Genomic DNA, 144,179 nt, shown 5'->3' with positions numbered 1-144,179 from the left:
AATTTGGTAGAAATACCAAAAATACCCTTCAGTGGCAAGTTACCATGCAATTCAATCCTTTAATCAAACTGCATCCCAAATATGTATATGAGTATGAATATATGTCAAACTCAATTTCATATTCATATTTTTCTCAATCTTTTAATGATAATTCAAATAATGAATCATTAGAAACTCTTTCTAATTTTCATTCTGCTTTGATCAAAGGCTTCCTGAATTATCATATGATTAGAATAAATAGGATGCTATCTTCTCTTACTAGAAGTGATTAATTCCTTGTTGACCTACTCATAATCTTCGTACACAATTCACCATATCCAGAAGACCTCGTACATAACTTATTGTCATGAATGAGTGTAAACCAAAATATGGGTTCATGTGCACAAGATACCATGGTGATCTCAGGTCATAGGATCAGTTGCACAACTCCCACTAAGAGAATCATCTTTTGACATGTAAGTAAGACTTCATAAGATTTCTCTTTGTAGGTCAATTCAGTGAACTCATTCCTCTAATGAGCACCCACATCTTTGTATTAGTGTCTCCACACAAATGATTGTGAGATCAATCATCCTCTGCATCGAGCATACATAAGACATGCCAGTCTTTCCGGTAATCATTGATCCCCGAATCAATGTACCAATGACTGGAAATATTTAAGATTAGGATTTTAGGATTTTAAGTCTCACTAGTATGATCTCATCATAGTCTTAAAACCATTGCCCTAATCTAAGGAGTTTATCATAAATATAATCAACAGCATATGATAAAACATAACGCCTTTATTCATATTTAAATGTCATGTACATGATTTGGACAAATCAAAAGAAAAAACCATTCGCAATACATATTGCGATTGGCTTGTAGGGCATCTACTCTTTCAATCTCCCACTTGCACTAAAGCCAATCGCTCTTATATTTTATCCCCACACAATCGAGGTGGCGATCGAACTGTTGTTGTGGTAGAGCTTTAGTGAACGGGCCTGCTAAGTTGTTCTTTGTGTCTACTCGTTCAATGACTATGTCTTGTCTCTCGACGATCTCTCGAACGAGGTGGAAGCGTCTTAGAATGTGCTTGGATTTGTGATGAGATCTTGGTTTCTTTGCTTGAGCAACAGCTCCAGTGTTGTCACAATAAACTGAAACTGGTCTAGCAATCTCAGGAACTACTCCCAACTCAGCGATGAACTTCTTCATCCAGACAGCTTCCTTAGCGGCTTCACTTACAGCGATGTATTCTGCCTCAGTAGTTGAGTCAGCTACAGTTTGCTGCTTGGAACTCTTCCAGCTCACTGCACCACCATTTAGGGTAAAGACATACCCTGAAGTGGACTTGCTATCATCTGGATCTGATTAAAAACTAGAATCAGAAAATCCTTCTAGTTTCAACTCAGATCCTCCATAAACTAGAAAAATATCTTTAGTCCTTCTTAAGTACTTAAGAATATTTTTCACAGCTATCTAATGATTTTCTCCTGGATCAGCCTGGAATCTACTTATTATGCCTAAGGCATAAGCAATATCAGGCCTAGTACATAGCATAGCATACATAATTGATCCTACTGCCGAAGCATAGGGAATAGAATTCATTCTATTCCTCTCTTCAGATGTCTTAGGAGACATCTTCTTAGAGAGACGTATGCCATGACTCATAGGTAAGTAACCTCTTTTACTTCCTTCCATGCTGAATCTTTTCAGCACACGATCTATGTACTTAGACTGGGACAAGCCTAGCATCCTTTTAGATCTATCCCTATAGATCTTTATACCAAGTATATAAGATGCTTCTCCCAAGTCTTTCATGGAAAAGCTTTTTGATAGCCAAGTCTTGACCGATTGTAACATTGGAATATCATTTCCAATGATTAGTATGTCATCTACATATAATATTAAGAAGACAACGGCACTCCCACTAGTCTTCTTGTACACACATGGTTCATCCACATTTTTGATAAAACCAAACTCTTTGACTGTTGTATCAAAACGGATGTTCCAACTCCTCGATGCTTGCTTTAATCCATAAATGGATCTCTTAAGCTTGCATACTTGATTTGTTCTCCCACTTGAGACAAATCCTTCTGGCTGTGTCATGTAAACCTCTTCCTCAAGATAACCATTAAGGAAGGCGATTTTGACATCCATCTGCCAAATTTCATAATCATAGTATGCAGCTATTGCAAGCAAAATCCGAATAGATTTAAGCATGGCAACTGGTGAAAAAGTTTCATCATAGTCAATTCCTTGCTTTTGCCTGAAACCTTTTGCCACCAATCTAGCCTTGTAGGTTTCTACTTGGCCATCTGCTCCAATCTTCTTCTTATAGACCCATTTGCAACCTATAGGGTTTACACCTTCTGGTGCATCAACCAAAGTCCATACTTGGTTGGTATACATAGAGTCTATTTCGGATTTCATAGCTTCTAACCATTTGTTAGAGTCATTACTCATGATAGCTTCCGAATAGGTCAGAGGATCATCATTTTCGACGATGTGGGCTTCATCATTCTCAATGATAAACCCATACCTCTTAGGTGCATTTCGCACTCTATCTGACCTTTGGAGAGGAGATGTGTGTTGTGGTTGTACTTCATCAATGGGTACATCTGGTTGAAGAATTTTTTGTGTTTCTATTTGTAGGTCTTGAACTTCATTAAGTTCAATTCTTCTTTCACTGCCCTTTTCTAAGATAAACTCTTTTTCTAAGAAAGTGGCATGCCTACTAACAAATACCTTTTGTTCAGTAGGGTGATAGAAGAGATATCCAATACTTTCTTTGGAATAACCTATAAATGTACATTTATCTGATCTAGCACTTAGCTTATATCCAAAATTTCTTTTGACATATGCTTGGCAGCCCCATATTTTAAAATATTTAAGATTGGGCTTTCTACCTCTCCATATCTCATATGGAGTACTAGATATAGATTTTGAAGGTATCCTGTTTAGCACATATGTAGCAGTTTCTAAGGCATAACCCCAGAAGGAAATAGGAAGATCTGTAAAGCACATCATGGACCTTACCATATCTAATAGAGTACGATTCCTCCGTTCAGCTACACCATTTAGTTGTGGCGTATACGGAGGTGTCCATTCAGAGAGAATGCCCTTTTCTTTAAGATGATTTAAAAATTCACTAGAAAGGTATTCACCTCCTCGATCAAATCGAAGGATTTTAATACACTTTCCGGTTTGTTTTTCAACCATACTTTGATACTCTTTAAACTTATCAAAGGCTTCGGATTTATGTTTCATAAGATACACAAATCCGAACCTTGATAAATCATCAGTGAATGTGATGAAGTAAGAGTATCCACCTCTAGCTGGAGTTGTCATAGGACCACATACATCCGTATGTATAAGTCCTAATAACTCACTTGCCCTTTCTCCATGTCCAGTGAATGGAGACTTGGTCATTTTTCCCATAAGACAAGATTCACAAGTTCCTAATGATTCATAATCATAAGGATCAAAGAACTCTTCTTTGTATAACTTGTTGATTCTTGATTCACTTATGTGACCAAGTCGGCAATGCCAAAGGAGGGTATTATTCACTTCCTCTCTCTTTCTTTTATTGCTTTTATTAATATGAAAGGCATTGTCATTAAGTAATAAAACTAGAAGGCCATTTTCCATAATGCCATTGCAAAGATGCTTATTAGAAAAATAAATAGAGCAACCATTGCCTTTTCCATTAATTTCAAAACCTTTCTTTAACAACAAAGGAATAGAAATTACATTTCTAATAATTTTGGGCATATAATAACAATCTTCTAATTGTAGGAGCTTTCCCGAAGGCAATTCCAAGTTGTAGGTTCCAACAGCTTCAGCCTGGATGGATTCTCCTCCAGCGCCATACAGCTCGAAGTCACCTTTCTTCAAAATTTTATTTTCTGTAGTCCATGTAAAGATTTGCAAATCTGAAAACCACAGCCGGTATCCAATACCCATGAATTTGAATTTGAAGAACTTAATGACAAGTTGGCATGTAACATAAACATACCTTTTGATGTAACTCTTGCATCGGTCTTCATACTTGCAAGAAAACTCTTACAATTCCTTTTCCAGTGGCCAGCTTTGCCGCAATGAAAACAGGTACTTGATCCGGAGTTTTTCTTTCCTTTTTTCTTTTTGATGCTACTCTTAGGGTTCAATCGTTTCTTAGAACCCTTATTTCCCGATTTCCTCATAGATGTGCTATTTATAAGAAGGAGTGGACCTTTATCCTTCTTAATATGCCCTTCAGCTGTTTTGAGCATATTTAACAGCTCGGGCAGGGAGGTGTTCAGCTTGTTCATGTGAAAGTTCACAACAAACTGAGAGAATGAATCAGGCAGTGATTGCAGGATCAAATCCTGACTGAGCTCACTATCCATAGCAAAACCTAATTGACTTAATCTGGTGATCAAGTCTATAACCATAAGAACATGGTTTTGCACTAGAGTTCCTTCATTCATTCTAGCACGGAACAACTGCTTAGATATCTCATACCTAGCAGTCCTGCTTTGTTCTCCATACAACTCTTTTAAATTGAGAAGTATGGATTGAGTGTCCATGCCTTCATGTTGCCTCTGTAATTCATTGCTCATAGAGGCAAGTATGATACATTTGACAGTCACACTGTCATTTTTCCACATCTTATGTGTGGCAACCTCCTCTTCTGTAGCATCATCCCCTAGATCTCCAAGATCAGGGGTTTCAAGTATATAGGAAATTTTCTCCTGAGTGAGTACTATCTTTAAATTCCTCAACCAGTCCACATAGTTTGGTTCGGTCAACTTGTTGGCATCTAAGATGCCTCTTAGTGAAAGTGAAGAAGCCATTTAATAATTCTACATATGCAAGAACAAAACTAATATAAGCAGACCAATCATGATGACATATTTGCAACTAGATAAGGACTTTAATCTAATTTGCCTCCTACTATTTTTATCGAATATCATAGCCCTCTCCTATGATAAACGTGAAAATATAATTTTTCTTAGTAGGATTGAGATCCTAATTCATCATAAAAAGCCTTGTGTTTACACAGCAAACTCTTATGAGTTCAAAGGTAGGAAACTCTTTCCAATTGCATCTCATGCAATTCTCAACTTTATCTTGTCCTCTTAAAATACTTATTGCCTTGTGTTAGCACAACAAACAATAATATTTTAGTTAAGTCAAATCCTTCATTTCCATATAGTCATATTCGAATAATATTGCCCTTGTGGTTGCACAACAAGGCAATATATTAAAATATGCCATAAGCATCTTAATGCAAGACAGTATAACATCAGTCCCCATTGCAAGTCTTGTGTTAGCACAACAAACTAGCATGGATCTTGACATAATAATATCGAGGCATGAAGGAAGGCTATCAATAGTGTTATATCAATATTAAGCTTATCCATAATAGGCAATCAAACAATTGGCCAGGTAAGCAGGTGGGAGGCTCTCCTTACTCAAAGAGTAAGGTCCTAATTAGAGAACCACTTTTAGTGCTTTCCTTAGACACCAATTAGATCAATTGTTCTAATATGGGTTAGCCCAAAGTTTTTCAACACTATAACTTAATATAATTTTTATTGAGGGCTTACTAGTCTCTAGCACATTCTTTAATTGTAACATATATTTAACATGTCTAAAATAAACTATTATGCATCATGGCTATCTCATAGCATGTATAAATCATAAGTAATTAATTAACATGCTTCAACATATTTTCATATGAAAAATTTCATATCATGATATTTTATTACATAACATATCATATATGAATCATACATTTCAGCATTTCTCTAAGCATATGACATTACTATCTCATAGTAAATTAATAATCATACATCATACATAATTATTTGATTGAACCAATTAAGGATGGCTCTGATACCACTGAAGGGTTTTAGCATGTTATAATGCGCAGCGAAAGCTAGGAATTTTAAAAATTTCTTAATAAAGTCCCTATGCATGAAACCCTTTTAAGCCTAGATCACCTTAATGATTACAATCAAATGATATAAAATAAATGCAGAATTAGTAGAATACCTCAAACGCTAATCCAAAGTGTACAATCTCCACGAGGCATCCAAGTGTCCGCCCTCCAATGGTGATCCACACGAAAACTTGATCAAGACTTTAGCTCCAAAGACTTTTGATCCTTAATGCAGAATTCTTCTAAAGAACTCTCATGGCTTGCTTTCCTTCCTTTCTATTTTTCTTTAGCCTTCTAAAATCACTTCTAATCCTTTTGTCCTAAAGAAGACCACCTTGTCTTGGCTTAGGACACACTAGAAGCAATGCTAGAAAGAAAGAAACTAATGTAAGAAAGAAAGAAGAGAGGAGTGGGGTGGAATTGGAATGAATGAAACCCATGGAGTGCTAACCTATTTATAATAGGTGTAGGGATGCATCTCCAAGGGATGCATCCCATCCACACATCCTCTCATGAAAGGGCATCATCTAAAGGGCCATATCAAATAAGAGGAGGTGCATATCAAGTGAGGAGGTGTATCAAATGATATGTCCTTTCATGTGGTGCCATATTTTGACCAAGTCAACATCACATGCTAAGCACATGTCCATCACGCCTCACCTCTTGATCTTTCATGATGATGATCCAAGGGCTCCAATGCAAGGCGCCATTCACTTGACCCATTATGTCTTCATCCAATGGTGGGATTAAGATCCAATGGTCAATTATGGTAGCCATCCTCTAACCCAATCCAATTGGGTTAAACCAACTCTCCATTATGTCTTCATCCAACGGTAGATCAAGATCTAACGGTCTAGATTGAATGATTTATTAAATCTAATCCTATTAGACTCAAACCAAGCCAATTAGGTGCCAACTCTTGGCTAACCCATATTAGAATATGATCTAATCAAATTAGATCAATTAAGAATCAGATTCGAATCTAATTCGAATTAGGAGCTAAGGTTTGCAACACCTGCTAGGATGTTTATCTTGCAAACATGATCTAATCCAATTAGACCCTTGATAAGTTTCCTTGTGTGTGACCCATTGGGTTCCATACTTAGCCAGCAATAGGTGTGAGTGTGAGTTGACCCAACTTGATTAGAACTCTTCTAATCGATTTAAGTCCAAACTGCGCGAACCCAAACTTAACAATTAGAATCCTTTCTAATTGGTAATCGAATTAAACTCTTTAATTTGATCAAACCTATAAAACAAGATTGACGTCTAGCAACGTGTCATGTCTACCCAGAAAATATGGAATTTGGTGGAAATACCAAAAATACCCTTCAGTGGCAAGTTACCATGCAATTCAATCCTTTAATCAAACTGCATCCCAAATATGTATATGAGTATGAATATATGTCAAACTCAATTTCATATTCATATTTTTCTCAATCTTTTAATGATAATTCAAATAATGAATCATTAGAAACTCTTTCTAATTTTCATTATGCTTTGATCAAAGGCTTCCTGAATTATCATATGATTAGAATAAATAGGATGCTATCTTCTCTTACTAGAAGTGATTAATTCCTTGTTGACCTACTCATAATCTTCGTACACAATTCACCATATCCAGAAGACCTCGTACATAACTTATTATCATGAATGAGTGTAAACCAAAATATGGGTTCATGTGCACAAGATACCATGGTGATCTCAGGTAATAGGATCAGTTGCACAACTCCCACTAAGAGAATCATCTTTTGACATGTAAGTAAGACTTCATAAGATTTCTCTTTGTAGGTCAATTCAGTGAACTCATTCCTCTAATGAGCACCCACATCTTTGTATTAGTGTCTCCACACAAATGATTGTGAGATAATCATCCTCTGCATCGAGCATACATAAGACATGCCAGTCTTTTCGGTAATCATTGATCCCCGACTCAATGTACCAATGATTGGAAATATTTAAGATTAGAATTTTAGGATTTTAAGTCTCACTAGTATGATCTCATCATAGTCTTAAAACCATTGCCCTAATCTAAGGAGTTTATCATAAATATAATCAACAGCATATGATAAAACATAACGCCTTTATTCATATTTAAATGTCATGTACATGATTTGGATAAATCAAAAGAAAAAACCTTTCGCAATACATATTGCGATTGGCTTGTAGGGCATCTACTCTTTCAATCTTGACCTTAAAAAATTTTGCCATTGTCACACCATCATTCAAAAGAGATGAAACGGTAGGGGTATAGCATCGGGCTATAGTAAGGATGTAACCCTAGGTTATAATAAAAAATTTAAATTATGCCTACTCCTAAAATAAAAGACTAAGAGATAAAGTAATTTGATTAGATTGATTATCGAATGATTTTTTATATAGAGTACAATTTCACTAATTATTTATACTATACATAATAAACGCAACAAATATAATAATTGTCTACTCTGATGGTTGCTTTCCATGTTTGGTCTCCACTCCTAGTAGTTCTGGTAACGGTTTCCAGCCCTTCTCTCATAATGCACGTACACAAATATGATCACTTTGCAACTACCAAATTAATATTCATATCTTATTGGCCTCTGATTTGTCCTAACAACTTATGTTGGCCGTGTCTTCACTCATTCGATCTATAATATAGTCCTCTGTTCTTAGAAATCTAAGACCAATATGATTGTGTCGCTCTTCTACCATCATCTTTCATGATCAAGACTTGATCTTTTGTCTACTTATCCACATTATGGTTGAATTCCATCTATTCAGCTTAGGTCTCTACTCTTAGTGTGATTTCACAGTCAAACTCTACCCAATCTAGCAAGGATCGTATGATTCTCACATGCTTTGATACCATCAAATTTGATCCACATAGTGCTTACTCCTGGCTGCCAACTAGATGGTTGAGCTATGGTGTAAACAATGAGACACTGTGGAAAGATCTTTTCGTATTTCATCTAGTAGGACTCGTCTCACTTGGGAAAGGATATATGGTATGTAAGTCGACAATATTGTTTTAAGGTCTAAAACAAGCCTAGGAGCTGAAATAGAAGATTTGATCAAGGGATCAAGGAATATGGTTTGAAAAAAATCTAGAAGGGTACTATATATATAAAGGATGGTTGAAGGGCCTAACGTAGTTACCATTGTGCTTTACATGGATAACATTCTCCTTATAGGAAATTGTACATCCATGATGTTCATAATCAAGTTGTGAAAATCCACTAATTCTTTATAAAGGATTTAGGAGAGGTTGGCTATGTTTTGAGTATTAAATTACTATGAGATAAGTAGAAAAGGTTGCTTGGACTCATCGAAACCTCTTAGAACAGAATATTTTGGTTAGATTTAGCATGGATCTGGAAAAACCAACTATGTTATCCTTCAGGCATGGTATTTATCTTTCGGATGATATGAAGCCCAAAGTGAGAAAAATATCCAGCTAATAGAGAAGATTCTTTATGCTTCAGCTTAAGAAAGTTTAGTAATTGCCATATTGAATTCACGATCAAATATTTGCTTTGTTGTAGGACTCTCCATATACCGGAGCAACCTAGGGAAGAAACACAAAGAACTGATCAAGCATATACTGAAATATCTTAAAGGTACTAACAATTGTGTGCTTGTGTATGAGGATGGCAACTTGAAGATGGTAGGTTATACAGATGACTTTTAGTTAGTCCTAGATAATCATGTATCCACTAGGAGTGCAGAAATGTATTTTAAATCCCACACCGAGGTAGAATATTTTGCTACTTCAGAGACAACAAAGAAAACTATATGTCTGAGGATATTCATGGTTGAGATGGAAATCATTTCTTCTATTCAACACCTACTGTTCTATATTATAATAAAATAGAGCTAGAGCTCAACGGGTGAAGGCAAGGTATTAGCATATGATGAAGCATGTGGAATGTAGGTACGACATAATTAGAGACATCTCCGAGAGGAAGGAGATGCAAGTCTTGCAAATTACTTGGCAAATCAACTAACTAAACCTCTCATGGAAGGCCGTCACATCTCATATAGATTGGATTGATTTGAAAAATGTGCCCAAATAGCTTTAGGTGCAAGTTGGAGATTGTTAGTGTACGGTATACTCCAAGACCATTTGTATATAATTGTAGACATCATTTGATATAATACATGAATTTTTCCTTTGCATAAGCATTTAAATGGTACAAGATATGCATCACACATCAACCTTAGAACTAGAAAAAAGTCCACCGGTGCTTTAGTAATATTATCAAAGTTGTTGAAATGTTTATCACAGGAGATTTGTATATTCGTAAGCACTCAAAATATATTCATAGCTATGGATGAGGTTGGGCATCACACTTATAAAATTCACGAGGTGTGTGATGACTACATGGAGTTCCTCCTATACCAAGGTAGATACCTCGCACTAACATGATTATAATATTAAATGGTCAATACTGACAAGCCACCTGAAAATTATTGTTAAAGATTGAGATGCAAACTAGATTGCACAACTTGCAAATGATCTCTTAACTTGAAAACTAAATATCTTGCTATATTTTAGGTATCGATAAACTTGCAACAAAAATAATGTATTGATAGTGATACCCTGAGGAGCTATAGGGTTAAATAGATTTGGATGTGAGTGAGGGTAATGTTGTTTTAGATTCAATCTTTACAAGAATCATGAGAGCTCTAAAAGCAAAGGAAGTTTGGGACATTCTTCAGAAGGAATATTAATTAGATGTTAAGGTAAGGGGATATCAAACTTTACTACAACAAAGATGAATTTTAGTGACTATTTTCAGTAGCGGCTGCAAAAATTTAGTAACCATTACTTGATCATCACTCTTTAGCGACCATTACTTGAACACCACTAAATTTTTTAATGGTGGTCACTTGCAGAAGCTACAAAAAGTTCTTTTGTAGAAGCCACTACAAGCTTCCACTAAATCTTGATATTTTAATGCCCAGAATCTAGGCACCACTAAAGAGCTCTTTTTAGTGGTGGCTGTATTTTGGGTTGCTAATTGTTTCAGTAACGCAACTTTTAATGACCCATGTGGTGGCCACTACTGGCGGCCACTAAAAGTCAATTTTCTTGTAGTTTCAAACTTTTAGAAGGGAATTAGAAAATCTGAAAATGAAGGAGAATAAAGTTTTGAACGAGTTTTATACAAGACTACTAGAATTGATTAATCAAATGAAGACTTATGGTGATGAAATCACTGACCAAGACTAGTTGAGAAAATTTTTGTAACTATACCAAAAATATTTGATCCCATGGTGGCTGTAATTGAAGAAATCAAACATAGTTACAAGTTAAATGTTGAAGATTTTTTATGGGCTCCTGTGAGGAAAGATTGAATAAACATTCCAAGAAACACTTGAAAGGGCATTTCAATCTAAGCTCAATGTTGATTCCAAAAATGCTAAATATCCTACCAATCTAATATCAACATAGAGAAGAGTCTCCTGAAGGAGGAGGATATGAAAGAGGAAGAGGTAAAGGAATTTATGACGGGAAATTCAATGAAGAAGGTACTCAAAAAAGGTGAACTTGTAGTAGAAGCAGCAATGAAGAAAAAAATTGATGGTTAACGGAAAATCACTATACCACAAGTGTAAAAGGTATGGTCATTTGCAAAAGGATAAGTTTAACATCGGCTTTCAAGCGAGATATACAAAGGAGGAAGAACAAGATGGAGTCTCTTAATTTTATGCATGCCAAATATCTCAAAGCAATCAAAACTAAACGCATGGTTCGTGGACGGGGGTTGTTAGCAACCATAAGATAACAAATTCTGAGATCATTTTTCTTGACATCATGAATACCATCCTTCGTTCTTAAATAAGGTCTGGAAATGGAGCATCGATGGTGCAAGGAAAGGCACTGTCGTTGTTCAAACAAAGAGAGGAACGAAAAGCAGAGATGAAACAAATACAAATAATGGTGAGTAGAAGCTTCCCACTTACTTTCAAGTACTCAAATAATGTTGGAATGAGTCATGGTTGGGGCATAGAAGGGATGGATGATTAAACTTTGGAAGGCATAAGTTTCTTCTGCCGAAAAAAATGGTGCAAGGGCTTCCTAAGACGAAGAAAAGCAATAAGTATGCGAAGGTTGTGCTCTCGTTAAGTAGAAAAATATGGCTGCTAATTCTTTGGTAACTCCGAGAGATTGTGCATCCCATCCAACGGGCGACAACATGGCATGGACCGGAGCAAAACATGTCCTTTTAATCATACTAGACTTTTGGTACCATATGACACACTTTAATGTTTAATAAATATGAATGTGATGGTTATGAAATGACGTGATGATATTTAAAAGTAATGTGGAAGTATAATGTTTAATTATAAAAATAATATCAGCCCGTAAATCGAAAGGTGGTGGACTCACCTGCTCTTGCTTGATATATAAAAGAGCTTGAGAAAATATTTTTTTTGAATGACCAAGCATATCTACCGTGAAGCGAATAATGCTGTCGACTGGATTGCTGCTTTTGTGGCGAAGCATTCTAGAGGGATACATTGGACCGATTTGTCAGCTGTCTCGATTTCACTTCGTAATATCCTGTGTTCTGATCTTATCTGATGCATTCATACTAGACATATATAATCCGTCCGTCTTATCAAAAAAAAATATATAGTATAGAAAGTTGGGACCCATGACAATAATGTCCTCCAAGGTCTGCATGACCAAAGTGACAATATAAGCTTAATCAGACCCCAAGGATTAGTCAAAAATACCCACTCACCTTGTCACCCCCCAACCCTTAAAGATAGAAATCCTCCCATCATACTTCTTCACAACTCATTAGTGAAAAGGAGGGCAAAATGGCACTGCTAGCACTATCATTGCTTCTCGCCTGGCCTCAACTACCTTGTGTTAAGATTCATTACCAAGTCTTAATCCTATTTGGATTCTTATTTAGCTGGTCATTAGTTTTAATGACTTTAAAAATCTATTTATAGTTTATTCTACTTAGTTATTCCTTCTAAAATACTTATCCTTATTCTTTAGCAGTTATCAAGACTTATTTTTTAGTAGGTGTTGGTTTTTAAATTTGAGTAAAAATCAAACATCCCACCCATATGATACTCAATTTAAAGGGACTTTGGTGTTTCCTTTAGTGTGGCATGAGAAGAGAAAGAGAGGAAGAGAGAGTGAGAGTTGTCCTTCTTGGTGAAGATTGAGAGAAAGTCATTTTGTATGGCTCAATTTTTTTAATTAAATATTTTCTCTCCTGATTAGTTTTCTTTCAGCATCTCTTTTTTGTTTCTTGTTTGGTGTTTGTTTTAGATCTTGGGCCGGTACAGTCAATCTACTCCGCATAGCGTGCCATTCTACATGGTATCAGAGGAAGGATGGAGAGTGGTTGGGCGGTTTGCAGCTTTGATCAAATTTATTCAGAGCGTAGTTTTTGGAGCGGCAACATTGATTGTTGATGGTTCATGTGTTTGTAGCTTAGCATGGTTACAGAGCTTCCAATAATTCGCTAAGTGGTTGTGCAAATATATGGACTCTTATTTTAGTTATTCAAAAGATAAATTATCATGGTTGTTGCTACAACCTTCTCTCTCAATGGATTCAACATGCCTAATCTCACCAACATTAATATTGCTGCTTTGCTACTACCACTTCTCTTCGCAAGTTGAACAATACTTATTATCCAATTTGGAAGGCTATTGTCAAGTCTTATTTGATAGGACAAGATATATGGGATATCTTGGATGAGTCGAAGACGATGCCAATAGATACTCTTAATGATGAGGTTGCAAGAAAAAATAAAATCTAAAATAAAAAAAAGGTGATGTGGATTATTCAAGTTTTAGTCGATAGAGAAAATTATCTTCATATACAAGATATACAAGAGCCAAAAAAATGTGGGATGTTCTTGTGGCCATCCACTCAAATTCAAGTAAGATGGGACATCTTAAATAAAAGTTGCCTGAAGTGTGGATTTTAGTTTTAGGCTTTTTCTAAAAATCTAAATGATCAAGAACAAATTTGGTTTAAAAATAAAAATTTGAATCAGTGGGAGCTTGATCAATTTGAGACTTATTTAAGTTTGGAAGACTCAAAGTATGGAAAATTTGATCAGCATAAAAATCAACTTGAGGATCAATCAAGTCCTTACAAAAAAAAAAATCTGAAACAAAAGGAGCTTGATCACATAGATACTATATTAAGTTCAGTAGAGATCATGATTGAAGTTACTCAGGAAGAGTCAAAAGATGCAATAATTGATCCGTCTATAAAGATATGGATATTTTTTCTAAAGATTTAGTCAGCCACGAGATAAAAAATCTAACTAATTTGGAAGTAGTTTTAAAGATCAAACAGGAAAAAAACATACTTAGTAGAAATGATTCATGTTATGTCTTGGTATTCGACAAAATTTTTAGTATATTAATTAATTTTGAAACTACTCCGAAGTTTAAGTTGTTAGAAGACTCTATGTATGAAGATTTGATTCCACATATAGGAGCAAGCTATATGCAGATACTTTAAGCTGCTCAAGTGGAGGTGATGATCAATGCTCATATTGATTGCGTCTGGCAACTTGATGTTCATTGGCGTAAGCTGGACATTCTATGAAATCTTGATATAGTGATTATAGAGTTTATGCTTAGGAGAAGTGTTGGAGAACACTATCGATTTCGACATATGCAACAAAAAAGACAAGCCAACCAAAAAGTTATTGTTCGAACCAATAAAAGAGTTCTACTATTCAATTATTGGTTTAACAAGTTATAACATATTGTTGTTATTGCGGCAATATTGGCAATGACTGCTGTGACATTTCATGACATCGACAAGTTCAATATTGTTGGCATGGGCTTCACAATAAGGAAGAGTGTTGAGATTCATTGCCAAGTCCTAATATTATTAGGATTCTTATTTAGTTGGTCATTAGTTTTAATGACTTTAGGATTCTATTGCTAGTTTTCTTCTACTTAGTTTTTTCTTCTAGAATAGTTATCTTTATCTTTTAGTAGTTATCAAGTCTTATCTTTTAGTAGATATTGGTTTTGAATTTAAAAAGAAATCAAACATCTCACCCATATAATACTCTATTTAAAGGGACCTTTGATGTCTCCTTTAGTGTGACATGAGAAAAGAGAGAGGGAGGAAGAGAGTTGTCCTTCTTGGAGAGGAATGAGAGAGTCTTTTTGTGTATCTCAATTTTTTTAATTCAGTATTTTTTCTCTTCAAATTAGTTTTCTTTCAGCATCTCTTTTCTATCTTGTTTAGTGTTTATTCTAGATCTTGGGCCGACACAGTTGATCTACTCCGTGTAGCGTGCTGTTCTAGATCTTCGACACCACTAGGGCAATTGAATACAAAGCAAGCAACAATGCTACCGGCACCTGGTTGGTGGCACCCGCTTTGACAATGAGATTGTTGTTGTCCTTTTTCTTGCCGTTCTTTTATTCTTTTGAGAATAGACAATCACGTAGTGGTTATAATTATTCATTATACAAATCATAATAGAAAAAGAATGATAGCCTTGAAAATGAAGAACAATCAGAAATATATATACATATAATTACATGATCAATGATTTGAATTTATAAATTGCATAATCTATAATAGCTTTTGTTCACTAACTTTATGTCTGTGTAATGCAATGGTACAAAATTTTTAGAAGAAATATTTTTTAGTTTTTAAACTTTCTATATACTGAAGATCATGATCAATATATAAATTTTTATTTTTAAAATGTCATCACCAATTTCTATTTGGAAGGTGATTGCTCTCTAAAGTTTTTCGGATTAACTCTGCACAGTTTTTCATAACCTATGATGTATAGAATATCTATAAACAAAAAATTATGCACTTTTGAGGACTTTTAATGTTGCATCAAATGGATACAAAATTGTGACACTATGTTTTGATTTGACCTATAGTCTAGAAGAATAGAAATTAGTTATCTTATTCTATATATATATTAAGAAATTTAAACTGCTATCAGTAATTTTTAGTCTACAAATTATAATATGTACTTTTACTTATTAGCTCTATATTTTAGCATTTATTTTATGCTTGCTTAATGCAATGGTAAGAGACCTTCAAAATAATTCTTTTTAGTTTCAAAAAATTTTAAACATCATAAATTATAGTCAGTGGTATGGATTTTTTAATTTTCAAAAGGTAATTACTAATTTTCATTGCAAAATATTTAGGATCAAATAATTTTAAAAACATCTGTCTATCTCTCTTTATAAAATGGATCATTGGATTAAAGTTTTGTCGATGCTATTTATTGCTTGGATCAATCAAAAGTTAATTCATGTCCGAATAAATCTTAAACTAATCTTTAATTTTAGTTTGATTTAAAACTAAACTCGATTTGAGCTCAAAATAATAATAAACAAATTAAGAGGTAGAGACATGTCTCATCAACCGAAAGCAAAGACGCTTGTCTGATTGGCTTCAGGGAGAAGTCGGATCGGAGAAACCAAGGTTCGTGGAACTTTCTCTGAGTTGACAAATAGGCGTCTTGGCTCCTCGCAAAGATGTGGTACCGATAGATTGCCTCCGCGCGCGGCCAACGTTGCATCAACTTGGTCAATTGTGGTAGGGTAATGAGGATCAAATTCATGGAAAGGACGTTGGTCACGGTTTCATCCTTGACCCAACTCAATTGACTCGGACGAGTCAAAAATTGCTTCGATGTAAAGAGAAATCTAGTTATTTTGCTCCGTGATTTATGCCGACCATTATGAAAACTGGCATAAAATAAATCAAAAAAAAAAAAATAATGCACGTCATGGAGAAATGTTATACATCTTGGCTCAAATTAGACCGATCTTTTTGGCCTCGATATATATCAAGACGAATAACTTTAGCGACAGCCGAGAAGCCAATAGACATGTATCAATAAAAACTGACAGTTCTAGCAACCAATAGTTATGACAACACTACGGTCGACACATGATCATCATCGTATGTTGTCCACATGGAATGATGCCCATTAACACACGTCGTATCAAATCAGGTAATGATAAAATAAACTACCCTATATAAAAGGATAGTCTGGAGGTCCTCAGGTATATTCATTCAGAGAACTTTATTCTGCTGAAAATTCTTCCTTCCACATCATTGTTTCTCTATTCCAACTTGGGCATTGGTATCTGCTGAAAACTTTTTAGCAAGCAGGCTTCTTGCGGACCATCCTTAAAAAAAAGTTGGCTCTTCCACGTATTAGTTGTGTCGTTTTTTCCAACCTCAATTCTACGGCAACCGTACGGTAGAGTCGTGACTCCAAAGTCTTTTGGCCCCACCCTGGTCTTTTAATCTCTCTGGATCTATTTAAACATACTAAGCCTCGGTTGATCCATACTTGCTCATAAGTGGGAAAGAAGGGAAGATGGAACTGGTCGCGTTGTTGATTTCCAGCCTTCTGGCCTCTGCTGCGTTCACCGCCGCGGAGGCTGTTGAATACGAGGTCACCAACAACGCCGTCGGCACCCCCGGCGGCACCATCTTCGACGATAAGCTTGGGGTGGACTACAGCAAGCGTGTTCTGGCCGATGCCTCCGCCTTCGTGTGGACGACCTTCCAGCAGTCCTCTGAAGCAGACCGGAAGAATGTGCAGCTCATAACTCTGAGCATCGAGAACTTAAACCGAGACGACGTCGTCGCGTTGACGAGCAACAACATGATCCAGTACAACGCCAAGTTCATCGCCGACGGGAATGTCGACGACCTGAAGAGAGGCTTCGAAGGCGTCCTTTATCACGAGGTGACCCACGTTTGGCAGTGGAACGGGAACAACGCAGCCCCGGGATGGCTGATAGAAGGCATCGCAGACTTTGTGAGGTTGAAGGCCGGGTATGTGCCGAGCGACTGGGCGAAGCCCGGCGACGGGAATAGTTGGAAGGAGGGCTATTCCGTGACTGCTCGATTCCTCGACTACTGCAACGGTCTTAAGGGTGGTTTTGTGACCCAACTCAATGCCAAGATGAGGGATGGGTATAGTGATGACTTCTTTGTGGAGCTTCTCGGCAAGCCGGTGGATCAGCTTTGGAACGACTACAAGGCCCAGTATGGAAGCTGATGGGAGGGACGAGGTTCATCCACGTCATGACATATATAATAGAGAATAAGATCAAGTTATGATCCTACATATGATTTGTACCATTATATATGGCATGGTCATGCATGATGTATCATCTGTTTAAAATATATTCTAGTTAGAATATATCTAGAGTTCAAAGTTCCAATGGTCCATGTAGTATGTAATATTCTAGATTAATATATATATATGAACTGGTTGCCAATATAACTTGGTTTGTGGTTCTGTTTAGACTTAGTTGCCTCGCCACTCCATTCCTGCTCCAGTTCGTCCTTGAAACAGCTCCTGATGAGTGGCCCAACGCAAAGCCAAAATCCAACTATTTTCGTCCATTGGTTCCAGTTTTTCAGCGTGGAGCATAGCAGTTTAGCGAATCCTATCTCTGCAATATTTTTTTGTCAAAAAATTATATTTTTAGGTGTAATTATATTTTTAGATTCTATCATGGGCTCAACTTGGGTAGAGTTGAGGGACAAGCAATTGAAGTAAATCTAACTCTCAGTTGAGTATGTTATCAAAGAGGACAAAGAACCTCTAGTATTGGGGAAAGATTCGATCGAAGAAATCAATAAAATCATTCAAGCTGAACAAAGGCACAAAGAAAATCCAACAAAAAAAGCAATGCTTATCTAAAGGCTATGGAAAATAAATGACTAGTACAAAATTACTTCCATTTTTCTATTATTTCATAACAATATTTTTCTTCTTTTCTAAGGTCGTGAAGCTAGGACTTTGTAAAGACCTGTATTTTTTATAAACAATCACCCGAGCCTGGTCAGTGTGACCCCCTTCGTGAGAAATCAATGCTACTTTGATGAGTTCTTTAGAGAGAGTTGTCTTATGCAAACGGAAAAACCTAAATAGGAAGAGGAGGGATCCGCCAAAAAAGATCCTTTCATTTATTCAGAAGAACATGAAGATCTAGAAAAATAGATGAAATAGAAGAGATCCGATGGATAGAAAGAAAAACGCTCTTTTTTCTCTAAAGATGGGGTATTCTAACCATCCAATAGCTATTCCATCTCTGTTGTCTATTGAGCCCTCTTTGAATAATCTCCTTTTTGCCGGATTATTATCAATGTAGTCATAAAAAGCTAATTTTTCAAGAATTCTAGACCAAACTTCTGATAAACTCAGATTTTTGGCCAGCCTCGCACTAACTCTTCGATATATTTTCTGCTGAGAGTATCCTTGATCGGAATGAGTATAGTGATTTATTTTTGGAGCTTCTCGACTAGATGTTCCATCAGTTAGGAAATGACTATAGCCACGTCTGGGGGAGCTTTTGGAGGGCCAAAAAGCACTTTCTGGCCCTCCAAAAATACTTTTAGATAAAAAAAAGTATTTGGTAAAAATTTCGGAAAGCTGTTTTAGCTTTTCCAGAAAGCTAAAAACAACTTTTTGGAAGAAGCTCCATTTTGGAGCCTTCCAAAAAAGCACTTTTAAGCTCCGTCAAAAAACTATTTTTTTGACCAAAATATTTCTAATAAAATACCCAATCCACCGAGCCCGAAATCCCCCAACCACCCCTTTCCAACGACCACTCTCCTCCGATCCCATGAATCTCAAACAAGAGAAAAACATCGAAGTAGCCGAAGTCAGCGGCGGCGGAGGAGGAGGACCAAAGAATCTTGTGAAGAAGCTTGGAGCCCTCATCCGCTGTGGCCCTGGGCGCTGCGATGCCGCAAGCCGGCTGCGGGCTCTTCCTTTTCTTCTCCCGCGAGCTTTATCGCGCCTCCCATGGCTGCCACGAACTTTTCGCCTCCCAAGCTCTCCCTCTCTTCTCCATGGGAGAAGATAGGAACGCCCCAAGCCGTGGCCGCTGGCCTCAGCCGGCCCTCCCTAGAGCTCGATCGCCCCTTCCATGACCGTGCAGGAGAAGTGAGGAAAGGAAGGAAGAAGGGAGGGGAGGAGAAGAAAGAAAGAAGTAGAAGAGGAAAAAAGCTTCGGGAAGGAAGAAGAAGAAAGAAGAGAAGAAAAAGAAAAAAAAGAAAAGAAAAGAAGAAAAAATAAATAAATAAAAATATTAGTAATTGTTTAACCAATTTTATCACCTAGCTAGAAAATGGTCATTAGAAAGGTAAAAAATTAATTTACACTAATAATTATAGTATTTTATACCTTTATTATTATATTATACTATAAATATAATATTATATTACATTATATCATAATACATTAATATGTCATGTTAAATAATTTAATATTATGTTATATTATGAAAAATTAATTTACACTAATAATTATAATACTTTATACCTTAGTTATTGTATTATACTATAAAAATAATATTATATTACATTATATCATAATGCATTGAAATGTTATATTAAATAATTTAATATTATATTAAATTATTATGCTATAGTATATAATATTATATTATTATATTATAATAATATTTTATTACATTATAGTAATATTATACTATATCATATATTTAGGTATTAATACATATTATATTTTATTATGCCCTCTTGTATAATACTATGCAATATTTTTTATGGTCATTTTGTCATACCAAAATTACTTTCTCAGTTTGTTTACTAAATACATGTTAAAGTAGCACAGAACTTTAGAAATGTAGTTACCAAACAGCAAATAGCTTTTTATAAAAGCTCTACTTCTAATAGATCTACTTCCAAAAGCTCTACTGCTAACAGCTCTCCCAAACAGGGCCTATAACTCATCAGTATAGAAGTTGACATTGTGCCACAAATTGTATGAATGGAACGGGCCATTGTTAGCCCGAGAATGAAATGAAACCATCTTTTCCATTCTTAAGTAGACTTTGTTACTGATAAACTGATAAGACTTTAGGTTTTTTTAAAGTTTTTATTTTTTATTGGAGGATGGGTCATATGGATTGAGCTAGCTATATCGGTTACATTTCTATTGTGCAAGCATCCCATATGTGGTTCTTGGATTCAAAACAAGGTTGCAAAAAAGTATTAAAGAAAGATATCAACCAATGTATGCTTTTAAAGTGGCATTGGCTTATTATGATCTACTTTTGCAAGTGGTACCCCTTGCAGTTATTTATTATGAATAAGCATTTTGATAATAGAACTAATTAAAATATGTCCTTGGACTGACTGCCATTGTAGGTGATTTTTTTTAATTGATGATGGCTGCCATTTTATGTTTATTCCTTATTGACTAAAAGTTGTTAACTGATTTTGATGACTATTTTATGTTTATCCTGAGCTTGTTTGTAGGTGTCTATAGAATAAAGATGTATTGTTGTAATTATCCATTAACCATTGTAATAGAAAAATAAAAGATATTAGCTCTAAAATATAACTTGCATAACTATATATCTAGTGTTTGCATACTTTGATCCATAAAGGTTTATTTTTTGATTAAATTAAACTCTAGGTCACATTCTTTTCAAAAAAGAAAAAAGAAAAAATAAATTGCTCAACTTTGTCACAACCCTAATTTCATACTGAAACTAATTAAACTATCCATATATATATATATATATATATTGGCCTCTTAGAGATCCTCACCATTTTCCTTCTCCTTTTACTTAAACTACTTCAAACATTATTAGTTCTTCATGTTGCACTACTAGAATGACCGTAATTTGCATGCTGATATAAATACATGTAAATGAGATATAGCTATAGAGAGAGGGGTATCTAACCGGCCACAAAATTTTTCTTCAATCCTTAGAGATCATGCATGTAAAGGTGCTTAATAGTGAGTAGGATGCCTAGATAAGTACTAAGGTTATCTTTCTGTATCATTCCAAGGGAGTGCATTTTAATCTAAGCTTAGTATTGATTCTAAAAATGCTAAGAAAACCCATCAACCCAATATCCTTTTGTGAGGACAAAGGAGGGGGAGAGCCCCATCTGAATTTTATTAAACATGGAAAGTTAAAGAGAGAAAAGTGTACAACAAGATAGGAAGAAAAAGTTGAAAAGGTTCCAAATTCACGTATAATCATCCAACAAATTCAAAATTCAAAATGTTCCTATATAATTTATATTTTTGAAATTCACATGGAAAATCAACTCACCACTGCTACTAAGAAGCATACCAAAATTTTAACACTAGATAATATCAAAAGTAAGCACGGCCAGACTGTTGACACAAAAAGACTTAAAAAGTAGTCCCATCTAGCAAAGGCGATCATACGTACAGAGGAGATAGACAATCACGCCGGAGAGGGAGAGAGGAGGAGGAAGATTAGGTAAGGAAAGGAAGAAGAGAAAGGCCAGATTAAGGAAGAGGGCCAACAAACATAGATTATGATGGGGATACTACTATCATCACAAATCTGACATTGCAAACCACACCTAATCGAGGCTCAAAATACAAAGAAAATAGAAAAAGAGGAAAGTCTCACACCACTCAAAAAGGGGGATAGAGGGGAAGGAGGACCGTGCATGGGGGATTGGCCAACTCAGAAGATCATGCCAAAAGAACTAGAGAAAAGAGAGATTAGAAATAAAAAGGAGGGGGGGCATGGCCAAAAGAGGAGGAGCTTAGGTGGGCTACTACACCAAAACAAGAGGAAGAGAGAGAGAGAGAGAGAGAGAGAGAGAGAGAGAGAGAGATGGAGTGAACCATGGCCCGAGGCAAAGAACTAGGGACTATAGTAAGACAGAATATGCTTTGTCACCTCTTTATTATTCACCTTCATACTCACTTTCTGATCATTGTACAATTCCACCTTATCTCTTTCTGTACCTTACTCTTTGTATATTCATCTTTATTAAATTAATAACAGAAGCGACTTACTTTCTCTATTTTTTCTCATAGTGCAACAAAATAAAGAGAGTATATCCAAGAGGAAAAGAGGAAGAGCGGATCAAAAAAATAGAGAAAAAGATAGAGGGAAGGAGGCCTAGTTAGTGTAATACCTGGGCCCAAAAATCAACTGGGCCCAATTACTCCTTTTTGGGCCTATATTTGAACATTGGGCCATGACATCTAATAGGCTAACTGGGCCCATGGTTGGCAGCCCGTTTGATGGCTGCCACCTCATGCTTTATGCATGGATTTGACTAGGGCCAGGTGGGGATCAGAGGAAGGCCCAGGTGTTAAGTCCTTCACAGGGGAAAGCTGGGGGTGACACCTCACCCCAGCAAAAAGAGCCTTAAGACTCTCCTTCCTCTCCAAGGATTTCCTAGGATGACTACTGAAGCACCGGAGCAGGGGGCACCATAGTTCATCCCCGAAAATGGTAAGCTCCCTGATCATGTTCTATTTCTTTGTTATCCTTCCTGTTTCCAAAATAAAATAGAGGATGGACTCCGTACACGGTTCTTGGCTACAGCCGCTGCCGGCTCTCGACCGAGGGGTTGCAGTCGGCCGGAGCCCCATTCCCTTCTTCTTCTTCAATGGGATAGGGGGTCTCAGTGAAGAGAAGAAGGGAGGAAAGAAAAGAAGAAGAAAGAAGAAGAAGGAGAGAGGGAAGAGGGGACTCCCGTGTGCGGCCGCGAGCGTCGTCGACGCCGTTGGTCCCCGCTACGGGCTGTTCCTCCCTCGAGGTCTCTCTTCTCCACGGGAAGGAGAGAGGATCGGCGACCACGGGCTGCGGCTGCTGCAGGCACCACGAGAGCCACCGACCGACCTCAATCTGGGCCCCCGAGCCCTGGCATGGGGTCGCCCCCCCTCTATGGTCACGAAAGAAGAGAGGGGAAACAGAGAAGAAAAGAATATGGGAAGTTTGAGAAGGAAGGTTGAAGAAGAAGAGGAGGAGAGGAAAAGAAGAAAAGAGGAAGAGGGGACTCACCGGCTCGTCGTCGTGTGCGGCGGCCGCCGGCTTCGGCCGTGAGCACCGTCGACACGAGCGTCGACCGCAGGTGTGGCCGAGAGCGTCGCAGGCTCGGCCGGGGACGCCGCGGGGCCTGGCTACGGACGTCGCCGATCGTGGCCTGGCCCCCTTCCGCTCGCCGTCCTCCCTTCCACTCGCCATCCTTCCTTCGTCGGAGAAGAGAGGAGGAGAAAGGGTGAAGAGAGGAGGGAGTCGGGAAGGTTCTGGAGAAGAGAAGAAAAAGAAAAGAAAAGAGAGAGAAAGAAAAAGAAAAAGAAAGAAAAAAAAAAGAAAAAAAGAGAAGAGACCCTTAATGAGTCCGGCCTAACGGGACAGATCAGGGTTCGAGTCCAAAACTCGTTAAGCCCAATAATAAGAAATTGGTTTAGCCAATTGAACCTGAACCCGAGCCCAATCAGATTGGGCTAAGTCTGGACGAGCCCAAACTGCAAATTGGGTCAAATCTGAACCGAATTAAGCCCAAATTAATTTGGGTCCGAATCCAATTAAGTTGAGTTAGTTCCAGCAGACCCAATTGAATATGAATCAGGCCCAATTTAAACCCAATTCAACTAATTTGAGGCCAAATTGACCCCGGGCTGACCTTGACTCAGGCCCAAATGAGCCACATTGACCCTGAACCAAAATTAAACCCAATTAAACTTGGGACTAAGCCTATTGACCAGATCAGAAGACCGAATTGGCTAGAAAAGGCTGGACTCAATCATGAACCAGGCCCAATCCTTTAATTAAAAACCTAATTAACCTATGTGGACCCAATCTGGTTTTAAATTGAGCCCCAAAGGCTCTAAATTGGGTAAATTGGACTTGGGCTAGATCCTTGGATGGGATCCCAGCAAGTAAGTTTATAGTATGATGAACTAAGAAATTTTATAATAAATAAATGGGGAATAATGTAATCCTTATGATGTTGTTTTAGGTGATTAAGGATTTATCACCTGAACTCGAGAAATTTGGAAAGCGAATCACTGTAAGTAACCTGTCTTAATCTTCTATGGATCACGCATGTAAGTAACTCGTCTTAATTTTATTGTAGATCATGTATTATAGGAATGAGTGTTATTTATGCAATTTAAATTGCATATATATTTTGTGAAAAATGGAAACAATCTGTTCTAAACCTATTATGGATCATGTCATGTTTATTAATATTTCCTAAGTGTTATTCAAGTACATACTTCATGGATGATATGTTATGATAAGTAACTTGCCTGATTTCAAATCAATTATGGCCATGTATTCACCATGATTATGCTGATATTTTAAATCATGCATGCAAGTTAGTATAGCAAAATCCTATTTAGCCAAGAGGCACTATAAATGGGCTCAAAGATGCTACTGATCGAATGCAACTGAGTTGGCCTTGCTAGTGGCCAAGAATGACTGAGCTGGCCCCACCAGTGGCTGACTAATAACTGAGCTGGCCCCGCTAGTGGCCGAGAATGACTTCGCAGTAGCATCCGAGAGAATGGACCACGGCATGTCGGGGGCACGGTTTCATATGTATACTTTATGAAAATTTTTGTTTGACTTAAAATACTGCTTTGTTTACCCAATATACATATTTTGCCATGATAAATTGTTAGATAATATGCATGTCAGCTTCTCAAACTCTGATAAACATGTTTAGTCTTTTAGTTGATCCGATAAGATTATGTAGGATTACTTACTGAGTCGCGTAGCTCATACCTGTTTATTTGCATTTTCTTTCAGATCCTTACCAGTGATCACCATCAGATGCATTTTTCTTTTGCAACAGGGCTTCTTTCTTTTGGGGCACAACAAGTATACTTTTGTGTACATAAACTACATAGTAGCTTTGAATTTGGGTACTGACCAATATGTTGTACTAAGAATGCTTTCATATATAAAGGTTTGGTTGGTTTGACCACCCTGTTACCCATGTAAGAGGCTTCGTGCTATTGTGGGCGGTAGTCGGCAATAGCACGGTCATATCACGGATCCGGATCCGGGGCGTGACAGTTAGTACCAGATCTATCTAGCAACAGTAGAATTTTATGGTTAGCTATGCCAATAGATGAAGAGAGAGGGAGGAAGAATGGGAGGGAGAGGGAGAGAGAAGGAGAAATAGAGAGAGGAAGGGGGAGAAGGAGAGTGATAGAAGGGAAGGAGGAGAGAGGCTAGTTGCTATCTAGAGATAGATAAATCTAGCTGACGATGGTTGGATATAAGAGAAGTTGTACCAAGTCTGAAGAGGAGAGAGAGAGGGGGGGAGAGAGAGAGGGACAGGGGGACCGGTGGCAATGGCAGTTATTATAGAAATTCGATGAAGAAGATTCTCAAAGGAGGTGCAAAATTTGTAATAGAAATAGTTTTGAAGAAAAAGATTGTTGGTTTGATGTAAAACCGCAATGCTACGAGTGTTAAAAATTCGATCATTTGCAAAAGGATCGTAGGTCTAACATTAGCCATCAAGCGAGTTATGTAGAGGACAAAAAATATGCAATCTATTTTATGCATGCCAAAATGTTTCGGAGTGAAAAAATAATATATAATAGAAAATATGATACTATCATTCATTATTAAATAAGGTTTGGAAATGGATAGGTTATGACAAAAACAAGAGGCATATATGACAAAAAGTAAAATTTTGAAAAGAAGCTTTCTAGTTACTTTTAAGCATACAAATAATACCGCATTGAAAGTAGAAGCAGGTACTTTAGCGTTGGCAAGTTTAAGTTGCTTTCGCAAAAACATGATGCAAAGCATGATATGCCGTATCAGCCCAAATCGAACGGTACGGAGCGTACCGTACCATATCAGTTCGGTACCGGTACCCAATATGGGTGGCATACCAATACTCGATACACTAAAAAAAAATTTCGTACTGTACTGTACTGACACTATGCTAGTGTGGCACCAGTACAGTGTCTAATACCGAGACAACTAACCTTGATACAAAAACTTTCTAACATTGAAAAAAAAAACATGAAATATATGAAGATTGCACCCTTATCCAGCATCACCAGTAGCCTTTTCCAAAAGAAACATCTTGGAGAGCAAAATAAATTCTGAAATTGGTGCATACCAATATGTGTGGCTCTATAAAAACACCCTCTCATGCTCAAAACAGGTATTTCATTCGCTTCATTGATGATTTATCTGCATGTCTTGGGTTTATTTGATGGCAGAAAAATCTAAAGTTTTTTCAATCTTCAAGGAATTTGAATGTTTTCTTGAAAACTCATTCTCTCTTGATATCAATCTAATCAGAATTGTTTTTTTGGATCTTCTTCAACGTCCCAGCCATTGAATGAACATGAGAAGCAAACGAATAATCAAAGTGGCCACTACATAAAATTCCTGAGAGGTAATAATGGAAAAGATTACAACTCAAATGAATTTGACAAGTTTTGTGAAGATGAAAGGATTGGAAAACAATATGGAGTTCCAAGAGGAAGAATCTAACCGTGCTAGAAATGGTCAAGTCAATGCTTCTTGAAAGGGGACTACCTAAAACCATTTTGGTGGAAGCTGTTTATACGGCTGTGTACTTGATCAACGGGTGTCAAACCAAGGCCTTGAAGAATTAAATCCCTATTGAAGCTTGGAGTAGGTGGAAGTCGTCCATGAGGCACTTGAAAGTCTTTGCATGTATTTGTTATACTCAAGTTCCGAAGGAGAAAAGGCACAAGATGGATGAGACGAGTGAGAAGTGCGTCTTTGTGAGCTATATCTCAAAATCAAAGAGCTAGAGGTTGTACAGTTCGAAAGACAAGAAAATGATCATCTCTCGGATGTTTTGTTTGATAAAACTGCTACTTGGAATTTGGAGCAAAACAAAGTTGTGAAGAAAGGTATTCTTATTGATGAGCTTCCACCCAGATCAGCTCATGAAGACGGGAGTTCATCATCTTCAAGCTTAACTCTAAGAAAAATGAGGAGTTCGAATGACATATATCAAAGATGCGATTTCTATGTCATTGAACCAGAAAGTTTTGAGGAAGCTATGAAAAAGGAAGCTTGGAGAAAAACTATGAAAGCTGATATTGATGTCATTGAAAAGAACAAAACTTGGGAGCCGGTTGACGGACCACAAGACAAAAAAAAAATGTTGGAGTAAATTGGATTCATGAGGGGAATACAATTCAGACTGCTTGGTGCAAAGAAACAAAGCAAAGCTGGTTACAAAGAGATATAGGTAGCAAGCTAGTACTGATTTTCATGAGACATTTGCTCTAGTTGCGTGTCTTGGCAGCTAAAATTTTAATGGAGCAGTGAAGGAAGAGGTTTGACGCATTGAACAGCCACAAGGCTTTGTTGTCAAATGAGAAGAGTCGAAGAGAGACGGAAACTTCTGCCCTTCTTCACACCTTATTTGAAGATCCATGGAAGTCGGGTGCAAACAATGGACCTGATCTAAATTTCAGATCTGGCCTGGGTCTAAAATTTTTCAACCCGGTCGGATCCAATTTGGTTCTTATATCATCTAGGTCTAATTTAGATCAATAAAAATAAACCCAACATAACCTGAAATCAATCCAATCCAATCCAAAAATCTAAATCTTATAAACTTCTTCTACTTTACTCTAAATATCTTTGCTAATTTATTGGATGAACTCTTATTTGAAATTAATTCCCTTTTTTTAATCTCAAAAAGTTCATTCTTTCATTTATTTTTAGTTAATTATATTTAAACGCTCATATTTTATTAACTATTTTAGTGGATCCATATTTATAATATCCCTAAGTATACCAACAAATAATATTAAAAAAGCATAGCCTTTAAACTTAAGAATGATCAACTATTTTTGATGAAATTAAAAAATTTTGAATAAAAATTCAAATTTAAGTTGTCCCTTTTTAGTTTATTTCATTTTTTATGAATTTATATTTAATTATCTATTATTATATTTTATTTAAACCGAAATAGCTAGAAGTTCGATTGAAACTCCAAACTTGGACCAGCTTGATTCCGAACCGAACTCGAAAGGCTTGGGTCACACCTGACCCTAAACCCCTGAATGATCCATTGGGTCTAAAATCCTTTCCATCGACTCAACCCGATTTGATTCTATCAGCTAATAGGTTTGATTAGGATCTAAAATCATAACCTAAATATGAGATTGAGTAATGTCACCAACCTTAAGCCGCATTAGCCAACAATATAAGGTTCTTTTAAGTAAATGTTTTATAAGTCTAACTCAAAATAAATTTTAGAAAAGCGAAAAAAATAAAAGCAAATCAGATGCCCCATTCTACGCCGACTTTAATCTAAGTACGCGAACTGCCCGCCGACGTATATAAATAAATCGGCAATCAGGCGGAACGCGAAACCTCGCGCTGCCGAGGAGCGACGAAGGGCAAAATCATCGCCATGGGGGACGAGGAGTTGGGTTCCAGCTCTCGAGCAATCGATTCCTCCAACGTTGGCTTTCAGGTCCGCCTTCCTCTTTGTCGTTAGGGTTCTTGGTTTTCTGCTACTCTTCTCTCGCACCTGAGCTAACGTTCGATGCATCTAATTTCTGCAGCTACTCAGGAAATGCGGGTGGAAGGAGGGCACCGGTCTTGGTGCTTCCGAGCAGGTCAGAATTCCTCTCAAATTTGATCCTAGTTCCTGTTCTGTGATTCTAATGTTCCCTTAGATTATCTTATTCTCTTATTATGTACGAATTTTTGGTTATGATCCGTGCAATTTCGTTGATTCAGTTTGTTGCAATTTTGGTGGTGGTATTTGGAACAACTGGATTTTCTTCGCTGAATTAGGATGTTCTTAATTTCTAGGGTTTTTTGCTCGCTTTTTTGTCTTTTTTATTTCCTTTAAGGTTCTCAGTGAGAATAGGGGTGTTATTCTTGTCCGGTCGTTTGTTAGAAATCCTTACTTTGGAGCATTGTTAGGTTTGAATTATGATATTTGAATGTTTTCTTTATGAGAATGTATTAAGATAATTTGAGATTTGGGGATTTTGTGCCCTCAGGTATCGTTTAGAGATTGGGTTGAGTCATTCTTGTGTGTCATCTAGATTTTATAATTTGCATGCACATCTAGATACAAAATGAATTGTTCGATTGATCAGTATTTTTGCTTATGCCATTACTGGGATCAGGAATTTAAGTTGATCCTGCATTGAAGGAAAAGGTCATCATAAAAGATTTAACTGAGAATGCGAGGTCACTTGGGCAGGCAGCATAACTATCCAATAGTAAAACATGTCGGCTATGCAGAGAATACATGCTGTAGATGGATAAAGTGTGTCTTGCATTAAGTATGATTGTACTTATTGTTCATGCTGAAACCAGTACTCCATAACATAAATTTCTGCTTACTATTTCTGATTTAATTCATTTCTTTTTTTGAAAATAAAAGGCAAGATAATTATGAATTTGAGAGGATTTAGTACATAAAAGGTGGATGTGATCCCCCATATTAAAACATTTATCAACTGGTCCTGATGGAGTCTAATATCCATCTTGTTCTTGATTTCAAGTTCCTAAATGTTTCTTATTTTGACGTGTTTATGCTCATTTTCTTTGGCCATCTTATGCAAAGCAGGTATGTGCTCGATGCTGATTATGTTCTTTATGCCTTACTACCATAGTGATGTTATTTATTTCCTGCTCTTGCGTATGTTCTTCTGTTCTTTTTCGTTTTCATGATGGAAGCATTGAAAAATCATGGACTGGTCCTTACCCAAAAAAATCATGGACTCATGGAACAGGGAAGGTTAGAACCTTTGCAAACTCATGTGAAGAAAAATAAGCGTGGTCTTGGTGCAGAGAAAATAAAGGAAAAGAAGAAGCTTCCGGAGGATCCTACTTCTAAGGTGCAAAATGAACTTGTGAATTCCTACATATCAGCTTCTCTTTGCTCTCTTCTTTTCCTTAAGTGTCCAAAGTTTGTAAATATGAAGATGTTATACCATTTGCTAGTTGAATATTCATTCCTATGGAGTGCAAAATAAAGGAAATGTAAAATAATATTCTCCCTTATTTTGATATAATATGGAAACAAAGCAGCACAACTCAATGTGACTGTTGAAAGTTAAAATATGAAGTTCTTTTAAACCAGTTAAGTACTAAACAGATATTGCAAGATCCTTGCTCGAATTTACATTTCAAACAGCTCTTTAATTATTTAATTAGCTAATTCTTTTTATAGAGCACTTTTCACCTCTCAAAATAGTGTTTAACTAATGTAATTGAAAAAGAACTAAATAGTTGCTTTTTGCTATGTGCATCCATGTCTTATTATTATTTCTACCAATTTCTTGCTTGAACATATCCTCTAACTTTGCAACTATTGCTATTTGACCTTGCTCCAATTATTAGACATTTTCATTTTCTTATTGATAAAACTACAAGCATGAAGTTAAGTATGGTGTATGTGCTCCTATTCATTAGGAAAACTTGCAATCAAAGAAAAAACAAAAGTCAGTCTCTAAAAGGATTAAGAAGATGCAGCAAGAAGAGGAGCAAATGAAAGAGAAGGAATTTGAACGAGCCTTCTTCAGAGAGTTCTGGCCAGATAATGTCTGAATTCCAAAATACTCATCCTTTGCATGCCATTTCTTGCTGAGCTGGACCTATGAGAACTGTGTACAGGTACCTGAAGTTTCTTCTTCTTCTTCTTCTTTTTTGGGTTCCCCTTCCTTTGGTTTAGCTACTTGTCTTTCTTTGTTATGCAAAACAAGTTTGCGCTAGTCATCATGCTATGTCTTTGTTTTCACAGAACCACTTTGAACTCTTGCATCTGGATGTAACTTCACACTAAAATGCAATTGTGTTTTAGTATAGAGCAAATGAATTACCTGTACAATAACTGTAAATAATATAAGATTCTTTTATCTGGATTTCTGTTTAAGTTTTAAAATTTAGATGATGAGTTTAGTGCTGTTGTGTTTTACATTTCCACCCATGCTGATGCACCTTTTAGTGCACTTAGCATCCTTGTATAATTATGTTTACTTATAAATAGATTAGATCTTGACACGTGATTTCCATGTGAAAGACTTGATGAGCGGCTATATTTTCTCTTTTCATTTTTTAAAATATAAAGTTATTCAAAGAGTCCATTTAAACTTTCGAAAAGATGAAATAATCTGTATTGTTTTGGAAGGCCATAAGGCAGTATCGAACTATATTTCTGTCAGATTATATATAATATATGTGAGGGACTCTTAAAAATATGGATGATATGTGGATTTTCAATACATTAGTTGGCTCAAACAGTGAGGCTGAAAAAATTCCTTCTTCTTTTCACATGTGGCTCCATTCACATGCTACGCACATGATGAAAATAATAGATGGCTTTTGAATTGTGATTGTATTGGACATGTGTATGACTTGATTATAATACATAATATATTACTAATTTTTAAGAATAAATAAATATATTAATTTTGGATGTGTGGTGGAACAAATAGGTTACCTAGGATTGGGGCTCCACAATTTGTTATGTGATGATATTTGTAAAGAGTTTTTGTTTTCTCATCTTTTCATTTAAGAATCGAGAAATGGGACCTATGCTTGTTCAAAAAGAGAGATGTATTTCAAGCTAAGATAGATTGTTTGAATCCGTATCTCAAGATGCATGCTTTGCTCCCTCTCTAGCATGCACAACTTCTTATATGGACCTTTTTACTAATAAAAGACCATTTTGGGAGGCTTCGCATTGTGGGAGTCTAGCTTCACCCTTAGCTTTAGTGTTCTCATTATATATTGTAGATGTGCATGCATGGCATGCAATAAAACTCTATTCTACTGAAGTTTCAGATCTGGTTGGATGCATGATCAGTATTGCTGCTCCTTTGCTCGAACTTAGCTGCATCTTTGCTATCTGAAAATGCAATAGTTAATACACTATTTGTACCAAGGTTCGTCATTACGGTATCGAACTCTATACCGATGCCACACTAGTACAGTGTTGGTACGAAATTTTTTTTAACGTACCGAGTGTCGGTACACCATCCGTACCGAGTACCGATCCCAAACCGGTACAGTATGCCCCGTACTGTCTGGTTCGGGCTGGTATGGCGTACCATGATTTGAAAAGATAGTTAATTGGTTGAATAACTAATATATATTGTATAACTGCTACATAACCTTTATCCTCTAATGCTTTAAAGTTATGGTTAATGTTTTCCAAAATAATGTTACCAAGAGTAATATAATCCATTGTTCGCCGTACCAACCCAAACCGGATGGTATGGAGCACACTGTACCGTACCGGTATCTAGTACAGGTGGCGCACCGATTCTGAGTACGCTGAAAAATTTCGTACCGTACCGTACTGACACAGTACTAGTGCGATACTAATACGGGGTCTGGTATCGAGACGATGAACCTTGATATAATCTGTTTGAAGAAAAAAAGGATTAAACACCATGAGAATGATTAACATGGATTAAATAATAAATAGATAATGTAACATATTGATAACAATTTGGACCTTGCCCTCAGCAGCTTCTACAGTTAGTGAAATCAACAAATCAAGGTTTTAAAGGCCACTAGAACAGTATGATAGAACCTGTAACAGACTATTTTGGTAGGATTACAGCATTGGATGCCTTTTGAGTTGCTGAAATCAGTGAAAAAAAAAATAAGGAATCCTGAACTAGGTTGGGTTGGTAAACACCGGTACTGGCTAGTACAGACACTAATTCAGCCACTATGACGCTCGTTTCGTGCGTCCGGGCCAAAATGGTGTGGTACCAACTAGCACGGAACCCAGTTTCAAGCAATTCAAGGGCATCCCAACTACAAGAAATTTCTTTTAGATTTTTGATGGTGTGGCAAGGATAGGAGGCTAGATAGGGATATTGGTGCCTTCAGGCATCTCGTGAGAGCTTGTTCCTTTTGACCTTTCGGTGAAAGTGGAAGAGAGAGAAAGGGAAAAAGGGGAGAAGGAGAGGAGTTGTGGAAGCTCCCAGTGGGAACGGGGTGCTGGTGGATCGGCTGGGAGGGCACTCTGTTTAGGTGAGGTTGATGCAGACTAGAAATATTTAGGGGAGGGCCTTAAGAATCATGCTAAGGCCAAAAGAGAGGCATCAAAGCATCATGGGCGACCTTAGGGAGCTTAAATTGATGGGCAAGATGGAATAAGTGGTGGCATTGACTCATAAGTTCCCATAAAGCTTAAATATTTGCAATGAAGTGTCATATATAGCAGCAACTTTAAAAATCACCAAAAATAGAACATGTAACATTTCAGCATGAAACTACTTCCATTGTGTTCTACAACAATTAAGTTTTCTAATGCAAGTGGAATTGGATCACTTAAAGATCATATGAGAAAGTTATGGCTGATTTATTGAAGATTTGTCATTGCTGGCGAAGTTGTAGTTAATTATGAAAATGTCAATCCGTGTCCACTAAAGTTAAAAACGATTTTGTCTAGTACTTTTATTCAAGTTTTGTTATTTGTTTCTTCTAGAGACACTTATTGGAGTAGTTAGAAGTCCTTTTGGATTAGAATATTATTTTTTTTTATTCTCTTTATGTTCTCTAGATAATTTGTATCCTAGAAGAATTAGGAAAGCCTATAGGCTTTAGGAAACCTCCTTTATAAATAGTCATGTGCTCCATCTTGACCATAGTTGAATTTAGAAGCCCTTTTTGAGTGTTGTCTTTGGTAGTGTGACTTCGCCTTATTGTGGTGCGACTTTTAGCAGCCTTCATGCAATTCGAAAGATTTCTTTTCTTTTGATGTGATTCTAGAAAGCCTTGTGTGAAGGTAGTCAATGGAATGTGAAAAGCCCAAGTGAAGATTGGTGCGACTCTGATTGGCAAGAGGTTCGGTTGGTGAAAATCCAACTAATTATCATAGATTAGTTTGCTTATAGATTTTTTTTTTTTGCTTCTTGCTTTCGATTTTTGGTTCAGATTCAAAGCCTTCTATGAGTTAGGTTTTTAGTCATTTTTTATTTTCTTGCTTCAAAATTATCATAAAATCAAATATATAAATATATATTTTTTTTTATTGCAATACTAGAGAGTTCCAATTCATCCAAGGTAGGAGAGGTCTTGTTCAAGTCCTATCGAGTTTATCCTGGTAGTATTTACATTCTAGTTTATCTCTTACTTGCAAGCATCCTTGACCTATCGCTTATGCAGCTCAATTATGTTAACCTTTTTCTTCCATACTTGCACCCTAACCTTATGCAGCCAGATCCCTGATTTTGTCTGTTTCGGCCTATGTGTCTATGTCAGAGGCCTTTCATCCTCTTTTTTCCAAAAATTTGGCAATGACCAAAAAATAAGAGGAATCTTTGTCATATTTTTTTCATTTTTCTTGAATTTTGGATATATTGTAGGGTGGATAGCCCCCTACAATATGGTGGTTTTTGTTTTTATCTTGATCAATATTTTACTCTTATGAATTATTAATATTTATGGTTAAAATTTATTGTCATGCATTTCAATAGATATCCTTATCATGCATAGAAACCAAAAAATCTCATGAAAATGTAAAAAATAAAAAAAAATCTTTTTTAGCCATCTTGGTATGAGACTAGTTCAAGCCCCCATACTGGTCTAGCTTAAAATCAATGCCAGGCCCGATACCGGTATTTGAATCCTTGCTACAAATATTGACATCTTAAGAAACATGGAGGAAGTAAGCAGCACCAATCTCAACAAATACCTTTCAACACATAAAAAATGTGCAATATGGTCTTGCTTCCTTTAGCCTTAGCAAAGGCTTTACTTGAATGATAATTCAAAATTGTTTCTTTAGGAGCCATTTTATGTTGACTCGAATAGTTCAGATTCCGTACTTGGACATAAACAAAGTCCTAATTGTTTGAAGCAATCACTTCTAGGAGTTTGTCGTGGTAGAAATATGCCCAACATGGGAAAGACTAGTTCTACTGAACAACACCAACTAGAGTTCAGCCCTCCAAGGATCTAACTTGCATACAGCTAGGCCAACCTATGTGACTTGGTCAAGCTAACCTAACTTGTTCTATTGACTTGGTATGACTCAACATGGCTGGACTGGATCCAGCTTGCCCTAACTCAACTTGATAAGACCCAACCTAGCTTGGCCCTTCTCAACTAAGGGTGCGTTTGGTTCACCACCGAAATCGGAATCGGAATGGGTTGGAATGTGAATTGGAATGGCTAGATTCTTTGACGCATTTGATGCATGACTAGAATCGAATTCAACAATGGAATGTTTTTAAGTAAATTTTTGGAAAATCAATTAAGCAAAGGGATATCTTTGGAAAATCTATTTTTCGGTAAACCTGGCGAAATGGGATTTGAATACTGGGGGGAGAGTCGGGATTGGGTTTGGGGGGTACACGCACTAAGTTCAGTTAAACTCAAAATCAACCTAACTCACTTAACTTTCATGAATATGCTTGATAACAATTATGTAGATACAGTTTAATGCCAGTAATTTTTATTGAAATAAGCTTTGTTCTTTCACATTACAACATAATGTGCTTCCCATACTTCTTATGCTTACTCTAAACAAATGATAATGTATTTTTGTTTCTCTTCCACTTGTATTTTGTTATCAAGATGCCAACAACCTTAAGCATGACTAAAGACAGCAAATTACGAATGATCAATCATTCGTATTGGTGAAAAAATTTTAAGTCTATGAATCATCACCTAATTTACTAGCATTGCACCTTTTTCAACATATAAGGCAACAAGTACATATTCCAAATGAAATGAGTGACATTATAATGGTTGTAAGATAATAAACTAGCATATAACCCCTGCGGTGCACGGGGTACGATTTTTTCTTCTTCTTCTAACCGTTCTTGAAATAAAATTAGCAATGTAACAAATTATAATAAATAGAAGGCTTCACTAACTGAATGTCTATTTCATATTAAGATATGAAATTTAATAATAGTCGAATAGAAACTTCTATTATTAATGCAACATCCATATGGAGAAGGGAGAACCCTGTACAAGCTGAGCCTCAATGTATAAACTTTTGTCATCAATATCAGTGTCATTAATATCGACCGTGCATGATACTTATGTACAGTTTTTGCTCCATTTTCCAACTATTTCTTAAATGTAATATAACAATGTAATAAATTACAATAATAGAAGGCTTTAATAACAAAATTTTTGTTGCACATTAAGTAAAGAATATTGATGTTGGTCGAGCAAAAATTCTCATCATTAATATTGACGACATTAATACCAGAGTCCGCATGGCAAATAGAGAACTTTGGATCAACTAAGCTTCATATAGAAACTTTTGTTCATGGTCTGCCGAACCAGACCGTACCGGCCAGTTCGGCCTGGTACCGACCGGTCCAGCCTGAAACCGGTACTCGGACAGCATGGATACCGGTTCCAGCTGTCCGGATATCGGTTTCAGCTATTTTCGGATTGGTACCGAACGGTATCGGCTGCATACCGGTCTCGTACCGGTGAGAACCGGCCGGTTCGCATCGGTACCAATTTTTTTTTTACCCCAACGCACGCGCTGTGGTTTAAAATTCCGAAAGCGCGCGCGCTGTGGTGTGAGAGTGCGTGGCCCGAAAAGGGCCACGTGCTCCCTCGGGGCAGAGCGCCCCGCGCGGGCGCAATTCCCTGCGCGATTTCCCTACCAGCTCATCCGTGCGGGGCAACGCGCGCTGCCCCACGTGGGTCATAAATGCCACAGCGCATGTCCGTGAACCCAAAAAAAAAAACAAATGCCGATTCGTACCGGATTTCGGTACGAACCGAAACCGGTAGGCCACCGGTACGCCTATCGGTACCGATTCAGCGTACCTTGCTTTTGTCATTAATACCAACATCCATGCGGTGAAAGGAGAACTCTACACAAGCTTAGCCATATTAAGCAATGAACTTTAATGATGGTCGAGTAGAAACTTTTGTCGTTAACACCAACATTCATATGATGAACAGAGAAACTCTGCACAAGAGCCTCCATGCAAAAATTTCATTATTAATGCTAGTCCTGCATTAGAGGTGATCAAAACCCAGGCCGGGCCGGGCTCGGGCCGGGCTCTACAGCAGAAATTAGGCCCGATGGCTATGCCCAGACCCGGCCCGGCCCGACTGTCGGGCTTAAATTTTTGTCCAGGCCCGACCCAACCTTATAAATCTGGTCCCAGGCCCGACCCGACAGGCCCGACCCGACCGCCCCGACCCGACAGGCCCCGACCCGACAGGCCCGACCCGACAGGCCCGACCTGACAGGCCCGATTTTTTTTTTTTTGTTTGGAATCTAGAAATGGGCAAAAATGGCCCAACAGCTTAATGGGCTCTCTAAATTGGTTAATTGGTTAATGTTAAGGATATAACTAGCCTATTTTAAATAGATAGTGTTGGTGGTGGTTTCAAACTTTGAAATTTGAATATATCTACAAACATTAAAAAAGAAAAAATTTGCAGCTTCAAGCCAATAGAAAGAAAATAAAATGTATGAAACACTGTTGTCCAGCTGAAAATTACAACCCAATAATAAAATACAAAATACAAATTACATTGTCCCATTAACATTATAACAAATATGCATCTTTGTGCATTCAAAAGTTCATAAAAGTTCATAATTCTTGAAGCCACTTCCATAATAGAAAACTGTAGAACATCCTTGCATCTTCTAACTCTCAAAACCTACAAACACAAAATTGAAACATTAGCAATTGTTGATTGAACATGAATAATTATTAGAGTTATTAATAGAATATCTAAATGACCGAACCATGTAATCCCTCTTCCATCTCTTCCTCGTCATCTTCATCCTCACTAGATTCTTCCATGTTAGAATTGATTCCTCGCCATCTTCAACTAATTATACAAAAAATTCAGTTCATAAGAATTATCATAATACAAATAAAGCACCATCCAACCGGAAAAAAAAAATTAGGGAGAAGAAACTGAGAGGAGAAAATTCAGAGAATCTCCACCCTCCAAGAAGTCCATCTCCAATCCCCCGATCTTTCTTCCTGATGGCCCAGCTGGAACTGGGTTACTGGAGCAATGTGAGGGAAGGAAAACCAAGACCAAAACCAAAAAAGAGAAGGGATGAAAGATCCCTCCTCTCTTTCTCTGTCTCCCGTCTCCACCCAAAACAAAACCACTGTCCCCACTCCCCACTCTCCCATTGTTCCGAGCTCTCTCGCTGCCCCCCCACCTCTCTCTCTCTCTCTTTCTCTCTCCGGGCTTGGGCAAAATCTACCGGGATCGAGCTCGAAGAGGAGGAGGAGGAGGAGAAAACTCTTATCGGTGACTGTGAGTCGGTGACCGGAGCCGCGGAGGTTGCCGTCCGGGGGAGAAGGACGCGAAGAGCCGCTGGCCGGTCGTTGAAGAGGCGACGACACCGAGAGGAGGCGACTATCAGGCTCTCAGCGAGGGAAAAGGGGGGGCGGGGGCGGGGGCGGCTCTCAGCGAGGGAGGGGGGGCCGGCGGCGGCGGCTCTCAGTCTCAGCGAGGAACGGGGGGTGCGGCGGCGGCTCTCAGGCTCTCAGCGAGGGAGGAGGGGCGGCGGCGGCTCTCAGTCTCAGCGAGGGAGGGGCGGTGCGGCGGCGGCTCTCAGCGAGGGAGGGCGGCGGCGGCTCTCAGGCTCTCAGCGAGGGAGGGGGGCAAAGGAGGGGGGGCGGCGGCGGCTCTCAGTCTCAGCGAGGGAGGGAAGGGGAAGGGAAGGGAAGGGAAAGCCCAAAGTTAGGGTTTTTGTTAAATTTTTTTAATATATTATAATTTATAACAGGATTTTATAGCCGGGCTGGGCCGAACCGGGCCATTTTTAACGTTTCCAGGCCCGGCCCGATTTTTTTGGTTGGGCCGCTTTTCCTGCCCAGGCCCGACCAACGGGCCCTTTTTCAATGCCCAAGCCCGAAAAATTTCGGACCGGGCCGGGCGGGCTGGGCGGGCCAGAAGGCCCGTGATCACCTCTATCCTGCATGATTCGTAGGGTATGGTCTTCTCGTTTTTCCAATTGTTCTTGAAATCTAATATAACAATATAACTAATTATGATAAATAAAAGGTTTAAATAGCCAAATTTTTGTTGTGCATTAAATAATGAACTTCAATGATGGCCGAGCACATCAATACCAATATCATTAATATTTGTTGCATATTAATAATAAACTTTAATGATAGCCAAGCTGATTAATACAAGCACCTAAATGAGAATGAAGAACCTTGTACAAGCTGAGCCTCCAGTTTAGATATATACAATAGATAATAGATTAATATCATCCATAGGGTGAACGGAGGACTCTGTACAACAATCGCCATGCAGAAACTCCCATCATTAATACTAGCATCGTTAATACCTACCTTGTGCAATGCGTAGGGTACGATCTTTTTCTCCTTTTTCCAACTATTCTTGAAATGCAATACAACAACATTATAAATTATAATAAATAGAAGGTTTTAGTAGCAAAATTTCTATCATGCATTAAGCAATGAACTTTAATGATGGCCGAGCACATTAATACCAGCACCCACATGGAAAATGAAGAACTCTACACAAGTTGAGCGGCCATTTTATACACACACACACACACACACACATATATATATATAGATATAAATATATGTAGATATACATATACACACATATACATTTATATAGATATATACACACATATGCATGGTATGCTGTACCGATCGGTACAGGTCAGTACCGGGCGTATTGTACCCGTACTGTTGGATACCGATATCGGTACGCCAGTGTCGATACGCCAGACGTACCGCGTACCGTACCGTACCGACATTCGGTACGCTTATGCTAGTGCGGCACCGGTACGGGGTTCGGTACCGGTACGGCGAACCTTGCACATATGCATATACATATATGTATACAATAGATTATAACTTCACACTAACATCAAAGAAGCACTGGTCATTTACATATAAGAAAAACAACTTGATAAATATATTCTTTTAACATTTTTCTACTCTACAAAACTAAAATCATTGTTATGTGTCCCTGTATCTTGTATATTTGGCTTTTTTCCAAATCAAGAACTTGGATAATGTAACTAGATCGGATTCTCATGTCTATGTTCATGTCCATGCAACATTGGATGCAAGTAATGCAAGCATTTGTTTGACTAGTTAGGGAAGGCGTGGAAATGTTCCAGCAGTGGAGAGCTAACCATTGTCAGAAGATTGATCCTGAAGATTGTTTTGATGTGTCTAATGATAACATTTGTTATTATAATTTTGATGAACGAAAACTTCTTATTGCTAGAACGTAACTTACTACCGAGAATAGTCAACCATCTCCAAGACGAACTTTCAACCATTTTTTAACTTTCGATGTTTTGAAACTATTTCACCTCTTCGGCTTATCAGTCCACCACATGCTTCCACTGCTTAATTCATTAATCATGTTCAAATAAACCACTCGATTGAGTAACTCTACGCTTTCTTCATTTCAAGCATAATGGGCAATGGCAGCCTCATTACATATTGTTAAAACACTTCCTAAGGACTCTTATTTGCAAGTGCAAAGGCTCTTCCTAATGCGGCAAAGAGCCATTCAATGGTGGCATCATAAGCCATTCAAATCTTTATCCTCTTATTAAAACCATGTATAAGCATCTTATCTCAATGAGCAAGTATGCCTAAGATGATGCCTACCTGTTTTCGCTTGATTGATATGATCATGTAGCCCCAAAGGTGCATGCAACACCTATAAGCATTAAACCTCTGGGCCAATAGATGCATGCACTCCGTATCGGTGCCTAATTGGTGCACCCTGTACCTGTCGGTATAGTACGTACTTTGGTACCGATAATCGATATGGAAGGCAAACCAAGTCTTGGTACCGTGGCGGTATGGTATGGTAGGCACCCTACCGGGCGGTAAGGTCCAAAATTGCAAACTTTGCTCTACAAATTCCAGTGTTAGGAGACTTATAAACCCGATCTCCATCATATCTTTTGCCTGTCCACATTGAATCCTTTATAACTATACTCTAGCTGCAAGGAGTGGAACGTTTCAAATTGTTTAACTGGCGAAAAATGTAACAAATTAGAAAAAAAAATAATTATATGCCATAGGTAAACTCACATTTATGAAAATATAGGTCACTTCGCATGGTCAATTCATTTAGTTGCTTTTGTTGTCTCAATTTTCTTTCTTCCCTCCATCTGCCATATCTTGATCCTTGTATTTTTATATGTGGTTTGGTCTCTTTTATATTCATAATTTGTCATGCCCTTGTAGTATGTCCTCTTATATTTAATAATCATAAGCAAAACATTGTTTATCAAGTAATGTGTAAATAGTGATTGTTTTAGTGCTGAAAAATTATTTTCTCTTAAATATTCATCGGATTCTTGAGAATGTATGTTCAACCCTCACAGTTGAAGCCCATTATTTTAAGTCACATGATAATAATTAATTGCAGGAGTAACATAATTGGAGATGCAAAACAAATAGACCCCTAGAAATGAAAGAGTCAGAAGAAATCACCAAGAGATTGGGAATAGGAGATGCGGGGGGAAATATATATCCTAACTGAGATTTTCTTTCGAGAAATTTTAACAATATAAAATTTTAGAAACTCAGGTTTGTTATTATAAAGATATTTCGAGTCCATCCATGAGATTGAGGATTTTTCAGCTCCAATTCATCGAATTGAATATCACCCTGTAGTATAGATAATCCCGTACTTTTAGGAACAGAATAATAGTCTAGCTGACATAAAATGTCGAATTTTGAATTAAAGGAAGAGGATAGCCATAGTTTTCCCTCCTTTTTTTGGGTTGAGAGGATAGCCGCTCATGAGAGTGTATGTATGGGTGTGTGTGGGTTTGTGGGTGCGTGGGCATATGGGTGCCAGTGTGTTCTTGTACATGGGTGCACATCCATGTGTGGGTGCCTGGGTGCACATCCATGTGTGGGTGGGTGCATTCATGCACACACGTGTTACTATAAAACTTTCCATGTTTATATGGCAAATAGATATTGACATTTTGATATTGTAGCAGAACCGATGATGTCGTAACATGAAGAGTTTAGTGGGTAACCACTTTTCCAGCTTTCTGTACTATCTTCTTTCTTATTCTTTTATTATAAACTTCATTACTTCAGATAAACCTGTCAACAGTCTCCACATTCCCAAAGGCCAGAGCCACCTCCCAAGTGCTTCTTTGCTTCCCACCACTGTTCCCAACAGTGTCTTTGAGCTTGCCAGCTTGTGCTGAGGTCCACTGGCTTGCCCCTTCAGTCTCCAGTATTGTGCGCCAACCTAGTGGTCCACTGCAATGAGACTATCAGCTTGTCTTGCCCATTTGCTGTCATGCCCTACCTCATGGCAGCAGTGGGGGTCTCACCAAGCACTTCGACTCCCTTAACTGCTGGCTCCATGCCTGCTGCATCCTTGATGTGGTCCCATTTGAGGTTACCTCCCTTTGCCTTCTCCAAATATTAGATCATCACGAATCTGGCAATTAGGTTTCCTTTTAGTTTTTCTCAGAAAAACCTAAAAGTGAGTGGACAATAATAGTGTCATAGTATGAGGAGGTTTTGGATTAAGGGCAAAAGTCTTTCTTTTCTGCTTTAGTGATCAGCTGTTTTATTAAAACTCCGCCAGTTTGAGTGATTTTTCAGGTTTGCTAAGTTTCTGGTCAGATCTAGGAACCAAACTAGCTAAGGACTGGTTCATTAGATCTGCAGTCCAATTGTCCAGTCTGGTCTGGTAATGATGGGTACTTGATGTTCGCCCATATGGTCTGTGAATTGCTGATAGTTACATTTATATGTAGTATTTATTACTAATCAAAGTGTTCCAGAATCTTTTGGACCGAGCTTCAAAGTGCAAATTTTGTGATGGATTACAAATGGGGCTACTAAATTAGAATGGTTTTTTTGGGGATGAGTATGCTAATATCTACTTGCTTACCCTAGTACTATAAGGATGTTTGATTTCCAAAAGATAAAGATAGTTGCAGTTTGTTTCTGTGCACATTATGATTTCCCTTTAGAAGTTGCCTAGGTTAAGCTTTTTCCTTTCTTAAAGTAGTCTGTGAAACTTGAATATTCTGTAATCTATGCAGTCATCTGCAACTTCAAAAAGAATGTGAAATACCGTTAGGACATGGAATGCTTGATCCTTGAGGAAAGGTTCTTCCTGTTGACTTGCATAACTTTGATAGCTGATTTGAGCTGACTTAGCCATCAAGTTAATAATACTATAACCCCTTTTAGAAGACAGTTGGATAGCATGACATGGTCATCATATTATTCAAGGTTCACTTTCCTTTCATTCTTTTTTCTTTATATTTATTGGTATTTCCAGCATATCATGTTCTGCAAACTATTTTATGGGCTGCTAAGAAATTTATTTGAGGGTTTATTTTGGCCTAAAAACTAAATTTTCATAGCATGATCAAAATAACTGAATTGTCCTTGCTAGAGAATATTGTCACCTACTACTTATTTTGTGAAGTCACTTGTGGAATAGATGGGACTAAGCTTGCCGGATTATGGCATCTTTTGAACGCAGGATGGCAGAATTGGAACAGTTAAGCCTGCTTTGTGATTCTGCCAAGTTGCCATTCTGAATGAATCTGGCTGCAGGTCCCATTTTGCACTTCTGCTGGGGCAATTAATATCGCATTTTTGGCCCTTGGATCACTTCCAGCAGCTTTAGCTTGCTGCCTGACATGTAACTGACTCTGCCCATCTGTCATGTCTGAATTGTATGTTTCACTATATAATCATGAGTATGTTCCTTCTTGAGAAAAGTTTTATGTTCGTTACTTTTTTGTTAAAATTTTCAGTAAGAATACAAAATATACCTGAATTCCTACTAAAGCCTTTTGCTGCTTATAAGGATCCAAAGTCCTTATCCTGTTGTAATGGCTATACTAGTCCCTGATCCTTTTTTGTATGTGTGTCATAGTCCATTTTTTGACAGCACCCAAATTTTTCCTTCGAACAAACCTATCTCCAGCGCATCTAAGGTTTAAGCATCTCATACGTCCAACCGGAGTTGCATTTTGAGTGACTGAGATTCTGCTCATGTTATTTTGATATAATTCTAGCAGCTCATATTGGGAGCATCCAGCTCGCTCCACATCCTTCTGGGAAAAGTGGAGCACCCTGGGCATCTCAGTTGGAAAGTTATTCAATTGTGATGAAAATTTCCTCAACTTGTCATATGCTATGGCATTCTTGGTCTTTCAAAATTCCAGGTTCCCTAGCATCGGAAGACTTCTTTATGTCCATCTCTTTCAATTTGGTAATCCCCCTGATTGAATTCGGCTGATCAGTGCTCATCTAATAACAGATTACAATCCAAAACGGTGTGGAATATATCTGTCATCAGGCATATATGTCTTATTATCTATCTCAAGAAACAATCGCAGCATCCAGCCTCATGCGCAAATTAGGGTAAAAAATAGAAGAATCCTGGGCTCTGTGATATTGGTTTATGAAACAAAGTCCTTGGTAAGATACCAAGAATCCTGCTGCTGCAAATCTCCAAGTATGTGACCTTGGGAAAATTGCTCTCCCATCACACCCCACCCTTTCATCGCACCCCATTTCAGTAACACTAGCGTAGGCATTTTCCCTGTTAGATCGTTTGGAATGGAGGGTCTCTTCCACCACCATTACCTTCTCCTTCATCCAGTTTCTTTCTTCACTTGTTTGATGGGTGATTTGGGACCAAAAGAAGATTAGAGCGCATGTAATTAGAGGAAAATAGGAGGCTCTTTCAACATTACTTGAGGTCGGCAACCACCAAATTATCCCTTGGCAGTTGGGAGAAAAAGGATTGCTCTCTTCCTACATGCACGGTGAGGTTTATAGATGGCCTGCTCTCCTAGTGAAAAGCTGGAAAGACAAATCCACAGAACTTATTTGGCGAAGAAGCTCCTTTCAAGTCTGTGGTATATTTGATTTTTTTCCTGTGGTTGCTGCCGATGACTTAATTTTGATTTGCTTCTGCTTGTGTAAAAATGTAAAATAGATCTGCCGACTCTTTAGAAGAATTTCCCATGAATGGCCATTTTTCCAGGTAGAAAGTTCCTAGATTAGTTAGGATAAGTATAATTCGGCATAGAAAATTAGCATGCAAATCTTTGTTTAATATGTAGATGTCCAAATGTCTACCCTCTACAATTCACATCATGTAGGAGAAGTTTTTTTTAAATTTTATTATTTTCTTAACAAGATGTGTTTATAAGAAATGAGATTTTGTGAGGTATTAACTACCTTCTAGGTCTCTAGTGCAACCACCAAGAGAGACTCAGCCAACTTAGTTTTGGTAAGCTGACACCTTCGGTGCGAGCTGTTAGATAACCATAATGATATTCCCACGAGCCCCCGGGGAAATTTTAGGGCAGAAAAATCACCCCACATACATAATTTACTATACGCTGGGTGTGGTATTTTGCTGGAATCCTGAACTCGAGCTCCTTCCCACCCATTTCATTTGATCAATTAGACAACATATACTGATGAAGTAAAACAATTTTCATTATCACTAAGGGTCACATTATCATAAAAAAGTTTTACGGATATTGCCACAATCTCCACACGTATAGAGTTATTTCAGGCTTTCAAAAATCTCTGACAACCTACAGATTTACTTTTTAGTATAATTTTGCATGACATGGCTACCTGACTATAGTTCAAGGCTCAGCATAGAATCATGTAAATTTTTTCATTTATTGTTCTAATAAACAGATAGGAAATGCCAATATCCAGTTGTTTTAAGTTGGTCAACAAAACTGCAATAGATCATATATTCAAGTTGTTGGGTCAAATATTGAGATCTTTGATGATAACCAAGGGTGGAGGGTAACTTTGGTAAAGTAAAATACACGCAATCAATGTCGGCAACACTTGAGCACCCTGGTTCTCCCTCCTATCTTTAGTGCAAGCACTAGGGGATGTTCCAGGTTAAATCCTAAATGGCAGCAACCCCATCTTCTCGAAAGTATATGTGCAAGCAAGGAGAGGGATGCCATCATCTTATTCTTTAACTTTATAAAAGCAAAGACTTATTTAATGCCTTCAAGCTTCGAATTAAAGCACCTCTTAAGAAAAAACAAAAAAAAAAGAAAAACACACACACGCACGCACACACATATGTACGTACATACATACGTATGTTAGAATTTTTGAGCTATACTTTAATTTTAAGCCTAACAAATCTTTATAGCTAATAAGAAATACTGGGAATTGTTAGAATTTTTTAGGTATACCTAATTGAGCTAGATTTATGTTAGGATAGTCTCAGAGCCTCTTAAGTAAGTACTAAGTTCGAGCTTAGTATGACTAGCTTTGAGCTGTCTAATAAGGTTCATATGAACTAATCAAGTTTATACAATCAAGTCTGAACCCTATTGAGCTACTCCTGATATGGTTATGGTTTTATTAGACTCAACTTAAATTTAATTCAAGTTACAAATATAGTGTTTGACCTAAGTACAATTAGATCATTCTCTTGCAACAGATCAAAATGTGATAACTACCCTTTCTTTTCCCTTTTTATCTCTATCATGTAGAGAGGAGAGAGAATATCTCTAGCCTCCTAGACTTATAAAAATATGATAAAAGGTGAATAATAATTTCATTGTGCACTGTGGATAAAAGATGATGCATGGTCGAGCACTTTCAGGGCGATGTACACATTGCTTCTACTAATGCTTTAACACTTGAGATGGCATTTGAACATTGTTATTAACGCATGGATTAAGCTCGACAAGATAAAAGAACAAGGATATCATGGAGCAAACAACATGCAAGTAAATCTAAATGGCCTCAAAATTCTTATTTTGATGGGTAATCAATCGCTACTCAACACCATTTGACACTCAAAAAGTTCTACACACCTCGCCCATTGTTTTACACATGAATTACAATCGACATACCTCCAAGTTCGTCTATTATTTAACTGACTGCTCATGTCCTCTCATTGCCAGGGCATCCTACATATCATTACTGTTTGTGAATGTCAAGCAATTGAAATTATAGAAGTACTTGATAATGATGAGCTTTCAAGCGGTCCTGTATTTGAGTCAATACCAGTGTTAAACAAACTCACGATACATGGGGTTCTCATTACAAACTTCTACTATACTTAATATCCATGTTCTTAATTGTAGTTAATGTTATGAAGATAGTAGCTGAACATTTCTTGAATTATAGTTAAAGAACTGAAGCATATATGTTATTTCAGTCGATAATTACTTTTGATTTTCTATTCAACTTGTGCTTCATTGATCCAATATTGGGGACATCAAAGCAATTGTAACAAGAAAATAAAAGAGCAAGATACTCGAAATACTGAGAATCTTGTTAAGGTTTCAAAACTTCTGTACTATGATGGATAATGGATGGGATTCAATTCTTCTAGAATTTCATAATTCTATGAAGAATATGAAATTGAGATTCTAAACATTGAGGATATGTTATGCTTATACCTCAAGGTAAATCACAAAGGGTAGCCCAAGAAGTTGCCAATCTGCATTATTAATGTGTGGAGCTTCTTTATTTTGTCATAGAAAAGTAACTTCATGAGTTAAATGGTTATTTTACCAGTGTGAACGATAAGTTATTATTATTCATCTAAATCTAGCTGCTTCCTTCTCTACTTTTGACAAAAGTAAGTTGATCAAACTTACTTTTATAATTAAAAGTTTTCACCAAAATCATTAGTGGCTCTTGACAATTACCTTGAGAATAACATCATTGGCATGGAAACAGAAAACTTATAAGGCAAAGAAACATAGTGAATATCTGTTTTGTTTACCTGGTACCAACATTAGCTTTACCAATTGCAACAAGTACTGCTAAGAGAGCCTATTTTGCAACAAAAATTGTAAATAGACATACTTTTCAATCAGATGGGATATTAGTGGATAAATATCAACTCTGTAACATATATTAAGAAAGACATATCCAAAAGAACTGACAAAGAGATCATCTTGCAACATTTTAATAAGTTGGAAACTATTGGAGCAGATTTTAGTTTATCTTTCTTACTCTCATTCTATAGTTATATTAACATGCTTTGTAATTGAAAACAATGAGAATGAACACTATGTTGACTTCTGCTTTTTAACTCTCTATTTTATGATCATTCTTTCTTCTTGGCAGCAAGGACACTGGCAAACAGATGCCAGGATACTAGCCATCAAATGTAAGGACACAAGGCATCCGACAACATAACTTGATTGCTAGTGTCCTGACATTTCATTTGATCTGTTTTAGAGTAGCAAACATCTATCCTCACCGTTAGCCTCAACATCCATATTTCATTTTTAGGATTTAATCACAAAAAAAAAATATTATTTTATTTTATTCTTTCACCATTTGTTTTATTCTTTCACCATTTATTTTATTGAAATCTATGTTAAACTGGATGTTTTCAAGGTCAACAGAGTATCAACAAGCTTGTAAAAGAGGTATATGATATTAATTGTTAGTAAGCATTGGTTTTATTTTTCTCATAAAAACTGTAATCTAGCTTCGAAGAATAAACAACAAATTTGGCAAAGTTATAGACATATCCAACAGCTTACTATGCTTGCACTACTTGAACAATCAAAAGCAACCTTTAAGCAACTTCGAAGTTTGGGCACAAAATGCAGGAAGAAATGGTACTAGAATACTCATCAGAAATGGTTGCCAGTCCACTTCCGAAATGATAAAAATTGTCTTATTATTGCATGCAGGTAATATCTCCTATCAGAAGACAAAACCATCAAATTCTTTGAATACCCGCATCAAGAAATATCACAAAGCCTAGATATACTTGTCCAAACACAGATAAATTGGCAACAACATTCATATACCAAGTCCTGTTAGTAGAAAGATGTATAGATCACACCAAGGTTTAAATAGTCGACACACTCAAATCAATCTTTAGTGTTTTTTATGACATGTCTAAAATCATAAAACAAGAATAAACTAGCAAAATCAGTATATAGAAATCATGACAAATTCAAGCGTTCCAAAACTGGCTAGGTTTAAAAAATCCATGCTTAGACAAATAAGTCAAGAAGAAATAATTAAGCAAGAAAGACCACACATACAAGAATGAAGGATGGTGATATGATGGAAGGGCACTAAAAATGCAACAATATTTCCACAACAAACTTTGCTTGATGTCAGGAGATTGATACGGGAAACCTGTAGTTTTATCTCTTTAAATATACTGTTCAGTGTATTTTAGTTTTTTGCAAGAGAATGCTCAGAGTTATTTATAAATGTGAGGACACTAGCAATCAAGGCATCCTACAAAAATCAGCATACTCTTTATAGTACAAACAAATGCAACATCCTTTGTTATATTGTATCCCAACCAGTCAGCATACTCTTTAAACCAGGTAGAGTTGATAGCTTGTCAAACCTTGTCTAAAAAGAGCCATTCTGTAAGCAAGCTCTTCAGACTTGATCCTACTGGTTTATGTGGTAATCAAATATCCAAATTCTTACACCAGAATCTATAGGAAGATTTGCAGCATCCACCTATTCACAGGCTTGCTTTTATGAATAGTTTGCCTTACCACCAGACTCCACAATGTCTAGACTTAAATCCCTAGAGCTAAAGAAGCACTAACATACGGTTAACAAATTCCTTCAGTTGATTATAAGAATATCATATTTTATATTAACTAACAGTAAGTAATATAAATTGTATAAGTGCCAAGTTGTATTCTCGTGAAAATAGGCATGCGGTTCGAATTAGGGTTAACATATGGTTACAATTTAATTTGTTAACTGGGTTCTCAAAATAGCTTTTTCTTTATGTAATTTTATATCCCAAGGGTAGCTATTTTTAAGAAGACATTGGATTAAGTAATTTGATGCTACAATTATATAATCTATGATATATTATTAACCATTTATAAGATTACCTCATGACAAACTTCTACCTATGAAATCAAACATCCATCTTATACTAAATAAATCAAGAACATATCCTGATCATCTTGCTTTTGATTTAAATTTTAAATAACATAAATAATAAAATAGGAAGCAAACTATAATTCCATGGTACAAAATAAAGCAGCAAATAAAAAAGAAATTCAGAAAGAGGAAAAAAGAAAAAGTTGAACAAAACTGCACTCCAGTGTAACTGTTACTTTAGAAAATTGAGAAATCTCTCGTTTAAAATCTCCTTTTATTCAACTTCTTCTCTTTATGCAATAGAAAAACAAAAAAAAAAACACTAGGAAGAGGAAAAGCATATACCTGATACCTCTGGCATGGGGTCCTGGATTGGCGATATTCTTATTTTTATGATGATCTTTATGCAGTGAAAAAAGGAAAAAGAAAACAATCGATGACTCTTCGTTCAGCATCAGCATTTTCGGTGTTTCCGCTAGCTTCTTCCATTCTTCCTCCTTGCCTTGTACATTTCTTTAGACACACGTGGAACAAACTTTGTATTTAGATAAATCCATCAATAAATCGAATTTAGATGAAGGCAACACGTAAGCATGTGATTTTTGTGTTATATTTTCATGTTACCATGGTATGACCCTTACATGACCTCACGGTTATCACATCCTCCTAGAAAGTTCCATGCCTCTATAACTAGGAACTTCCAAGTTTTAGAGAGAAATGCATCAAAACACCTAGTTCACAAGCCATATTTCATCTGCTGCCAAAATTTTCATAAAACCAGAGAGAAACCTAGCTGAAACAGCCACTTAACAAGGGAAATCCAGAAGTTCAAGGGGGCGCAATTGCCCCCTGGCTCTCCTTGTTTGCAATCAAATCATAACAGTTCTACTAGAATGTTCAAAATTTCTGGATATTCAATGTTGATAAGATTTCATATAACAAGCTCACAAATCTTCTTGTCATAGACAGTGGCCACCGTCCGAACTTCACTTGATATCATCAAAATCAGAATAATTAGATAAAAGTACACCATGAACATATGAACTCCTAACAGATTTGCTTCTGAATATAACTAATAGGTTGTTATCCAAACATCCAGCAGCAATGAAATGTAATTCTCTCAAAACTACTTGCTCCGGTGAAACTGCACCTCTTGGTAATTTTGATCCCACCGAACATTCGCGGAGCATGTCGATAGGCTACGCGATATCTTGTATGCTGACCCACTCAGTCTTGACTGATAGAACAATATGAGGCAAAATGACCTGTAATGCAAACAGATCTGAGAAGAAGTCATGATGAGATAGGAAGAAAATACTAGCATACCTCATGTTTAGATTGTTTAGGGGGGCCACTGCCTGTTTTCTGATGCTTCCAACCTCAGTCAAATGGCAGTTAAAAGAGATATTCAACTGCCAATAAGTAACTTCCAACAAGTGCAGAAGATGCAATTCCACTACGCACCATCCGCAACCAAAGACCACGGAACATGATATTCCTATCAGCAGGAGACATCCCTGTCACTCTTTCTAGCCAAATTCCAGGTGCTTTCCATCGAAGAAGCTTCCTCTCCATGGCCATGTACTGCAAAGCATAAGCCAACACTGATGAGGCATCATCATACACATTATCTTGGAAAAAGTGAACGAGCGAGAGCACGAGAGAGAGAGAGAGAGAGATTTTGCTTTATAGGTTTTGTAAAGTTAAATATTTGTTCTTTAATACATATAGCGATATACCTAAAAGCAGCTTGTCTATTTCGAGACAAAATGCATTTGGTTGTAGTAGTAAATTGATGGCTTTTTGTTTACCAATTCAATTTCAGGTTCATAGGCCATCTAGTTTATCAACAGCTTGCAAAATAGCTTCCTACCAAGATATCTTAATCACTGGCTGAGTGGCAACACAACAAGAAGAAACTCGTAAAGCACTCAATATATCAATTTATGTAGATGCTGCAGATCCTATAGTTTTAGATACTAGAATAGTGTGGAAGAACAGTATGCTTGCAATCAAGATTAGCATGGCAATAGCATCTAAAGAATTGATCCACACTGAAAATGTTGAAAACCCATACAAGGTAGCATAGGAGAACGCCATAATTAAGCTCACTAGGAAATGATGCTTGTGCTTCTTTTACAGTGAGGTAAGATTTAGATGGAAGTCACCCACATCATTTGTTTTGTTCTTGGATTAGTACTCAGGTGATGCAACTTGTGCCATTTAAGAGCCATCTTGTTATATGTTATGGTTCTCTTTTTTATATATTTGTTATTGATGTTGCGGCATGGTTGATTGCAAGGTTCGCCGTACCGGTACCGAACCCGTAACGGTGCCGCACTAGTATAGATGTACCGAGTGTTGGTACGGTATGGTATGTGGTACGCCAGGTGTACCGACATTGGCGTACCGATACCGGTACCCATCGGTACGGATATGGTACGCCTGGTACCGACCGGCAACGATCGATACAGCATACCATGGTTGATTGCATTATAGTGAGAAGTAGATACAGTTTGAAAATTGTCCTCGAACCAATCCAGACAAATTTATCATCTTCAACCATACAAAGAATATACAGTAATTGTTGTAAAATTAGTTCTAAGCACATGCAGTACACTAAAAACCTTGAAAATAAACAAACATGAGCCAACTTGGTCAAACAAATAACAATAAACCTTGCCTCAACAAGACTAAGAAGCTTTGAAATTTGGAGAAAAATAAGAAACTAAACTCTCAAACATGGAATGTTGAACCCGTACAGAGCCGCCCCAGTTCGAAACCGGCTCGGTTCGGCATTTGGATTCTGTTCCAGCCCGAACCGGCAAGAACCGGTCCCAAAACGACCAGAACCGGACCTTCCCGGTGCGAACCGGCCGAAACCATTTGAACTTGATGCGAACCAGCCGGTTCGCACCGAGTCGACTCGGTTCTGAACCAGGTGCCTCTTTTTTTGTTTGTGTGGTGTTATAATGTTGTTGGGAAGGCTCGAGAAGGCCTTCCCAACAACATTTGTAAGCGGCCGTTAGGCCTTTCCGCCTTTCTCCCTTTCCAACAAGTCAAAAATCACACCGATTCCACTTCAGAAGAAAGATCCAAGCCTAAATAAGGTGTGCTTCCTCTTTTCTATCTCATTCCCTCATTTTTTGGAGAGGGAGCCTTGAAAAAATAGCTCAAAAATTGCAAAATAAAGAAAAATCATGCTAAAATTTTTAATTTGGGCTTGATTTTATTATATACTGTAGATCTATTGATGATCTACACGATGACATAAAAAATTTTATTTTTTAATTATATATAATTTTTAAAAATTAAAAATATATTTTCAGATAAAAAATAAAAAATAAAAAAAATAAAAAAAATATAAAATCAGAAATGTATTTGGGGGCATGCAAGCTACTCTCTAGCAAAATTTGGGGTCCATTCATTCAAGTTTTGATGCGATCATGCGCACAGTGGCTTATGCCTAAATTTGAAAAAAAAAAAGAGAAATAAATAGCCTTTAATGCATGCCCAAGGACTTAAAAAAATATATATATCATCCATTATTGGGTTCTACATGGATCTGAGCTGAAATTAATTTTTTAAAATATTAATATTTAAAAATTTATTTTTAAATTAAAAAATAAAAATATATAAATAATGCCAAAAATTACATCAAAGGCTACTTATTTTTCAATTTTTCAAATTTAGGCCTGGGCCATTTTGCGCATCATCACATCAAAATTTGAATGAATGGACACCAATTTTTTATGGAGAGTAACTTGCATGCCCCTAAATACATTTCTGACTTTATATTTTTTAAATTTTTATTTATTTGAAAAATTATTTTTAAATTTAAAAATATATTTTAAATTTTTAAAAATTAGATATAATCCGAAAAATAAATATTTTTATGTCAGCATATAGATCATCCATAGATCTACAACCTATAAAAAAAAAGGTCCAAATCAAAAAAAAAAGGCATAATGTTCTCTTATTTTGTAATTTTTGAGCTATTTTTTCAAGCTCCCAAAAAAGAGGGAATGAAATAGGGGAAAGAAGGCACATCTTATTTAGCCTTGAATCTTCCTTCTAATAGCCTGAATCAGTGTTGTTTGTGAAGTATTTGGAAAGAAAAAGTGGCGGAGAGAACCATCGCTTTCGAAATGTTGTTGGGAACAGACACCTGATACTTTAAAAACATTAGGTGGAGTCCACAATGTCAACCCAATTCGAAACTGGATTGACTCACTGAGTCTGCACTGAACCAAGCGGTTCGGACACTTACCGGTCGATTCCGGCAGGCTCGGTAGAGGTTCCAGCCAGTACGGGCCTGAAACCGAATGTATTGGACGAACCAATCCGGTTCGGCACTGCCCGAGCAGCGGTTCAGCCTGGTTCGATAGACATTGATGTGTAGCCAATCTGACTGTAAACATTGAGCAGGGGTGGTCTAGGCTGTTTTTAAAATATCAATCACGTATTCAAAACAATATAGTTGGAAAAAATCAGAAAATACCTTCGGTGTAACAATAAATTGTGATCGACTTTTGGCAGTGTCAAATGAGTGAGAAGAAGCAGCAGCAGCCATTCCAGAAAAGCCAGCAGCAAGACTAGAAGCCAATGGGGATACAGGACCTACTTCATCAATTGACCTGAATAACATTATAAACAACTGTCAGATGACAAGCAGGAAAGAGAAGTTTAATGTTAAGACTATTATCGAGTATAGATGATAATATAAAAGGCAAATTTAGGTTGTCCATAGAATCGGTTCATTGGTCACTGAGAACATCAAGTTTGCCACAAGGCATGACAACATTAATTTTGATCAGATTAGCATATGCTGCTGGTCACAGATATAATGGTATGATAATTTAACGAAACAACTTAACTACCAATACTAAGGTTATTAAATATCATGCTGCAGACCATTATAACAACCTGGGAGGAGGGTTTATATCAAGAGCCTTCCAGTTAAGCATAGCTATATGAAAGAATTGCCAGGTGGAAAAGAAAACACCGCCAAATACACAGTCCCGAGCAATTCCTGGTCGAAGTCCTCTCCATAAAGCACTCCATCCTTCCAAGGATATGATATTGAAAGGACCTTTAACATCAGATGCAAGTGGTGGCCTCCCGGAACCAGTCAGCATCCAAGGGTACTGTTTCAGCACACCAACCATGTCTGGATGTTTGGGTGAAAGAGTGGACAAAAGGCCCACAGTATTGTTCCATGCCTTGATACCAGGACTATAACCAGGTAACAGTTTTGAAATTAGTGGAGTTGATTCTTGCATAGCCTTATGAGAGCTCGAAGTTTTAAGGCGTGTTGCTGAAACTTGTCTACGAAGCTTAAGAAGTTCAAATGGAGTACACATAACAGATTCTATGGCACCAGCAGCTATGCCAGCCAAAAGGGCCTCAGAAACATACACGTAGTTGTCTTCCCTTCCATCTGCCAAGTTACAATAACAATCCATGATATGTGTTGCATACATGACAGTATTTTCATGAATAAGTAGAACAATCGTAGTTATTTTAGCCAACTAAGCATCCTGTATGTTGTAGAAATATAATATCTATGATACTGGTGTTCATCCAAGGTCAAAGGCCAAGGTGTGAGAAACATAGGCTAAAAGCTGTGATTTGGTGGACGTTTTCTTGTGATCCTAAACATACGCATCTGAAATTTGTATTTTGCTGCTTTGGTACCACATATGTCCATGCATGCAAGTTAATAGAAAACTAGCTTCCTGAAAAAGGTAGGAAGAAGCTAGAAGAGCAGCCATCTAAACATCTAAATTTTGAACATATAAGTAAAAAGTTTGTTTTCATAGACCTCATTTGAAGGGAAAATTGATTCATCAATGATCCAACACTCAAGCAGCTGCCCAAGATATATGGTTTTAAGGAGAATGACTCTGCTGATGCAGTGCAATTTGAGGACAGATGAATATTTGTAATCATTTTGCATCAGTCTAAATAAGTTTCAATTTTCTTCTAATTTTCCTTTTGTGTGATATGACAAGTTGGCTTCAACTTAAAGATTCTTCCCGTTGGTCATGAGAATTACCACAAGTATTCATGTACATACTGTTAAATATTTAGAACAGAGTGATAGGACACAATGAAATAAGATTTACAATCATAATATGGTCACTTGTAAATTGTAATAGTTAAAAAAGGCACTGTATACTTCTGCATTATTTTCTTTCACAATACCCTCAAGCTGAGTGAGCAAATTGTTCAGTCTTTCTCTTTCTTAATACACCAAACAATCTTTGACAAGCAAAAACTTTAAAAAGAAAAGGGGAAGGAGGTGAGTTCACACATCTCCCTGAAAAGCAAATAAATATGAAAAAGGAGGAAAATCATCTTGGATCTCTGATATCTTTACAGACCTCATCCTCAGTTTTGATTCCTAAAAGCCACAGGACTAAGCGATTCATCTCTTTAAACTACAAAAACATGGTGAAGCATGGAATAAAAAGAGAAAATCTCCAACTCTTCAAAAGCATCTCATGAGCTCCAATATTCCAAACTTTGATTCTCCAATCATTTAACAATGCTCCACTTGTCATTTTGTTATCTCAGTACCCAGTCTCTTTCCCCCCATTCCTCTCTCCATTGTGCATTTTGTGTTGCACTTTTTTCTCCTTTTTCTCCATTCAAGGAGTAACGAGCTATTTTTATGTCCCATTTGTTTTCACACAAAGGTTGGACCAGTGGACATGATTGAAGGAAGACAAAAACTGTAGTTATTGGTTCATCTTTTAATAGATGATGAGGAGGCACGATAGGTGAGTGAGTTTCATTCTCTTAATATACTTTCACAGTATATGAGAAATGGCTAGAAAGCCGAAACAGAATTACTGGATTCTAGCAGTGTCTGACTTGGACTTAACACTAGAACAACTACAAGACCATCACAACTTTCGGCTTCATGCTCTCACAGATAAACTTTTTTGAGTTAAGGTTCTTTTACATAACCCCCTCTTTATTACATACAGATAAATCATTGGAAAAGCCTAGTAATGTTACTAATTTCTATAATATGAGTTTCGCATCTTTAAAATGCTTATTTTTATTTTATTTTATCATAGGTTAGGATATCTAAAAATATGTGAGGTTCGTGCTACACCCTACTGGAGTTCTGGATGCCTTGTTTTTTAGCACTCTGCCTTGATTAAACTTGTTTAAATTAATTAAATATAGCCTAGCGACTATATCAGCATCATTAATAAATAATTAGGAATGTCTAAATTATATTTATCCAACATCAGTCCACTCTGCAGTACAACAACAAACTCCATGCCCATTGGCTACACAAAAAACTAAAAGGATGCTGCGTAAGCCACAGAAACATGTGAGCTAACAACTTCAATACATAAGTCCTCAAAAAAGAAAAGTGAAACAATAGTTTCTTTTTCATCAAAACAGACCTCAAAAATCTAAATCAGATGAGTACCTTTATAAAAAGCTGTCACTATTTCATAGATTCCAAAGCGTGCTCCTATGCCTGAAATCTTACCAAGTGTTGACCATCCAAACCCACTATATATACCTACAGAAGATAGTAACAGACAACTACAATAGTAAATTCACAAAGATATGACAACAATGTAGTAAGATAAGTACTTAAACAATAAGTACCTATAACAGGACTTCAGATAAACAGAAAAACTACAATGCAATATCTTTGGGCATATGCATATTGCTTTCCAGGCTGATCCAGTCAACATAGACAACAGAACACCAAGTACAACTGAACAAGTCAGAGAACAATAACTATAGGCATTGAATTTTATGTTCAACTATATCCAGACAAAATGGAGTAAACTCAAAAAGTTCAAGTACATGAAACTGAAATTAAAGTCAGAAGCAGAACCACTCAAAGACAATCTGATGCTAGGACAAAGTCAAGCATTTTAAGAATCTTACACAATGACTGACAAAGATATAAATAATAAATTTACAACATAAGTATTTGGTTCATATGAAGAAAGATCAAAAAAAGTCAGATGTCCACAAGTAATACAGATCAATCAATTCTTAAGGTCTGTTTAGGTCAGAAGAATACAGTTAGTTTTGAGGTGAAAGCCTTTTTTATGAAGGCCAAACAACTGACAAAATCAGTTAGTTCATCATGTTTGGCATAATGGAAAGATTTCCTAAAAGCAAGGTTTCAAAACTTGGTTATGGTTTCAGTCTGTCGATTGGAGTTTCCATTATGTCAGTTTCACTCCAAGATCCACAGTTTCATTCAAAACAGAAAGGAAAATCCAATATAGAGGAAAATAGAGAAAAAAGAAAAAAAAAAGGCAACTTATCTCCCATCGTCTGATTGTGCTTCAAGTTATCTAGGATCATAATTTATATAGTTTCAGTAGAATCAGGCTGGACTTTAATATCATTAGCAGCACTGACAATGTCAAAAATCATGATTACAATAAGAGATGAGATTATCTATAGGTTTTTATAAAATTATAATCTTTTTACGAGCTCTTCTCACACTATCTTATCACTCATGCACAACAGAATGGTGGAGAGCGATTTCTACACTACTATGATTACAATTGAAGATAGCATTATTTGTGGTAGCCAATAATTACCAAATTTTGGTGTTTATTATTTTCTCACTATCCAATAGCTATAAAATCTAGGTGGTTCTTCCATGTGAACATGTAAATATCCAAATAGGACAGCAATTTTAACATCAAGATCTATGTAAGACCATCCTTTAGGATCAACAACAAATCTAATCATTCTCAAAAAGGTTTAGTTTTGCAAGAGTGGTATAGATTTCTGAATAATTAATATTTAATAATGAGATATTTAGATACCCACCAGCAAATGTATAGACGTGGCAATTATTTGGTGATTTTCATACTTACTTTACATGCCAAAAGTACAAGCTAAGAACTAAGTTAGTCTTCACCATTTCAAGGGAAAACTCTATAATTACAGTTATGAGTGGTGCAATAGCAGACATTTGAAGCTAAATTGAATTTCTGTGAATGGTGCAACAGTAGCCATTTGAAGCAAAACTGGATCCTTTAATATATATTGAGTCTGTTTAAACTACAATTATTATTTAACAATATCACATTTGATCTTTTTTATCAGAGATGTAAAATTAAAAACGAAAATCACATGATCTTGTGAACAGGAGCAAATGGAGCAGCATTGAACTTTAGTTATTGTAACCTTCAAACTAAAAGGAAAAAACATATCATGAATACAATAATTGAAACACAGTAAAAGGACAAAGATAGGAGAAGAGAAGGCATGGAATACCTGAAACTCCTGACGCCGATCGAACGCTTTCTACCACCTGAGCGATACTCAATTTTTGCGCAGACCCCGCACCAACCTGCTCATGCTCAAAATTCATAATCGCCCCCCAACAACAATAGCAAGAAATCATAAATCCACGCAACTCCGATATGCAGGAAAGGCATGGCAAAATCTTATGCATAAAAGATTGCGTAAAACTGAAAGAATAATAATACAATATATTGAAATAATGAATCCAAATCCCCATGCTTGTAGAAATTACCATGGCAAAAATCATTATTTTTCGTTTTTAGGAGAAAAAAAAGAGCGAAATATACATTTCTTAAACCCATAACCGTAGGAACCGAGAGGGCTGTGTTTTCTCTTCCGCATAGAGAGAGAGAGATTGCAGAAACATGTGTATGGATGTAGATAATACCTGGAGGAGCGTCTTGAGGGTGTCGAGGGGATGAGTGAGGGAGGAGGCGACGGCGACGGAGCCGGCCGCCGCAATGGCGTGGCCTGCGAACATATTCTCCTGGAGAAGATTTCCCATGGATGAGTGTATGGCTCAACCGCGGGTTAACCGCGAGATAAATATAAAATATGGACACTTCGACGGCGAACCGAGGTTTCTTTTCCCAGCGTCGGAGACAGCGAAGGAACGGGAGCGAGCAAACTTTGGCGTTTTAGGGTGAGGCGTGGTTTCTTTTCCTCTCTTCTACCCCTCCCTCGTATCCCCGCCGGTTCAAAGCGGGTTTCTGGCAACTCCGGGTTTGATCTCGACCCGACCCGTAATACCTAGCGGGTGAAGGATTAACTGATCCGACCGGATTTATTTCTAAATATATTAAACTTTTAATTAATATATTTCATATAAAATATTTATTAATTATCAATTTTGCAAAAGATCGAAAAAAATAATAATATTTTTATTTTTTATAAAAATATATAGTTTGATTTTTTCAAATTTTTGTGTGTAACATTTACATTCCAAATATTTAAAAATTATAATTAGCAATTATGTGTTGGTGAGGTAATCGCAAAGAGCTTGATGGGGTTGAGGGAGTGAAAGGTCTCGCAGCAAAGGTGTTGTGTTCGTAGAGATGAGTTGGGTGGCCCTAAGGAAGATCTCAAGGAGAGCTACAGAAATTTGGAGCTCATCTGTTATGATTTGATTCCAGAGATGAGTATGGTAGCTTTCAGGTCATTGCCATTAGATGGTAGCATGTGAAATCTAGTGGACTAGGCCCAATCCACTTGACCGGCCCGGCCAATTTTTGGGCTGAGCCTTACGTGTGATGTACATGAGAAAGGTAGGGAAGAAGACTCTAGCTGGGAGTCTTCTTCCTCCTTATCACGTCAGAGATTGGGAAGTTCTTCGCGATCTAAAGAACGGATTCAGCCTATTTAAAGACCTTCTCCTCCTTGAGTTCCATCAACAAATAACCAAGAAAATCACTGCAGATTCCAAGAGTTTCATTCTCTGATTTTCATCAGAAAGAGTTGCCGGACCGAGGTAAGAGTCCTTCATCATCTTCTCTTTCTTCTCTAGTGTCTTGTCCTTTGTTCATCATGATTTGAGCCGGCAAATCACCAGAGAATCATCCGAAATAGGGGTGCCCTATTTCGGCCTTCATCTTCTAATTCTGCCACCACCAGATGTCGAGTTTGGCTAGGGTTGCGGCCGCCTGTGGCCACCATCAGGTTGGTGGCTAGGCCACTATGGCTGCCACCCCCTTGGACCTATGGGGGAAGGGAGGAAGGGAAAGGAGAAGGGGAAGAGAAACTTCCTCATTCACAAAGTGAGAAAAGAGAGGGTTTCTCTCTCTTCTACCCCCTTCTCTCTTCTATCTCTCTTTCTCTCTTCTTTCTCTCTAGTCTCCCTCTTTCTCTCTCTTTCCCATCCTTTCTCTCTCTTATTTTCCTCTCTTCAAAGTTTCTTTCTCTATTTGGACTTTCTTACTCTATAGTTGATTGGACCATGTAAATACGACTCTCAGTAATTTTTGAATCGGCCTAGGTGAAGGGTCCTGATCGAGGGTTGTCGAGTAGCGTGCCAGCTCCAGCCTAGTCATTGCCAACACTAATAGATTTGATCACCCATGATCGTAGTTGAACCATTTGTGCCCTAGTCCGAGCATGATTTGATGATATCACCTTGATCGGACCAACCCGAATATCAGGCACTCCTACTTGGTCAGCCCTATGAGGGTGTTGGAACTTAGAATTTTTATTTTTAAAATAATTATGATAAAATTTTAATAAAAAGTATAATTTTGGAATATTAGGATCTAAGAAAGATTTTTGGGATTAATTGGATCTATTAGTTGAATTGCATTTGCAAGGTAAGTAATGATCTAGCTTTTCTAAATTCTTCATTTATATAATATTATATTTACATCGAATAAATTGTTAATGGATTTATATGAGATTTATGAATTTTACAAGATGGTGATTTGAATGAAAAATAGATATGTAAATTGAAGTAATATTTTTCAAACTATTGTTAAATTATTTATTATTATTGCATCGTATATGCATATTTTGATTGGATTATGATATATCTATTATTTTATAAAAAGAACTTGGATGTGTATCAGATTTGAACTCTCAACCTAACTATGTTCTAAACTCTGCCAATTGGAGGTTATATATTGGCACTTGATAGGCTCCGTAGGACTCAGCATCTCAACCCCAAATACTTCGGGAGCCATGTGGATCGCGGGGAGATACAACAACTGGTTACAACGGCTGAGGCGGCTAGAGCGGAAGATGGAGAAGTCACAGCATGAAGAGAACGTGGCTACTGGGAAGACAGGGTCTTAACCGGAGAACGAAGGTGGTTACGTGAAGATGGGTGAATAGGAGGTGGTTATGGATGGATGATGGGTTGATGGGTTGATGGGTTGATGGGTGATGGGTGTTTATTTTTAAAAGTAGGGAACTGTAGCTCGGAAGGATGGAGAGAAATATATAGCCTTGCAACTGTGGGTTTGCTCCTCCTCCGAAGGGAGCTTGTCTATTATTCAGAACTTTCTTTGTTTAACATCATCTTTCTTCATTCTGAATCCTACCATTTAGTATCAGAACAGGGGAATGGCAGCTAACAAGAGAGGCTGGATAGGTTGGAGGCCGACTTGCAGGGCATGCATGAAGGCTTACGGCGGCTGGAATCATCATCGATGAAGAGGATGCAGCACTTGGACGAGGCGCTCAAGAAGATTCGGGACCTGATGCTAGACCATCGCGGTCTCCGGAAAAGGGGTTGTCACAACGTTTCAAGGGCGGCAAGGAACGGAAAGAGTCTTCCAACTCTACGGGGCACCGAGGAGGAGGTAGTGGAGCCAAAATGGATTTTCTCCTCTTCATGGGAGATGATCCAACGGAGTGGCTGAATCGGGCAGGGCAGTACTTCCACTGCCAGGGAACCGCACCAGATCAGAAGGTAGCCACACTTGCCTGCTTTTTGGAAAGTGAAGCTAATTAGTGGCTTCAGTGGTTGTATAAGGCATACAAAGGTGAGGAAAATCTGCTCACATGGGAAGTTTTTGAGTAAGAACTCTGGGCTCATTTTGGACCAACAAACTACCAAAATGATGATGAGGCATTGTCGCACATCAAACGACAGGGAGCTCTACATGACTATCAAAGAGAGTTCGAAAGGCTAGCCAATTGTGTGGAAAACTGGCCTTAGAATGTGCTCATAGGAGCTTTTTTGGGTGGTCTGAAGGAGGAAATTTCAGAGGAGATGCAGATGTTTTGCCCAAAGATAATAAGGGAGACTATCCTGCTGGCACGCATGAGAGACGAGAGGCTGAGTAGCAAGAAGAAGAATCTTAAGGTCGAAGTTGGAAGAACCACTATGTACACTCGGAGGGTAATCTTGCCACCCCCTCAGACCAGAATTACGACAGGATCACTGGTGTGTAAGCTATCCTAGGAGGAGATGTAGAGATGAAGGGAAAAGGGCTTGTGCTTCAGTTGCAACGAAAGATATGCACATGGCCACCACTGCAAAGCCCCTCAAGCATTCTATGTTGAAGGCCCAATGATGGAAGAGATGGAGGCGAACATGGAAGAAGCAGAAGAGCGACATGCCGAGGTGGAGGAAGTTCCAGAAATCTTCGTCCATGCGGTGTCGGGGTGGTCCAACCCAAGAGCCATGAGAATGGCGGCAAAGATCTGACAGCACTCCGTGGCGGTCTTGGTGGACAGCGGTTCGACCCATAATTTCATCGGCGAGAAGATAGCCAAGCTTCTTCATCTTCTCATGGTGACTGAAGAATTTGAAGTAAGGGTGGCGAACGGCGAGAGGCTCCGGTGCCAGGAGAAGTATGGGGCGGTATTCGGCTGCAAGGGTAGGAGTTCGGGGTGACCCTTTTTGCACTACCTATTACAGGCTTGGACGTGGTGTTGGGCATCCAGTGGTTAGAGCAGCTTGGGCAAGTTCTTTGTGATTGGAGGGAACTCACCAGGAAGTTCATTTGGCAAGGGAAGAAGTGCCTGCTGACTGGGCAGCAACCCTCAGCTGCTCAACCTGTGGGTTTACAGTTAATTGCAAGAGAGTTTGAAGGAGGAAGGCAGCTGTTTGCAGTGTATATCAAATTGGCGGACCAAGAAAAGGGAAAGGCAGAAATGATGAAGTCCATGGAGGTGTCTAATAACCTTGCTTAAATACTCCAAAAATTTCATAAACTTTTTGAAGAGTCCAAAGCATTACCGTCAAAAAGAAAATTCGTACATCGAATTCCGCTGAAGGAGGGAGTGACCCCGGTGAACGTGAGGCCTTACCGATATGCATACTTTCAAAAGAATGAGATCGAAAGACAAGTTTCGGAGATGTTGGAATCCGGGGTAATACGTCCTAGCCAAAGTCCATTTTCATCACCAATACTCTTTGTGAAAAAGAAAGATGGGACATGGCAATTTTGCAACGACTATCGAGCTCTTATGAGGTAACAGTTAAAGATAGGTTTCCTATTCCTACTATTGATGATATGATAGATGAGCTGCATGGAGCAAATTATTTTTCAAATTAGACTTATGAGCAGGGTACCATCAGATTAGGATGCATGAGGATGGTGTGCATAAAACTGCTTTTAGAACTCACAATGGCCATTTTGAGTACTTGGTTATGCCATTTGGTTTATGCAATGCCCCATCTACTTTTCAAGCAACCATGAATGCCATTTTCCGACCACACTTATGGAAGTTCATACTTGTTTTCTTTGACGATATCTTAGTGTATAGTGGCACATAGGAAGCTCATTTGAACCATCTTACCACTACTTTAAACATTTTGGCTGAGCATTATTTTTATCTCAAGCCTTCTAAATGTGTATTTGGGAAGTTAGAAGTCGAATACTTGGGGCACATTATTTTTGGTCAAGGAGTGCAGGTGGACAATTCAAAAATAGAAGCAATGGTCCAATGGCCTACACCAAAAACCATCACCGAACTGAGAGGCTTTCTTGGGCTCACAGGTTAATACCGAAAATTTGTGAAGAACTAGGGGATGTTAGCGGCACCGTTGACAGCTTTGTTGAAAAAAGGGCAGTTTAGTTGGGGACCCCAAACCAGCCAAGCTTTTCAGCAGTTAAAAAAAGCAATGACTGTACTCCCATTTTGGCCATGCCTAACTTTGCAGAAACCTTTGTAGCGGAAACAGATGCCTCGGATCTGGGGGTCGGAGCAGCACTTAGTCAAATGGGGAAGCCATTAGCATTTATAAGCAAGGCAATCAGCCCAAAGAAGAAAGGATGGTCCACGTATGCGAAAGAAATGTTAGCCTTTATTAAGGGCCTTCGGCTTTGGAGGCCATATTTGTTGGGTCGATGTTTTCAGATTCTCACAGATCAAAAGAGTCTTCGATTGTTATTGGAGCAGTGGATTATAATCCGAGAACAACAGAAGTGGCTGACAAAGCTCATGGGATATGAGTACAAAATCCTCTATAGACTCGGCAAGCAAAAATCAGCAGCAGATGCACTAAGTCGCAAACCCAATTGGAATGCAATTGAGCCCATCAGTGGGCCAGAGTTGACTGTCTGGGCTAATGTTAGGAAAGGCAGGCTCTTGACTCCTTTGGCCAACAAAAGTTAGCCCAACTCAGCAGCCAACCAGAAGGTGATCCGGAATATCAAGTCAAAAATCGCATCCTTTTCCGTAAGGACTGAGTCTGGCTTCCACTGAACCACTCTATGCAAGAGTCACTGCTGGTGGAGTTCCATGGGAGTAAAGTTGGTGGACATTCGGGTGTACTTCGAACATTCCAAAGATTGCACCAGACTTTCATTTGGATGGGAATGAAGAAGGATGTGCAGGATTTTATGGCAACATGTCTGGTTTGCCAGAGAAACAAAAGCGAAGCTCGGTCTCCAGTAGGGCTACTACAACCGCTCCCTATTCCAACTCAGGTATGGGAGGACATTTCAATGGATTTTGTGGAAGCGCTTCCAAGGTTGGAAGGGAAGGACGTCATACTCGTTGTGGTTGATCGGCTTACCAAATATGCCCATTTTCTGTTACTGTCGCATCCCTTCACTGCCAAACGAGTTGTTGAACTATTCATAAAGCAGATAGCCAAGTTGCTGAACTGTTTATGAGTATTTTTTGGCAAGAGTTCTTTAAACTGCAAGGCTCCAAGCTGAAAATGAGCATGACATACCACCCACAATCTGATAGGCAAACAGAGGTGGTTAGCCGATGTGTCGAGCAATACCTACGATGTTTCTTTAGCCAACATCCGAAGAAATGGAGTAAGTGTCTTGCATAGGCTGAGTATTGGTATAATACCACCTTCCATCAGTCAGCAAGGATGACGCCGTTTTTAGCGCTCTATGGGCGAGCTCCTCCAACAATCATCAACTATCTCACAGGTTCATCGGTTGTAACAAAGGTGGAACGGGAGTTGCAGCAGCGAGATAAGCTGTTGAAACAGCTCAAAAGCAACTTGGAGAAGGCGCAAAATCGAATGAAGCAACAGGCTGATAAACGGCGAAGAGAGGTTGAGTTCAACGAAGGAGACTGGGTATTTTTGAAGCTTCCCCCATATCGTCAGCATTCAATATTCAGAAGAGTGCATCCAAAGTTTGCAAACAAATTCTTTGGGCTATATAAGATTCTACAGCGAGTGGGGACCGTGGCCTACAGGTTGGAACTTTTATCCCATGCAAAAATACATCATGTGTTTCATGTAGCCTTGCTCAAGAAGGTAGTTGGCGAGGGCAACCAGGTGTGTGAAGCTCCACTGCCCATTACAGAGGACGGAGAGATCAAGTATGAACCTCAGGAGATAGTGGAATATCGGTGGATTAAACACGATGTGAATTATTCCACTGAAGCCTTGGTCCGATGGAAGTTTTTACCGGCCGAAGATGCCACTTGGGAAGATATTGATCAGCTGAAGGAGCGGTTTCCGGAGCTGAACCTTGAGGACAAAGTTCCTGCGAAGGGGGGAGGAATAGATAGGCCCCGCAGGACTCAGCGTCTCAACCCCAAATACTTTGGGAGCCATGTGGATCGTAGGGAGATACAAGGGCTGGTTACAACAGTTGGTTACATCGGCTAGGGCGGCTAGAGCGGAAGATGGTGAAGTCATAGCATGAAGAAGAACGTGGTTGCTGGAAAGATGGGGTCTCAGCCGGAAAACGAGGGTGGTTATGTGAAGACGGGTGAATAAGAGGTGGTTATGGATGGGTGATGGGTTGATGGGTGATGGGTTGATGGGTGACGGGTTGATGGGTGACTGGTGTTTATTTTTAAAAGTAGGGAATTGTAGCTAGGAAGGATGGAGAGAAAAATATAGCCTTGTAACTATGGGTTTGCTCCTCCCCCGAAGGAAGCTGGTCTATTATTCAGAACTTTCTTTGTTTAACATCATATTTTTGTTCGTTCTAAATTCTACCAACACTCTGACTATTATTGATTATAGCCCCACCACAAGGTATAAATGTGATATTTTGGCCCACTCCACATAGTATAAGTGCGGTATTCTGGCCCACTTCGTAGGATATAAGTGTGGTATTTTGGCCCACCCACGGGGTATAAGTGTAGTTCTGTTTTTGGCCTAGCCACAGAGTATAAGTGTGGCCATAGTTAAAGGTTGTTGAGTTGAATACGATTTGTTTCGAATCAAATTTATGATTATGTATATAGATATTTGAAAGATATGGATTTATAATAGATTTGTGTTTTGAAATAGAATTGATTAATTATGTTTTTATACTAATTCATCATAATTTGTATTTATATTTTTATTATTATATAAATTGTCTAGTTAAAGTTTTCATTACTTACCAAGCTGTTTAGCGTATTATATTATTTCTTACTATTTTTACAGATCCGAAGAATTAGATCGACTCGGATATTTATCATGAAAAAGTGATTAAAGACAAGATTTTGATATCTATATTTAGATTAAATTTTGTTTTAGATTGATGCAATATTTTAGAATATTAAAGGTTTTATAAAACTTATATTTTTGTTATTTACTTAGAATTTAAACGCTATTATTTAAATTATTTTTGCTGTCTGGCTATGATTGCATGCTTGTGGAAAGAGTTTTCTATGAGTATGCGGTGGTTACTGTGATCTTCGGCTCGCGATCTCAGATCGAAGGTGTGACAGAACAGTAAAAGATTTTTTTTTCCTTTCTATAACCTTCGGCTTGTTTGTTGCTTCACATCGATGACTAGCCGCAGTTGGGCACCTGTGTGACTCCAGGAGGTATGAAGCACGAACGAATGTCGTGTGGAGTGGTGTTAGTTTGTAGTCCCACATCTGGTAGAGAAGAGAGGATAGCTTGGGCGAGCAAATATAAACCAAGGAACCAGGGACAGAGGTGCCTCCATACTTACCTGGACGGGGCAGATGGATGACCAGCCTAGGGCAGCGGCCCTTATCTTGGAGAGAGCACATTCGCGCGGCCCCTACCAAACCTAAATTAAAATATTCTATGCAAATTAATTTATGTTGCCGAATATGATGATAATATTAGGAGGTTAGCGGAAAGTAGCATTCAATGATTCAAGTATAAATTGATCTCACCAGGTTTCTAATGTCATTTTCTACGAATGGATGACATTGCTATAACAAAATAAGACAATCTGGATAGAAAAAAGTGAGTCTATCCTCTCTAATTGGGACCTGGGTCACAACTTTTCATTGGAGGCAAGGTGGTTACTTACCAAGAGTTACACGGGGGTTACGAGAAATGGAAAGCCAATTAATCTTCTACTACATCACCTATGATTATCAACTCTTCCCCCCTTTTTTTTTTGTTTTTTCATATAAATCAGATAGTTCGTACAATTTTAGTAAGACTACATTCAAAAAAATAGAAAAATAGTCTGATAGCTATCCTAGAAAATAGCATCCCTTGACGTAAGGGGAGAGAATAGTCTCATAGCTATTCCAGAAAGTACTACCAGGGCGTTGAGCAATATAAGAAACGACCCAATCAACTAATTTGTTTGCCTCCTAGTGCATAAAGTGATCCAAAAGGCAACACAATCCCCCATCAGTTTACGGATGCCTTGCAGCAACGAATGCCTACCGCCCGCCCGCCCGCCTTGGCAACTCTTCTGTTCGGTTGACTAAATAATTCCATGAATACACTAGCGACCAAAGATAGTAAAAACATATCTGGCCTCATGATCAAAGACATACACTAGAATCAAGAACTGCTTTATTACCTACTTAAGCTTGAGATACCAAGGACATTTCTTCCCTGCCATTCCTAAGGGAAGTTCCCTAGATTGACTATCTTGGGCAGCAATAATCAGGCCTACTTGATGATTACATAGGTATATGGCTTACCTGTCAACATGGAGCCAGCTTTTTTGAATGTGAGTATGCTGGTTTTGGATGGATATGAAACATTCCAATCCATCCTAAGTTCCTTTGGTGGAAGATCTGTCGGGAAAATGACATGTATAAATATAGCTATTTACAAATTTTCAGAACCATAGAATTCTGAACAGCAGTTCCTATTAAACCAGCTAATTGCTTCCAACTTGATTTTTGATTTCAGCAGAACTGTTATTGTTGAAATATAAAAAACAACAGCCCCTATACATATTGTTTGCTAGGCAAGTCAGCCTGATTTATGTGAAGGCTCGAAGGGGTGATGGAAAAAAAATTACACGAGTGAAATGGAACAATACTGGACCCTCTCAGACAAAGCTATATTCAAAAAATTCCCTCACCTGTAACTTTAGAGACTATTGTCGTCCGTATGACATGGCAGGAACACCTCAAAATTATATACTATTATGCCAGCATCCCACATTTCCTTCCAGCAAACATCTATGTACAAAAATACAACACAAATGGAAAAATGGAAGAAAAGATTACTCGATGATAAGCTCAGAAATTGAGGAAAAATATGATGGCAGATTTCACAAAAAAGATCATCTTTCATTTCCTTTTCTTGTTATCTTCTGATCTGATGAGCTGAACAGGGGCTGCTGGTATGCGTGCCCACCACTCCTTTAGTCTCCTCATCAACTTGTCACTGCTCTTTTTCCTCAATGGCATCTCCCTTGAGTATGCCTCAAGGACCACCAATATTATCAGATGCTTAAAAGAAACAATGGCAATCAATGCTGCCACCATGATCAATGCGAATGCAACCTTGTCAGTGGCCTGAAAGTAAAAAATCACAAGGTTAATAAAACATAACTGGTAGAACATAAATACAAAAAGAGTACTCCGTACCCAAAATAATAATAAAAATAAAAGAGTATCATCTGTACATGTAATTTACATCGAGGTATTAGACTTTTCCAGCTGTAGGATAATTGATGGTCTAGGGATGAAGCAAATGGAACAAAAACCAAAGACAAAATAATAATGAGTTTCTAGTTCTTTTTAGCAATGAATGAGAACCAGGTAACAAAGCAATTCTCGAGCTAAATTAACTGTCACATTTGATCTAAAGGTGAAGTTGCATGGGCATTAGGGGAGCAATGGCCCCCTCTTGACCAAGGAAAAATTTTCATAGAGTTCATTAATCTTGGAATTCCCCACCCTTGGGGCCCATAAAAGCTGTCCCCAACCCACCCCAAAGAAAAAAAAAAAAGAAAACAAAAATAACCTACCCCTATGGGAAATTCTTTGTCGGCATCTTGTGATTTCATGCCTTGACTATCTATTGTTGATAAGGGCCAAGATCCTTCCAAAGCAGGCATCTGCATATGTTCAAACCAAAGGGTCTAAAACCCAGTACTGCGTACTCTAATAAAAATAAAAGAGTACCATCTGTCCATGTAATTTACATCGATGTATTAGACTTTTCCAGCCGTAAGATAATTGATGGTCAAGGGATGAAGCAAATGGAACAAAAACCAAAGACAATATAATAATGAGTTTCTAGTCCTTTTTAGCAATGAATGAGAACCTGATAACAAAGCAATTCTCGAGCTAAATTAACTGTCACATTTGATCTAAAGGTGAAGTTGCATGGGCATTAGGGGAGCAATGGACCCCTCTAAACCAGGAAAAATCTTCATAGTTTATAGAGTTCATTAATCTTGGAATTCCCCACCCTTGGGGCCCATAAAAGCTGTGCCCACCACCACCCCGAAGGAAAAAAAAAAGAAAACAAAAATAACCCACCCCAATGGGAAATTCTTTACCGGCATGTTGTAATTTCATGCCTTGACTATCTATTGTTGATAAGGGCCAAGATCCTTCCAAAGCAGGCATCTGTATATGTTCAAACCAAAGGGTCTAAAACCCAGTACCGCGTACTCTGTTTGTCTAGTCCTATGTTGATATGCTACTAGGATGCTACAATCCTAACTCTTGAGATAGTCTGGCATCCCAATACCTTATTGAGATGCCTCTTTTATTTTACTACTTTTAAATTTTTATATTTTTTGTAAATTTGATGGTAGGGTGTATGCTGCCCATATTCGTATTGACACCTCTGGTTAGCAAAATTATTCTAAATTTGATACACTTATTCCAACTTTTTTCATGTTTAATCTAATCATTTGCAATCTTTAAATATTTTTGTTATTATATTAAATTTATGGAAATTGTAAAAATTAAATTTGTTTAGGGGCTTTTGTAAACACCCTCCATGGTTACAAATATATTCTCTGACCTAAATATAAGTCATTTGGTCAGGATAATTCTAAACTGGCTATTGGTTCAGGTGTTCTCAGCACACAAAATTGATCCAATCATGCAAAAATTTTGCACCATGTGCACATTGATAGTGCAAATATGCAACAATTTTTTCCCAAAATTGTCCTATTATTTGATAATTAATCTATTTCTAAAAATAATATAATGTATAATAAGAGATGCATCAAAAACACAAAAATATAGTGTTGCAGGTTGATCCCCATCCTATAACAGTGTTCCAATTTCATGATGAGAAAATTTTGATATGATTTTCCCCTATTTTTCTTATTTTTCAGCCAAACTATTGGCAATGAGAGAGGCCTCCAGTATCAACAAGACTGGATCTCAATAAGGAAATACTAAATATAGGTTAAGCCTCTCTCTCTCTCTCTCTCTCTCTCTCTCTCTCTCTCTCTCTCTCTCTCTCTCTCTCTCTCTCTCTGCGATTATGACTCCTATAGTGATTGAAGCCACAAGAAAAGAAAGAAGCAAGGATGTTCCTTTTTCAACATAGAGGGACATGGTTAGGTCCCAACTGGTACCTACTGAACTGCCACCCAAACCAGTATCCCGCGCCCATCCCAGGACATTATGGTACCTGCAATACTGACCAAATTGAACGAAATTCTTTTTCATTGGAAAAAATCAGTTAAACTGTTAGTGCACAAAAATAGTTGTCCAGACTCCAGAGTATTTTTATAATAAGTCATGTGAAATTAAGTATTACATAGTAAACACATGACAAGTAACAATACAAAAGCTTCAACAGAAGCCAAATAGGATGATCAGGGCATTTAGATAATACAATTACAATATTTACACACAAACTTGGCATTATAAAAAGTGAACATGGAAAAAAGGTAAAGAATTTGGAGGCTAAAATATTATGTATAAGGGTGTACCAACCAGCAGGCCGTGCCAGCGGATACACTGTGCTGATACAGTACATCATACAGCATGTACCGCACTGAGCAGTTGAGCCCCAAACTATAAGACTCTACATCTCAATATTTACATCCGTCGTCATAGTAGCGAAAAATTGGATTCCACAAATAAGATGTGCCATCGAAAATGTTTTAAGGCTAGAAAAAAAGACCGAGCCAGTAAATAAACCACCAAGAAAGAGTATCCTTCAAACTAATAATGAGTCTATGGATCCTTTATATGCTAAAATTGTATGTGTAAAAGTAGATTACAGGATCAAGCATATAGAAAATAAGAAAGTAGATACTAAGAAATGACTCTAGAAGAAAGAACATAATTGAGAACAAGAAAAATGATTATCAAAAGTTAGGTGAGCTAGAAATGAAGAAAGAAAATGTAGATCTCTGAATCAAGAGCAGGAAAAAAGCCCAGTGACATACCAAACAAGGTTCAAGAAGACTCATTCAATAACTAGAAGGGGTATAAGCCGTAGAGATCTGAAGATAGCATCATGACAGGCCAACAGGTATTTAACCAGGGGAATTTAGCACTAGAAGGGACCAAAAACAAGAATTACGATTAATACCCTGAGAAAACATGATGACTACTAATATGGATTGTGGATGCAAAAGAAACCAAAGGTACAAATGCCTGTTAAGTTTTGGTGGTGAATCAAGATCCACTGAAAAGTGAAGTAACTTGGATTAATTTAAACAAGATCAGACTATAGAAACAGACTATGGAAAGAACTAATAAATTTTTGGTGAATAACTCAAAAAGACCTTATCAGAAACTAATCATATGCTAAATAGCCTACATATGAGTTCAGCCAACAAACCTTCTGGAAGACAACCAGAAGAAATTCATTAGATACTAGTGGCGCTCTTGATACTAGGCAAGGAACAGGGCTACGTAAAGATAACAATGACAACTCAATCAGCAGCCAAGATGGATTTCCAAATATCTGTAGATCTGAATTTTTTTTCCAGAGATATTGGAACAATAGTATCAAGACTCTAATACTACAAAATTGAGAAGCAAGTCTCAAAATCAACATAACTTTGACTTAAATCATGGAGTCAAACAATATTTAATCAGAAAAGTCACCATTGATATAGGAAACAACCAAAAAAGGTTGTATGCGTGTCCACATACAAAATGAATATAAAAAGTATAGTCACAAACACAATAAACATACTAAAATTAAGGACTACCAGATTCTACCATGACTTTCAAGTTTCAACAATTCCAACACATGGACCTCAAGTTACAACATGTTTCTACATGTCACCAGAGTGCCAAAAAAAAACAAAAGAACACTTATCATACTTGTGTTTTTATATGCTTACAAATGATTAGGGTAATCGGTGGTAGTGAAATTTCATTGTAGTTTGAAAACCTCTAGCAAGATTCTATAAAGAATGGAAAGACTTAAACCTGCTATTGGGGCTATAGTAATTAAAACAAATGTATACCCCTGAGGGGTATTCTGCTATAACTTATAAATTTGTTTAAGATCCTTCACTAATAAATATGATACACCATAAATTGAGAATGCTGGGTAGCATAATATATCATATCCAGAAACATACTATAAGGTGTTATTTTGGACACTTGGTTGAAGTGCTGAGGAGACAAACCTTCGGGATTGCTGCAAACAAGAGAGATCTTAACTTGAGAAGAATAATATTTCCTGCCTGCATAAGAATTTCAACTTTGGCAATTGCATCTTGCAAAGTCAAAAGTTGCTCAACTGCATTCTTAGTAGGGGGAGATTTGATCTGAAAAGCCCCCAGTGGTTTCCTTTTGCTGCAGTATTTGTGCCAAAGCATAAGAACGGCGAGAGATAAGAAAATGCAAGGCAATATGTACCTGACCCAATCCCTAGAAGTCACAATATTATGTTGTCAAACATAACAGACAAAAATGAAATAATAAGGTATAACATATAGGATAGATGTACTGATCGAGTATAATGGATTGAGGGGCCATATATAATAGCAAAACATTAGTTAAATTAGAAAGGTTCTAAAAACCGGCACTGAAAACTGGCACAATACCAATATGGACACACGGTGCAGGACTGCATCCCATATTGACACACCATGCACCGGTGTCAATTTTCTGCCAGAACGGTACAGACCACTTGTACCGCCTTGTTCCAGCAGTTGTTGAAACCTTGAAAAGAATATTACCTGTAAGCAAGATAAAGAATCAAAACCAAGAAGAATGTTGATCTAAAAGGATCTTCCCATGTGGCTAGAAAGTGAAGCCATTTGCCAGATTCGACAACTGGGTAAAGTAGTTCCTGCAACATGATATACAAGATTCACCTCATCTGGATATAAAACTGGGGAAAAAAGAATCTGTTATATTTTAACCTACTATAATGTTTCATATAATTTAGGAGAAATAGTCAGAAAAATTCAATAGCATAGTGAAGCCACTAACAGCCCAAGATCAACTTATTTGTACTGTACATAAAAAAGACAGTTTTGAAATGAAAACAATATTCCTTCTTGATTCTATCCATCATTTTTTTATACCAGAATACACTTTCATATTGATTGGTAGTTATCCGAATTTCATGCCCACATCAACTATCATGTGCACAGTCTCTCCTTTCCCAATTATATTGGATCGCTTTCATAAAACTCCCAAACAAATTGGACTCTGAATCTTTTTTTTTAATTACACTCTCAATTAGATTGGACTCTGATTAGACTTCGAAACAGTTTGGACTCTATGGCTTGCTCTCTCTTTGCTTTTCGCTCAGACATGTATTGCACACGCCAAATTGCTACTACCACAAATATATTATGAGTTCAGTGTATAACATACATAGATAATACAACTATATACAATGTGCACATCTAATTGCTCGTAAAAACCCAAGATGTACTCACAAGGAAATATATGTATGAAGTGGAGAGATTGAGGATATAGTTAATTGATTAGAGTTGGGTGGATAAAGTGGAAAGGTGCCTCTTTGGTGTATGTGGTTGAAACATACCTTAGCAACTTAAAGGAAAATTTAATAGAACAATAAGGCCTGCATTGCTGGTATGATGGCTGATTTATTGATTCTAAAGTCTCCCTCCGCCAATGTAAATATTAATTGAATGAACCATCCGATTGGAGCTGAACTTAGTGTTTTTAGTTTGGACCTGGTCTTGTTTTTGCTTGTCGAGTTTTTTCTAAGTCATATTCGAAGTTAGAGAGCCTACGATTTACAGAGTATAATGGCTTTCGTATTCCTATTGAAAGGATCATTATAATGTAATATGGGGTTGAGTTTCCTTTAGACAAACAGAAATTTGTTCAATAAAGCAACTTGCTGAAATTATTATTAATATGTTATTGATTCCGATATCCATCAATTGGGGTGTTGACTGATGATTTTCCATTAAACTAATCTTAGCAGTTGCTATTCCACCAAAGATCATCCTAAGACTAGGGAGGTGACTCCCAGTTCATCAAGAGCGGAGCAGTTTGTTTTTTTAAATATATCTCATATTATCTAGGAAAATTATTTCTCAATGTTTTTTTCAAGATCATCTTTCATAGAAGATATTACTCATCTTCAAGATATGTTGCAATTAATGAGATATGCTCTTGTGAAAGAAGTTACATGCTGGAGTATAGAGTACTTCTACTATATTCTAACCATACTATTTTAGATTGTTTTTACCGATAAACACATTATAAGCATCTAAACCATGAACCATGGTCGGCAAAACCATCCCGAGCTATACAGGCAGCGGATCGAGACGGTTCCGTCATCGAAACCGAGACCCCATCCCCAAAGGGGGAGAAAAAGGAAAAAGAGAGAGAAAGACAGAGGAGAGAGGGAGAGAGAGAGAGGAAGGAAGAGAGAGGCTGGCCGGCGGAGGCCGGGGAGCCTCCGTGAGGAGGAGGCGGAGACCGGGGAGACGCGGACGCAGGGCTCCGCTCCGGTCCACTGTTTTGCTTGAAACAAGGGCCCGTTTATTTTTGCGGATTTTAAGTTGAGTTGACAAACCCATTGCCAACTTTACTTAAGTTTTTTTATTTAAAAAGAGCCCCGACAATGGATTTGCCGTCTTCAACTTAAAATTGGCAAAAATAAATGGAGCCCTCTACGGGCCCTGTTTCAAACGAAATAGGGGATTAGAGACGGAGCCCTGCCTCCGCGTCCCCCAGCCTCCGCCTCCTCCATACGGAGGCTCTCCGGCCTCCACCGGCCAACCTCTCTCTTCCTTCCTCTCCCTCTCCATCCCTCTCCCACTCTCTCTTTTTCTCTCTCCCATTCTCCCTCTCCCCTGCCTCTACTGTGTTAGTACTGAGCCGGCACGGCACAACGCGAGGCCGTACCGTCGGACAATCAGTACGGAGCCCAGTACCAGCACAACGACGTTGCCATGAATTTAATTCCACTAAAATTTGTTAGTGCCTTAAAGTCTAGTTGGTTGCAAGTAAAATATTTGTTTTTCTTAAAATACAAGTCTATTATCTGCTTCGTTTGGTAGAAAATAAAAAACCAACAAAAGATTTTTTATATTATCTGAGCCAAGGTTCATCGTGTAGGTACCGGACCCCATACCAGTGTCACACTAACACAGTGTTGATACGGTACGGTACGGTACGGAGTTTTTTTTAGCGTAGCAAGTATTGGTACGTCATCCGTACCCAGTACCGTTACCGAACCGGTACGGTACAGTTTGCCCCGTACCACCCGGTTCAAGCCGGTACGGCATCCCTTGATCTAAACTTTTGGACTTTTTATTTTTATCAAGAACATCAGGAAGACAATAATTGAACTCAGAAGCCCTCTTGGAAAAGTAAAATCAGGGTCATGTAATTGCTCCTAGTTATACTGCAGTCAACCAATGTCTGTTTCCTTTAAGAACATTGTCCTTCTACTTCATTTTTACCAAAACATGGATAATAACCTAAAATTCCAGCAACCATAGATTTAGTCCCTTTCCTAAAACCTAATAGGTCCTCTTCCATAGCTTTCTTATATCAATAATACAACTACAAGTAAAACTTGGGATGAGTTTAGGCCATGCTGCTTTTCAGATATATTATTTTTTAGAGAGAAATTGCATTTTAAAAATGCCTTGGTTCGCTCGATCATAGATTCATTAATTTGTCAATTTCCATGCATTTTTGTAGCAATTCAATACTTTAACCTCCGGAATCATGTTTGGTGCAGAAAACGAAGAAAAAATCCTATTATTTTCAAGCATTTTTTAATTCTAGATTAGTTAAACTAATTGCAACAAATAATTGGTGAGTGTCGAGTTCTCTTTTGGGTTAAAAGGATCATATCAGCTTAAATGATGTAAGTTCATGTGGCAACTCAAAAAAAAATAGCATAGACCCGTACCATGTATCCAAGAGTGAATGTATAATATGATTAACAAACTCTGAAACAATGTCCCATGGCAACATTTAGGAATTAGACATGCAAAATTTGTAATTGTGAACTAAACTTTGTAACATAAAGCCTTTACCCAACCATGGGGACAGTTAAAAGTTAGCTTATCTTACACAAGTCATCACAAGGGATCAAAAAGAAAAAGCTGATAAACTGATAATATCTAACTTCCAAGCTAATTCATGGAAAAATGCAACGAAGGCAACACAAATCCACAATCAGGAAAAAATCTATATATCCACTTTCTCTACTGTTCAACAAAATAATACCAATATACTAGTCTATCTCTAACATGTTACAAAGTAATTCAAAGTAATCATAAGTTTCTTTCTTGCCATAATAAGAATTCTGCTTATGCAATAAATACTCAAAAACCCAGCTGCTAAAGCAAATTTATCTCATGCTCCTATCAACATATAAAGATTATAGTGAACACATTTAGTTTGACTGACTCATGTGATATAAAACTCCATGTGCATCAGGAACTAATAAAAATCTAGTCCCTCACATGTAACGTGGGCTTGCATTCTTAGATAAGTTATAGTAGTATGTGCAGTCTTCCTCCAACATGTTCAACAGTAAGTCAAAACCATCATAAGGTTATTTCCTCTCCATGATAAAAATTTACTAAAGAAATGAATATTCAAAATAGCTAGCTGCTAATTGCAAAATATATATTTCTCTCTGTCAAGATAGAAGATTACAGTTCCATATATTTAGACCAACAGATGATTACTACAGAAGATTCCCAATACATCAAAAATGAATTAAAATCTATCATGAATTGACCTTCCTCTGGTTCAAAGTGAGCTTATTTTCACCAAAAATAAGTATCTCCCCTTTCCTTTCATAGAAACAGCAAGAAAGATCATAAATTCTACATTGAAGCAAGAAATATAAAACAACCTATTGCAAGGGAGGAAACCATCGAAAAACATTCTTACAACTCAAAATCTTACTTTTGTATCAGTAATTCTTTTTACCATCTAGAACAATGACTGTGAAAGTTGACTTTAGACAGCGCAATTTGTTGGTCCCGATTTTCTTGATATGGTAAAGTTGTGAAATATAAAATAGTAAGCATATCTGCTACATCTAAGATATGGGTTTGAAGGCACATTTTATTATTCTACTCAAAACTTATGTTGAAAATTTTCCAACCTCCAAGTTCAGTCATTCCTTTTTCAACGCAGAAACTGAAACAGAAAACATAACACTCTGGTTATATAATACCTGCATCACAGCTATGTTTCTATCAATCCCTTCCACTTTCACCTGATCCACTGTTGCACATGCTGCCTCAGCTCTTTCAGAGTAACAAAACGACTCTTTTACAGCCATCTCTAAAGGACTTGTTGCACCAATGCAGACATTGGCAACAAGGAAATCTCTTTCGTTAATCATATAATTCCTTTTCAGTAACCCCATTTTAGAAAGTGTATATGATGAAGATGGTAAAGGAAGAGCCCGCAACTTTTTATCAGATGAAGAATCACTAGCAAAATGGCTCTGGCATCCAGTATGCAGCAGTTCCAGGTGATTATATAGAGCATCCAAGATAATGTCACCTTTTGGTAATTTTTCAGCTAAGTTAAAAGCAAGTGTCATCTTAAAGTGATGGGGAGTAATATGGAAACCTTCTTTCACAGCACGGTATCTGAAGATGCCTAAAGCGGCCATTGAAAGAACTTCTCCCTGTTGAATTTCTTCAAGATTGAACTTTCTGATGAATCTATGCACCTGTAAGACTTCTTGAATTATTGCCAACCAGTAATCTCTGCGTGAATGACCTTTAAATTCAGGAAACTCAAAATAAACAGGCTCTGCTCTGCAATAGAGTGCATGCAAATTTTGTTTCCAATTAGCATAAGTTAAATGAATCCGATGTCAGAATAAAAAATCAATGTAAATGAAGAACCTACAGAGAGGTTGACTTATACATCACAGCCTTATCAAAGAGGCGAGCACCCAATGGTCCAGTCAATTCACGCTTTACAACCTGCTTTAAATCTGCTGCTAAATCATATCTGAGAGCTTTGTCATACGAACCCACTCCTAAGGACTCAAAGTAAAGAGCATGGGTGGTAATGGTCAACCGTCCTGCCAAAATTAAAAAGAAAAAAATAAAGAAAGAAAGAATGTTCCTAACAGGCTTTTGGAAACGAATATAGTTGTCAGAACAAAGAAAATGAAAAGGGAAGTCACTTAACCTGGCCATGCAGATATTCCTACGTGTTGCAGAACAGATTGAGTGGGCATAACACCATCAACATCTAAGATCATTTCTCCATCAGAAAGGTGAAGGCTTGAAGCAAGTGGCGACCATATTATGCATTTTGCAGATTTGAGCACCCTATGATAAAAGCATACATGTTGGAGGTTATGTGCCAGAGCCTCAAAGTCCTGACATCGATATTCTATCTTTTTTTTTTAAAAAAAAAAAAGGAAAGAGAAAGAAAGTGTTCCCATGCCTTTTGCAGCAGTTCAGGGAACAAAAAGGTACTGAAAGAAAGACCAATCACAAGCAAACTTTATACTCCTTATAACTGGTATATACACATTTACATATAAAAACAAAATCTCAAAGATTGCATAAGAATGGTAATGCTGACAATAAATGAATGAATATTCATAAAGGACCAACTTTTATGGCATCAGTTCTGGTGATTGTTTTTTTCTTAACATAATCATTAGAAACCCATGTATATAAAAACAAAATCTCAAAAATTGCATAAGAATGGTAATGCTGACAATAACTGAATAAATATTCATAAAGTACCAACTTTTATGGCATCAGTTCTGGTGATTGTTTTTTTCTTAACATAATCATTAGAAACCCATGTGGCACCGGCTCCCAATGATGTATCCTGGACTACTGGGAGTTGCAAAGTTAGATAAGGCTAAGAATGAGAGAGGTTGAAGGGATCTAGGAGGCTGTTGATCCTCCAAGCACTATATTTTTCCATGATCCTAGATACCAGAATCCCTCTAGAGAGTTCATTTCCAGTATTCCAAAATTCTCAAGATTCGGGGATCACAACCTCCTCTTAGTCCCTCTGACTTCTTCATCCATCCACCACCTCTCTTCTTCATCCCTTCCTGCCTGATGTGGAGATATCAGACACACCTGGTGTTTGGACATCATGTGTGCACAGATTCTTAAACAAAATATCCAGGAAGACATGGAAAAAGAAAACGAAAAAGAAAAGTGAAGGATATCAAAACACTTGCCACATAAAAAAGATGCCAAGACATGATTGCCTTAATGGGCAAATTTTACTTCTGAAACAAGACCTTGGCCAAGATCTTGATATCAACTCATAAAGATTTAATGTCAGGTTGACTACATCTCGAAAAAAAGTGGTCCAAAAGTTTGTTTTGCTTACACAGGTTCTAACAGTAATTAGTAGCATACCTATTCCAGACTCTCGTGATTGAAAAGCTTCTAGATTTCCCAAAACCAAGTACAACAATGTTCAACTCCTTTTCATCAACGATGTTCAGAAAAACAAGAAAAAAAGAAACAAATCAAAGGTATTAAACCTGAATTATTCATAACTGCCTCTGTAAAAAATCTCAAAACATCACTGAGCAGTTTCCTGCATGTGCTAAGATTAGATGTTCTAAAAAGATATAATCTGATAAAGGAATGAAGGTTACTCCATGGCACACAAACTCGGTTCTCATGTAACTGAATCCTCATAGGTTTTAGCAGCCACTTGTAATGGACAAAACCTCACCCAAACTAGAAAAGAAACAGATCTACAAGTTAGTTAAACTCTTCCTATTTTCTACATAGCATGCAAGCACAGAGCATCTTTACAAGCTGAAAGAGTAAGTTGAAGAATATGACAAGATGCACATCTCTCTTTTGGTTCTATATACCAATTTTCTGGCAATATTATCTTCTTTTTCACCTAATTCTCCATGCAAATGTTGAAATGTTGACCTAGAGTCCCATTTTAGTCCAACAAGCTCGAGATTATAGTAAGAACAGCTTTATTGAGAATTTGAGATGATTGTAAAAATGCTTGCTTGCAGCCAACCATGTTACTTTGAAATGTCAAATTATGAGATGACCTCAGAAAAAGAGAAAAGGCATCAGTATATTTTCAAGAATCTAGCTTTCTTTTCAAAAATGATATTTTGCTCCTGTCGATGAAGAAATTCAAGTGTTTTATAGGTGACATCACAAAACACTGAGCACTGATGAACACATTGCTTACTCTTTTATAAAGCATACATGCAAAATATGAAGGACTCCTAAACCTTAATAGCAGGTACGAAATTGAAAGGATATGATCATTTCACAACATATTCAGAAATGGAACTTTAGTAGTGGGTAAACACATGCAAAAGAATAGATGAGTTTGGAATAGAGTCCTTGAATCAGGAAATCAGATCATACTTGTCTAGGCTTTTGAGGTACTTGTCATAGATGAGAAAATGGAGCTGACCACTTGATGAGATTGTAAGTGCATCACAGAGGTTGTGAACAGTGATCAAATCAGCTATTGCAGGACAAGCAGAAGCTATTCGGGCAAAAGCTTCTAGTCCAACAGTTTTCTTGTCATCGACCTGGACAACCAATGAAAATGATAGAATTGACACCTATGCATAACTAAAATGTGACACAGTAATTACAATAAATGAATCAGTACAAAAAAAACTAACCTGAACAGCTATGCATGTAGAATTTGTATAAAAGAGCGATGCCCCATCCTCATCCTCAACTTCTAAATGGTTACAAGAAGTGGTTCCCTAATGCAACAAATATGTGCCACAATAAGGTCCAAAACAAAAGTAAAATTCTCATGACCTTGAATCTATATAATAAAAGACCAGGGTGAAATCTAGGAAGTAGTATGGGCGATATAATTTCATTAGCAAATAGTAACATGATTTTTTTATGGAACATCAAATTAAAATCTACATGGAAAAAGGGCATTAAATAATATCAGAACTTCTTACAAATATCCACTTCTAAAAATTGTAGGTGTCTCACTTTTGATAAAGATTTATTTCCTTCACCAGGGGCTTCCCAAGCAAGCATCATGTCATATGTTAAGCGATGAAAATCTTTATCAGCCAAATATTCTGGACGATCAGTCAACACTTGAAGAGCTTTATAACAGCAGTACTCTAATAAATGTCTTGCATACACGGTGGGTTGCTTGACCTCAGCAGGCAACTCAGTCTCAAAACACTGCTGCAACTTCTCTGTTGAGAGGAGAAGAATCCTGTAAACCAAACAATTACTAACTCCTGGTCGCATCAAGCATTTTAAAAGTGATAGAAGTGGGACAAGAAAAGTAATAGGATTTGATACATCCACAATCCACAGAATAAACAATACTGAAAAGTGTGGAGAAAAACATCCATAAGAATTGGTGTCTAAAACTCAGTAATCGAATATCTTGTTTGTGGGTTCAAAGGATTCAACTCCCAGAAGTTAGACCATTGTTTTGCAAGGGGACATATGATTCCAGTGACAAACATGAGAATTTGCACCACCTACCATAGAATTTGGGAGATAATGAAACTAAACACTTAAGATAACATATATATCCAACAGGTTTAAAGACGTGGTCGGTACTGATCTATCCTAAATGTCCCAGATCAGGCCAGGACAGACCTATGAGCGATCAAATATTGGGACAGGTCCAAGACTCTGATACTTATAAGACCAGGTAATCCCAGATGGTATTGGCTGGCATAGATTGCCTTGGTGAACAGGACCAGCCGGTACCAGGTAGGACGAGACTTCAGGCATTCCACATTTGGAGCCTCTACTTGAGCTTTTAGCCTTAAGAGGACTTCAGCCTTCTGCACGGGCTCCCATCTCCTGCAGTGAGTCTTAGCCCCAAGTAAACACCTTGTACTAGTACATCTCTAACACAAAACATAGCAGAGGAATGAATAAGGGAGGAAGAAGGGGAGAGAGCACAAGTCATGGGCACCATAATCCCAATATTGAATTGATGCCATTACCAATATTAGCACCATAAATCCTCTCATCGCCACAAAGTGCCTACTTTAATCCTAAATTATGACAAACAAATCTAAAGGACTTCTAAACAATCATTAAAAAGAATAAACTACCGAAATAACAGAGAAAATTTTTAAAAAATAAAAATAAAAAATCAGTGTCCCGGTGAATTACTGGGATTCCAACCCATCCCAAGCGTAGGAACTATACTGAGACCCAGTCCTAGACCAATATTTGGTCTTGGGTCAGGATTTAAAACCTTGGTGCAACAAATTCCTCGACGATTTCTCATTTCACGTTTGAATTCATGAAATCATAACCTATTTGAAACTTTCACTACCTCTTTAAAAGGAAGCTAAAAATAAGGATGCCACAGTAAGCAAGGAAAATAGCGACAAATAGTGGCCAGATAATAGTGATTTCACAGTTGATTATAGTCTGTCTGATCAATTTAAAAGAGACAAAATATAGAATGCTAATAAGGAAATTAGAATTATAAAACCCCTAACATGGACTCTAAGTTGATGTTGGAGGTTAGTGTTTGATGGTGCAACATAGCTGAACTAGGGAAAAAGCTTAGCCATTATTGAAAAGTTATAAAATCTAAGTAGAAACTAAAATTGGTCTGACATATCCTGAATTTATAAATTTTGTAACATGTTGATCATAAGTATGGGATGTGAGTGGATAAGCTTTAAAAGCCACCATAAAGAAGCCTTAGCCCCTGAACAGACATTCGGTTGGATTGTTAAAAGTCAACAAGCTATTCATTAATGTCTTTGTAATACAGGCATTCAAGTGTCACGCACCTTGTCATAACATTATATAGAATTGGTCCTAATCTAGGTATTCTAACTTTGGAGAGATTTACTTTCCACTATTTTTTTAATTTCAGATTTCTATTTTAATCCTAGGGGTCAAATCTTCACTATTTTGTGATTAGTATTGTTTTAGTAGTTCTCTTTAGAGTAAGCCTGCTCAACACGTTCAGAGGGAAGTTAGGAGAGAAGGGTTTGGGGGAAATGGAGTCCCGTTCTCTGGCTTGTGAGGAAGGTGGATACCTATGAGTCTGCGGCAAGCTCTCTAATAGTTTGGGGTCTTATTTTTAACGAGATCCTGAGTCATATATTAACCAGGATTCTACAAGTCCTACTTATAGACACCCTACTTTTGGCACCTCACTGAGAACTCAGAAGTGTCCATACATGACATGCTCCAGCATTATCAAATATGAACCCCCAAAAAGGCCACGCACAATCAATGGGTATTCATGCATGCCTTACACACCCTGACTAAAACAGTCTTGCATGGCACCCATGCTTACATTTCAAAATTTGGCCAAATTTGTCTCTGATAAACCATATAAATTTGGATCCGTACCAGAGCAATCTAAGATACTTAGCGCACTCGAGAAAACTAAACATGAGTAATTTAAAGAGGCCTTCATCAGCCTAAAAAACCAGCAGTTTACTACCTACAAATACGAGTCCGACAATTGACCTACCTATCTTATATATACTTGACGATGCATATCATTTGATCTTAGGATGTCATATTCCCATTTCAAGATGCACAATAAAGAGAATCGCATTAAGTATACTTGACAATTATTCCAGAAGGAAATGATGCTAACAGAGTAAATAGATTATAAAGATATGCCAGATAGCGATTCGTGAGCAACAAAACAAGATGAGGTCGAGATCAAGAAAGTAGCAATATATACCTGGAGCAGCGAGAGACGACGGAGTTTGCGATGGGGGAGAGCTGGGGAATGGGGGCGGGGTCGTCCTCCGCGACCTTCCTCCGCCCGCTGCCGCCGCTGAAGAGGGATTTGAGGGAGCTATCCCGCATAAAGCTCTCCAGTATCCCTCTCCCGCTTCCGCTCGCCATGTCCCCAATCCCCGCGCCGGTCGTTTCAGAGATCGGCGACTCTTGACTCCGGCGCCGCGCGTCTCAGGCCCACACAAGCGCTATATTCCTCTCCTCCATGAGCCCTGCAGTGTAATAATACACGTGGGCCGACGCAAAATCCTAGCGTCAGAGTCACGTCGGTTGGTTTATTTGTTAAGTTTTTTTTTTTTTTTTTTTTTTTTGGTAACCTGGGTGGTGTTAGGTATGATGTACTCACACGGAGGGTCGGATTGGAATTTAGAGGTGATCACGGGTCTTCTGGCCCGCCCAGCCCGTCCGGCCCGGCTCGAAATTTTTCGGGCTTGGGCATTGAAAAAGGGCCCATTGGTCAGGCCTGGGTAGGAAAAGCGGCCCGACCAAAAAAACCGGGGCGGGCCTGGAAACATTAAAAATGGCCCGGTTCGGCCCGGCTCGGCTATAAAATCCTGTTATAAATTATAATATATTAAAAAAATTTAACAAAACCCTAGGCTTTCCCTTCCCTTCCCTAAGTTCCCTTCCCTTCCCCTCCCTCGTTGAGACTGAGAGCCGCCGCCGCCCCCCCTCCCTCGCCCCCCCCCCCCCCCCCCCCCCCCCCCCCCTCCCTCGCTGAGAGCCGCCGCCGCACCCCCCCTCCCTCGCTGAGACTGAGAGCCGCCGCCGCCCCCCTACCTCGCCCCCCCTCCCTCGCTGAGAGCCGCCGCCGCCGCCCCCGCCCCCCCTTTTCCCTCGCTGAGAGCCTGATAGCCGCCTCCTCTCGGTGTCGTCGCCTCTTCAACGACCGGCCGGCGGCTCTTCGCGTCCTTCTCCCCCGGACGGCAACCTCTGCGGCTCCGGTCACCGACTCACAGTCACCGGTAAGAGTTCGATCCCGGTAGATTTTGCCTTTTCTCCTCCTCCTCCTCCTCTTCGAGCTCGATCCCGGTAGATTTTGCCCAAGCCCGGAGAGAGAAAGAGAGAGAGAGAGAGGTAGGGGGGCAGCGAGAGAGCTCGGAACACAGATCCATTCCATTTTCTATGTTAAAATTAGTGAATGTTGTTGATTCCTGTGATCCTGTTTTGCATAATTTCAGAATTCTATTTCTGATTTCATAAGTACTTTTATGTGATTCTGCTGGCGGCGTTCTGGGTAAGAAGGAAAACAGATCCATTCCACATATCCCTTGAAGCAGTCATATGCTACAGCTAGTTATACCGAAGAAAAGTCCCTTTTTCTTACTGAACCCTTCTATGCACCAGGAATAATTAGGAAGACAAGAACGGTTATGGAGTGCTTGCATCGCTTTTGCAGGGAATGTATTGACAAATCGATGCGACTTGGGTGTGGCATAAAATAATACTATCTTTAACTCTTTGACTGTACAGAATTACAGTATTTTTATGTATCCTGCATTATGAGAAATTTTTTCTTTCTATTGGCCTGTCGGGTCCGGCCTGTCGGGTCGGGCCGGTCGGGTCGGGCCTGTCGGGTCAGGCCGGTCGGGTCGGGTTGGGCCTGTCGGGTCGGGCCGGTCGGGCCGGTCGGGTCGGGCCTGGGACCAGATTTATAAGGTTGGATCGGGCCTGGACAAAAATTTAAGCCCGACAGTCGGGCCGGGCCGGGTCTGGGCATAGCCATCGGGCTTAATTTCTACTGGAGAGCCCGGCCCGAGCCCGGCCCGGCCCGGGTTTTGATCACCTCTAGGTTGGATAACTAAGCCGGCCCACGGGTGGGGAGGGTATGAGTAAAATAGGTCGGGGTGCCCAACACACGACTCGGTCTACCCGCATCGAACATTCTCCTGGCGGGGTGGGGGCCCAGTGGTTGGGGGTGGGCTTGTCCCTTCCTCCCCCCTTCCCCTTTTTTTTCAGCAAAAAAAAAAAAAGTATTTTTGTTATATTTCGGTGGGTTTAAAACGATGGAAGAAAGATGTCAATGGCCACGAGCAGGGCAGAAATAAAATGAATTAATCATATATTAATATTAATATTTATTTATTTAATAAATATGGATACAAATATATATATATATCAAAATTTATATAAATATATATACAAAATAAATACTGAAAATATGAATTTATAATAGATATAAATTAAATAACTAAATTTTATGATCAAAACTCAAAAGTATTACTAAATTGATGATATATCAAGTTAATAGTATATTACCTTGTCATTTGGTTTCTTAAAGATTGATGAATGTTGTATAAAATTAAATATGGTTACAAATAGAATCAGATATTTGGATATAAATTAAATAATTATTTATCCATATCCGTATATTTTTTTTTGAGATATATAGATACAGATACGAATATTAGTTGAATACTCAAATTTTTATCCATATCATGATAAATTTGAATACAAAAATAAATCCAAATGGATATCATCTGGTCCAATTTCTCCTCTAGTTATAAGGATCTAGATTGTTTGAAAAAGATGAGGACTTGCTAAACAAAAAAAAACACGGAGTTTTCTATTGAAATCAACAATACTGACATATGTTTACGTACTTAGTCACAAGATTAGAACGAATCTGTATCATATCATCAGCTAAGATTGGTTGTGAGCTGGTTTGGTTGTCTTCGTGTTTTTGTAAAAGATTTTTTTAAGGTGCTTGTTTTTTGTATTTTGAAAATTACGGCGACATCTTTCAATTTTAGGTGAGAAGCATATCGACTTCAAATTTTTATTTTTTTTAATTGGATTTCTCTTTTTTCCACTGCAATATGACCCTACTGTCCATCAAGCTTCAACACCATTAACGACAGTACGAGAAATGACTAATAAAATTAAAATTATTAGATAGGTACTTTTTGTTTGTTCTCTTACTAGATTCGGACAAAGTTTATCAATTTAGTTAGCTGTGCCATCAAAATATAGGAATAGCAATTTACTCCATTTGTATCCAACTTTATTTAGCCATGGTGGAGCGAGTTTTTTGTTTAGATCTGACGGCATTGGTGGTTCTTCATTCAAAAACTTGCAACGGATTTAAAAAGAACATAGATAATAACAATACTTTATAGAAATAATGGAGAAGAAAATAGTATGATTAATCATATGAAAAACTACAAGATACATGCTTAGCTATTTGATAGTTAGTTTTTTTATTTAAAAAATATTTGATTATCTAAAAAAATTGTTTCTACCGGTGTGGTCTAGATAAGGCGAGATCACACCGGTAAAAACAAAGCCCGTCCCATTGTGCTACCATACCTGTCTTAACGTCATCCCGATCAAAAGGCGAGATCCATGCAAAACCCGCCCTAAACCGGCGGTTCGAGCGAGCAGGCCGGTTTTTGTGATATTCAATTGTGCTTTAGATGAGACGTCTAGGGTTTAGTTGCGGGTTTCCTCTCCTTTCACAACGCATCACCCACCAAGTCGCGAGACGAGATCTTCCACTTCCTACCCGGTGCCGCCGCCGCCCCCACCTGGTATGCCTCTCTGTTCCCCTCCCTCCATCTATCTGTCTCCTTCTCAACCCCAATCCTATTCTGGTCGTTGTTTTTTTGTTTGAAAAATGATCTCTTTTTTTAGTGTTAGATGTTTCACTAACTACCGTTCATTCTCTCTAGATCCCACCAATAATTCACTAATTCAGTCCCTAGTCGGTACTCTATAATTGGTTAGAGGAAGCCGCCTTTTTTAAGAAGAAAGATAAGAATCAGCCTTCAGTTCATTCCGTTTCATGACAGTAGGGAATACCTTGATTTAATTTGATGAAAATTGAAAGTTTGTTTTTAATAAAGTGACATCTTTCTGTTTGTTCCCTTTTTTTTTCAAACAATTTGTGTTTAAACTTTTATACGCCCCCACAAAAATTATAAGACATAGTGTAAGTTGATTTTTTTCATGTATATATTTTCAGATCTATTTTCTTTTAAATATTCTAATATATCAATGTGAAACTATTTTTTGCCTACTTTTAACAATAATTCTTCAAAAGAAGAGATCAGCAATCCGTTTCATTTGAGAGATCTATCACATCATAATGGATCACAATTAATATCAGCCAAATGGGTTTGGATGCTAATTATATAGTGAGTGAACGCAGAGGAAAAAAGGGGAACCCCTTCCTCTTTCCAAGGAATAAATCTTCCCTCCAGTCTGCGGTCTGGTTGATTGTTTGGTGCAGTGTCTCACTAGAGATCAATGTCTACCCTGGCATAATTTTTTGATTGAATGATTCGTTCTGTTTATTAATTTATTTAGCTGGTGTAATAATATCAAATCATGTGGGGCTTTAACTATTTCTACTTGCTTGGTATGGCAAGCCATTAAGTCAAGCTCTGTAATTATGAGCTTATCTTTTAATAATAGATCTTCTACTTAATGTTAGTATGAAAAAAAATCATTTGATTACTTTCAAATTTTTATAATGCTTTTCTGACTATAGATTTTTCAATGACTATTCTAATTCATTATAGGATATATTAGTTAGGAACTGGCAGCAATATGCTAAAAATCAGTCCTTTGTTCAGTATGCTTTTAGTAACAACGAGTTTACTGCCTTTATCTCCCTCATGGGGACTGAATTTTGCAATTATATCACATCCGATGCATACATTATATGGGCATATATGGCACTTATTGTCATTCAAATTTATCAAATGCCATTTTGATTTCTGTTTTTTCTTGACAATTAGAACCTATCTGATAGATTATGGACTTTGGCATTTGGACAGAATATTAGCTGCAGACTATTGCAAACAGAAACTGTGTTTATTGCAATGTTGGTGAGGATGATGAGGATATTCATCCTTTCACTTGACTTGTTAATAAGGAAAATTGCAAATTTTGAGGTTTTAAATTCGCAACCTTTTTACCCATTGAAGAGAATATAGAAACAAAATAAATAAATAAATAACTTCTCCTGATAATGCTATATGTTTCATTGATTATTATCAATGGTTGTTATGTTTTCCCCTTTGATTATTTTTCTAAACACATTTCTAATTTGGTCAGTGAGGAATTGGTTGAGGTGTTAAAACTTTTTAAGTCTTAACCATTCTTAGACATTAAACAAAAGAAGAAAAATATGGGTGATGGTTCTTTTTCACCCGCTTCCCCTTCCCCCTTCCATGGCCAGTGGTCTAGTGGGCTACATAATGGCGGTAAGCCATCACCCAGACTACCCCTGGGTAGGGCCATAATATCTCTGGCATTGTTGAACTGCTAAATGTTAGGCCAGAGTTGTGCGTAGCTTGCAGAAAATCTGTTCAACTGGGCCAAACTGCACTCTTCTGTTGTAATATGAACTCCTCTTATATATGACACTAGCGCCTATTTTGTGATTCATAATCGTTTCTGCTTTGATCCCATTGCTTCTGTTGTGGATGGGATTATTTGCATCTTCAATGTGTTTGATTGAAACAAATTACACACTAGATAAGGAAGAAAATAGGGACGGTTTTCTTTAAGCAAGCTGCTTTGTTACCCACGGATTATCCATTTTCCTTTTCTGGCATATTGCTTAGCTGGTTTACAAGGATACTTACAACCCTGATGAGCTGATATTATAACCATCTCCTCTGTATATGCTAAAGAATCCATTTTGTTATCCTTTTTTCCTTTCAATTCTTAAACTCTAATTAATCTTGCTTGTGATTTAGGGGATTTTTCGATCAGGCATTACTCTATCAGAAGGCATGGCGACTAGAAATATTGATACCAGTAATGGTGTGTATTAACCCTACAGATTTGTACATCATAGATACCATTGTACTTTTCTAGTCTATTAGCGGTATGAACAGCATTATTTTTTAATGTATCTTAGCAGCAAGGAAGAAGGAAGTGAAGAAAGAAACTCGTCTAGGTTTGACCTATAAGAAAGATAAGGATTTTGGAGAATGGTATTCTGAGGTACACAGTAGTACAAATGTTTTAAATTTCTCACTACATTATAATCGTCATTCTTTCTTGTTAATGGTAGTAACATGAATTATTTTCTACATGTTTCTAGGTTTGTGTTGCTGGCGAAATGATTGAATACTATGACATTTCTGGCTGCTATATCTTAAGGCCATGGACGATGGCAATCTGGGAAATGTTACAAGTAAGTTCTTTGATTTCTGGCTTTGTATTGGTAAATTATAATTGTTTTTGTCGTACCAGTTATTGGTAGTCTGGTCATGTAATTTCTTGTAGCGTAATTTTATTAACTCATCTATGAGACGACAACCTTTCTAAAATACACTTTTTTTTTGTTTCCTTGCTGGTATTTGCTATGCTATTATTTCTCTTAAAAAAATATTTATCTGGAGATCACATGATTGAACTGGGTATTTTGTTTGTAAATTTGATAAACTCTCTATTCCTCCGTGATCTTTTACAGGTATAAGGCTTTTGGTAAAAGAGGGGAGGGGAGTGTTCGTTAGTGATGTCTGATTAGGGTTTCTACACAAGCAAGAAAGCCAACAGATCTGGCAACTTGCTCACTCTTATGTGGACCAATTCTGAAAAATCGTAACCAATAAGAAGACTGCATGCTTTCCAAGGGATAAGTAGCTAGTCTTGTTGATTGTTAATGCTGCAGTTTTCTCAGTCATGGTGCAACGGGATAGGCAGACATACGTATGATCCTGTATGAGTTGTCTCATATTGGAATCTGAGGCGATTTTGTACCTGATCTCCAAAATTCTGATAAATTTGAGTAGACCTGTTCTATCTAGTAAGATTAAACCCATTTTGAACTAGAGTAGTTTTGACCCAGACTTGTTCTTTAACTAGGTGAGAGCCATGTCCAATTCATCGTTTAGGAATAAATGGACCACATTTAGTCAATTTGCATCACTTGGCTGGCCAATTTGTTCATCGCTCAACGCAAATTGGTCTTGGAATACTTATTTACAAGCAATAGACATGGATGGCAGTGTTTCATGAGATCTCCATAAATATTTATGAGTGCAACAAGCATCATGCTTTCTGCAGATCTATTGATGAATATCTAAAACACAACCCATTCAGGGATGTATATTGAAACAGGGTCCATAACTCCATATATAGTTAGATGTAGGTACAGACGTATGTACATACTTACATATATGCATACACTTTTGCCCTTCAATCACAATATATGTTGCATTATTTATTTTGTAGGACAACATGTTACTATTTCGTTAGCATATAAACCTCACTTGGACTGGCTTTTTCTGAGGAAAACATAACAGGAAGCTGTAATCTGTTTTTTTATAGAATATTTCAGATTTTATAAGGACCACATGATAAGTCCTGCCAGCTTCTTTGCCATCCTCTGGAATGTTCATTAACAAAAGTTGGTAGCCTAACTTTAACTGAATGGCACATAAAAATTCATTACAATAATTTTGCTGGAAACAGTTTTTAATCTTTTTTTTGCTAGATGCATATGTATCCTTTATAAAGGAAATTAAATATTAACATAAATGCCATGATTGGCATCTTTGGAATATTGAGATTATTGCTTTGCTAGTGTCATGATCTTAATAATATTTTAAGACAACTACCACTAATTTTTTATTTTGATGTACAAGTAGATATATGGAAAGATAACTTCAAGATTGTCAGATAAAGTGATTCCTATTAATGCCCTTGGCAATGTTCCCTTTATGTTCTGTTTGAATTTTTTACAGCAATCTTTCCCTCATACAGCATGAGTACTTTCTAATAGGAAATTTTGGATTATTTAAGCTTAATAAACTTTTAGGTTTTCACTCTATTTCGAGATATCACAAATTGCTTTTTACATTTGTTTTTTCTTGCTAGACTTAACTTCTATCTAGGGCTTCCTTCTAGCTTTAGAGACCTGAAAAATATGGAATGAAGATAATGATAGGTAGGCAACCATACGTCGGCAGATTATAGTTCCAATCTTTTTTTTTGACTTTAGGGTTGGCTACTTAGTTGTATGCCACTAATCCAATAAATTACAATCCAAGGATTTAAAATATCATTGGTTTGATATAGTACTAGTACCTTACTGTTCTGATAGGAAAACAAGATTGGTACGGGAGCAGGATATTGGTTCCCACCTGAATATGTTTGCATTGACCATATTGGTTGCATACCATTAGATTGGACACATTGGGAGAATGGGAGTTGATATGTATTGGTTCCTTTTTATTCTTGTTAGTGCTGACAATTTCAAACCGTTTTAACTGTACTGATGCTGCACAACTTCAGTTTTGAAACTTGTGTGGGATCTGCTACCTTAATTTTAAATCTTCATATAGGTTATGGAAGGTTCCCAATTTAATACTAGATTAGTTTTTTTATGCTTCTTGCTTAGTCCTAAATTCTTTCATTAACCTCTTCGATAAAGTTATCTTCAATATGACTGTACTTAAACTAGTGTTGTTAAAGGTGCAAGTTACACCTTGGTGCAACCTTAGCAACTTGCCTACCTCGAGGCTAGGTGATGCTGTTAAGGTGCTCACAAAGCAAGCATTGTGCATGCTTGCTTAGGTGGCAAAGTGCATTAAATGCAAGCCTATATGTTGTGCATGTGTACGTGAATGTGGGTGATTGCAAGTGCATTTTGTATGTATATTGAAATGAGTATGTTGTGTGTGTGCATGTGCACATGTGGAACTTTCTGTGGGTGTGGCTGAAATTATTTAGGTGTTTATATATGTTTTGATGTGTCCTTGTGCTTGTTTGTGCTATTTCTTTCATTAAAGACATTATGTGCAAATGCATATGTATACATGCATCTTTATGTACTACATACGTACTTATATACTTGTGTACATCAATACTTGTGTGTCTATATATATATATGTACACTATACAAATATATAGATATATGTATATACATATACATATATACATACATACATAGGTATACATATATTTACACATACATTTATATATATGTATGTGTTTGCATAAAGGACACATCTACAATTTACACATAAAATATATGCTTGCAATATAGTTGTAGTTTCACTCACTTTTCCTCCTTTTGGTAATGAATTTAAATTTCCATGGACAAGCATGCTTATATGTGCACCATGCGAATATATAGATATATGTATATTCCAACATAGGCCATTGACCTCCATTTAAAAAAAAATGCAGTAGTGGACCGGTGGATCTCGACTTGTTTGATGGATCTAGGTTGGGATGGATGTGTGTCTTAGTTTCTTCTTTTTCTTCTCGAGAAAAGGGATCTCTTAAGCTTCCCTAGGATGTGCGAGACCCCTCCCAATTCACTAGATTCATTGGGAGGTTACTGTTGGCAATGCTTGGATAGTCTCCACTTTGGCATTTTAAGGTGTAGAATGATTTATCATTCTGATTGACTTTAAGACATAAATAGCCAAATTCTATCATTAAACTTGTTTGCTGCAATGTTATTTGGACGTCTGGACATCAAACATGGGTGTCAATGCCTTGGAGAATCTAACATGGCAATCATTGAAAACAAAAACATGTGGACATGGCTATATATATAATGTATGTAAATAATTTATGTACATTACATCTATAAGCCTAAGGACCCTTTTTAGTCCCACATTGGTTATTGGCATTGGGGAGATTTGAATACTTGTTACAGGGCTAAGGAATCCAGATAAGACCTTCTTGGCTAGCCCTTTCTGGGTGGAGTCGTGGGTCGTTCCAAACGGTATCAGAGCGGACTTGGATGGTCCATGTGGACCAGGGGCCAATCATGCTATGCGATTGTGTTTGAGATTAGGCCCCTGGATTGGCAAGGATGCCAAGGCAAACGAGGCAAGTATGTAAGGACATGTGAGGACATGCATTTAGTCCCCATGCACTGGCGAGATATTGGATACTTATACAAGGCTAAATAATCCAAGTAATACCTTCTTGTCTAGCCTTTTTTGGGAGAGGTATTGAGTCACTGCAATAGGTGTGTATAAACACATTTATGTGTAGATACTAAATAAGAAGGAATAAGAGGTTGGCAAGCCCTAACCTTTCCCTTTTTTCCCCTTTTTTCCCCTTTTTCTTCTTTCCCTTCTTTTGTTAGGGCAAGGCAAACCTATTCCATTCTTCCTTTCCTTTCTACCTCCCTTTTCCTTGTCTATGGCAACATATAGGATCAGAAGGTCCTAATTGTGATTCTTCTTTTATTCTTTCCTTTTTGGCTGAATCACAGATATTTTGATCAGTTTTTTTCCCTTCATTGTCTAGGACAAATCATAGGTTTTGTGGCCCAACCATGTCCCTCATATGTATCGCATTGTACTGGGAGGAAACCAGTATAAAACTTAACTTCAAGTCGGTACAAGTCCCGTACCCCCGCACCGAGGCATACCATCCCATACCGAGATGTATCGACCTGTATTGAGGTGTACTGAGGTGCATACTGGCTCGAACCGAGGCGTATCGAGATAAAAATTAAGAAAAATGGCTAAGGGGCTATTTTGGTATAGGGGCGCATCATACTATACCGTACCAAACTGAGCCGATAAGGTATCGATATGGTACTCAGTATCGAAATTGCGGACCTTGGGAAGAATATTGGCTGTTGGGAAGAGTTGATTTGATTTCTTTGTGCGCTAATAGTCCGTTGCTGGTTCAATTTCCGAAACATCGATTGATAGATTCAGCAAACTAGCTTTCTTATTTCGGATATGCCTTATAGATGTCAAAAAAAGGATGCAATAACTATTAGTATCTTGGGACATGTTGATGTTTTATTTGAGTTTATATGGCTTGAATTTCAAGAACATTAGTAATTTGGATGTTATTGATATCTGCTTTTGTATTATAAGATGTCAAATGCCTTATTTGTTGATTCTTCTATTGCATGGATGTGCAGGCATTTTTTGATCCAGAAATAAAGAAGATGAATATCAAGAATGCGTATTTCCCTCTTTTTGTAACTGAGAATGTTCTACAAAAGGAGAAAGATCATATAGAAGGTTTTGCTCCTGAGGTATGATAAGGATTTTCTTGTAGAAATATGTTAATATATTCGTTATTGAAGGCTTGAGGGGACTATGTCTTATATAGATTTCATGAGGAAGTTATTGCATATTGTCAATATCTTTTATTCCCTCTATTTCTTATATTAAATTGATTTTTTTGACCTATGATGTTAACTTTTTGTACATGATTTTTTCCCCATGTGTGTGGATGTTGTATTTCCATATATGGACGTTTTCTCTTAAAAATATCTATTTTCGCTTGTAGTAAAATAATGTTTGTAAAGATTCAAGATAATGATTTCGAAAAACATCGAAATGGGAAGGTACCGTCGATATTGTTCCATTCCGACATAAAATCTGCTCCGGTATAGGTGTCAGGATGCTGAAACCTTGTGTATTGGTATCTACATGCCACATCAGTCCGTATCGGCGATACCTGTCTCAATTGTATGTACTGACAGGTTTCATTTTTTTTGGATGCTGTCAGTTTCGGTACACATCATCAGTGGGGTTCGATATTGGTATTTGAAACCATGCTGAAGATTATATATGAATAATAAATGGATGCCCATTGGTTTTCAAATATTACAAAGAAAGTGAATGTAGGCTGGATGGATAGGTTTGGGCTGTGTTGCCCTGGGCCTAGGTGTTCCAAATGGTCTTACCTGAACTTGGCTCAATCATGTGCATGTGGAGAAGATGTGAGGTGAGGATAGGAGAGGAGGGAGAATTGGAGGAGAATATGAGGAAGAAAGTGTAGGAAGCTGAGGATAAAATGGGGTGGATATTTGGCAAGACAAGAGACACTGGTTAGTGTTAGGATAAGGGTTAGATAGGGTTTATTTGACCCAAGCATCTCTTTATTTTCTTTAATATCGGCTGAAGATGATTTACAGGGCTAGTGTTGATGATACCTTTAATTTTGTATAGAGTTATTCAGAAACTATCAGGTGTCATAGTTTCAGTTTTATTTTTTTGTTGCATGCCCATAAAGATTTCTAGATTCCTTAAGAAGACTATCTAATGATGGCTTTTAAATTGGGCAAGAGTCACACTGATGGAAAGTCTTTTTGTGTGTCCCTATTTGTATGCATTTCTAATGCCATAGAGGCAACAAATGGCCTTTGATTTCATCCTTATATAAGATTTCCCTTGGTTTCTTGCTTTCCACTGAATTTAAGTGAAAAATCTTGCCAAATACAAGAGTTTTAACTTTTAACTTCTACGATAAAGGTGGTTGTTCTTCTTTAGGATAGATGTGATTTTTCTTATTTGCACATCAGCACCCCACACCCCACACAACACCCCCCGCCCCCCGTGTCCCGTTTGCTAAAATTTCCAACCACTTGCTCCATTTTTCAGCTAATACCGTTTCTGATACTACACTCCTAGAATTCCTAAAAATCACAGGTGTTGGCATATTGCTGGGCAAAACTGGAGGTAGAGGTGGAGAGGTTTTTATTTTTCTGGCACTTCTCTTATAATTGTCTGAAGATTACTTATTTCATCATTTAAACTTTCTACACTTTATATCTGGTCTCAATTGCAACGATTGATGTGATTGCATTTGATGACTATGCTACATCTGTTAGGAATTACTTGCTGTTATAAGGGCAAGGGTGTGGCATTTTGTTTTTCAGAATGCAATTCCTGCTAGTTACATTGACCCTTGAAATGATTGTTTGTATATACTACTATATACACACATTTGTTGTTATTACAGTTCTCTTGCAGCTCTAGTGTCATCTCCATGTTTTTTGCAATTTGAAGATTCTTTTGTAGAGATTGTTGTCTGCTGATGCTGCTGTTAATGTCTCAAAATTAAATGGCATTGCAGTGACTGTTTCATCCTTTTTTCCTTTTTTAGATTTGCTAGATATCTCAAATCCAGTTTGTTATTATTTTCCAAGTTATATACAACCAAGTGTCCTATGATTTCTGTTTGTGTTTGCCATCATTTCTAGGTTGCTTGGGTTACTAAATCTGGACAGTCTGAAATGGAAATTCCTGTTGCAATCCGTCCTACAAGCGAGACTGTTATGTATCCATATTACTCTAAATGGATAAGGGGGCATCGTGACTTACCATTGAAGCTTAACCAGTGGTGCAATGTCGTGAGATGGGAATTCAGCCATCCTACTCCTTTTATCAGGTACATTTTTTAATGCTTGTTAAATATTTCCTGCATCTCTATTTTTTGTATCGGTCATATTATGTTATGTCTTTTATGCTGTATTATGTTGTTGATACATAGCACACTTCCCCCCTTCATCTGTCTTGCAATCAATGCTACAGTTTAAAAATTTAGTTACCAGCTCTGTTCTAGAAAGTTGCAAATACACATCAATATTTGTGTTATTTAGTCTTAAAATATTGTGAATTCAGTCATTATTCATCTGTTTACTAAAGTAATAATAACAAAATGGCATATTTGAAGCAATGAAAAAAATATCAAATGCTATAATATATGTAGTTGTAAAATCACATCATCTTTATTGATATGTCTAAAATTCATGCCTTTTGTATGGCAATCAAGGCTTACATTATCAATTTTGGTACCCATACTGGTACCCATCTAGTATATGTCAATACAGTTTGGTTCTTGGTACTGGCACTTGGTATGAGGGTCTATCGAGTATTGGTTCACTACTGATACAAGTCAGTATGTCATGTACAGACAAAACCATGCTAACAATTATCTACAAGAACAATTTCATAAATGTTTGTGATAGCTATTCAAAAGTTTCATCCAACATATATCTAGAGCAGAAATATTTGGAAGCACATAATGAGTATTATGAGAATGGATAATTTTGTATGCCAGACTTTGAGGTGGGGTCAATTACTTGTTCAGGTAAGCAGTACAAAGTGATTATATGATATCATTTTCATAATTCTTTTCATTATTAAAATCATTGTTGAAGCTTAGTTGCATCACATGTTGACTCTACATTGCATATCTGGAGTTTCATTCTTGAGTTGCACATAGGCATTGGGCTGCTCCGGAAAGAGCGTGGCCCTCCCTGTTTCTTTTTGGTGCTTAGAAGCCCTTTGAGATCAGATGTTATTGTTAGTATTTTAAAAATGAGAGTACTTGTTGCCAGATTTGGTTGCTAGTTCAATTTCATTTATCTTTAGAACTAAAATCATTTACAGTTATATTCTTCGAACTAAGACCATGTAATCTTACTAGAAATGAACACCTTAAGCCTTACAAGCACCCACTGGGAGTCATATAGATTGTCTAGAATGAAAGCAGGAAATAGAGAGAAGATTAAAAAATAATAATTTTTTGAACAACAGCTCATGGTTTGTTAACTTATTATCTATAGATATGTAAATCATGTGTTTTAAAGCAAAATGTGTAGCTGGTTATGTGAGATTGAATTTATTGCTGACAAGGAGATTTTGGAGTTTGGATTGCAGCAAGTAACAACTAGAAGATATAATGTTGCTCACCTACCAATGAAACCCTTTCTGAGAGAAGACTTGATCCTCCTCCAGTACGGCGCCCTTAATGACTTATGCATTTTATTTATCTCATTCCCATCCCCTAAAAACCCCCAAATGTCATCTACTGCCTAATATAAAAGCTGCTGGTTCAACAGGTTTTTGTTCACCTATGCTAACCAGTGGGCCACCCTATTTAGCATTTTGTAGCTACTTCAATGGTTATGTACATTGCACTGGCAATCCAGATCCACCATTATAACTTGAGCGTCTGTTGCCTTGGTGAGCTGTTTTGCACCTCCGGATATCTTCTGTCCCCTCCTCTCCCAAGGTCCGAACTCCTCACCGACTCCTTTCTCCACCCCCCCCTCCTCTTTCTAACGAGTAGTTGGATTGTTGCATGTAAACCCTGAATCATGCCATTTGGAGAGGCTTTGTGCTAAACTTGATTGATATTTTTTTAATGTGATCTACTCACATCAACCTTAGCTTTCGTCTATAGTGATTTACCTATATTTTAGGAGGCCAAGATAGGAGGCCAAGGATGAAATGGTACTTGGATTAATCTGTGTCTAGGTTTAAAATAATTGCCATGGACATTGTAACAGTTGTTACAATGGTTTCAAAAACATCCCACTATATTAAATAATATTACTGATGGAAGCTTAAACGACAACAGTTGTGTAGCTCTTAATTTGTTGTAGTGGTTGATGTTTAGTGAATTAATGTTTGTTATATAATATTAATAGCTCATCCAAATAAAACAGTATGTTTTAAAAATTCAAACATCTTTGCTAGCTATTAAAACAATTTGGTGAATAATATGTTCAGAAAGCAACAACATTATTTCTACGCTATCATTTTAAGTTTTTAAATTGGAATATCTGGGACTGATTATTTTAATAGGAAGGTACAGATAATAATTAAAAGATCATGGTATTATTGGGTTCTCTAAGTTGGTTTGGAGAATGGAATTTTTTAAATATTGTTTTTTTATTTATGGTGTGGATTATTCAACTACTTGATTTGGCAAATCATGGCCACAATGGAAAGGCTGTAAGTATAACTCTTTTCAAAGTCTCATTTGATACAACAACATAACAAGGTGTAAGTGAATCTCTAGTCAAGCATCTAGCGACAAGCCAAGGGCGGGGCAATGGAGCATGTAATATTTTAAATTGAACATCTATTTTATTTTACTTGCTTCACCATTTATTCCTTGTATAGCAATGGATGAATGGATAAAACCCACTTCTACTGGGAAAGTAGCAAATGAGGATGCTAGGATCGTATTTGTTTGTCCATATGAGGCAGACCAATCTGTTATGGCTGTTCATCTAAATTGTGTTCATGACCCTTTTCCGATTGAGAACATACCCGAAATTTATATGGTCTTATCAAAACTAAAATTAGGATTAGGCTTGTACTAAAAAATATTACTTGTTGCCAAATGTGTTGGATATGGATCACCAAGTTCCCCAACACCTAAATTGACCTGAAACTAATGCACTATACTTTTCATAACCATCCTTGAATTTGAGATATTTCTATTTGCTTTTAGTAGTAACTTTTGTGTTATTAATCTTCAATTTTGATTTTTATTACAATTTATATGCTGCCATCAATCAAATCAACCTAGAACGTACCATGTGAGGTGCGTGTGCGTGTGCGTGTGTGTGTGTGTGTGTGTTTTTTTTTTCTTTTTTTTTTTTGAAAGGTAAGATCGATCCAGTTAAATAATGAATGCTAGATGAGAGGTTTGAACCTCATGGCTAGTAATCACAAGCTTTAATGGACTTCAGCTACCCTGCTAGTGGGTTCATGCAGGATGGGAAATGAACGGGTTGAGGCAGGGCAGCAGGTGATATATGGGAGGGGTATGGGAAGGAGAAATGCAAATATCGATATGAAGAGAGGGAAGGCGGACGGTTGGATACACCTCACACACAAGCACATTAGGAGAGTTGGCATTATATATTAGAATATACTTGGAGATTGTTAATAATGTCTACATGTTTAATTGTTATTCTTTTTCATATTTTGTTTATGAAACCAATTTGTATATGTTTCTTGTGTTTTCATTTTTTGGATCATTGTTGATCCTATTTGATTTGAAAATCAGGTGGAATGATAAGATATATCTTAAACCTGATTCAATCTGACTCAAATGAAAATGGAGTTAGGTTGCACTCAATTTATTGACTAATATGAATTAACTTTAAATTTTTATAATTGATATTATATAATGTATCAGGATGCCTTCAAAACCATTATAACAAATGTTGTAATGCTATGGTAGCTGCTATTTGAAACTTTGACCCAAATCAAACCAAATTCCTTTGTTATTTTGGTTTCCCAAACTATTGGCAAAATAACCGATCACCATAGGCAAAAACCAAGGTTAATGTGGATCCACACATTTAAAAAACATGCAGTTCTTTGATCAAGTTTAGCCTACAAATTTACAATCTCTTCAATTGGCACCATTTTGGGCTCAAGTGGCAACAATTTGTTGAGCCTTTAGTTGTGGAGGTCTCAACATGGGTGTAAAGGAAAGTGGGCTGGAGGATTTTGTGGGAGTAGGGAGAAAGGGGCAACAAGATACTGTAAGTTATAAATCAATTCACCAAAGTGGCAGGCGGTTGACTAGTGATAGGCCAAGTTGGTGAGCTTGGGCCTGATTTGCAGGATTATGGAAATGCCTACTGAATGTTGAATAGAGTGCCCAGCTGCTCAGCAAAGGCGGAGAAAACCTGTTGACTCCAGCTTTCAAATTAGACTTCAAACTACAAGCTACTTAACATCCTCCTCTTTTTTTTCAGATGATTGCTGATTTTAATTTTAAAGCATTTTATAAAGTATTTTCGATGGTTTATACCAGTTTTGCAGATAGCAGCCTAAATGTCTTTGTTAAATGCTGATTGATGTTGTGTCTGAAGTCAGAATTGAGTATCCTGATTCAGTTTAGATTTTAGACAATGAGTCAGATATCTGTGTTATCTTTCTATTAATGTGGTTGGCTGTTCGTCACAATCTACAGTGTACTCGACATGATTTCATCTTGTAATCTTGGCTTTACACATCAGGTCAAATATTGTTTTCTACTACATGCTAACAAAACATTCTTGAATTCATTAGCAACAATCAGTAAGCCAACTTCTATGATTTTTGAGTTTCTTGGCCCTTCAAATACTTTTCCGTGTGTACTTAGATGCCTTTTCTTTTAATATAATAAAACATTATCAGATGTTTTCAGGTTTTGATGTTATGTTCTCTTCCTTTTTGTTCCTGGTTTATGTGCTGCACGCGCCAATTAGGTGGCAGCAGGATTGTTGGCAATTGAATGGTTTATTTTTCTTTTTATCTTACATTACTTAAAAATTTCTATTTTGTTTTTAAGGATAGTAAAGCTGCAGATATTCTTGCAATTTCACATTCATTAACTTGGGTTATATATTTTGGATATCCTATTAAAGGTTTCAACCTGCAACAAGCCATTAATTTTGAATATTCTTGAGTTCAGGAGCAGAATTTTTATATGCTGATTTGTATTATTGTTCTTTTAGATGGTTTTTATAAAGCATTTCTGTTTCTAATGCTTCAAAACAGAAGATTCTGGTATTGTTTGATGTTGATTCTGCTTTTCTAAAAGAGCTTTTCTGGAATCTTTCACATAGAAGCAAGGTTTGCCGTCTCGGTACCGGACCCCGTACCGGTGCTACACTAACATAGTGTCGGTATGGTATGGTATGCAGTTTTTTTGGCGTACCGAGTGCTGGTATGCCATGGTATGGTACGCTTGGTATTGTCCGGTTCGGTATGATACGACATACCATGCATAGAAGTGCTTCTAACTTCTAAGAGAAATGCTTTTCACGTTTAGATTCTCGCAAGCACATATAGTGCAAAGCGCATTTTAGTGAGTTGTGGGAGCAAGCAAATGCGATTAAGTTCATAGGAAGGAATATATGCATCAACTTGCCTAGTTGGGTTAGGTTACTGGCATGAAGTAGACATGAACTAAATTGGATAAAGATTCAGGAGATGACCTGTAATCACTCATGTATCTAACTCCGACCGAGGCAAGTCTATCTTAGGCTTGATTTGGGTTTTAATTCTATAGGGACAACTTAGATTTCATAACCTGCAAGGTTGTGAAAAGGACTGAGTGAAGCTAGTCGATGGACCCCAACTTATGGCCTAGACATGGCCTAGGTGATTAGGTGGCCTCCTAGGGAGGAAAGCCCTTCAATGCTTCAAATATGCATCCCTAAGCTTACATATGTGCACATGAGCTTGTACATATTATTGTATCTTTTGTATAAACCACTTTGCAGAATAGTTCCATCATCAAATATATATTTCCTAATTAGACAAGTTGAAAAATCACAAATTTCATCAGAACTAAACATTAGTAAAACATTTGGACAACAAAATGTCATAATGCTGACAATAATACAGGCATCTAAAGAAATTGAATCATTTTGCAAATGTCAATCACTAATCACTCTCCAACTTGGTGTAGGCCTGCGGGGCAGTAGCAGAAGTAATACTGTAGTACGAAAACAAAGAAACAATGAGAACATGGACGACAAAGAAGAGATCTGCAGGAGGTATTTAGCAGAAGAAAAAAAATAAAAAGGAAGAAAGGAGGAGATGGTGGATGAGGAATCGCTAAGAATGCTTCCTTCTGGAGATTGAGAACAGGGAACTGCTGGACTACTGGGAATTGGAAATGGGAAAAGAACAAGTGCGTGCCTGGAGTGAGAGCTGACTTTTGCTGTTCTCTTCCGTTTGCTGGATTGTCCAAGGGACATCAGAAGGCCCGTTATGGGTGGATGGGATTCTGTCCCTTCAGTTTTCCTTTGTTCACTCCTTTTTCTTTCCCTTTTTTTCCTTCCAGCGGGTGAGCATTAGGGGTGTGATTGATGCATGTAATCATCATTCCCCATGGAAGGAAATCCTAGCAAGTAATCCTACCCACAGATGGAAATCCTAACTACCAAGTAATCCTGTCTTCAGCGAGATTTAAACAATCATTGCTTAGTTGCCTAGGAAATATTATGTGCCTAGTTGGATGCTTTGGCACCTACTTGGGCACTTTTTAGAACAGCGATAACTATATTGAATTATTGACTATTTGTTGTTAGTGGATTGAATCCAATATTTTGAGGCTTGATTAAATTAACTTGATTGGAATTTGTAGTCTACAAGTCTATACTGAGAACAAACCATACTGGCTCAGCACCTGTTTCTCTACATTCGCCAAACTATCTAAGCACTTCTCTTGAAAAATTTCCAGTTAAATTATTCTCTATGAAAAACACTTTTTTCTTTAAAAGCTGCAAAAGTATTTTTTTTCCCTCTAAATCAATCTAAACAGCCATTATGTCTGACAAAATCCTCCTTCCTCCTAATCCTCAACTATCAATTTGAAAAGGCAAATGCAGAGAACAAGAAGATACTAAAGAAACCATGGACGGGTGATAGAAAATACAGTAAGAAAACCATGGATCAATGAAAAAGATTAACATATCTTCTATAAGATATGGCACTTCGTTGTTTGATAAAATTCATCGTTTCAAACTTTGATTCGCACTGATGGAAAGATTCTTTAGATTGCATATCTGTCTTGTAATTTAAGTTCGGATTCTCGATGTGATAAGTAATTTATCTCATTTAATAAAATTCACTTATAAAGGTTGGATTTTGATGTGATAAGTAATTTTTGTCGTTTAATTTAGCTCTCTTATAAGGGTCAAGATCTATGTACCATGTGTCTGTTCCTCTCTACATATCTGTCAGTGAATAATTCTATTTAATTCATTTAGTTGTAGGAACTAAACTTCTATGTTATTTATTTGTAGGAGTCGAGAGTTTCTTTGGCAAGAAGGGCATACAGCTTTTGCGACAAAAGATGAAGCTGATCAAGAGGTATTAAAGAAATTTTTCCTTCTATTTTCTTTTTAATTACGATTTTATAAGACAAGATAATTGGTCAGAAGCTTTAGGAATCATCAAACTTAATAATGGACTTAATCTTCTCTTATCAAGTAGGACAATGAAAGTTGAGGAATATATCATGTGTCAAAGTAATGTACAAAGAAATTGGGAATAATGTATTTTCAATATGTGGAAATCAATTACTTCTTATCTTGCCATAGATGAAGAATCATGTGTTTGTTCAAGTATGTTAGTTTATAGTCTTGGACAAGCACTAATGCTTGAATTGTTAGTTGCTGTTTGAAGATCATTTCTTGATGTTCCACAAAGGTGTGTTCTTTATGCCTTTTCTTGCAAAAAATTAGAAACTTGAAATAAATCAATTAAAATAATCTGGTATATTGGTTGAGAAAGTCCTTGGAATCCGTGATATAATGATATACACAGGTGAAAATGAAAAAGATATGTGCTTATCATGGGCCCAAAAACCTGCATAACAATATCTAAGAGACACTTAAAATCTCAATTCAAAAAACTCCACAACTAAGAAGATTTCCACAGCAAGTATTCTTAATATTATCCATCCTCTCAATAGGATTACACGGATAGAAAAGTCCAACATAAGTAAAAAAAACTAAAAGCAACATAATGGGCTCCAAGCTTACTCCTTTCATGCATACAACCTGTATTTGGACATTCAAAAACTAGTTACTCAGAATCTGAAAAATACAAAGAGAAAGAATAGTGAGCCACATATCCTAGTAAGATACCTCCTACCATAACTAGCTCGATCAAGCATGGGTAAGGAAACAATTAAATAAATAATGATTTGACCAAGGAATGCTGAACCGACCCGTACCGGCCGGTTCCGCCCTGTACCGAACCGGTACCGGCTCTGACCGGTCCGGTTCGGTGTTAAAAATCGGTACCGGCCAACTGTATCAGCCTGTACTGGCCAACCATACCGGCCCGTACTGGCTTTAAATTTTTTTGGACCTTTTGGATGCATGAATCAAGACGAACCAGTGGTACCGGTTCGGTACCGGTCCGTACCGGTCCAAACCGGTACCGGCGCCCACCGATACGGTTGGTACGTCGAACCTTGCCATTACATTTGACATAATCCAGCAGAAAGAAATTGTGAAACATTTGAACAGTTATAGTCTGACTGTTATGCACAGTCTGTGATTTTCCAAAGGTTCAACAGAATAATTTATAAATTAAACAGCAGAATTGTTATAAAATCAACTATTTAGTACAACCAATGATTTTCCAAAGGTTCGGGCATACAACTCATTAACTATGCCTTAGCCTTGACAAGGCATGAAACCAAATTTGACCATGTGATGGAGGTTAGAAATCACATTTAGCCCCGTGTTGAATGCTTGAAAGAAACAATTTCTTTAGGGCTAATTGTTAGCAAGGTACGCTGTACTGGTACTGGTAAGCGTACCAGACCGGTACGGTTCCAGTTCGGACCAGTTTGAATCACTACTGAACCAGCCAACGCGCAGCGTGCGCCCGCCGCGTTAAATGCCTCTGTGGCATTAAACACGCCCGTGCGTGCACGCTGCCCCGGGGAATTGCACTCAGTATCGCGCGTGGGCGCTCTTCCCCGCGTGCGGGCGTGCGTTGGGCAGCACGCCCGCATGGGTGCACTGCCCAGGGGAATCGCGCCTAGAACCATGCACGGACGCTCTTCCTCGCGCACAGGCATGCTGCCCCAAGGGCGGGTACCGGTGCGAACCGGTCCTGTTACCGGGCTTGTACCGCTCGGTTTGGGGCCGGAACCATTTTCCACGCTTGAATCGGACCGGTCTCAGCATACCATGATTGTTAGTATTGCTTGTGCTGAGAAACCAATTTCTTTAGGGCCCCTGCCACAGGGCTAAATGTAATTTCAGGCCTCCTTCATAGTGCATGATATGGTTTTGCACCTTATCACAGGACTAGCCATGGCTGTAATGATTTGCATGTCTGGCCCTTTGAAAAATCATTGATTGTACGTAGTAGTTGATTATAACAATTCTGTTATTTCTTATATAAATATTTTTTTTAGATGTTTCACAAATTACCTTCTGATGGATTCCATGAAATCATTATTTATTTATTTTTTTTCTACCCATGCATGATCCAGCTAGTGGTGGTGATAGGTGCCTTACTAGCTACTCACTATTCTCTCTTTCCATTTCTCAGATTCTAAGAATAACTAGCTTTTAGACATTTGGTTACGGGTTGTGCAAGTGAAAGGTGGAGGCTTGGAACCCATTATGCTGTTTTTGGTTATTTTTTAGTTGTGTTGGACTCTTTGTGTGGTCTTGTGGACACAGTTGAGTGGATAGATGATATTGGTAGTTTTCAAGGATTTTTCTTAGTTGTGGAGTTTGTTGAATTGAGGCTTTCGAGTGTATCTTTTAAATATTGTTATGTGGATTTTTAGATGCTTTGATGTTTTACCACTAGCCATTGTTCTAGGAATTTAGCAGATAAATTTTTTTATTGGTATTATTCCTACATATGTGAATTACTGGTACAAGGCCTTGCATGTCTTTTGGGGCTGAGCTTTATGGGATATGTGGCTGTTTTTCACATGCCTGGTTTGTGCGCAATAGGGCTGGGGGTGTGACTGTTGATATGTTGTTAATTTATCAGGTTTTGTATCTTTAATTTTTTAAGCCCTAGTCGCTGAGATATGCAATCTACCTTTTTTTTATGCACATGGATGCTCATTGTCCTATCCTTATATTTTCCATTACTAGTTATTTGCAAAATGAAATCCAAGTATGGTGCTGTCACAAGGATAGACATGTGCTTCAAATTTGTATCTTGAGATATTTTAGAACTAATGTGTCTCCTAAAATGTTTTTTATTACACCACTTTAAAAAGTAAGAATTATCATGAAAACCAAAGAGTCCTTAACTCAGCTCCTTTAGGAATATGGCCTTTCTGTTAAGTTTGGAAGACGCATTTTGAAACTTTGCATTTTTTAAGCTTCTCTTCCCCAAGTCAAACTCTTTTCTCTCTTCTATTAGTAAAATTATTTATTTATTTAATTTTAGATTGTAATATTTAGGTGTAAAGCAAAATTTACCATTTCTGCGGGTCCATTCACCTAGGGCATGGGAAATGATTTTCTAGGAACTCTTGTTCCATCTCATGCCTTTTTTTAAAGCAAAATTGGTTACGTTATTTAAAAATTTTCAGTATAATTGATTTGATTAATTAGATTAAACACAAAAGTTGGACTTGCCTTGTCTTTTGTGCACTTTTCACTAGAACAAATACGCTAGCTAGAATTACGTGCCTTTTAATGGTTGATGCATCGCTACACCATGGCTCTTGAGTTCTTTGACATGTTGCTTTCATAATGATTAATCTTTACTTTTGATAGTATGGAGGCTTTTCCTTGATAACAAAAGCATTAGCATGATAAGCTGGAGACACAAAGGAGATGCATCCTTAATGACATGTTCCCAGTAGTCCATCAACTAGATGCTGTCCTATTAGACTTAAGCAGAGAGTTTGCTTCTGTGGTTAGGACTGTTTATGTGAGACGGTGTACCTAGAAGTGAAGGATTAGTATTTTGGAAAGATGGATTTTAGGGATTTATGAGTGTTTTTTCCCATTTGCACACCTTTTGGAATATTGCCTTTCTGTTAATTGAAAGAAGCATTCTGAAACTTCACATTTTTTAAAATTTAAACCTCCCTTCCCCAACTCAAACTCTCCCCCCCATTAGTAAATTAATTAATTTATTTAAGTTTAGATTATAATACTTAGGTGCAGAGCAAATAACTTTACCATTTCTATGAGTCCATTCACCTAGGGGCATGGGAAATGATTTTCTAGGAGCTCTTGTTCCATCTTGTATGCTTGTTTTTAATGTGGCTGTGTTATTTATTTTTTTCAATATAATTGGTTTGATTGAGTAGATTAAACCAAAACTTGGACTTGCCTTGTCTTTTCTACTCTTTTCACTAGAACAAATATGCTAGCTAGAATGACATGCCTTCTAATGGTCGTTTTATACCTACACTATGGCTCTTGAATTCTTTGACATATTGATTTCATATTGATTAATCTCTACTTTTTATAGTACGGAGGCTTTTCCATGATAACTAATGTGAGCATGATGGAGGGAGATGCAACCTTAATGACTTGTTTCCAGCAGTCCATTGACTAGACAACATTGTTTTATAGACTTAAAAAAAAGACCTGCTTTTGCTTCTGTCATTGGGACGGTTTATGTGAGATGGTGGACCAAGAAGTGAAGGACTAGAGTCTTGGAAGAATAGGTTTTAGGGGTTGATGAATAGGGATAAGGTTTGTGAAGTGTTTTTTTTTCCCTTTTAGGGTTAATAATGGATGACCACTTTCTAGCGGTCTTATAGGATCATAGTAGTGCAAAATAAATTGATTATATGTCCGAGCATAATCAGATTTAAAATCAGTAATCAACTGCAGAAAATAAACAGTAGGAACATGGAATGATAGGGAAAATAGAACAGCAATAAAGATAGAAGAATCAGAGGAAAGAAGAAGAAATAATAAAGGGCGGGAAGATACCTTGGTTTATGTTCCTTCTTTCAATGAAATCACCTTGAAACCCATCTCTCAAAAAAGAGGATGACAACCTATACATAGACTCAAAACCAAGGTCCGCCGTACCGGTACCGGTCGGCGTACCGGTGGCCGGCCGGACCGGTACGGTACCGGTCCGGTCCGGTACGTACCGGCTGGTACCGGTTCCGTACCGGCCGGTACGCGGTGGTTTCAAAAACCACAGCGCGCGGCGCTGTGGTTCTAAAAAAAAAAAAAAATCGTACCGGTGCGAACCGGCCGCACCGGTACGAGGTGCGTACCGGCCGGTACGGGCCCGAACCGGCCGGTACGCACCCGTACCGGCCGGTTCGGATAAAAAACCGGAAATACCGGTTTTTTATCCGTTCCGGTACCGGTCCACGGCCGGACCGGTACGGACCGGTACGGCATTCCATGCTCAAAACCCAACAATTTTAAATCTTGACCTTTGAACTGAAGACATATCCGAGCCATCAGTTAAAACATGAGAAGGAAAAATATAAAAGACAAAAAAGTCCCTAAGAAGTTTCTGCTCCAGTATCATGAATTATACTGATGAACACTTCAGCTACAGTAATATTGCAGCAACTTGACATTAAAGACTTTCAAAACATAACTAAAACTCTTTGATAAAACATGGACTTTTGGATCTTTTATAGTACTACTGCCCTGCATCACGAACCCAACTCAGAGTGTTTGGGTTGCAAATTTTGGAGGTAGTTTTGGTGGCAGGGCTCATTGTATGGTTATTTCAGGTTAGATTTGGGTTGTTTGTTGGATGGGTTGTTCTTGTGTTGACGCTCGGCCTGTCCTCCACCTAAGTGCTCTCAAAAGCTCTTCCTTGTCCCAATGGTATTCTGAAGGCAGAGCGTGGAGTAATTGATTATCTATTCATTGTTTTCAGCCTCATTTATTAGTCACGAATGAACAAATACCAGTTAAAATTCCATGAACACATGCGAACCAATAATGCAAGGGAATATGTCCATAGAAGGTAATACACCCATGAATTTACCCTGCAGTCCATTCTGTTATCTTTTTGTTATGACTGTACTGCAAATTTACTTGAATGTCAAGGGACATATGAGATGGTAATTATCAGATTTTCCATATGGCACAAGTTGTCAGAGATCTGATACCTTTAAGAGAAAATACCTTTGTACTTTCCAGTCCTTCAGCACTTATATATATTAAATAATAAAGACGTTAATACTTTTCAGAAGGAAACTGGCCATTATTGGTAGCAGTTGAAAGCTTCCTTTGCTGAACATTGCATGAGCCCTTCTTCATTTTATAAGTTACATCTGGTGCCATTGTATTTATTCTGTAGTCCACATTATTTTCTTATGTTTTTAGCTGGTCATGAATTTAATGCTTAAATATGATGATTGCATTGTTTTTGTGATTGTTTCACATCACCTGGTTTCAGGTTCTTGAAATTTTGGAATTATATCGAAGGATATATGAAGAATTGCTTGCAATTCCAGTTATCAAGGGAAAGAAAAGTGAGCTAGAAAAATTTGCTGGCGGTTTATATACTACAAGTGTTGAGGTATTCAAAAAGTTAAAACAGTTGTGACTGTTGCATGCTATTTTTTGTTTATTTTCCTGCATAAACATGACGATAGCTATTCAACTGTTTTCCAGGCTTTTGTTCCAAATACAGGTCGTGGGATACAAGGTGCCACCTCACATTGTCTTGGTCAAAATTTTGCAAAGATGTTCCAGATAAATTTTGAGAATGAGAAAGGTGAAAAGGCTATGGTCTGGCAGAATTCTTGGGCATACAGCACCCGCACGGTAATTTCTTGAGCGGTTATTTGTAAGCTATCAATAGTAATTAGGATACTTGTGAATCAATAAGCCTGAAGTATTCTTGTTCTTATAAAGAGTTTCATCAGACATTCCCTTCGCTGATAGTTACAGAACATGTGATGATAAATGATGGATGCAACTGGTAGTTAGCCTATGTCTTATTCATCCATTGGGCAAGTTCTTGTTGCATTTTTAAGGCTTCTCTTTTCCTCTTTTCTGAGCTTTTTTTAGGAAGGTAATTTTGACAAATTGTTCTGTACTGAATCAGTTATGGGCTGTGCCCAGCTTTTCTCAATCCAGTAGGGACCACATGGAACAGCCGATATTATATAGAATTTTCTTATTCTCTTTCATTTAAATGACACGCTCATTGTAAATGGAAGGAGTATCTTGGAGAGAAAGATATGGAAGAAGTTTTGTAGTCTTCTTGCGGTGTGCAGAGGTGAAAGTTTCGGCCATTTATTAGTATACTAATCGAGCATGGGCTAACAACTGTAAATTGCTCAGTTATTCTTCTATTCTTTGCATGTTGATTTTTATAAAGCAATGTGTATTAGGTTTAATGCTTTCTGTTATGCATTATCAAATACCCTTATTGCCGTAGTTGGTACGGTGTACTGAAACCTCAAGTTTAGGTAGTATGCTGCAAATAGAGTTCGTAATTATTTTAGTAAAATTATACAAGTACAAAAGTAGTCTAATTTTCAATACTTTTACTTACCTGCTAGATGCAAGTTTCTACCTATTTGGTAGTTCCACCGCTGCTCAATGATGTTGATGTACTCTTGGAAATACGTTGGATCTGCCTCCTTGATATGAATCTTTACTCTCTCCATCATATGATACAAGAATTCCATCTGGGGGTACCTCTCGCTGTCTACGACTTGAAGTACTCGTATAATAGTTTGATAGCCTTCATTATCTTCTCGGCCCGCTACCAGAATATTTGCCTCATCACCAAGTCTCGACAATGCTGCCTTCATTGCTAGCTCTCGCAAATCCACTTTTCTGCTACTCGAGACTGACAAATATCTGACGTGGGGCTACTTTTATCTTAGGAAGGCTTTTTAGTGCAACGTAGTTGGTAGCAAACTATGTCACTACTGGTCTCAAGATTTCTCCCCCTACATACCTCCTCATCAGTGATTGGACCCGTGTATGGTTATAAATATATCTGGTGATGGTATTAGTGATAAGACCCATGTGGTTATAAATATATCTGGTGATGGTTTGGGCTGTCTCCACTGTCTGTTGTACCTTATGAATCTTCACAATATCTATCAACATGAGGTTGATCCAATGTGCACCATATTGGCTCTAGAAAATGTGGTTGCAATTCCATCAAATATCTTTGGTGGTCTTATATTGTGGCCCATTATCATTGATGAGCTACACGACATTCTTTCCTACCTGATCAATTACCTCCTCCATTAATCTGAGAATGTATATGGCGTCCTGCATATGATCAGAAGCATCAATCGACTTATGGAGGAAAGTCTTTGTATCACAATATATCAAGAAGTTGATAATGCTCTGTCTGGTTTGATCGGTCCAACCATTATACATCACCTTCAATTCATATGTGGGTTACTTGCTCTTGTATGAGGCAATCAATTTCTCTAGCTCATTATTGGCGAGAACCCCACTGTAGATGTTCTTTAGTCTTGGAGGATTTACACCATAACCGACAACCTGTATGGAGGAAATCACAGACCTATAGTACGTATTATCTACCACATTCGTTGGGATATGGTTAAAGTGGACTCAGGATCCAATAGCTCGCCACATATCCTTCTTTAGCATTGTGTCAACTCCCTGTTGCTTCGAATCATTGCTGGAAAAGGCATGTGGATCTAAATCATTGATGGTAGATCCTGGTAGAATCTTCTTGGAGGACTTCTTTCTGCTACCAAAAACTCCAGCATAGATGCAATATGACCTCTCTAATTGAAGAGGTCCTCTTAAACTCTGGATCTTCCTCGCGGCTTAGGACCGGAGCCCAACTCGTAGTATATGGGACAAATCGAGACCTATGCCTGGTTACCTCATCCTGCTGCCGTTAATCATCCAGGCTCGTCTGAATGGCAGACTGAATCTGTGCTTCCTCGTCATCTGGAGCAGATGCCTTTGACTCTCTAGAGTGATAGGAAGATGGCTCTGCAGTTCGACAATCCACCTCCGCCTTCTTGAAAATCCTCTCCTTTGTTGCTTTGAAATTGGCGAGTGCGTCTTCATCAGCTACCGAGCCTCTTGTGTGCATTTCTGGCATATAGATACGTCGGGGTAATCACTTGCTTCAGCCTAGTTACCCCTCCTCTCTTGAACTCTGTGTTGTATCAGTTGCATTTTCAATGGTGCCGACTGAGAGCATTTGCCCATTATTCCAACCAATATCACGCTCTGGCTCCTTTTTTCTTGATGGTTCATCCTTTCAAGTTTATCAAGTACGTCAGTTTATCAATTATTTAATTTTTTTTATTATGATTAAAATAATATATTTTACTTAAGAAAATATATTTGATTTATCTAACGCATAGTATTATTTTTTATTTTTATTAATAAATTTTTAATAATTTTAAATTAAAAAATATTTTTAAACACCATAAATTCAAAAAAATACTTCTGAAATATGTATTATGTACTACTAATTTTTCATAATTTTTGGTATTAATTATATATTTTTAATTATTTTTAAATAAAAATAATTTTTAAATATAAATTTTTTAAAAAATTAATTTGAGTTCAGATCCATGTAGATCCCTACAATGGATGCTACATATTTTTTTAAGGTCTGTCGGCATGCATCAAAGGCTACTTATTTCTCAATTTTTTTTTCAAATTTAGGCCTAGGCCACTATGCGTATGATTGCATTAAAACTTGAATAAAAAGACATCAAATTTAGCAGAAGAGTAGCTTGCATGCCCCTAAATATGCTTTTGATTTTATTTTTTTTGAATTATTGTTTACTATTTTATTTTTAATCCAAAAATATATTTTTAATTTTTAAAAATTATATCATCTAAAAATTAAAAATTTATATGTCATCATGTAGATCATCCATAAATCTACAACATATCATAAAATGAAGATAAAATAAAAAAATTTGGCATGATCTTTTCTTATTTTGCAATTTTTAAGATATTTTTGGGCGTTCAAAAAAAAGAGAGAAAATGGGATATACCTTATTTAGGGTTGGATCCTTCTTCAATCCTTCCGAATCAGCGTATTTTTTGCTGTGGAAAAAGGGAGGGTATTCTGATAGGTTGGAAAGGTCTGAGAAGCTTCTCTGGCCTTCCCAACCAGCCTTTAAAACCAAAGAAAGAGAGGGGGACCGGTTCGGAACTGGTTCGGCGGACGGTTCGCACCGGTTCCACATGAAACCACTTGGTTCAGAGTTCAGACTAAGCCGGGCAATTGGTGATCAGTTTCGGTCGGTTCCTATCGGTTCGGGACCAGTTTCGAAAAAAATAGGTGAACTGACCCTGTCCCCCACTAGTTTGGTGGACCTTAAAACTAAGCATAAAATAGAATATAACACAAGCACTACAATATCATGTATAGTTGTTGTCTTACCTCAAGTTGCGGAGTTTGCAAAGCCTTCAATTTGTCATCTTGCTAAAAAGGCTAGAGTGTGGACATTAGGTATTAAATGAAAGGCCTTTCTGCTACTTGTTAACATTAGAGTGTTTCTTTTTTAAGGCAATCTAATTTTTCCCCTGGGTCTAAGTTGTTTGGCATAGGCAAACCAACTAGTGCTTCTAACAAATCCAAAATGATCATCTCATCAAGGCACCCACGATGAAGAAGTACAAAAGCTAGAACATGTTCCTTTGTTTCATGTTACAAGCCTTGGAAAGCATGGTTGGAATTAGAAGCAAAAATAAGCATATTTATTTTAATAGCACTCAAAACTCTAAAGCTTTTAAGTTCTTTAAATATTCATCATTTTAGCTATGCATGAATGAATAATCATGTCCTGTTACCCAGTGTCTGAAGAATGTTAAGGAACATGTTGTGTTAGGTATATGTTTTATTTTTAGATCCATTTTAGATTATGCTCTTAACTTAGAATGCATTGTAACATCTTTCTTCTTTCTATTGGAAAATTGGAAAATGATTTCTACTGTAAAAATCTTATTTTGTGTTGTAGTCTGTAGAGTGTCCTCTTTATGTGATCCTTTCGATGTTTTTGTTAAAAAAACTTTGGTCTAATATTTTCCTTTGAAGTTCTGCATGCCTTAAACTTGTTTATTTGTCAGTAGTAAATTTGTTTTTCTTCCTGTTTAAGGAATATGAAGTGATGGGATCATTGCTATCTGTACTTTAAGAATGAAAGGAAACCATATACCATGTCTAAGATGCACTGCTTTTGCAGATAGGGGTGATGGTGATGGTTCATGGAGATGACAAAGGCTTGGTTTTGCCACCTAAAGTAGCAGCGGTCCAAGTTATTGTGATTCCTGTACCATATAAGGATGCTGATACACAGGCCATCTTTGATGCCTGCACATCGACAGTTGATACACTATGTAAAGCAGGTTTCAGAGCTGAGGTGGACTTAAGAGATAATTATTCACCTGGTTGGAAGTACTCTCACTGGGAAATGAAAGGTGTTCCATTGAGACTCGAAATTGGGCCAAAGGATTTAGCAAATAATCAGGTAGATAAGGAGCTGATTATTTTTTTTGGTACATAGTTAGTTTTCTTTGGTAGCAACCAAATTGATCCATTGAAACTCATGCTTTGGCATGCATGTGTGATTTTATGTGTGTCCTGGCATGTTTGCATGCATTTATTGTGGTAACAAAGTTGTGCATCTATGCACTTCCGTTGCTGTTTTTTTCCTGTTGGTTAGTGTGGTATCAGTGTAATAATCATTTTAAAAGACTCTGAAAATTATCTTATCTAACACCATAGCAATAAATGCATAAATGCTTACCTGCTTTATATTTAAAGTATGAAATTCCTGTTCTGTAAATTGCTCTTCATATTTCATAGTTTGTCAAATGGAATATTGCTGTATTCTTCTCAGTTTTGTATCCAATGTTGTTCCTGGTTGTCTAATGTACGGAGAATGTCGATGGTGCACAATACTAAGACTATTGTGATAGTTCAATGAATGATTAGTGATTTAATTGATGCGATACTTCCTTTATTTTGTGTTATCCAATTAGACACTATTTTGTATATTATTAGTAAGTTTTCTGTTTATACCGTTTAAGTTGGTGATATAGATGAGTTGGTGATAGAGAATAGAACTGTGTTTCTGTACTCTTAAACGGAAGAATGTGTTATTGGTCTTTCTGGACGTGTTTCAACAAGATATTTCTGGAAGAAAAATCATGTGCTATTTTTAAAGTGTTTGCTATAAAGGCTAAACCTAAGATAATGTTGGATGCTTGTAAATCCAAATTGTGAACTCTTTTACTGATTGGAATAAGAGGAGCGACTACTTTGGTTAGTGAAACAAGGAAGGTTGTATGAGGACAAGGAAGGAAATAAGAAAGGAATTAAATAATAGTATCTAGATTTAACAATTATATTTATGTTTAGTGCCTTAGTGGTATTATTATAATGCACGGCAGGGGAATCTTTTTAGTATGTCGGATCATCGGTTCTTTTAAGAACCCTAGGAAAGAGAAGCCTAGGTGAAGAAAGTATCTAATGAAGGAAAGAGATAACAAGAAACAAGAATCCTGGCTGGTCATAACCTGGATTTGCAGAACATAAGACACTCGAAATTAATATGCTCAATACATCTACTGTGCAGCTGTATGATTCTCTTGGGACCACATTGTGGTCCTTTACTGTGAAAAATTCTCTCCTTCCTGTGAAATCTTACTACAAAATGAAAGGCTAGTGTTCATATCCAATTCTATCTAGCATTGAAAATGAGTGCATCCACAGCAGCTATCCCTTGTAATCGAGGCTACCAATCAGCAAGTCCAACCACATCATAAAAAGGTGAGTGTTTTTAGCTCCCTCTTTCTCTCTCTTTTATTTTATAGAGAACTGAAAATGAACAAAACTGCATAACTTATAACTGCGAATCTTCCATGTATACATTTAGATCTAAGCAGAAAATGTTTCAAATCAACCAAAAGGGATCTATACTTTGTACTCTCCAAACCCTTTGGTTTAGCATGACATACACATACTAGACCTTGAAACATGGATATTAGTATGACACTTGGACCCAGCTTCATAAGAAAAAATTCTTAGATATTGAAAGGATTGGAGACTTGGATACACACCTAACACACAAACCTGAATTGATGTAACATAGCCGGAGCTTTAGGTCAGGAAATCTTGAAATGGATTTTCTTTGGTATGACTGTTATAGGTGCAATATTAAAAGAAAGGTTGCATTTGAAGACCAGTTTTCAGATCCGTCAATTGCCTTGCTTTAGTTTGTCCTTGAAATTTGATAACATGGTATCGAGAGGTTCCACACTCCACAACCTTCTTGTGTGTTAGAAGTCTCTGAAAGCAAGATTCTCATGTTACTTTCTCTTTATATGCAAAAGTTGTTGCACAGCTGCACCTGCAGTTCTCTTTTAAGGAATAGAAAGTCCAAGGAAAGGATCAACAAGAGCGTCTTCTGAGCACCAAAGATCTGTGAAGAATGATGGCCTTCTCCCATAAGTAACAAATCTCAAATTGTGAAGAATGATGGCCTTGGATTTTCACATTATTTTCTATTTTGATTTACAAACTAATCCTCTTAAGAATATGACCTCATATTAGTTGTCAACCAGAATTTTCTGTTTACTAAATCGGATGCACACTAGAGTGGATTCATGTGTGCTAGATTGCTTGGCTTGTACATGGCTCCAGTGTCTGATCTTGCTTGGATGCCATCGTATGTCTATAATCAGATGAAAAGTTTATTTGTAACTTGTGTTAGCTAGAGATTTCATTTTTAGGTTTTGTAAATGTTGACACTTTTGGATACTTGGATCTGACATAACTTGGCATGACATAGTTGGACACTCCACATTGAAGTGTCATGCAGAAATGACATAGTTTCAAGTATTGGACACTTCAATTATCAACTGTGTATTAAAGTTATCTCAACTATTCTTTATTAATGTAAACATCCCTAAATTTGCACAAGGAATAATTTTTACAACTTAGTAGGATATCAACTAAAATACACCTAAGAATGCCTTAATGTTGTATATGTTGAGTGCTTTTATGCATACATTTATGTCTTGTATGTTTGTTATTTGTACCTATTTGTGCCTATATAAATGTGTATACATAGGCACGGATGTGTATGTATGTATACCATGTCATGATGCCTAGAATTTTAGGAGGCTACAATGTCCAACACTTGGGATAGTTGGACATGACACCAAAGCGTTCAGGTATCTTTAAGTTTGATGACCAAGAGCTGATACACCTATAGATATATCAGCAGTAGGCATGGCATGCTCTTTTTATGTATAAACCAAGCAAGTGGTTCAATGTCCTAGTCAAGTCACTTAAATTATATAAGACAATAAAATATTCAATTGTTGCTAATAATTTTCACATTCCAAGACATGACCTACATCCAAGGTTCAAAATGTCAAGAATTGATGTTGTATCAACTAGAAGTGGTTTGGTGTCATATCGAGGATTTATTGAAAAAGGGTATTGATAGGTAGATGTAGATACAGCCATTTTTGTCATCCAAAACTCCAGTTCTGGGCTTTTTATCATGTTTTTCTTTCCTAAAAGCTATGGTTCTGCAAGAAATAAGACAGGAATATCGAGTTAAATGCCCTAATCAAAGTTTGTGTGCGCTAGAGTTTTCTGTGCATGGCTGCATGCTGAAGTCATTAACATGTATGTGTCACCCAACATCACATAGCTTGCAACTTAAAATACCTTTAAAATATATACATGTTAAAGTTAACAATCCAAATGAAAGTAAACACAGATGGTGCCAATGACTTGGGTTCGACCCTTGCCTTAGCCCGATTTGTGGCTGGGTTAGCTCTCGTCCTAGTCTCCCCAAAAAGGAAGTAAACAATGAAGGAATAGTTCATAACAACTTTTACCAAGTGTTGTCAAATGCAAGCCTAAGGCACAGGGTGCAACAAGGCTCAACCCCAGCATCTTGCCTACCCTCAGGCGAAACCCTTTTACTTGGGCACTAAAAAAAGTGCATTGTGCCTCAAGAAAAACCTTAGAAGCAAAAAGTGTGCCGTACATTTTTTTTATTCTTAGCCATTAATCATTCAGGGTTTGATCAAGATTTGAGGATTTTGTGGCCAAAAGAGAGAGAGGTATGAAACGGAGAGATAGGTGAACTGGAGAAGAGATGGATCTTGTGTTCTGATGGCCTGATTGAGAGAAACATGCAGATTCTGGGATCTGAAGAGGTGGATTTTGGCATTCTTCTACTTCTTGTGCTCTTGCTACTGCTGCTGCTAGATATGTATCAGAAACAAGCGACACCCTACTCTTCCTCTTCCTCTTCATCTTTAGCTGCTGTTGCAGCTATGGTTTTATTCATCAAAAACAGAACAGTGGATAGAAATTGATAATTCATTATTAATATGTTTAGAATCTTGTATTTATTATTATTTACATGTATGTCTATATTTTTTTGCTCCTCACTTCGTCAAGGCGTGTGCCTTGCATTATGCCTTCCGCCGAGGCTCCAAGAGAACTTGTGCCTTACTGCAACTTTCACCTATTGACAACTTTGGTAGCACCTGTAACCCAAAATCATTCAAATGGTCACTATTATCGTGGATGATCAAGTACTTGGCACTAGTTTACCTATCCATCTTCTTTTATCAATTTCTTAATTTTTCAAAATTCTTATAGCATGTCCTAAGATTAATGCTCATTGATTCTTTCGGTCTATCAATTCATCTTCTTTAGTGATTTAACGGCATTATCTTCTTTAGTCGACTACCCTAAAACGATTTAGTTTCTCTGATCCGATACGCTTGCTTGTAACTATTTGAAATTTATAATAATTTCAGTCCTTGTCATGGGTGGGTCCTGAGCACACCTAAGTTGCACCTATTGTGGATGAAATTCTGTTTGCATTTGCGTATCACTGGTGCAGGAATGGTTGTAGATTTGTCAATCTGATGCGAAAACCCCTTTAGCAACTTGTCTCTCTTCTTGTTTTCACATTCAAATGGTAGAAAACAAGAGAGAATCACCCTTTAACATTACTTCCCTGGCAGTAACCAGATGTACCAATCGGTCCAAGAGCGATCTTGGATCCATTCAGGGCAAACTAACCTTGATCTGTCCTCAAAATATTCGACCCACCCTCGATTTAGGTTGTCCAAAGGAGGTTAAGGTAATATTTGTTCTATCTAGCCTCCTTTTATCGTGGAGGCCTTGATCCCTTATGTACTGAGTGGTACGCACTAAGCCATTCGATATTTCAAACCTTGCCTACATTCAATTAATGGGAGGTTTGTTGTTTGTTTCCTTTTAAGTGTGCTGGTCATTGGAATTATACAAGGAACCTCATTTACATCACAGCACTGTAGCAGACCCATACAAGTACTGGCCAGTTAAAGTACAATGTACTGTTTCTTTACAAGGCAGTGACATGGTTACTTCACAGATTTGTAAATCTGCATATACCTAGTAATCTGCTCTCTCTTTTGTTACCTATACTATTATATAGCACAAGCACGAGCGTACATATTCCTTAATCATCATCATCAGCATCTCCACCTCTGGCTGAAGTTAATTGTTACTTTAGACCCCTTTGCAATCTTAAATTTTCAACTTTAATAACCAAAAAACTCTTGCATATACTTGTCAAACTTTGATTTATAAGTTAATAAGCCTTAAATATCTAAAATCTGATGCTACTGATAGAAAAAAGTTTTGCATGCAGCCACCTAGTTATTCTTTATTTTGTATTAAAAAAATTCTCCTTTTCATATATTCTTTTGAACACCTTAGAATCTAACTTATTCTTTGCATTATTAAACCTTGCACACAAGGTTTACTGTCTCGATACCGGAACCCGTACCGGTACTATTTTGTTACAGTGTTCTGGTACAGAGGCAGGTTCGGCATACCGAGTGTCAGTACGCATCCCGTACCGCATATTGGTTCAGTATCGCTACGGTATGGCCGGTATGCATTGGTACCGACTCGTACGGCAAATGTTAGTTGTACATGCAGCAGATATCTAAAAGTTATCAGTATATGTATTGAGCACATGCAATACATTTGTGAAATTTTGAGGGATAGATTTGAGGGAAAAAAATGCTTCTTTCTCCAAACAGTTGTTTTGGATTAATAAAATACATCTATTCTAGTTATTTTTTACAACACATATACTGATACATTCTTTCTGGGTTATACACTTGTTTTTCATCCTCTCTTTATCACTCTGCATATGATGTTTCTGAGTGATGTATATACCAATGTGTTGTAAAAAAAGGATTTGTTTTGATGATAGAGGCATGCTTCTTGGAATATCATGCTGCATGATCTGTGCATGACACAGAAATTCTGGTTGGATGTAACATGGATTCCCAGGAATTACCTATGTGATTGCTCCATCAAGTGTGAAATGAATGCCATCTTATTGTTGACTTATCTGAACCTCGTCAACATGCATCAATTTACAATATAATTGATGACAACATCTCTAAGGTTTTGCCAGTTTTCTATATAGCTGGGTAGAGAGGGTTTCTTGGCTTCTTGAATCGTTGCTTCCTTTCTTTTATGTGGTATATCTCTAAAAAAAAACTTGAATGCATGGTGGAGATCACTATAGATGCCACTGGGTACCTTTCCATAATCATTTCAGGGATTGTTATAATCAACAAGACATGCTAAGTGTGATTTTACAACTGATCTCAGATAAACGAGTATTATCTGGTTGTTTGGGTATGATATTCATAAAATTTCGATACATTTAATTATGAACTATATCAGTAGAGAAGTATATGCTAATGGATGGAATGGGTGATTTAGTTTTTCAGAAGAGTATTTTTGATTTATTCTGGAATCTCATTCTGAAAGCTGGCTTTTTTCCATTGGCATAAATGAATTTTCCTTGATAATCATATGATATGGAGTTCTTGACTGGGTGCTACAGCTGATAATGGATTTTGTTATATCATCTTGCATTAAGCATGTTACTTTAATATTTCGTTTTGCCCTAGAACATATTTTCTTGTTTAATTTTCAGGTACGGGTTGTTCGCCGTGACAATAGTGCAAAGATGGACATACCAATGCACAGTTTGGTAGAAAAAGTAAAAGAGATACTATCCTATATTCAAGAGAGCCTTTTTAATGCAGCAAAACAAAAGAGAGATGCTTGCATCAAGGTCATCAATACATGGGATGAATTCATAGCAGCTCTTAACGACAAAAAGTTGATTCTGGCTCCCTGGTGTGATGAAGAGGTGTGGTATATCCTTATCATGAAAGTTATTTAGTTATAATCTATATAATATTATCTACTCATTTGTGGGGCTATTAGGTCATTTATTCTTTGATTGGGCGAAATCATAATTCTAGCTTAGGTAATATCATTATTTTTAATATTGACGGTGTGGAATGACAAATGAACATGAAATGGAATAACAAATGTTTTATTTTAGGTGCTCCTGATTTGCTAAAACCATTAGTTATATACATATATATATACTTCTGTATCTTTTAAATTAAATATGTTCAAGTCAGTGTTCATTACCTTAATGAATTGCAGTGGACTTTGTCTAATTTTTTCCCTCAAAAAAAAAAAAATCAGTCAAGGTTACATGTGATATAGTTTGCCTGCTAAGAAGTCTAAAGTGTTGATGGCCTTTTTTTAGTCTATAGAAACGTATAAGTGCTAGTCCTTTTACTCTAGAAATCAATTATTATCTTAGCCTAGTGATGTTCTTTTATTTTGGGATGATTTGAGTGGGTGCAAAATTTGTTTTTTCAAGAAATAATATTGTTATTTTTAGATATGCTTCCTTACAATATAGAGTTGTTTAGTTGTTATTTTAAGAAGTTAAAGAAAGAACTTTCTCAAAGCTGTGGGAAGTTAAGGGAAAATTTGACAGTAAGAGAATGACATAGTTACTCGGGAGCATTAGTTCAGATATATGTTTAGGGAGGAAGAAGACGACCTGGGCGGCTTGTTGAATTCACTGGCTGAGGTTAGGGTATCTGAGGAGGAGGATCAAGTGACATGCTGGTGGGCACAATCAATTTTCAGTTAATAGCTTCTACCCTTAACTTCAGCAAAGAGGCTCCTTATGCCTGAGAAAATCAAGGTGTTCTGTTGGAACAAGATTTTCATGGGTTTTAATCTGAGAAAACATAATTGAATAGGCCGGTTAGTCTGCAGTTTTTGTGGTAAGCATGAGGATACTGGAAAGCATTTTCTGCTCGGTTGTTGCTTTGTTGCAAAGTCTTTTTGGCAGAAATTTTGGCCGTAGGCTGTACCTAAGAAGCTTCGTGGAAGACCCCAGGTGGGGCGGCGGAGAGGGTTGGTGTTGGAGGAACTTAATTGTTTGCTGTGTTATACAGGCACTTCAATTTAGCCTAAAATACCTGCACTGACACTTGACCACAGACATTGGTATGACATAAGAAGAAATTCTTAGATATCTAAAAGGATCCGATGCTTACACATGCAACCCACCAGATGCATGGACTCAAGTCAATGCATAAATGGAAACCTGGTCAGGATATGGTAGCCGCTTGTATCTGTTGGGCATTGTGGTTGGCATGAAATGCAGGAAGGTTCGGCAGTAAGAAGCAAAGAGGCCTGCAGCTAATTAGAAGAGCAATGAAGTGGTAAAAGAGTGGTTTAGAGCTGCTTCAGCTTATAAGCAGCACAGTACGTAGGACCTTTAAGAGGTTGAGTTCAATTTTGTGATCGATTTAATTTTTTGCATTGGATTGGTCCTGTATTTCCTATGGTTTCTGTTAGGATGCATTGCCAGGAGCTGTTGTTCAGGACCTGCTGTTGCCTCTTTATAGGGTCTTGTTGTTTTTTGTTACTTTCATTGTCTCAGTGAAATTTTGTTAGGATCCTTGAGCCTAAGTTTTCCTCAAAAAAGAAAAAAACAAGTAGCATTGATGTTGCTTCCAAATAGGACTCGTTCCATTTTTTTCTTTTTGGTGTTGAGATGCATAATAAAATTGTAGATACCAAGGCAAACCTACCACAAGGAGGCAAAAAATAATCAGATGGTGCTTGTTGCAAGGGGGTTCTTTGAATGTAAATGAGTGAAGTATCATGGACAAGACTTATGTAGGCAGGATAAAGACTGATGAATGATGGTCATGGCTTCTTTCTATTTCCTCCTACCTTAAATATAAGCTTATGGGGATGATGTTAAACGGTTTGTTGAAGTCATATTTAATTTGTAAAGCGATCTTCATTGTAGAACTCCATTACAACACTTCGTTTTCACTCCAGATGCTACCAAATAGCTTTCTTTGGAGAGTTGACAGGTTCAGAATAGGCACATCCATGCATGCATGCATGCATATGTTCTTGCATGTGGGTGCATGTGTGTGTGAGATTGCATTGCAAGCATGGGTGTGTGTGTGCATGTGTTTGTTCACGTATGTGTGCATGCTTGGGGTGTGTGGGTGTGTTTGTGTGCTTGTAAATATGGGATTTTGGTAAGAAAATTAGTCTTTCTTGAGTTGTCTGGATGTTTACGGCTTGTTTGGTATCATTGTTGTTTTGTATTTTGTTCCTCTACAAATTAGCAAAATATCAAATGGAGATTGGATTTGAAGATAGCATTGCACAGAATTCCTGTTACCCCCTGCTTTTGTTTCGCACATTTTTTGAAAGCAGTGAATTCCTTGCTTACAAAAATCACTAAATATCTCAGAAACAATTTGAGACAACAAGGGTTTCATGACATGTTGTTCAGTCTAGTTTATTTTTTTCTTGGGTTCTCGAAAAGAAAAGGAAAAAAAAGGAAAAAACAAGAATGTTACCATACTGTGCCCATGTGAAACCGGCACCAGGTGCCAGGATGTTGACACCCTATGTCCTGGTACTTACTGGCAGTTCCAGTCTATATCAGTGCATAGTGATGGTACCTTACTGCTGCGTACCGGCAGTTTTTCTTTTTCTTTTGAAGCTGCTGGGTTTGGTACGTATGGTCGGTACTGGACTGGTACTATATTATTCCAATAAAAAAATGGAATAGGGTTTGGTACTAGTATTTAAAACGATGAAATGGGCTTTTAGTTTTTTCTATGAGTTATATCTTCTATTTATTTATTTTTCTAGTTAATTGTAGAAACACAATTACTTGCCTGAATTTTTGAAGATGTCTTATTACTAGATTCAATAGACAATTGAAATTGTGCAGCTATGTCCTATATAAGTTAGTGATGTGATATGTTTTCTTTATATAGGATGTCGAAAAAGATGTGAAGGCTCGAACGAAGGGAGAACATGGAGCTGCTAAGACATTGTGCACGCCATTTGATCAGCCTAGACTTCCTGAAGGTATCCCATGTGCTTATGTTTTATTTATAGTTTAGAATTCTTTCTGATTAGTTGTGGAATGAAGCCTTCATCTATAGCAGGTTTTGTTAATTGAGAGATCTATATCCAAGGGCAAAAATGCTATGGGGCCCAACCCTAGTACCAAGAAAAGCTATATTACTGTGTGTCACGAGGGGATTGGTGCTTTATATCACAACACTGTGCATTGCACTACCCTGCGAATGGCACCAATACTCTCATATCGGATGGCATAAAACTCTCTTTGTTACCATCATTGGCCCCATATCATTAATATATGCCTAATTGTGCTAGTTAATGATTTTAATTCTTAAATGTATCAAGTATGTCTATATAGAATTTGAGAGTATTGTAGATCTACATTCTAAGAACATCAATAGTCTTCATGCTAATCATTTGAAATGCTCGTGATGAATGAAGCGTTAAAACCAATTGCAGCTCTTACAAGGAATAATAAAATGTAGTAGAGATACAAGTATGTTGCACGCACATACCATGGATCTGATCATAATTCTTGAACTGGCCAATTTTTACCAGTCTTATGGTTTATCAATATTTAAATTTTATCTTAGCGCGCCAAAAAAAAAGAAAGAAAAAGACAGATCAATCTTTGTTTCTTTGATTAAGTGCTCGAGATGTTTAACTAACCTATCCCAAGCATTTGGGGAGGATCAAAAAATGAGTAATGTAATTAATAATGAAATCTTTCTATTTGATTTGTAAGATCCAATGTTGAGCATATTGTGCTTATAAAATATTTTTGAGCAACTGCTTACCTAGTTGTTACCCATTGAGACAAGGTTTGCCGAACTAATATTGGAGGTTGTACCAGCTAGCAACCGGGAGAGCTGGATAGGTAGGGATGGAGGGAGGAGATAGAGGAAAAGAGAGAGAGAGAGAGAGAGAGAGACTTATCGGAAACCGTCGAATGTGGAAGGAAGGGGGCTGGAACTATCGTGATTCACGGGCAGGCGAACCACATTTTTTGGGGGGCTGGAGGGTATTTAATAGGCGAATTAGCTCCGTCTCAAATAAATAGGCTGAACCGTGCCAGTCGCTGACCAGTCTTATTTGATATGCCCCAAATTGTCCGGTTTGGTATGGTTGGGCCATCCCTGCATTGACAACTCCTGGGATGAATTTAATCCACTTTTCCTACTTGAACTATTTAACTGACTAAAATGTACTCATTTCCTTCGTGGGAGCCCTTAAGCCTATCATGGACAATCTGGTCATTTCAAATATAAAGTGTCTGATTCATGAGCCTTCATTTGGCATATGAAGGCATGGAATATCATACAAAAGAAAATGGAGATCTTGGAAAACAAATTCCCTGAGTTACGGTATTTTATGTCTTGTCCCTCTGTATGGAAAATATGCTAACTTGTATTACGCATATTAATATTCTGTTTGATTCATTTTCATCTTTTCGATCTGCTTCCACTCAAAATGAATTCACCTTCCAGAATTTCAGTGCCTTAGGCATTTGTTTGTTTTGTATTCCAACCATATTTCCTTATATTTTCCAATGGGTATTTTATTCGTGTGCTTTCTGTGGAATTACTGTTTCTGGTCATACCGACAGTATTATCAATTCATGTGTAGGTACTCTCTGCTTTGCCTCGGGAAAGCCTGCAAAGAAGTGGACTTACTGGGGCCGAAGCTACTAACCAGTTGGCCTATCTGAAGATTGTGGTTTTCATAGTCATTCACCAAATTCATTCAGAATAGATGGTGCCTATCTCATGGGCACGGATTTGTACTTTTCACCCAGTAACACATTATCTTTTTTGAGCTTTGCTCAACTGATTTTGTTAAATTGAGGTGTTGCATTACTGGACTTTGGCTGATTTTGCAGAGCTTTTAAATTATGAGAGATTGGTATATTACATTGTGCAACCTATTATTGTCTATCGTGCAAGCTATATATTAGAAGATTGAATAGACGGTAACAATTATAAAGTTCACCCTCACTTGAGTTGAAAGAAATATCAACTTTATTATATGTTTTCCTGGCTATGGGTGCATTGCATGCGGGCTAGCAGGTTCCATTCTTCATAGAAAACCTTCATACATATATTTTGAGCCTCGTGAGAATAAAGTAATTTTTTGTATGGTTGCGTTTGCTGAAACCTTTAGAGCACTCGATATATGCTTGTTCTACTTTATGTTTATTTCTAGAGATGGATGGCTATGTTAATCATTTGGGACAGAAATTGGATGCGAGTCTGCATTGCATTAAAACAGGAAATGGATAAAAATTGAGAATTGAATTGGACAATTTTTTGCTAAACTTTGGACCATGAAGATTTCAGTTCTCCCCGGAGCAATCAGTGAATAATAGTTTAAGACTAATATATTGCTATTGTAAACAATTTGGAATGGTGGATGATGGTTCTCTCTCTGTAAATTATACTCCCGGACCCTCATCTGAGGAATGACAAATTATCGGGGTTGACCCAACCCTTCCCATGACCAGTGACATTGCAAATGCTATGACGACTAAACGCCAAATTTATTCTAGTAATTCATGATGCTAATGCATAATGTGCGAGGTTATTCAAAAGGATCACTTAATAGATGGCTGTAGTTGCATCAATCATCATTGTTCAGGAGTGCATGATGTATAAGTGTGCACTTGTTACGGATTTCCTTGAGCATTGCTAAGGGCTGCTTGTTTGCTGGTAATCGGGCATGTTCCAGTTGCAAATGGTACAATTGAATTGCAGGTTACGATTGAATTATGGAAAAGGGTCCAAATCTTGTAAATGAAACTGCAGAAAAAATTGGGTGGAGTTTCCGTTATAATATTTTTTGCAGTTAAATATTTGGTAGAATTTGATAATGGGAATCCTGCACATTTCTCATTTCTTATTGGGGAAAATTAATTTAGCCAACAAAAATTATAATCAGTGGAATATTTCGGTGATTTGTCTGTTTGCCAAGCCGCCGTCCATCCCATAATCTTCAGCCAATTCTTTCAACGATCCCCCCCCCCCCAACATCTGTGCCGAGTCCTTCCCCTTTCTCATTTCCCTAAACTGAGAAACCCCACCAATGGTACTGCCATTTAACCGGTCTTCACTTTCCTGCATACGTTAGCTGAGTGCGGTCTTCAAAGCCATCCAATACTCCCACTTGACAAATAAGACCAATCAAATGAGCACTGGCATTTGATTGTATAGAGCAAGGTATAGAGCTTTGACACGATATCAATTGCAAAAGCACCAAACATTGTATGCCATACCATATCAAATCAGTGCGAAACATATGCATGGTATGAAGAATATACTGACATTTGATATGCCAAACCGGTCCCGCACCATAACATAATGATAGCATGGCACTAGTATAAGACTCGGTACATAGACGACATATCTTAGCATGCGGGAAAAAAAAATGCCATAACCTGGATTATGTAATTTTTAAACTTAAAATCAAATCTAAAGATTCCAGTTCAGAGTAAATGATCTTGCTGATAGCTCTGTTGCCTCTAGGGCATAATTAAGTTGCCAAGAGAAGTGGTGAACAACATAAATAGATGGATGTAAATGCCATATCTAGCTGTACAATCGTCCAAGAAAAACGCAAGCCACTCACTCAAGGCCTCAAATGTTGCCAGAAGTTTTCTCAGGTAAAATATGAATCACAGTGCAGAATACAAACAAAACTTAGAGAGCATTTAAAATACAAATTCCTCTTCCTCATTCCCCGTTGGCAATGCTCCTCGCTCTGCTGTGTCACGAAGCATGGCAGCCGTTGAGTCGCTGATCCCAAGCAAGTACTGCAACCGGGAGAGCTGCTCTGGCTTTGGAATACTCTTCAGATAAACACAGTACAGGTCAGCAAGCTCTTCTTGTGAGGACCAAGACAAGGGCTCGGAAGGGACAGCCATGTCGCAGGCAAGCATGTCATTGAGGGAGGAAACCTGCAGCCAAGATTTTTCACCATTTTTCAATGTCATTTGAGTCGTCAAAACAACAGATCTGATCTGTATTACTTGCAGAATATGAATGTTCAGAATGCTGCTTATAGTTTAAAAAGAATTTTCCAGGTTTAATACAAGAAAAGTGAAATTACCTACTCCAGTGCGCATACTGTTAGCATAAGACCTGCACAAGCTACTTCGTGCCAGGAAGCACAAAATACACCAACAACAAAACACTTATGTTGACAACCTTTTCTAGAATACCGCAAACATAAGAAACTGCTTTCTTGGTAAGTTGTATCATGATTAACTGTAATCTAATCCATCTCAATCCCATCATTTTTTAATTAACACAGTGGCATGTTGTGTTTAGATAATAATAGATTACTTGATTGTGATTGAATTAAAACTTAACCCATCATGAGGGGCAGAATAAATGACACCCTTTATCAATAGAATAATTGCAAAAAACTATACTGCTGCTAAAACCGTGAACTCAAATTATCTTTCTAATTAATCAACAACTTCACAGGGTTTTCCACTTCTCTGACCTCAAAAAAAAAAAAAAATCACAAAAGCAATTTCACACAGACAATGTTGAAGGTGGGTGTGTTTGAAAGGAATAAGAACTGGAAAATAAAAAAATGTGTATTTTGCCAGCTTAGATAAGAAAAGAAACAGTTTCTTGCAAATCATTTATCTAATGCAGATGTTTGTTTTGCCCTTTTTGCAATTGACAAACAGATGTTAAGACTACTGATGAATAAGCAGAATAAAAATTCAACACCATATATAATATAGAGTCCATACCACTCCTTCTCGATTCCTCTGCCGAAGAAGTGCAACAGCTTGAACCAACGAGTTGGATAGCCTAGCCTTAGCGAGGTCCTGAACAACCCCTTTTGCCTTCTCAGCATCTATGCTAAGATCTGATGGGATTTTTTGATAAACCTCTTCTTCATCAAAGACACCTGTACCTGATGAAAAAATCTCCTCCACTGTTTTCTTAAAGAGGTTTTCACGAAGGCGTTCTGAGATCATGCTGTCCAAATCAACATTTGCTTCTTTTAACTCTCGGACCTGTTGTATACCAATCCTCCCTTGACTCACAGCTGTTTCAATTGCAGCTGCCATCTTTGTGGTGGTTATATTCTTAATGACCTTTTGGGCATATTCTGCAGGCAGGCCCACCTGCTTCTGCACCTCATTGAGCTGCTCGATCCTGGCTTTTGTCAATTGCCCATCAGCTAGAATCACCTCAGCCTGCTTCATGAATGCCTGTTCAGCTAAGTTCCTGTGTATTTCCACTATCTCTTTACCAGTAAGCCCAAGAATTCCTCCAAGCTGATTTAGCAGCAAATATTCTGCATTGTCTTTCTTTGTAGTGATTTGAGCCCCAAATGGAACTACAGTAACTTCCCCGGAAAGACAGAAGAGCAAGTAAGTCCTGTAAAGGTCAGCCCTGTCCCTCTCTGGAAGGTCATCCTTGAGGTTTATCTCTGTCTGACCCGCTTTGCCCAGCTTTGCTTCAAGATCTTTGCTGGGCCTTGTCTTCCTTAGCGTCTGTAGGGACTCCCATTCATCTTCTTCATCGGTTTGTTTAGAGTCATCCTTGACAGGTTCGGCTGAAATTGTTGTGGGCTCTCCTTTTATGTCAGATATCAATTCCGTGACGACCAAGGTGTTAAAAGCTATCATTTTCTTCAGCTCTTTTGCAGCCTCAATTCTGTTGCCTGCGCCTTTTGATCGTTGTATATAATTCATGAACACTTTGCGCACCTGAATGAAAGATATTTTCAGTAACATGTCTAGCTGCTTTAATAGGGCTCAACCATCATCAAGTTTCACAAAAGAAGTGCCTTCACATGCGCAAAAGTTGGTCTTGCTATTAGGGGAAAAAAAACATACTGCTTTGCTAGCAATGGCCATGGCAGCATCCTTTGTAAGGCGCAAGCCTTGAGAAGCTTTTCTTACGGAAGCTCTAACTTCAGCATCATACCCCTCAACACCTGATGCAATTGCATCCTTCACAACCTGAAAAATTCAATTATGCATTAGTCAAAAACACAGAAACACAGATGTCAATTATCAATCAATGGATTCATGATAAAATAATTATTCATTAACAAGATAATCTTCTTTGATATGCAAAATAACACAATATAAGTTTGCAACCAGAATTTATAAGTCTTCAGTCTGTTTTCACTTTTACACAAATATGTACATAAGTACATAAGTTCCCATCCTTCGAAGATTAAAAAAGAATACAGTGTCGAACTACAAAGCAAACAACAAAACAAAAAAGTGCAAACAGTGTGACTAACACTCGGCGGGAAGAATTAAAAAACAAACAGCAAAAGCAAAAAAGGGTTGAATATTTAAAATATATGAATGGGACAAAAGGAAAGATTAAATTGCATTCGTACTCTGCTAGTTATCCATTTGCCTACCATAGATGCAGTTTGGGGATATAATAATCTACTATCACAATTTTAGATTTCTACTGGTTTTTAGACTATTGAATTTATTCAAAGTAAAGTAGAATCTTTTCTTTTAGCATCTCAACACTGACTTAGATTTGACTGAAGCAAGTGGGATACTTTTAGCTTACAGTCACTACTTCCCTCTCTACTGCAAGCAAAGTATCCATACCATAGAAGGCTTCGCAACTATCCAGAGTTAGCGTGCGTACTCTTTTTATGTTCTATGAACCTACAACTCTCTTTACTGAGCGAGTATCTAGATCTAGATAATCTGCCAAAGAATATCTGGAGGGGGAGACCCCATATTTTACCAGCATCTCTTTCGGTTCTTCGGTCATCCAGAGGTGTATATTCCCATTCTGCCTGGATCCGGTATTATTAGTCATATTGTATCGACCTTTGCGGGAAAACAAAGATTTTGACCTAAGCGTTGTAGTGTTGCCTAATTGTTCGGCCAGAGATGTCAAATGCGAGATCTTTAGCTACTTGTATCGATTTGCTCCAGTATAATTAGACACAATGCGCTGACAGGACGTGAGTTAATTAAGATTGAGGGAGCAGGGAAGAGGTTGTTATACTATTGGCTAGAACTAGGATAATTATTGTACGAGGTCTACCCAATGCTAGATGCAGAGGTGCATAATAGATCGATATGAACATCATGAGCTATCTCGTAGCATCAACATAGTTTGACTCATCACTTGACTTCGGAAATGGAACATTTCATGATTTTCCTTCTTTACTTAGATGAAGCACACTGGAAGTGCTCAACAATACTTAAACTATATAACATACTGGCTATTAAAATATATAACATACTGGCTATATTTCAGGAGATGCATACAGAGAGAAACTAGAAACTGCGAGTCTAAGCTCAGAGACCAGCATGGCAAACTTGGATACCTTTTCAAACAGGCGACCACAGATGTCAGCATGTGCTGCATCAACAGCTTCCTGAGGAATACAGAGAAGAACTCGTAAACGCAGTAAAGTAGCGACATCCTCCTCACTCAATTCTCCAGCAGTTACAGACTGCTGTAGCTTCCGCCTATATATTTCTGCGGGTTCAAAATGTAAAAATTGTAAGCACGTGATTGAAAGAAAAACAATCCTATTGCAAGACACCAACTCAACCTCTAAGCATAAGGAAAGACATTTTAAACATGAAAAATATCATACATCCCAGATCTTTGATGACAAACATCCAACAAAGAAGGTTGACTTCTGCTATCTTTCTTCTGCATATATTTTATGCACTGCCAGGAAACTTTGCCGTGCTTCATTTTACATAAAAGCAACTGAATTTGGTTGCCAAATAAAGTAGCAGTTTAGCAGTTGGCCATTCATCTAGAATTACATCCGAAGATGCAGCTTTCTTTACACACACTAAATAAATAAATAAGTAAAAGCCTTGTATTCAGGAAATTTTATGTTACTGCCACGCAAATCAGCAGTGATTGACCCAAGACATTAGCATAGTGGAGCAAAAACTCAGGATCTAACCAGAAGGCACTGCAAAGAACATGCCTATAAAAAATAAAAAAAGTACAACAATATTTTTCAGGGGAAGAAACTATGAAGTGCTTTGAATTCATTGATGATACAAAAGGCACCTCTCTCACATGCAAAGCATTTCACACACTGACATGTAAAACTTCTACCAGACTTGCTACTTCAATGTAAAGAGATTCCACAAATGCATGACTTCTAGCTATGTAGAAAAGATACCCAGGAACATCAAAAACAAGCAGATTTTCATCTCAAAGGTTATGCATGGACAAACCCAACAATACCAAAAGTTGACAAATTCCAATCTAGAGAGGTTGAAATTAAGTTCTTCACACCAAAATGGTTATGCATCAATTTCCTTAGTATGAATCCAAGGTTCACCGTCTTGATACCAGACCCCGCATCGATACCATGATGATGTGATGTCAGTATGCTAGGGATGAGGGTCAATTCGGCATATCGAGACTCGGTGCATCCGTCGTACCGAGTCTCGATTCAATACCAGCATGGTATGGTACGTCTAGATAGAGTTGTACACACTGGTACAACAAACCTTGATGCAATCTTAAAAGGTGATATTCTCTGCAATATGGTTAGTCTAACCTTAAAAGATACCACATTATCTATATAAAAAGATAAACTGGCCACAGAAAGCTACTTAAAAGAGCTCAAAGAAGCAAAAAGGGGGGGGGGGTAACTACTCAAAGATTTCAGATAACCAGCAGAAATTTATCCGAGATCCTATAGTAGCACGCAGCAGCATCCAATTGCAACCTTCATTCTCAAGTAAACATAGTTTCATCACTGACACTTACTAAGATTTAGATGTAAGTTCAATAAAGATCACTTGGGTAGGATTACAATTTCTCCAGATTTGAGAATTTCTAAAATATTCCAGTCAGTGACAACAGAAGGACCATGCCCTTCTGAACACACATGGTATTATACTCAAATCCCAGAACCTTCTAAATGTTTATATGTTGAGAGCATCAAGTGAACTGTCACTTGGATCAATGGATTTAGAAGGTTTTTCGTAGAAATTCAACCAACTAAATAGCACATTTACTCGGGTTATGAAAAGCTGGGTAATATGGTTCCCATATTGGCCACTATAGGAAATGTCAATTTTCTCTAGAATCAGCCAAACTGGACCAATACTGCCCATCTCAGGCCAAATCAGGGCAGCGAGGGGCTTATTGGGTACCTATCACCCTAGAATCAGACTGATCTATACTTCTCAATACTGCTCAAGGTAACTTTTGAATTGGTTATTTAGTCTGTTTTCCACCATTTCAAGGTAGGAACAAGCTTAGGGAAAATCCGGGAGCTATCCAGATACATTTCCCCGAGATTCAAAGGAAGTACCATTAATTCTCAAAAAAGAAAAACTTGGGAGGTTTAAGTTGTGGGACTTAAAAGGATGACTCCCAGATCACAATCAAGGAAACAAAGGTCCGCATATTTATGACGAGGTGCAATACAAGGAGGATATGAGCCAACGCCATCAGTCCCATACTAGTACATTATACTCGAGCAGTTGTGTGACTCCCTCTACCAAGTGCACAACATCAACCTGCTATGCGGTGACAACGACAAGCCCTCTAGGCACTCAATATGGTATCAAGGTGAGAGGCTGCAGTTGTATGCCAGAAACATTTCAAAGTTGTTCAATAATATCATATATGTATACATTTTTTTGTTACTTTTGGAATGAGTACTGGTTGTAGACTATTTCATCTTGAATCTTCAAAAGCTCCAGTAGCATTCATTGATTCAATGATTTCTTGTAACCTAATTGCATTTCAATTATTAATTATAACACATGTTTTAAAGTATCTATAATTCCAAGTTATGTGTTGTTATGACATAGAAGATACCATACAAAAACCATGACTAGGGCATTTAAATTGATACGCTTACCATATCACAGAGACAAAGCATCAAGACTATAAAACTAAGGAAAAGGGGGAAAACAATTTTGGAGGTCAAAAAAGGCCGTACCAAGGGCATGCTGACCATGTTAGAGGACCAGTTCATGCCCTTTGTTGATATGGTGCACAGCCCACACGTAGTTGATATTTGTTTGATTCTCAACATGTCAAACCTTGAGATATCGTTCTTAATCAGGCATTCCATAAAGCATAAGGCAATAGTGCCAAAGGATCATCTATGTTGATTTTATCTCCCCCCTTTTATCTTTATACTTACCTCCTAGTTATACCTTAATAAATTTTTAATCACTTAAAAGAAAACATAGAAATGTATATCAACAAATATATCAACTTTTTTCAACAACTTTGAATAACGAATTCGAAGAAACAAACAGGTCTATTTGTGAAATTAATAGCGGAGGTCAAGCACCCCAAACCACTTATTATTAGAGAAAATGGTGTGGAAAACCTCAAAAAGGTACTGAAAGAAAGACCAATCACAAGCAAACTTTATACTCCTTATAACTGGTATATACACATTTACATATAAAAACAAAATCTCAAAGATTGCATAAGAATGGTAATGCTGACAATAAATGAATGAATATTCATAAAGGACCAACTTTTATGGCATCAGTTCTGGTGATTGTTTTTTTCTTAACATAATCATTAGAAACCCATGTATATAAAAACAAAATCTCAAAAATTGCATAAGAATGGTAATGCTGACAATAACTGAATAAATATTCATAAAGTACCAACTTTTATGGCATCAGTTCTGGTGATTGTTTTTTTCTTAACATAATCATTAGAAACCCATGTGGCACCGGCTCCCAATGATGTATCCTGGACTACTGGGAGTTGCAAAGTTAGATAAGGCTAAGAATGAGAGAGGTTGAAGGGATCTAGGAGGCTGTTGATCCTCCAAGCACTATATTTTTCCAAGATCCTAGATACCAGAATCCCTCTAGAGAGTTCATTTCCAGTATTCCAAAATTCTCAAGATTAGGGGATCACAACCTCCTCTTAGTCCCTCTGACTTCTTCATCCATCCACCACCTCTCTTCTTCATCCCTTCCTGCCTGATGTGGAGATATCAGACACACCTGGTGTTTGGACATCATGTGTGCACAGATTCTTAAACAGAATATCCAGGAAGACATGGAAAAAGAAAACGAAAAAGAAAAGTGAAGGATATCAAAACACTTGCCACATACAAAAGATGCCAAGACATGATTGCCTTAATGGGCAAATTTTACTTCTGAAACAAGACCTTGGCCAAGATCTTGATATCAACTCATAAAGATTTAATGTCAGGTTGACTACATCTCGAAAAAAAGTGGTCCAAAAGTTTGTTTTGCTTACACAGGTTCTAACAGTAATTAGTAGCATACCTATTCCAGACTCTCGTGATTGAAAAGCTTCTAGATTTCCCAAAACCAAGTACAACAATGTTCAACTCCTTTTCATCAACGATGTTCAGAAAAACAAGAAAAAAAGAAACAAATCAAAGGTATTAAACCTGAATTATTCATAACTGCCTCTGTAAAAAATCTCAAAACATCACTGAGCAGTTTCCTGCATGTGCTAAGATTAGATGTTCTAAAAAGATATAATCTGATAAAGGAATGAAGGTTACTCCATGGCACACAAACTCGGTTCTCATGTAACTGAATCCTCATAGGTTTTAGCAGCCACTTGTAATGGACAAAACCTCACCCAAACTAGAAAAGAAACAGATCTACAAGTTAGTTAAACTCTTCCTATTTTCTACATAGCATGCAAGCACAGAGCATCTTTACAAGCTGAAAGAGTAAGCTGAAGAATATGACAAGATGCACATCTCTCTTTTGGTTCTATATACCAATTTTCTGGCAATATTATCTTCTTTTTCACCTAATTCTCCATGCAAATGTTGAAATGTTGACCTAGAGTCCCATTTTAGTCCAACAAGCTCGAGATTATAGTAAGAACAGCTTTATTGAGAATTTGAGATGATTGTAAAAATGCTTGCTTGCAGCCAACCATGTTACTTTGAAATGTCAAATTATGAGATGACCTCAGAAAAAGAGAAAAGGCATCAGTATATTTTCAAGAATCTAGCTTTCTTTTTAAAAATGATATTTTGCTCCTGTCGATGAAGAAATTCAAGTGTTTTATAGGTGACATCACAAAACACTGAGCACTGATGAACACATTGCTTACTCTTTTATAAAGCATACATGCAAAATATGAAGGACTCCTAAACCTTAATAGCAGGTACGAAATTGAAAGGATATGATCATTTCACAACATATTCAGAAATGGAACTTTAGTAGTGGGTAAACACATGCAAAAGAATAGATGAGTTTGGAATAGAGTCCTTGAATCAGGAAATCAGATCATACTTGTCTAGGCTTTTGAGGTACTTGTCATAGATGAGAAAATGGAGCTGACCACTTGATGAGATTGTAAGTGCATCACAGAGGTTGTGAACAGTGATCAAATCAGCTATTGCAGGACAAGCAGAAGCTATTCGGGCAAAAGCTTCTAGTCCAACAGTTTTCTTGTCATCGACCTGGACAACCAATGAAAATGATAGAATTGACACCTATGCATAACTAAAATGTGACACAGTAATTACAATAAATGAATCAGTACAAAAAAAACTAACCTGAACAGCTATGCATGTAGAATTTGTATAAAAGAGCGATGCCCCATCCTCATCCTCAACTTCTAAATGGTTACAAGAAGTGGTTCCCTAATGCAACAAATATGTGCCACAATAAGGTCCAAAACAAAAGTAAAATTCTCATGACCTTGAATCTATATAATAAAAGACCAGGGTGAAATCTAGGAAGTAGTATGGGCGATATAATTTCATTAGCAAATAGTAACATGATTTTTTTATGGAACATCAAATTAAAATCTATATGGAAAAAGGGCATTAAATAATATCAGAACTTCTTACAAATATCCACTTCTAAAAATTGTAGGTGTCTCACTTTTGATAAAGATTTATTTCCTTCACCAGGGGCTTCCCAAGCAAGCATCATGTCATATGTTAAGCGATGAAAATCTTTATCAGCCAAATATTCTGGACGATCAGTCAACACTTGAAGAGCTTTATAACAGCAGTACTCTAATAAATGTCTTGCATACACGGTGGGTTGCTTGACCTCAGCAGGCAACTCAGTCTCAAAACACTGCTGCAACTTCTCTGTTGAGAGGAGAAGAATCCTGTAAACCAAACAATTACTAACTCCTGGTCGCATCAAGCATTTTAAAAGTGATAGAAGTGGGACAAGAAAAGTAATAGGATTTGATACATCCACAATCCACAGAATAAACAATACTGAAAAGTGTGGAGAAAAACATCCATAAGAATTGGTGTCTAAAACTCAGTAATCGAATATCTTGTTTGTGGGTTCAAAGGATTCAACTCCCAGAAGTTAGACCATTGTTTTGCAAGGGGACATATGATTCCAGTGACAAACATGAGAATTTGCACCACCTACCATAGAATTTGGGAGATAATGAAACTAAACACTTAAGATAACATATATATCCAACAGGTTTAAAGACGTGGTCGGTACTGATCTATCCTAAATGTCCCAGATCAGGCCAGGACAGACCTATGAGCGATCAAATATTGGGACAGGTCCAAGACTCTGATACTTATAAGACCAGGTAATCCCAGATGGTATTGGCTGGCATAGATTGCCTTGGTGAACAGGACCAGCCGGTACCAGGTAGGACGAGACTTCAGGCATTCCACATTTGGAGCCTCTACTTGAGCTTTTAGCCTTAAGAGGACTTCAGCCTTCTGCACGGGCTCCCATCTCCTGCAGTGAGTCTTAGCCCCAAGTAAACACCTTGTACTAGTACATCTCTAACACAAAACATAGCAGAGGAATGAATAAGGGAGGAAGAAGGGGAGAGAGCACAAGTCATGGGCACCATAATCCCAATATTGAATTGATGCCATTACCAATATTAGCACCATAAATCCTCTCATCGCCACAAAGTGCCTACTTTAATCCTAAATTATGACAAACAAATCTAAAGGACTTCTAAACAATCATTAAAAAGAATAAACTACCGAAATAACAGAGAAAATTTTTAAAAAATAAAAATAAAAAATCAGTGTCCCGGTGAATTACTGGGATTCCAACCCATCCCAAGCGTAGGAACTATACTGAGACCCAGTCCTAGACCAATATTTGGTCTTGGGTCAGGATTTAAAACTTTGGTGCAACAAATTCCTCGACGATTTCTCATTTCACGTTTGAATTCATGAAATCATAACCTATTTGAAACTTTCACTACCTCTTTAAAAGGAAGCTAAAAATAAGGATGCCACAGTAAGCAAGGAAAATAGCGACAAATAGTGGCCAGATAATAGTGATTTCACAGTTGATTATAGTCTGTCTGATCAATTTAAAAGAGACAAAATATAGAATGCTGATAAGGAAATTAGAATTATAAAACCCCTAACATGGACTCTAAGTTGATGTTGGAGGTTAGTGTTTGATGGTGCAACATAGCTGAACTAGGGAAAAAGCTTAGCCATTATTGAAAAGTTATAAAATCTAAGTAGAAACTAAAATTGGTCTGACATATCCTGAATTTATAAATTTTGTAACATGTTGATCATAAGTATGGGATGTGAGTGGATAAGCTTTAAAAGCCACCATAAAGAAGCCTTAGCCCCTGAACAGACATTCGGTTGGATTGTTAAAAGTCAACAAGCTATTCATTAATGTCTTTGTAATACAGGCATTCAAGTGTCACGCACCTTGTCATAACATTATATAGAATTGGTCCTAATCTAGGTATTCTAACTTTGGAGAGATTTACTTTCCACTATTTTTTTAATTTCAGATTTCTATTTTAATCCTAGGGGTCAAATCTTCACTATTTTGTGATTAGTATTGTTTTAGTAGTTCTCTTTAGAGTAAGCCTGCTCAACACGTTCAGAGGGAAGTTAGGAGAGAAGGGTTTGGGGGAAATGGAGTCCCGTTCTCTGGCTTGTGAGGAAGGTGGATACCTATGAGTCTGCGGCAAGCTCTCTAATAGTTTGGAGTCTTATTTTTAACGAGATCCTGAGTCATATATTAACCAGGATTCTACAAGTCCTACTTATAGACACCCTACTTTTGGCACCTCACTGAGAACTCAGAAGTGTCCATACATGACATGCTCCAGCATTATCAAATATGAACCCCCAAAAAGGCCACGCACAATCAATGGGTATTCATGCATGCCTTACACACCCTGACTAAAACAGTCTTGCATGGCACCCATGCTTACATTTCAAAATTTGGCCAAATTTGTCTCTGATAAACCATATAAATTTGGATCCGTACCAGAGCAATCTAAGATACTTAGCGCACTCGAGAAAACTAAACATGAGTAATTTAAAGAGGCCTTTTTTTTTGCTAGAAAATTTAAAGAGGCCTTCATCAGCCTAAAAAACCAGCAGTTTACTACCTACAAATACGAGTCCGACAATTGACCTACCTATCTTATATATACTTGACGATGCATATCATTTGATCTTAGGATGTCATATTCCCATTTCAAGATGCACAATAAAGAGAATCGCATTAAGTATACTTGACAATTATTCCAGAAGGAAATGATGCTAACAGAGTAAATAGATTATAAAGATATGCCAGATAGCGATTCGTGAGCAACAAAACAAGATGAGGTCGAGATCAAGAAAGTAGCAATATATACCTGGAGCAGCGAGAGACGACGGAGTTTGCGATGGGGGAGAGCTGGGGAATGGGGGCGGGGTCGTCCTCCGCGACCTTCCTCCGCCCGCTGCCGCCGCTGAAGAGGGATTTGAGGGAGATATCCCGCATAAAGCTCTCCAGTATCCCTCTCCCGCTTCCGCTCGCCATGTCCCCAATCCCCGCGCCGGTCGTTTCAGAGATCGGCGACTCTTGACTCCGGCGCCGCGCGTCTCAGGCCCACACAAGCGCCATATTCCTCTCCTCCATGAGCCCTGCAGTGTAATAATACACGTGGGCCGACGCAAAATCCTAGCGTCAGAGTCACGTCGGTTGGTTTATTTGTTAAGTTTTTTTTTTTTTTTTTTTTTTTGTTGGTAGCCTGGGTGGGTGGTGTTAGGTATGATGTACTCACACGGAGGGTCGGATTGGATAACTAAGCCGGCCCACGGGTGAAAAGGGTATGAGTAAAATAGGTCGGGGTGCCCAACACACGACTCGGTCTACCCGCATCGAACATTCTCCTGGCGGGGTGGGGGCCCAGTGGTTGGGGGTGGGCTTGTCCTTTCCTCCCCCCTTCCCCTTTTTTTTTCAGCAAAAAAAAAAAAAAGTATTTTTGTTATATTTCGGTGGGTTTAAAACGATGGAAGAAAGATGTCAATGGCCACGAGCAGGGCAGAAATAAAATGAATTAATCATATATTAATATTAATATTTATTTATTTAATAAATATGGATACAAATATATATATATATATCAAAATTTATATAAATATATATACAAAATAAATACTGAAAATATGAATTTATAATAGATATAAATTAAATAACTAAATTTTATGATCAAAACTCAAAAGTATTACTAAATTGATGATATATCAAGTTAATAGTATATTATCTTGTCATTTGGTTTCTTAAAGATTGATGAATGTTGTATAAAATTAAATATGGTTACAAATAGAATCAGATATTTGGATATAAATTAAATAATTATTTATCCATATCCGTATATTTTTTTTTTAGATATATAGATACAGATACGAATATTAGTTGAATACTCAAATTTTTATCCATATCATGATAAATTTGAATACAAAAATAAATCCAAATGGATATCATCTGGTCCAATTTCTCCTCTAGTTATAAGGATCTAGATTGTTTGAAAAAGATGAGGACTTGATAAACAAAAAAAAACACGGAGTTTTCTATTGAAATCAACAATACTGACATATGTTTACGTACTTAGTCACAAGATTAGAACGAATCTGTATCATATCATCAGCTAAGATTGGTTGTGAGCTGGTTTGGTTGTCT

General features: G+C 37.5%; 7 protein-coding genes across 21 annotated transcripts; 4 read left to right on the top strand and 3 right to left on the bottom strand.

Annotated features, from left to right (window-relative positions):
- The first annotated feature begins 17,241 nt into the window (after positions 1-17,241).
- LOC103714804 (uncharacterized) lies at positions 17,242-18,169 on the top strand. The gene has a single exon (XM_008802221.5). It carries the CDS (start codon positions 17,266-17,268, stop codon positions 17,953-17,955), a length of 690 nt encoding a protein of 229 aa, XP_008800443.4. The 5' UTR covers positions 17,242-17,265; the 3' UTR covers positions 17,956-18,169.
- Positions 18,170-28,984: 10,815 nt separating this feature from the next.
- LOC103714786 (uncharacterized) lies at positions 28,985-52,976 on the top strand. 2 transcript variants are annotated; one of them, XM_089929451.1, is made up of 5 exons: positions 28,985-29,165; positions 29,257-29,310; positions 30,445-30,549; positions 31,127-31,327; positions 48,778-52,976. In XM_089929451.1, the coding sequence occupies exons 1-4, from the start codon at positions 29,103-29,105 to the stop codon at positions 31,259-31,261; spliced, it is 357 nt and encodes a 118-aa protein (XP_089785577.1). In that variant the 5' UTR covers positions 28,985-29,102; the 3' UTR covers positions 31,262-31,327; positions 48,778-52,976. The 2 variants fall into 2 exon arrangements, with proteins under 2 accessions (XP_089785577.1, XP_008800416.3); XM_008802194.5 differs by lacking the exon at positions 48,778-52,976 and adding an exon at positions 44,171-45,156.
- Positions 51,339-60,513, bottom strand: LOC103714787 (Mitochondrial substrate carrier family protein). 6 transcript variants are annotated; one of them, XR_016399761.1, is made up of 8 exons: positions 60,233-60,513; positions 59,815-59,890; positions 57,986-58,081; positions 55,459-55,972; positions 55,034-55,169; positions 54,803-54,943; positions 51,859-52,116; positions 51,410-51,814 (listed from the first exon to the last, which is right to left on the bottom strand). XR_016399761.1 is itself a non-coding variant. In XM_089929450.1 (7 exons), the coding sequence occupies exons 1-7, from the start codon at positions 60,347-60,349 to the stop codon at positions 51,928-51,930; spliced, it is 1,269 nt and encodes a 422-aa protein (XP_089785576.1). In that variant the 5' UTR covers positions 60,350-60,513; the 3' UTR covers positions 51,410-51,927. The 6 variants fall into 6 exon arrangements, 2 of the variants coding, with proteins under 2 accessions (XP_088573881.2, XP_089785576.1); XR_016399760.1 differs by having other exon boundaries at positions 51,410-51,797; XR_015976124.2 differs by lacking the exon at positions 54,803-54,943 and having other exon boundaries at positions 60,233-60,510.
- A 6,100-nt stretch (positions 60,514-66,613) lies between these two features.
- LOC149767890 (uncharacterized) lies at positions 66,614-67,366 on the top strand. The gene has a single exon (XM_089929370.1). It carries the CDS (start codon positions 66,614-66,616, stop codon positions 67,364-67,366), a length of 753 nt encoding a protein of 250 aa, XP_089785496.1.
- Positions 67,367-69,801: 2,435 nt separating this feature from the next.
- On the bottom strand, positions 69,802-86,305 carry LOC103699222 (uncharacterized). Of its 6 annotated transcripts, none has more exons than XM_039122159.3 (10): positions 85,990-86,305; positions 83,283-83,517; positions 82,952-83,038; positions 82,686-82,855; positions 80,488-80,630; positions 80,200-80,377; positions 79,511-80,105; positions 75,051-75,163; positions 74,496-74,739; positions 69,802-70,443 (listed from the first exon to the last, which is right to left on the bottom strand). In XM_039122159.3, exons 1-10 carry the CDS (start codon positions 86,154-86,156, stop codon positions 70,216-70,218), a joined length of 2,160 nt encoding a protein of 719 aa, XP_038978087.3. In that variant the 5' UTR covers positions 86,157-86,305; the 3' UTR covers positions 69,802-70,215. The 6 variants fall into 6 exon arrangements, with proteins under 6 accessions (XP_038978087.3, XP_038978088.3, XP_088573885.2 ...); XM_039122160.3 differs by having other exon boundaries at positions 74,496-74,664; positions 85,990-86,299; XM_088717759.2 differs by having other exon boundaries at positions 80,218-80,377; positions 85,990-86,293.
- A 466-nt stretch (positions 86,306-86,771) lies between these two features.
- Positions 86,772-129,300, top strand: LOC103714806 (proline--tRNA ligase, cytoplasmic). Of its 4 annotated transcripts, none has more exons than XM_089929454.1 (13): positions 86,772-87,013; positions 91,757-91,823; positions 91,921-92,006; positions 92,107-92,199; positions 96,913-97,029; positions 98,986-99,173; positions 106,339-106,405; positions 112,427-112,549; positions 112,645-112,797; positions 117,189-117,473; positions 123,990-124,208; positions 127,186-127,279; positions 128,903-129,300. In XM_089929454.1, the coding sequence occupies exons 2-13, from the start codon at positions 91,793-91,795 to the stop codon at positions 128,965-128,967; spliced, it is 1,521 nt and encodes a 506-aa protein (XP_089785580.1). In that variant the 5' UTR covers positions 86,772-87,013; positions 91,757-91,792; the 3' UTR covers positions 128,968-129,300. The 4 variants fall into 4 exon arrangements, with proteins under 4 accessions (XP_089785580.1, XP_089785581.1, XP_089785579.1 ...); XM_089929455.1 differs by having other exon boundaries at positions 86,880-87,013; positions 91,924-92,006; XM_089929453.1 differs by lacking the exon at positions 86,772-87,013 and adding an exon at positions 89,164-89,578 and having other exon boundaries at positions 91,924-92,006.
- Positions 129,301-130,753: 1,453 nt separating this feature from the next.
- LOC148714235 (protein TIC110, chloroplastic-like) lies at positions 130,754-143,141 on the bottom strand. The gene is made up of 8 exons (XM_088717745.2): positions 142,870-143,141; positions 140,133-140,367; positions 139,802-139,888; positions 139,585-139,705; positions 134,612-134,766; positions 133,134-133,259; positions 132,036-133,004; positions 130,754-131,225 (listed from the first exon to the last, which is right to left on the bottom strand). The coding sequence occupies exons 1-8, from the start codon at positions 143,034-143,036 to the stop codon at positions 130,980-130,982; spliced, it is 2,106 nt and encodes a 701-aa protein (XP_088573871.1). The 5' UTR covers positions 143,037-143,141; the 3' UTR covers positions 130,754-130,979.
- Positions 143,142-144,179: the final 1,038 nt, after the last annotated feature.

Source organism: Phoenix dactylifera, chromosome 3 (genome assembly GCF_051530095.1).
Source record: "Phoenix dactylifera cultivar Ajwa chromosome 3, Ajwa_hap1_PhDact_Kaust_v1.1, whole genome shotgun sequence".
Classification (NCBI taxonomy): Eukaryota; Viridiplantae; Streptophyta; class Magnoliopsida; order Arecales; family Arecaceae; genus Phoenix; species Phoenix dactylifera.
The sequence above is the reverse complement of the archived record's forward strand: the minus strand, read 5'-3'. Positions and strand labels throughout refer to the sequence as shown.

Coding starts and splice junctions, on each gene's coding strand:
- LOC103714806 (XM_089929452.1), top strand. CDS start 89,465: ATGAGACGTCTAGGGTTTAGTTGCGGGTTTCCTCTCCTTTCACAACGC. Junction 91,824..91,920: donor AAATATTGATACCAGTAATG/GTGTGTATTAAC, acceptor AATGTATCTTAG/CAGCAAGGAAGAAGGAAGTG. Junction 127,280..128,902: donor TCAGCCTAGACTTCCTGAAG/GTATCCCATGTG, acceptor ATTCATGTGTAG/GTACTCTCTGCTTTGCCTCG.
- LOC148714235 (XM_088717745.2), bottom strand. CDS start 143,036: ATGGCGAGCGGAAGCGGGAGAGGGATACTGGAGAGCTTTATGCGGGAT. Junction 140,368..142,869: donor GTCGTCTCTCGCTGCTCCAG/GTATATATTGCT, acceptor TTTGGTTTACAG/GATTCTTCTCCTCTCAACAG. Junction 133,260..134,611: donor GTGGTCGCCTGTTTGAAAAG/GTATCCAAGTTT, acceptor TGAATTTTTCAG/GTTGTGAAGGATGCAATTGC.
- LOC103699222 (XM_039122159.3), bottom strand. CDS start 86,156: ATGGCGAGCGGAAGCGGGAGAGGGATACTGGAGAGCTTTATGCGGGAT. Junction 80,378..80,487: donor AGGAATATCTGCATGGCCAG/GTTAAGTGACTT, acceptor TAATTTTGGCAG/GACGGTTGACCATTACCACC. Junction 75,164..79,510: donor GAAACATAGCTGTGATGCAG/GTATTATATAAC, acceptor ATCATGTTGCAG/GAACTACTTTACCCAGTTGT.
- LOC103714787 (XM_089929450.1), bottom strand. CDS start 60,349: ATGGGAAATCTTCTCCAGGAGAATATGTTCGCAGGCCACGCCATTGCG. Junction 59,891..60,232: donor CCCTCAAGACGCTCCTCCAG/GTATTATCTACA, acceptor GAGCATGAGCAG/GTTGGTGCGGGGTCTGCGCA. Junction 58,082..59,814: donor ATCGGCGTCAGGAGTTTCAG/GTATTCCATGCC, acceptor TATCTTCTGTAG/GTATATATAGTGGGTTTGGA.
- LOC149767890 (XM_089929370.1), top strand. CDS start 66,614: ATGACGCCGTTTTTAGCGCTCTATGGGCGAGCTCCTCCAACAATCATC.
- LOC103714786 (XM_089929451.1), top strand. CDS start 29,103: ATGGGGGACGAGGAGTTGGGTTCCAGCTCTCGAGCAATCGATTCCTCC. Junction 29,166..29,256: donor CCTCCAACGTTGGCTTTCAG/GTCCGCCTTCCT, acceptor TAATTTCTGCAG/CTACTCAGGAAATGCGGGTG. Junction 29,311..30,444: donor GTCTTGGTGCTTCCGAGCAG/GTCAGAATTCCT, acceptor CTCATGGAACAG/GGAAGGTTAGAACCTTTGCA.
- LOC103714804 (XM_008802221.5), top strand. CDS start 17,266: ATGGAACTGGTCGCGTTGTTGATTTCCAGCCTTCTGGCCTCTGCTGCG.